General features: G+C 46.6%; 5 protein-coding genes across 6 annotated transcripts in view; 3 read left to right on the top strand and 2 right to left on the bottom strand.

The window, feature by feature from the left end:
* Positions 1-8,340: 8,340 nt before the first annotated feature.
* Positions 8,341-47,253, bottom strand: LOC137161874 (butyrophilin subfamily 1 member A1-like). The gene is made up of 8 exons (XM_067561390.1): positions 46,830-47,253; positions 43,052-43,159; positions 31,073-31,420; positions 27,767-28,048; positions 18,218-18,322; positions 16,698-16,718; positions 14,189-14,215; positions 8,341-9,443 (listed from the first exon to the last, which is right to left on the bottom strand). Exons 2-8 carry the CDS (start codon positions 43,152-43,154, stop codon positions 8,923-8,925), a joined length of 1,407 nt encoding a protein of 468 aa, XP_067417491.1. The 5' UTR covers positions 43,155-43,159; positions 46,830-47,253; the 3' UTR covers positions 8,341-8,922.
* Positions 47,254-70,528: 23,275 nt separating this feature from the next.
* LOC137161866 (zinc finger protein 879-like) lies at positions 70,529-85,498 on the top strand. The gene is made up of 4 exons (XM_067561376.1): positions 70,529-70,797; positions 77,610-77,736; positions 78,715-78,828; positions 79,190-85,498. The coding sequence occupies exons 2-4, from the start codon at positions 77,610-77,612 to the stop codon at positions 80,716-80,718; spliced, it is 1,770 nt and encodes a 589-aa protein (XP_067417477.1). The 5' UTR covers positions 70,529-70,797; the 3' UTR covers positions 80,719-85,498.
* Positions 85,499-90,809: 5,311 nt separating this feature from the next.
* On the top strand, positions 90,810-99,329 carry LOC137161868 (E3 ubiquitin-protein ligase TRIM39-like). Of its 2 annotated transcripts, none has more exons than XM_067561380.1 (7): positions 90,810-91,312; positions 93,489-93,584; positions 94,504-94,734; positions 95,032-95,054; positions 95,768-95,883; positions 97,264-97,323; positions 98,689-99,329. In XM_067561380.1, exons 1-7 carry the CDS (start codon positions 90,860-90,862, stop codon positions 99,201-99,203), a joined length of 1,494 nt encoding a protein of 497 aa, XP_067417481.1. In that variant the 5' UTR covers positions 90,810-90,859; the 3' UTR covers positions 99,204-99,329. The 2 variants fall into 2 exon arrangements, with proteins under 2 accessions (XP_067417481.1, XP_067417482.1); XM_067561381.1 differs by having other exon boundaries at positions 90,907-91,037.
* A 14,750-nt stretch (positions 99,330-114,079) lies between these two features.
* LOC137161865 (zinc finger protein 665-like) lies at positions 114,080-120,424 on the top strand. Its single transcript, XM_067561375.1, has 5 exons — positions 114,080-114,106; positions 114,681-114,807; positions 115,416-115,529; positions 115,891-118,860; positions 119,690-120,424. Exons 1-4 carry the CDS (start codon positions 114,083-114,085, stop codon positions 117,759-117,761), a joined length of 2,136 nt encoding a protein of 711 aa, XP_067417476.1. The 5' UTR covers positions 114,080-114,082; the 3' UTR covers positions 117,762-118,860; positions 119,690-120,424.
* A 6,599-nt stretch (positions 120,425-127,023) lies between these two features.
* Positions 127,024-142,252, bottom strand: part of LOC137161872 (E3 ubiquitin-protein ligase TRIM39-like) — a 17,898-nt gene continuing 2,669 nt past the window's right edge. The window contains exons 2-6 of the mRNA XM_067561387.1: positions 141,287-141,382; positions 139,075-139,305; positions 137,455-137,477; positions 137,263-137,366; positions 127,024-127,577 (exon numbers count right to left, since the gene is read on the bottom strand). Coding sequence (XP_067417488.1) covers positions 127,024-127,577; positions 137,263-137,366; positions 137,455-137,477; positions 139,075-139,305; positions 141,287-141,382 — 1,008 coding nt within the window. The remainder of the gene's footprint in view (positions 127,578-137,262; positions 137,367-137,454; positions 137,478-139,074; positions 139,306-141,286; positions 141,383-142,252) is intronic.

Genomic DNA, 142,252 nt, shown 5'->3' on the forward strand with positions numbered 1-142,252 from the left:
CTCTGGCTGCCTGACGGGCTGTGGAAGTGGAAAGGTCCCTGAGCCGGGTGGGGAAGGCAATTTTGCTCTTCTTGAGTGAGTGTGTGGAGAATAAAAGGCCAGCACAGTGAGGCTGGGGGGAGGACGGGACTGAAGTAGGGTTGGCCAGCACCAAACACCCCTCCTGGCCAGAGGGCGCTCTGCAGCCCTGCACCCCTGCTGTCTCCTTCACGGGCTCCCTCCCTAACCCATCTCATGCCTGTCCAAAGGAAATTAAAACATTCCCCACGTCCAGGCCGATTTATTCACTCTGCAAGTACCCACTGGCCCTCCAGGCCCCATGCCCAGCTCAGCGCCTCTCTCTCCTTGGTTGGGGGGTGCCCAGCCATCTTTCCCAGAGCTGGGCACAGAACAGTCTCTGCAAGAGCTGAGCTACTCAATCTTCATCCTCTTCTTCACCTTCCAGCCAACTGCAGCTTTTCAGGCCCCTGGTTCCTGAGTGTCCCCCAGCTCATTGCAGCCACCTGTTACCTTTTACAGGGAATTTCTCACTGCCACCTAGGGGGGCTCACTGTGTCATTGGGGCTGGCTCCACCCCAGACTCCCTAGCCCTGGGCAAGCTCCCTGTCCCAGGGATCAATACCTCTCCCCTGACCCGCACAGAAGCTGAGGTTCTTCCCCTTCAGTCCCTGACTCTGACCTCCAAGGGGTGGGGCAGAGAAAGGAAGCTGGCTATGGGGAGGGTTACAGAGTCTTTCTTGCCCAGCCCCTCTGCTGTTCAAAGCAGGGCATGGCTGGGAGCTGCTCCCTTTCCTTGGGCCAGAGAATGGCTGCTTGTGACCCCTCCGAGGGGTGGAAGCCTCAACCCATCGGTGGGTCAGGAACCCCTGGAAGGACAAAGAGACCCACCTCCTCGCCACACTCTGGAAACTGGAGGGGAGGTGAGAGGGGAAGACAACATCCCAAGTTTACACCCCAAGGTGTGAGAGCTCAACCCCAGGGGCTCTAAAAATAGAATCATAGAATATTAGAGTTGGAAGGGATCTCAGGAGGTCATCTAGTCCAACCCCCTGCTCAAAGCAGAACTAACCTCAGCTATATCATCCCAGCCAGGGCTTTGTCAAGCCTCAGCTTAAAAACTTCTAAAGATGGAGATTCCACCACCTCCCTAGGTAACCCATTCCAGCGCTTCACCACCCTCCTAGTGAAAAACTTTTTCCTAATGTCCAACCTAGACCTCCCCAACTGCAACTTGAGACCGTTGCTCCTTGTTCTGTCATCTGCCACCACCGAGAACAGCCTAGCCCCATCCTCCCTGGAACCCCCTTTCAGGTAGTTAAAGGCCGCTATCAAATCCCCCTCATTCTTCTCTTTTGCAGACTAAACAAGCCCAGTTTCCTTAGCCTCTCCTCATAAGTCCTGTGCTCCAGCCCCCTAATCATTTTTGTTGCCCTCTTCTGGACTCTCTCCAACTTCTCTACATCCTTTTTGTAGTGGGGGGCCCAAAACTGGACACAATACTCTAAATGCGGCCTCACCAATGCCGAATAGAGGGAATAATCACTTCCCGTGACCTTCTGGCAATGCCCCTCCTAATGCAGCCCAATATGCTATTAGCCTTCTTGACAACCAGGGCACACTACTGACTCATATCCAGCTTCTTATCCACTGTTACTCCCAGGTCCTTTTCTGCAGAGCTGCTGCCTAGCTTGTCGGTCCCCAGTCTATAGCTGTGCATTGGATTCTTCCTTCCTAAGTGGAGGACTCTGCACTTTTCTTTGTTGAACCTCATTAGATTTCTTTTGGCCCAATCCTCCAGTTTGTTTAGGTCCTTCTGTATCCTATCCCTACCTTCCAGGGTATCTACCACTCCCCCCAGCTTAGTGTCATCCGCAAACTTGCTGAGAGTGCAATCTACCCCATCCTTCAGATCATTAATGAAGATGTTGAACAAAACCGGCCTCAGCACCGACCCCTGGGGCACTCCACTTGTGACCGGTTGCCAGCTAGACATGGAGCCATTGATCACTACTCGTTGAGCCCTATGCTCTAGCCAGTTCTCTATCCATTTTATAGTCCATTCATCCAACCCATACTTCTTTAACTTGCTGATAAGAATACTGTGAGAGACAGTATCAAAAGCTTTGCTAAAGCTTTGTTTTTGCTTTTGCTAAAGTCAATATCCATCCACCTCTCTTCTATGTCTAGCCCTATATACAGCCAACTAGCCTTTTTATACCCAGTCTTCCACTCATCTAGGTGTTTTTATAGCCATGCACCTACCTACCCACCCACCCACCCATCCATCCAAACTTCCATCTGTCTGTCTTTTATATCTATTGTGGCAAAGCTCTTCCTTTACCTCCAGTGCTTCCTTCTAGTGGTAGGTCAGACACCTGCTTCACCCCTTAGTGTTTCTTCCACCCTCTAGTGGTGGGGGAGGGTAAAAATACAGCATCTCTAAGATGGCCACTCCTTGCTGGCTCCTGGTCCTGTCTTTGGTTCTCACAGGCCCTTGCCTCTTTCCTGGGGCTCTTGCCCCCCCAGTGAATGGTCAGTAGGAGTAACGGGGGCCCAATCCCACCCTTAACTCTAGGCCCCAACCCAGGAACCCTGTAAGTAGCAGCCTCACACTGTGGCTTCAGGAAAGCTGCTAGCTTCCCTGGGTTACTTCACCATGCCCCTTGATTTAATGTCTGGACCCTGCTCAGATAGGGGCCCTTCCAGGCCTCCTTGCCAGGGGAGGCTCTTGACCCCTGACAGCTCCACTGGGTGTGGTAGTGCCAAAACAAATGTCCAGTTCAATCTTCCCCTTCGGGCAGAGTCTCTTCCTTAGGCCTCCAGGCCTATGAAAGTTCCTTTGCTTCTTTGGGTATGGTTTTTCCCTCCCCCAGTTTTTGTACTGGCAGAGTTCTCTTCTGCCAGTGATCTGCTCCTTCTCCTAAACCCTCCTAGTTCTTGACAGCATCTTGCCTGCTCACATACTCTGGTAGTTCCTCTCACAACTCCAGCCACCCCCTTTGTCTGGAAAGGAGGCTTTTTAACAAGTCCTGGGTGGGACCTTGATTGGCTCCAGGTGTGTTAATTAACCTGGAGTAACCCCTGCTCAGCTACCAGGGGCAAAAGGACTTGCTGCTTCTTCTGGGGCTGATCCATCGGTCCTTGAGTAAGCACTCTCTTGGGGGGGGCTAGACTCCCTGCACCCCTTGCTGCTGCTGCTGCTTGGGGACTCGGCTGGCTGGCTGGCTGGCTGGCTGGCTGGCTGGCTGGCCGGCCGGCCTTCCTCCCTCCCTCCCTCCCTGTGGGAAGTGAGCGGCCCTGCCACAGCTACTACTACCACTTGTGAAGGGCCCCTCCTGGCTAGCTGCTTTCTGCTGCCTGTGAGAAGGAGAAGGAGAAGGGGGAGGAAGACCACTACTACCCCTGCTGGGGAGCGCTCAGGCCTGCACCAGGAGCTGTGGCGGGGGGTTGTTCACCTCTGGACTGAGTGACTGTGCTATCTCTGCTCTCGTGGTAGTGAGAGAAGGTACCGTTGTTTCTGTGGGGAGCAGAGGGAATGGCATGGAGCCCTCCTGCGATCCGTCTGATCCACACCCCACCACCACTGCCAACACTGCTGCCCCCTCCAACACCTCCAGCTACCATCTACATCACCTCCTCACCCACAGCTTTGTCATCTGGACTGCTGCAGCTGCAAGCAGGACTTTAAGACCACCTAGGTGCACCTGAGTGCATGTGCTGTCCCTCCCCTCCCCCCGGGACCTTCCCTCCCTTCCTCAGCTACATGTGGCTGAAGGGCTCCCCCCATCCTCTGATTTGCTCTCTGAGGCAGTTTATCCCCCCTTTTATCCCTTGCAGCCTGCCTTCTCACCCCTTGCTGTCCTCTTTGTTCCCCACTCCCTTTTCCCCTTAGAGTTTGTCTGGTTTCCCTGTCCCTCTTTAATATTTCTGAGGGTGGCAGAGTCTCATAAACTTGAGTACCTCTGTGAATTTCATTGAAGCAATGGTCACTCTTGCAAATCCTTACAACACACTAGAATCATCCTTCCAATTTAATCCTTTGTATTTATCATAACTGCTTGTATAAAACCTTCAGTGCATATAAACCCAAGCCAGTCTGAACAGTTTGTAAGATTTGGCTGCCAAATTTGTTCATTATAGATCTTGCTGCTAACATCCATCATTTAATTATACCCTAGATAGTGATTTTTTTAAGTGTTTTTTTTTTTTAATTTGGTAGTTCAGTTATTTTTGAGTCATCATTAATTTCATCCCCTCCTTCATTTGTTAATTAATGCACATACTTTCTTTCTAATACTGCTTTCCCCCTTGACAAACTTTTAAATGTTCATCTTAACCCCTTTAGTTTATCACCAGCTCATTTATGTTAGTGGTGAAAGATCAGGTTATAACACATCATCTGAAAATTTTTTCATGATGGATTAGAAAGAGGGGAGGGGGAAGAGGAGAAAGCAAGTCATTGCTCCTGGCCAGGGAGGGAAAAGGTGGGGGAAGAAAATTTCACCACCTCTCCCAATTTAAAATGGCACCCCTAATTCCAGTAGGTTCTGCTAGGTACCCCCCAATGCACCCTGAGAAAAATCCCAGAATGCATTCAGCCTAACAGTGGGACACTGAACTATGGGACATCTGCCCAGAATACTGGGTGCTTATTTCAAACCAGTGCAGATGCAATGAGTCACAAGTAAAGCAGATAAAGCTGGTTTAAACCAAATAGTTAACTATCCCAAAAGGGTGTGTCTATGAGGCAAAACCTGTATCAGAAAAAACCTTTCTCCTGTAGGCATTTCCTAAGCCATGTGGTGCTCTGTGCAGTGTGATGCTAGCATGGCCCAGAGCAATAGAGCAGCATACAGAGCAGGGAAATGGCAGTGTGTGAATGCCTGTGCGGATGTTGGGTTCTGGTGGGCACTGGCACTTTAACAAGAAAGTGTTAAAAATAGGCAAAGCTCTTCCATATTCCCCTGTCTTCTTGATATAACTAATGCAATGTCAGCTTCTGGAGGGGGCAGCAGTAGCCATTCTAGATCCACAGATCTTTTTAAAGCTGTTTCATGCACTGTTAGATTGTAAAGTGAAAAGGAACCACTGTGACCATCCTCCTGGATGTTCTGCATAGCACAGCCCTGATTTCTCTAGCTGCAAATTCCTCTCATCTCTGGCCACTTGCTGCAGCTAATCCCTGGACTAATGCAGCTGTCTCAAGCACAATGAGGGCAATAGGGGTGCATGGAGAGAAACGATGCTCTAGCATTGTATAGGACATAGCAGCACCACATCGCAAAGAGCAGATTTTGTTGGAGGTAGGTCAAGTTTGGTTTTTTCCCCAGAGCCTATGGCCAGCTGGAGAGGGTCAGAGTTAAGGTCAGGTGGGTGCGGTGTGGCCATCACCACCCTAATTTCAGCAATTTAAGTATAGGTCCACTGGGCATTCTGGGAGGTTAGGAGGCACTGCTTATCAGCCTTAGCTCTGTGTTAACAAAGCTTCTGGGCAGCGATTTCTAAGGAACAAAACTGGCGGTGTCCAGAAACAATGTCTACCCACAGGTTTTTGTGCCACTGCTGTGTCAGCCCCTGCATGTTACAATGTGCTGCAAAGTGCAGAGAACTCAGATTGGCAGAGGAGTCACTGCAAGAAACTGCCCTACCCCATCTGCCCAGAGGAGGGGAAAGGAAAACAACTCTTTATAGACGATGCCCCTCTCCTCCCGTTGTATAGTGTGTTTTAATGATGTCCCTTTGCACGCTGACAGCTTTTTACAACTCTACAAGCTACAATAGTGAACCTTGCTGCTCCTTTGCTTTTTAGGGTCTGTCAGGGAGTGACAGCAGCTTGAGTAGACACAGCTGAGCTAGCTGTCATCTAGTTTGATGAGGTCCTGGAGCAGTGAAGTCGTGGCAGTGCAGGTTTCAGCAAAGGGGTCAGAAGTTAGTGCCTCCCGTATAAGCTTTAGTCTTGTGATTAGGACATTCATCTGGAATGTAAGAGACCCAGGCTCACTCCTGCCCTCCCTCTGCATGATGTGACAAAGAGATTTGGACTTAGGTCATAGAATCATCCCAGCCAGGGCTTTATCAAGTCACACCTTAAAAACCTCTAAGGGTGGAGATTCCACCACCTCCCTAGGTAACCCATTCCAGTGCTTCACCATCCTCCTGGGGAAAAAGTTTTTCTTAATATCCAACCTAGACCTGCCCCACTGCAACTTGAGACCATTGCTCCTAGTTCTGTCATCTACTACCTTTGAGAACAGCCTAGCTCCATCCTCCCTGGAACCTCCTTTCAGGTAGTTGAAAGTGTCGTAACAGGTTAAAATCACCGCATTGTGTGTGTGCCCCGAGTCCATGTTGAGAAAGGAACAAGTATTTGATTTATAGGTGATGAATGGGAAAGTTCATTGAAGATTGTTCATTATATTTCAAGCTTTTGTAACTATCTGTTCTTATAATTGTTCCTAGTTTTTTTTTGTAGGAGATAAGGAGAAGTTGTTGGCCTCGAGAATGGACAAAGAGGTACAAGTTGTAAACTCCCTGGGATAGGAGCTCAGAGGCAGCAAAAACCCTGACCAAAAGAAACTAGTTGAACTTGAAATAGGGTTAACTTGTGAGCACAGCAGTTCCTAGGCCCAAATTTGGAAGTTTGCAGTTGCTGCAACTTTTATTTGGTGTGTTATACCTGGTCAAGGATAAACTTCTGGCCTAGGGACTTCCCAAGGAGAGACCGACAAAGTGACGTAGGAATACCCATAATTGGTTTGGCTAATGTATAGGCTGGAGTGGAGATAAAAGGGTTGTCAGACAAAGAAAAAATTAGAGAACCTTGTCGTGAGGACCACCAAGCCTCCCCAAGGGAATCATGCCTGCAAGAGGGTCTGATCAGCTCTCTGGCCTCTCTCCAGGTCTCGTCGCCTACATTACCTTAGAATAGTCAGGTAACTGAGCTGATAACCCGTTGGGAGTTGTCCTGCGGATGAAAATACCTGGGTGCGAATACGATAGAGGTTCCACCCGGAGGAAAAAATAGAACTCTAAATAGAAAGACCAGGTCATAAAACATCTGTTATCTTTGCTGCAGCTGAGTTCATCTCTGTATGTGGTGAGTAGTGAATGTGAATGTAAAACTAGCAATGATTCTACTTGTATTCTAGGAGTGATTGTGACTGTAACTGTTGGAATAACTGTTTTTTGTATGTGCTTTATAATTGTTAGTTGTTTTTTTTTAGTTTGTTTTACGAGTTTGTAACAGATAAGGGAACAAGATTTGTGGTAAAACAAATTGCTTAAGTTTTTAGTTGTGGTATTAGTAAGTTTGTATCTAACATTTAATCATTGTAATCAATTTTTGTTGTTTGTAGTTATATATAAAGTAAATCAGTAAGAGAAAAGTTTGATTCAAGTAGTTGTATTAGTAAGTTGTTAAATAAAGACTATTAAGTGGTTAAGAATTTGAGTAGTTTGCCAAATTTTTTCTAGGAAGTTTGCCAACCTTTTCTAAGGTACCGTTTTTCCAAGCCCCACACTGTCTTGAAAGGGAATATATACACGAACCGCCTTAGTGTCTTACAGCACCCTTCAAACTGCTCCAGTAGTTTGGGGGGGCCGTTTGTCCCTGGTAATCTTATTATAACACGACACTTAGGCACCTCAGAAAGCTGCTATCAAATCCCCCCTCATTCTTCTCTTTTGCAGATTAAACAAGCCCAGTTCCCTCAGCCTCTTCTCATAAGTCATGTGCCCCAGCACCCTAATCATATTTGTTGCCCTCCGCTGGATTCTCTCCAATTTGTCCACACCCTTCCCGTAGTGGGGGACCCAAAACTAGGCACAATACTACAAATGTGGCCTCACCAATGCCAAATAAAGGGGAATAATCACTTCCCTCCATCTGCTGGTAATGCTCCTACTAATGCAACTAATATGCCATTAGCCTTCTTGGCAATAAGGGCACACTGTTGAGTCATCCAGCTTCTTGTCCACTCTAACCCCCAGGTCTTTTTCTGCAGAATTGCTGCCTAGCCAGTCAGTCCCCAGTCTGTAGCTGTGCATGGGATTTTTCCGTCCTAAGTGCAGGACTCTGCACTTGTCCTTGTTGAATGTCATCAGATTTTTTTGGGCCCAATCCTCCAGTTCAGCTGGTTCCATGATTCTGCAGCAATGGCAATTGGGGGAGTAAAAAAAACAGCATGAAAATCCTTTTCCTGTTTGTTGGGGGGGGGGGAAGGGGAGAGGAAGAGGATGGGGGAAGCAGTGCTGCATCCTGGGACGATGACACTCGTCACAACAGCCTCCGTGGTTAGTTGCACTGTGGGATAGCTTCCCACATTGCACTGCTTTCTAATTCGAATTAAGGCTGGTCAGTGTGGACGCAAGAAACCAGCACAAACACTGTAGTGTGGACAGTCTGCAGCGCTTTCTATAAATCGCTTTCTGAAATTTGAATTAAGCTCATTCGAATTAGTGCTGCAGTGTAGACATAGCCTGAGTAACTGTATGTGAAGCAAGACATAATTTGCAGACACTGCAGAAGGCTACAAGTCTGTGCAGAACTTGTGGAGGAGCAGCAAAGACTGGCCAAGGGCCCTGAAGCCAGAGAGGACCTGAAGGCAACTCTGAAGGACATAGAGCCAGTGGCTTGCTCAGGCTCTGAAAAGAAAAGGAGCCTGGAAAATAAGGCAGCCAAAGTGTCCCAGGTGCAGGAGATTAGCCAGGAAGTGGTCAGCATGTTATGGTTGGATGTTTAATTTTAAAGGGCAGTTTCATATGGACTAGTGCTATGGGGTTCAACAGCACTGTACAGTCTGTTAATTGCACCCGATTTTGAGTGGCCAGAGACTCTCTGGGTCTCCAGAGTCAGAGAGAATGGGATGTCTGTGGCCTTATTTAATGAGTCCAATGGCTGATCCCCATCCTTACCATCCCAGTTCAGGAGCACAGTCTGAGCTCAGATTCCGTACCCCAAAGCCAAAGTAAAGGAAAGACTCTCTCCCTGTTGAAAGAGGCTGTTGGGAAAGTGAAGATCGGGGCCTCCTTATCAGCATCAAAAACTGTCACCTGCCCCCGTTCATAGTCTAGATAAATCCCAAGCTTCCTGAGGACCCCATTCACAGGCAAGCAGGTCCTAGGAGAGGTGAGAGCCTGGTATTTACCACTCCAGTCATATTCCATAGCCCAGATCCCTTCCTCAGGATTACGCTTGATCCATCCCTTCCTCTTTACAGACTTTCTGGCCACCCCCACAGCCCAGCCTTTCCCATCCCCCACCTCCACCTCCCAGTAATGGCTCCCTGAGGTAAATCCCTCATGGCCCAGTGCACAGTCCCTAGAATCAAATCTCTCGGGATTGTTGGGCAGATCCTGCCGTGCCTCTCCCCATCTCACACATTTCCGATCCTCAGATAGGATGAGCTGGGGATGAGCCGTGTCTGGATCCAGAGTCACATTCACTGGGGAAAGCAAGAGAAAATCAGAGTGTTAGAGGCAGAGTTCAGCCTTGGGGAGGGTTTGACTATTTCAGTGACACAATCTGCCCCAGTGGAGAGTGACTCAGGGAATCTCCTTCCTCCAGGATTTACCTGGATGACAATGGAGAGCTGCTCTGAGACTTCAGCAAAGTGCAGAGGAGGTCCACTTCCCTGGCAGAGTTGGATCAATGGCAGAGCGAAAGGATTAGCTGGACCAACCCTGAGACTTGGAATCTTTCCACTTTCGCACCCACCACTTCCTCCCAGGCAGGAGGGGCACAGACAGGACTAGAGACCTTGAAGTCACAGTGGCCCCAAGAAATTGTAGGGCCCCTGAGTCCCCTGCATTGAGGGAAGATCAAATAAACTTAGCCCATCACTGACTGTGTTCTTAAAAACCTCCAGTGATGTCCCTTGAAGCCTAGTCCAGTGTTTAACAATCCTTATACTTAAAAAGGATTTCTAATATTGAACCTAGATCTCCCTTCTTGAAGATAAGCCAAATATTTCTTGTCCTATCTTAGTGGAAATAGAGAAAATTGACCCAGTCCTCATTACATCCCTTAATATATCTGAAGACTCATCAAGTCCCCCTCAGTCTCCTTTTCTCCAAACTCGACATGCCCAGTTTTTTTAACCTTTCCTCATAGGTCAGCTTTGCTAAACCTTTTCTCATTTTGGTAGCTATCCTGCGGACTCTCTCCAATTTGTCTACACCTTTCTTAAAGTGTAGTGCCCAGAACTGGACTCAGTACCCCAGTTGAAGTCTCACCAATGACAAGCAGAGACGGGACAATTCCCTCCCATGTCTTACATATGAAACCCCTGTTAATTCACTCCAGAATGACATTACACTTTTTTGCAGCAGTATCACATTATAGACTCACACTAGGATTGTGATCCACTATAACCCTCAGATCCTTTTCTGCAGTACTACTGCTCACCCAATTATTCCTCATTTTGTAGCTGTGCATTTGATTTTTCCTTTCTAAGTGTAGTAGTCTGCACTTAGTTTTACTGAATTTCTTCTTGTTGATTTCAGACCAATTCTCAAATTTGTCAGTTACTTTTTGAATTCTAATCCTGTCCTTCAAAGTGCTTGCAGCTTGGTGTCATCCACACATTTTATAAGCATGCCCTCCACTATATTACCTAAGTCATGGATAAAAATATTGACTAGTAATGAACTCTGGACAGACCCCTAGGGGACCCAACTAGATAGGTCCTGTCAGTTTGACGGGAAACTAGTGATAACTACTCCCTCAGTATGGTCTTTCAACCAGTTTTGCACCCACCTTATAGTAATTTCATTTAGACCATATTTCTCTAGTTTGCTTATGAGAATGTCATGTGGGACTGTGTCAAAAGCCTTACTAAAATTGACCCCCGCCCTCCATGAAGGCCTGACTGGGCGCCCCCCTCAGCTGAGCCAGCGCTGGGCTGTGGGGCTGCAGCGGTGGGTAAGTGCAGGGGTGGGGGGTGCACTGGGATGTCCCTTCATGATGGGCAGAGGGGGCAGGAGGCTGAAGGGCAGTTGCTTCCGCTTCCGCTCCTGTGCACCCCCCGCCCCGAATGTCATGAAGGGCCAGCCTGGCCCCCCCCCCAGACCGGGGAGTGAGGCCACCCCATCTGAGCCGTTGCTGGGCTGTGGGCCTGGAGCAGCGGGTAAGTGCACTCTAGACCAGCCCTTCAAGACGGGCAGAGGGCAGGGGGCACAGGAGGCTCTGAGGGGCACCCCATAGCGACTGCCCCCCCGCGCATAGTGAAGGGCTGGCCCAGCCCCTCTTCCCAGATTGGGGGGGATGAGGCTGGCCCTGTCCGAGTCAGTTCCAGGCCGCAGGTCTACAATTGGATAGCTGGGCACTAGGTAAGTGCGGGGAGTGGGGAGCAGCGGAGCCAAGCCTGCATTTACGCCCCCTGGGTGCCTCACGACCTCCCACAGGTACAAATCCCCCCTCCCAGAGGCAGCTGGGGGGTGGTGCCAGGACCCCTCCTGCCCTATGCGGGGGGGTGGGGGAGAGTGAGGCAGGGGGATGCAAATGTAGCCATTGTGAGTGACATAAGTTTCACCAGCATAAGAGCTTGTGTGGATAGCGCTATCTCAGCAGGAGAGCGTCTGCCACCGCTCGTTTAGGTGGTTTTATCATGTTGGGGGGAGAACTCTCTCCCGTCGACATAATGCTGCTACACAAGCGCTCTTACGGCTGCACAGCTGTACCGGCAGAGCTGTGCTGCTGCAAACTTTAAGTGTTGACTAGCCCTTAGGCTGAGAAGCTACAATCCCCTGCCTACAATCCTCTGTGTTCCCCTTTTTAAAGATTTGTCCTTCTCCCATCCTTGAGACATCACCCATCCTCCATGAGTTCCCAAGATAATCACTAGTGAGTCTGAAGCTGCTTCAGCTACTTCCTTAAGAACCTTAGGAAGAACTTCATCAGACCCCACTGACTTGGATACATTTATGTTATCTAAATATTCTTTAACCTGTTCTTTCTCTCTTTTGACTTGTGTTCCTTCCCCTCTGTTGTCAATATTAATTGTGTTAAGTATCTGGTCACAATTAAACTTTTTTAGTGAAGACTGAAGCAAAATAGGCATTAAATACCTTAGCCCAGAAGAAAAAAGAAGAAAGTTGTGATGAATGAGCTGAGTGCTGCAGGGACAAAGAGAAAAAGTATGCACGTCTGGGTCCTAGGTTGAGTCTGAAGTCCTGTATGCAGGAGCTGCTACCATGACTGGCTGCATTAGGAGCCACCAAAGGAGGAGATAGGGATGGCAAGTGTATTTTAGGAAGACACATAAGCACCTAACCTGGATTTAGGTGCTGAAGTCTCATTTTTAATGCCCTTGTGATCCACGAAACTTCTGCTTGTCTGCTGCCTAACCCTGTAGCTGCCTACATTTATCTGACACCTATATTTCTCCTTCTGGGTATGCTTACTCTAGCTGTCCAGTTACTTATCTCCCACCTAAACCCCACTGCAGTCCATGAACCAGGGAAGATAGGTGGAGAAATGCCTATCTTGTCTGTGGGACACAATCAAGTAGGCGTGCTGAGAGGCTGCCTAACTTCTCACAGAACGAGTGGGTGGGGCAAGAGAAGGTGTGGCCTTTGGCCCACTGATTAGGGTACTCACCGGGGATGTGAGCAATCTCTTGTTCAAGCCCCCTTTCTACCTGATGAGGAAAAAGGATTTGAATAGGGATTGTGCATCTCTCAGGTGAGTGCTCCAACCCCTGGGATATTAGATATTCTGCTATGGGGGGAATCTCTCTTATTGAATTTGTACAACTGTAATTTAATAATTTAATATTAACTGGGCCAAGGGAATAGTGGAACTGTAATTCATTGGTTAGGTCACTCAACTGAGATATGGGAAACACCTGTTCAGATCCCTTCTCCTCACCAGGGAGAGGGTGGATTTGAACCAGGAGTCTCCCACATTCCACTCAAGTGCCTTAACCATGGGACTAAAAATTGTATGGAACACCTTTCTCTTCTGGCCATTTGGTGTGGGGCTAGGCAGGCACCTAACTCTATCTCACAAGAAATGATTTAGGCAACTGGCCATGGGACTCCAGGAGAGGGACTCCAGGCTGTGGATCACAAGCAGACATAAGTGCCTCTCTGAAGCCTGGACGTAAGTGCCTGTCTCTGTAAAAGTGATGGGGTTTAGCACCTTCCCATCAGCATCTCCCATCGGCTAGCTAACGTGGCTCCCTGCTTAGCACAGCAGCTTTTGTGAATCATATTTTCAGGTGCCCATTTCGCCCCATTCATTGTGGAGGTAGCTTTGGTGCCTAACTCAGGCTTTGTGGATTGCAGTGTTCCTGTTATTTCTAGGTGTTGTGAGGCATTGTCTCAGCATAAGTCCCTTTATGGCTCTGGACCCCACTGGTGCAATGGCAGCCAAATGGGTGAAGAAAAAGTGTGGTAAAAATTTCCTCTCTTCCTGTACCTCTTGTCTCCTTGTCCCCTGCAATAGTAGTCTCCAGTTTGGGAAACAACAGATTATGGAAAGTAGCAACACCAGCTACTCCATTCTTCTCACCTAGCTATCATTGCTTCACTGTGCTCGGTCTCCCTCTTTAATCTTTAGAACCAGAGTCTTTGTCCCTATTTATATTTTATCTCCCCGATGTCCTAGCATAGAAGATTAGGGTTGGAAGGGACCTCAGGAGGTCATCTAGTCCAGCTGCCTGCTCAAAGCTCTACTCTATCTGTTAATACTCTATGAAGATTTAGCTACTAGACCCAAAATTCAATGTATTTCTCTTTCACAGCCCATGGCTCTGTTCCAAATGAGCTCTCTCCCAAGCACTGAGGGCTGAAGATTAGAAGAAGACAAGAACAGCAACAACATGTGGTTGTTTTGTTGGCAAAGTAAACTCAGCCTTGGCTCTGTAGTATGGGCTAGAAAGACATGCATTCCACTGGCTCCATAGATGGACTGGGGAGAACTCTCAGATGGCACAGTAGTTGGTGGTGCACATGCAAGCCGAGGGCAGAAAGCAGGAATAGTTGCTATGAAATCTAGATATATTATGGTGTGGCAGGACACAGCTATAAAATCTGTCTCTCCTCATAGTATCTGTGAAATACAGATTGCAAGTGAAGTCTGCCCTGAACTATCAAGCGCTGCTCCATTCATATGTTCCAGGTTTGGTGCCACATTTCCTCCTCGGTTTTGGGATTTGGATAATGGTAATATGTGATCTTGAATTACCTGGGTGTGTGAAGACTCTTCTCCATCCTGAAAGCAGACACATAATTAGAGATAGGAAACTGACTGAACAAACACTATAATAATAGGATTTGATATTGTACAAAATGATCGATTGGAGGGAAATTGAGATCGTAATTCTAGTAAACATTTACCACGATATAAACAGTAGAGCTGATCTTAAAAAGTAATTTACATCACAAGGGCACAAGGGATGTTCTGATATTTTGACATTTGTTTTTGTCCTGAATCAGGGCAAAACATGGAAATATCAAAACTTCTTGCAGAACAAAATATTTTAACATTCCTGACTCAAGACAAAACATTCAAACCTGAATGAAACATGTGGTTTCAGGTTGGTTTGACATTAATCTGTGTCTGTGTGACATACTACGCTGATTCATGGGAGATGTTGCTAAGGTCACTCATGCCTCCATGCTTTGCCAGAGAAGAGAGCAAAGTGCATTACAGGTGATGTAGTTTAACCCAACTACAACTTCCAGTGGGTATGATGACGGCTTAGATGGACACAGGCTAATGTTGACCCAGTCCAAAACAAAACATTTCATTTTGATTTTCCATTGGAAAAATCTTTAAATATTGGCACAATTGACATATTCCTGTGAATTTTTTTTTTTTAAATGAACCCAATCAGCTCCAACACATAATCAGTAATTGTCTCAGAGGCTACATATTTAAACAGACTGGTTAAATTATACAAAGTCTCTTTAACAATATGTATACTTGTTAATACCCACAGTTTCCTTGCTGATGCACTAAAATTATATTGCAAAACTTATACTAAAGGCTAGAGGGTGGTCCATTTGAAGTCACAGGGAGTAACACTATATACTTAATGCCACTAATTTGGGGTAGCTAAGCCTTTGACTCCACCCCATGGTCTGCTCAAGGAATGTCCTTTCAGTTTTCAGGCCAATAACCATCACCGCTTTCTGGACAGGATCCACATCCCTCTCTTCTGACTGGAAGTTTGGGCTGCAGCTCCTCTGTAATTCCCCTTTTTTATCCAACAGGGCTGACTAAGGCCAGGTCTAAACTCAAAGGTTAAGTCTATCCAGCCACATTGCTCAGGGATGTGAAAAACCCACAACTGGGAGCAATGTCGTTAAACCGACCTGACTTCTGGTATAGACAGTGCTAGGTCAACAGAAGAACTATGGGGGGGAGGGTTTAACTATGCCGACAGAAGAATTCCTCCCTTCTCTGTAGTGTCTCCATTGAAGCACTGCAGTGGGAGCAGCTGTGACAATGTAGCGTTTCAAGTGTAGGCAATTGAGCCCGAAGAGTCCAACCCCTGCACTTTGCTTTCTCCCCAAGGGCTATGACCAGTGTTTGCCGGTGGTTATAAGTAACCAAACAGCTCTTTCAAAGCAGAGTACATCTATTTTAGGATAAAAAAACTTTACAGAGAAACCATATAAAACAATAAATGGATCTAAATGCATATTTAAGCTTTACCAGTGGTCCTCCCTCAATTCTAGGGAGACACTGCTATGTTCAAGTCCTTCCAACTCTTCTAACCCCATCCCTTCAACAAAAGTTCAGTTCAAGCTGCCCCTTTATGCCCCAACTTATTTATTTGTCTCCTGTGTCTTTCGAAGCCTGCCTGAACCTGTCTGTGCAAATCACCCCAGGAATTTGTACTTCCCTAGAGCTGGTTACAGTAGGGGGAATGCAGAAATTACACCCAATGTTTTTAGTTCCTGAAATAGTTGCAATAACACACCCTTATTGAGTAGAATACAATTCCTAGCCCACAAGGTTCCATATTACAGCTAAACATTTAATATAATTGTCCCCATTGGTTGCAATGTATGTCACAATTATGTTCAAAGATTTATAGTCATATTGGAAAATAAGGTTACTAAAATGAGTATTTGAATACCTTTCTCATACACTTACTATTTCTTTGGGGCGGGGTTTTCAAAAGCACCTAAGTGAATTAGGAGCACAGGTCCCATTGAACATTATGGGAATTTGCATTCCTAATTCATAGATTTTAAAGCCATTAAGTACTACTAGAGCATGTGCTTTGTTCATCTGCATAACACAGACCAGACAATATAACCCAGTAATTATTGTGTGAGGCCCATAGTTGCTGTATGAGCTAGAACAGATCTTTTGGAAAGCTATTCAGTCTTGATTTAAAGACATAAGCACTTTTGAAAATCCTACCCTTGAGTCACAGACACAACTATGTGGCTTCAGGTCCTCACTACAAAGACGAAGAAGTTTAACTGTTTCTTTTCACTTACATGTTGCACCTCATACCTTTCTTACGTACCATTGTCAGTTCCAAAGGCTAACACATCATTTCTATTCAAAGAACCTAAGACTTTTAAAAATCACTTTTGATGAGAAATTTCTCAAGCTCACTGTTAAAAATAGTGCAATTAAACAACAAAACTCCAAACTATCAAACAAACACACTTATGAGGATATAAATTTGTGCACAATATATTATTGTAGGGGGAAAGAGTAGAAGACTTACTAAGTTCTGCTGCAAGTGTCTCTGAGAAAACAAACAGAAATACATATGTATTATTCTGATTATTATAACTTTTCCCCATAGTTAAAGGACTGTGTTCTTAACTGGTGAATTTATCCGTGACTTCCACACTATTAAAGCTCCTCAGAGGGTTTGCACTGGAGTCTACTGGCAGAGTGGCCACACAGGGACATCAGCACCTCAGGCACAGCGGAGAAAGGGTCACATAGGCTAGTGCGGAAGGCTGCATGGGACAGGATGCCAATCCTGTGGTAGCAGTAGCTTCCGCAAGTAGGGCACATTTACAGAGGAGATGTGATTCTTCTGCACAACAGTCTCACACCTTGGAGCTCCACTGGATTTCATCTGCCCACCTGCAGTGAGTCTCATGGGGCTCCAGGGACTTCAAATGGCAATTGAACTGCCTCTTATCTATGGAGTGAATGGTACCCATAGTATCTGGGCAGGGCACCTCATAATACCCCTTGTAATGTATTAACATCCCCAGCCAAAGGAAATTAGCATTTCCCCACCTATTTTGCCTATGTGACCTGATCCAGGTGGCATCCTGAAAGCATGCTTAACTCCACACAATGTAGTAGGGGGTGGGAAATGGGTTCCCTCATAATTTTAGCCTACTGGTAAGGGCAATTATCCAGGATGCATGAAACCTCTGTTCAGTTCCCTCTTCTGCCTGACATGGAGGGAAAAAATTGAACTTGGATTCCTGGCTTCGGAATGCCCTAGCCACGGGGCTGATCTGAGGTGAGTCTCTCGACTGTATAAAGAAGTCAATAAGCATTGGGGATGACAAGTGCATAGGGCACTTGTCTGAGAGACAGGAACCCCCAAGGTCAAATCCCTTCTTTCTATAAGTCAAAGGGGGGGGGAGGGGGGAACAGCCAGGGTATCCCACCTTTTGGCTGAGTGCCCTAGCCTATGGGCTGAAGGTTGTCTGGGAAGCTTCTGCCACTATTTTGTGTGGCATTCTGTGTGCACTACTGTCATTCTTGTAAGAAATGTCCCAGGCACCTGAGTCCCGAAACAGGCTCTTGGCTCAGGATCCCGAACGGAGATATGTGACTCCCTCCAACCCGGACTTCAGCTCCTAACTCCATGAGAAGGGTGGGGCTGAAGGCACAACCCTCTCTTCAGCATCTTCTATGGCTACCTCAGGTCATTCCCTGCTTAGCATACTAGCTTTTGTGGATCCCCTTTTTAGGCATCTCTCTTCCCATGCATTGTGCAGGGAGCCCAGGTGCCTAAGCCAGGGCTTGGATTTCCCTGTGTGTCTAGGCACCTACAAGGCTAGGTGCTGCAACACCTAACTCCCTTTGTGCATTTGGGCAAAAGTGACTTCCCTCAGGTCACACAGGGAGCCACTGGTGAAGCAAAGAATTGAACCAGGTCTCCCAAGGTACAGACCAGTGCCCTCACCATAAAGCACAATTTCCCTCTACTCTTATGGAATGATAGTCAATTGTCTTTTTCTGTTACACTGTATTTTGTGTTGAATGCTTTACCTTTTATTCTGAAGAGATAAACAATGAGGCCAATGCAAACAAACAAAACCACCAGAATCACACAAAGAGCCACAATCCATGGGGAGACCTTTGTGAAAAAAGCATCTGCAAAGACAAAATCCCAGAACTTGCATTATTTGGGAATCTAGTTCCAAAGTCAAATCATTGTATTACAAATAAATACATGTGAATTTGTGTGAGAGAGGTTACACATATAAGTCTGTCTGCACCGAACAGAAGATCAGAAAAACATTAATAAAGTCATTATAAAAATATTTTCATGGGCAGTATTATTAACATTGTTTGGATAAATCACCAATTCGGCTGCACATTTGGAAAGAAGTGCATTATATTATTATCTTGGTCAATAGATTCAGTCCTCCTGTGGTGGAGATGACATGACATATGGAATAATGACTAACAGATGGGATTTTTTTTTTTAAAGTTTTCAATCACTCCATAGCAAAATTAATTTCCACATAGTAATCTTGGTCACATTTTATATAAACTTTCTATTTATAAACAGTTTATGAAGGGATAATTACCTGAGATTCTAACTTTTAAAAATGTTACCTTTAATGTATTTTGGATGAGATTTTCAAAAGAGCCTTTTAACTCCTTTGTACATTTATATTCACTTTAACAGATTTATCTCAGAGGATTTCCTTAGGTGTTTTGTTTTTTAGTGACCCTTAATTCTGCTGAAGATCCCTTTTCCAGTTTCAAACATCCTCATTAAAATTTGAGGAAGAGACCTGAATACTGATGCGAAAATTATATATATATATTTCTCACATGAATAATTTTTTATTTATATAATTCAAGCTAACCAAATGAATTCCAGGAGGGTTCTGCTTTCTCTCATCGTAGAGACAAGCAAATTTCAGGAAGGTAGCCTCTCGCTAGCCATAAAACCATGTTTATTGCCCATAGGTTTGCTTTAACAAATCCAGAAAAGCTGCATTTTAAACTTCATCTTGCTTTAATTTTCTATGTCAATTTCTTTGATACTGTGTTTTGAAAAATGGATGTAAGCTTGGTTGTTGTGACTGATGTTTTGTGTAGACTGTATGATAGGAGTTTTAATTGAAAAGACTGTAACTGATTAACACAATTTGATCAAGACTTCAAAGAGGGGTAATACTGAAGATCCTTATCAAACCCATAAAACTTAGGGGTAAAAGTGAGCCCTGCCTTCCATCCTTTGCAAAGAAAAGCCTCTAGGAAAAAAAACGTGTAGTTGGAAATGTTTTAAACCTTTGGGGCTAGAATCACAAAAGGATTTAGATGCCTAACTGCCACCTTAGGAGCCTAAATCCCAGAATCAGGCCCCTCTGGGGTTCACAAAACCCCTGCTCAGCTGCTGCTAAACTTTGTGGGTAGCTAAACTCATTCAGAGTTTAAATGTTTGCAGTAAAAGTTCTCTATATATGGATGTTTCTGCTTCTGAACATACACCCTGCAGCCTCATTCTGGGTGTCCAGATGTCTAAACCACAGAGCGTTTCATGAACGGGGGAGAGGGGGTGTGTGTGTGAGTGGGGGGAAGATAGGCATTCTGCCACCTAACTCGCCAGCAGAGCCCTTTATGAGAGGCATGCTCAGGGGCTGCCTGATAGTTTGGCAAAGTGAGTTTACAGAAAATGACAGTGGCAGCAGCCATCCCTCATATATTTTAGCTCAGTGTTAGGGTGCTCATCATATATTTTAGCCCAGTGTTAGGGTGCTCATCAGGGGATACCCCTCATTCAAGCCCCCACCTCCATCTGAAAGGGGACTTGAGCAGGGATCTGTCACTATTTGCATGTATGCCTTAGCCACTGGGCTCTGGGATATTCTAATATGAGGATTTCTCACCCTCTTCCACTGAAGCTGTTCAGCTTAGAATAAATCATTATAAAAAGTCGATACAAGAGGACAGGATTCTCCCCACCCCCGCCCAAGAGAGTTGCACTAACCTTCAGGGTGTAAAGTCATTCTCATCCTTGACAGCTCTCTTTCCCTCTCCAGTGACCTTTTCCTTATTTAACCCACAGTGGAACAACTTCAACAGGAAAGACTGAGGTACCTTCCCTCCCATAACCTAAGTGTGGCTCACCTGAAAGGTAGGAGACCCCTGTTCAAATCCCTTTTATTCCTCAGATGGAATGGGGACTTGAACCAGGGTCTCTCCATGTCCCAGGTGAGTAGCATCACTATGCATAAGTTCCTTTGTGAATCTATCCTCTTGTTTATATCTTAAATTTTAAAAGGAAAAACAACTTTGTGAAGTGCATACCTGCACATACATTAGCTACATGCAAGCTTCTAATGTAATTTCTGAGTATCATTGTTCTGTAAACAGCAAAATGTTTTATATACCAACCTGAAAGCTAATGACTTTGCTAAATTAATTACTAATGCAAGGAGCTATTTGAGTATAAAATATTAAATTAATGGGGAATTAATTAACTAATTAATTACTGTCTGCTCAAACAACTTCCTCACCCAACTCAGGAACACAGGAATAATCATCGCTTCAAAAATTGTTATATAATCAACTTCTTTAATAACTGTTTAATACAATGACTGTCTTTAATAATTATTTAATTAAAAAAACCCTCTTTTAAGAATTAAAACTTTTAAGTTTAAACTTAAACTTAACTCTACTGAACTTTCTATAAAGAACAGGAGTGTTTGGACTTTTCAACAAGAAATGAAATCCTGTTTTCAAACTCTATAATAAAACTAAAGAAATATCTTAGAAATTGATTGAGTAACAAAAAGAGTTAAAACTCTACCTTTAAAGATATTCTGAGATTCTCTCACCACAAGAACAAAGGAAATGTCACTGTCAAGAAAGAATTACATCCCTAATGCATACATGCCATAATAAACTGCATATTCATAAAAGGAAGAGACTCCTAAAGATGACCTATAAAGATACTGATCCAATGAAAGAATTACAACAAACAACTCTGAATTTAAACAAGCCTGAAAGAGGTGTGTTTTTGTATAATTACATGAAAATTGGAAAGTAAAGGGTATAAAAACACTGAATCGAATACCTCTCACACACATCCGCTGCTATCCTACTTAAACAGCAAGCACTTCAAAACTCATCCTGTCCATCTCTATAAGCAAGCTGCTATAGACCATTAGAACGAACAGAAAAGACACAAAACAAACAAGAAGAAACCCACCAACCCAAGGAAAAGTTCCTCAAGACTTCAATATGGATTGGTAAGAAAAAGTTAACTGCCAAGGAATTAGATTAAAAACCTCTAGTAATGAATTGATTGGGATATGGAAATGTTATTGTAACTTAAAATATTAATAGTTTATCCTGTTAGTCACTAGATAGTTACCCATGTGCTCCTGGAAAAGAAACAGGGTAAACATTGGTAAACAGAGAAACAGTGGAATCTAACTGGATTTAAGATTCTCATCATTTGTTATTTGGCCTGTCTTAAGACAGCTCCTTAAATAGCTTCTTCTAACTAATTGATTTAAATATTTTGTTCAATTTCATAGAATTTAAGTTACAGAGGGGTAGTCATGTTAGTCTGTATACGGCAAAAACAACGAGAGTCCTGTAGCACCTTAAAGACTAACAAATTTCTGCAGGCATAAGCTTTCATGGGCTGCAACCCATTTCATGAGATGCATGAAGTCATCTGACGAAGTGGGTTGCAGCCCACGAAAACTTATGCCCGCAGAAATTTGTTAGTTTTTAAGGTGCTACAGGACTCTGGTTTTTTTTGTTTTTGTTTAATAGAATTTAAGATTGCTCACTTTGCCCAATTATAAACGAGACGGGTTTCACTTTCCCTTAAACGATTTATTTTGCCCCTACATAAACAGTTTAAGTATCTATAAGATTCTAAGCAGAGCTCACAATAAATCTGGGAAACAATATGCTTTGGTCTTGATTTGCCAAACAAAGAATACCTGAGAGGTGGTCCACTCTCAAAAGTGCAATTTTTATTAAAAGATTTCCATGGAGAGGCATGCAGAAGAGATTATAATGGAGGTTATCAGTTTATCATGTGTTCTGTCATTTGTGTTGTTTTGTTCAATGTTTTCTTTTGCTTTCTTTAATAAATTAAATAGCGCTGGTTAATAATTGTCAGTTTTGACCATGTTGTCCCTCTAATGTATATAAAAGAACCATTGCCCTTAAAATAGTGGGAATCACACCCCTGTACTTTCAGCACAAGAAACATCTAGTAAGAGCTAGCCTAGATTGCTTGTTTCTCTAAACTCAATATCATTAGCAATTTTAAAAATCTCCCAACAGTTTAAAATTACCCCTTTATACCCCATAGAATTTCACATTCATACCTCAGTGATCAGAAGTAGCATTAACATCTTTGGTGAGATACCTACAAAAAACTTGACTATGTTTAAGCCAGCATTTCTCAAATGTGGCCACCATGGATGCATATGGCCACCAAGGGTTTTTCTTGTGGCCACAGCCTCCGGGGCAGTGATTGGAGGGTGGGGGCAAAGCAACGGCTCTTCCCCTGAGGCCACCAGCAGAGGTTGGGGCCTGTTCCCCTCTGGAGACACAAACGCTGGAGGATCAGGCAGCCTGTGAGTTCCCCACCTTCCAGGGGCTGGTGGAGCTCAGGCTTCACCCTTCAGTCCTGGGGTGGCAGGCAGTAGGCTCAGGCTGCAGGACTCTGACTGGCCCCCCTGGCCTCCGCTGTCTCCTTTGACTCCCAATCCAGGGCTTAATTTGTCCCCAGACTTGCCAGGGCTGAGTAAGTCTGTTGTGAAAAGTGATATTTGTATGTCTGTTAATATCACTTTTCACAGCAGACTTAGTATCTAGCTGGGAGGCTATGAAAAGTGATATTCACTTTCCACAGCAGCAGACTTATTAGCTAGTGTTAAAGAAAAAAAGCAACCAAAAAACCAAAAGAAACAACAACAAAAAAGACAAGAACATGCAAAGCACCTTATTTTTGTTTCTATTCTGTTTAGGTCCAGTAAAGAATAGAGACAAATGTACATTCTTTTTATTACTGAGTCTGGAAAAAACCCCAAATAAATCAATTACAATGATTTGGACATGTGTATGTGAATATTTATTTGTTTTCCCCAGAGTTATGTATTTTAGAAAATATTGGCAGAGTGGCCACTAGCAAGAGTTGGTGGCCACACATGGAGGTCACCAAAATTTTATTGTGAGAACCCCTGGTTTAGGCACTAGACCTAACAACTGGGCTACTGGAAAAAACACATGTCCATGGAAATTTTCAAAATTTCAAAGTTGTTTCAGTTTCTCAAGGTTCAAAACATCTTTTTTCACATTTTCCAATTTTAAAAAAAATAAATAAAAAAATCACATTTTCATTCTTCACTCCTTTTCCTCCTTCTTGGCCACTGAATATAATAAAATGATTAATGTGCAGGGGCTTTTTTTCCCCCCTACACTTTTTCCATGGAGCAGTAATGTTGACTACAGGGGTGTCATTTCTAAAATATCTTGACGTGCTGTGGAAGTTTGAAAAGATATGATGTTAAAAGTGCACTAGGAAATGATTAGTGTGCACCAGCAGGGTCTGTATGGACCAGTTGATGCGCAACACATTAGCGCATTTTAGAAATCACACCTCCATAGTGTTCATTATTGCACTGTGGAGACAAGCGCTCAGTTTTAAACATTTTTCCAACTTTGGAAAAATTAGATTGGTAAATTTATACTACCAAGCCACTCTGCCTCCTTTTGCTATTGTGTAGCTTCAGTCCCTTCATTACCATTCGTATGGCTTCAGGCAAAATGTGAGGTTTCAATGTTGCTGGTTTATTTTTTTTATTAATGTAGTTGTATTTGGTATAGAGATATTTAAATTCATTATGTATATTGCATAAATGCCTAGTGACTCCATTGTGCTAGATCCAGTGCACACAGACGAAACAGACACAAATAGCTCACAAGCCAGGATATGTCTAGATTCATAGCGACACTGTACGCAACGGTACTGCCAGATCGATCTGCAAGTGACCGCTTCAATCCACCCCCACAAAAAGAGTAGTGCTGCGGAAGTAAATGCGTGGTTACGCAGGTGGTGTCGAAGAGAGGGCTTTGGATTCTTCGATCATGGAATGCTGTTCCAGGAAGAAGGATTACTAGGAAGAGATGGGATTCATCTAACGAAGACAGGGAAGAGTATCTTCGCAGACAGGCTGGCTAACCTAGTGAGGAGGGCTTTAAACTAGTTTCGACGGGGGACGGGGACCTAAGCCCAAGGGTAAGTGGGGAAGAGGGACACCACAAGGAAGCAGAAGGAGGAGGGTGCAGCAGGGGAGGCCTCCCGATTCATATTGGGAAAGTAGGCCAATCGGCTACTTATCTCAAGTGCCTGTACACAAATGCAAGAAGCCTGGGAAACAAGCAGGAGGAACTGGAAGTCCTGGCACAGTCAAGAAACTACAACATGATTGGAATAACTGAGACTTGGTGGAATAACTCTCACGATTGGAGTGCTGTCATGGATGGGTATAAACTGTTTAGGAAGGACAGGCAGGGGCGAAAGGGGGGAGGAGTTGCACTGTATGTAAGAGAGCACTATGACTGCTCTGAGCTCCAGTATGAAACTGGAGATAAGTCAGTTGAGTGTCTCTGGGTTAAGCTTAGAAGCAAGAACAATAAGCGGGATGTCGTGGTGGGTGTCTGTTACAGACCACCAGACCAGGAGGATGAGGTAGATGAGGCTTTCTTTACTCAACTAGGGAAGGTTTCCAGTTCACAGGACCTGATTCTCATGGGAGACTTCAATCACCCTGACATCTGCTGGAAGAGCAATACAGCAGAGCACAAACAATCCAGAAAGTTTTTGGATAGTGTCGCAGACAATTTCCTGGTGCAGGTGCTGGAGCAACCAACTAGGGGCCGTGCTTCTCTTGACCTGCTTCTCACAAACAGGGAAGATTTGGTAGGGGAAGTAGAAGTGGGTGGCAACCTGGGCAGCAGTGACCATGAGATGGTCGAGTTCCGGATCCTGACGAAAGGAAGAAAGGAGAACAGCAGGATACAGACCATGGACTTCAGAAAAGCGGACTTTGACTCCCTCAGGGAACTGATGGGCAGGATTCCCTGGGAGGCTAATATGAGGGGGAAAGGAATCCAAGAGAGCTGGCTGTATTTTAGAGAGACCTTATTGAAGGCACAGGAGCAAACCATCCCGATGTGCAGAAAGAATAGCAAATATGGTAGGCGTCCAGCTTGGCTTAACAAGGATGTCCTTGGCGAACTTAAACACAAAAAAGAAGCTTACAAGAAGTGGAAGCTTGGTCAGATGACCAGGGAGGATTATAAAAACTCTGCTCGAACGTGCAGGAATGAAACCAGGAAGGCCAAAGCGCAATTGGACTTGCAGCTAGCAAGGGACGTGAAGGGGAACAAGAAGGGTTTCTACAGGCATGTTGCCAACAAGAGGAAGATTAGGGAAAGTGTGGGCCCCTTAGAGAATGAGGGAGGCGACCTAGTGACGGAGGATGTGGAGAAAGCTGAGGTACTCAATGCCTTTTTTGCCTCTGTCTTCACAGACAAGGTCAGCTCCCAGACTGCTGTATTGGGTGGCACAGAATGGGAAGGAGGCAAACATCCCGCAGTGTTGAAGGAACGGGTCCAAGACTATTTAGAAGGATTGGACATACACAAGTCCATGGGGCCGGATGCAATGCACCCGAGGGTGCTGAGGGAGTTTGCTGAGGTGATTCCAGAGCCATTGGCTATTATCTTTGAAAGCTCGTGGCAACTGGGGGAGGTCCCTGAGGACTGGAAAAAAGCAAATATAGTGCCCATCTTCAAAAAAGGGAGGAAAGAGGATCTGGGGAACTACAGACCAGTCAGCCTCACCTCAATCCCTGGAAAAATCATGGAGCAGATCCTTAAGGAATCCATTTTAAGGCACTTGGAAGAGAGGAAGGTGATCAGGAACAGTCAACACGGATTCACCAAGGGAAAGTCATGCCTGACCAACCTGATTGCTTTCTATGATGAGGTGACTGGCTCTGTCGATGTAGGGAAGGCGGTGGATGTGGTATACCTTGACTTTAGCAAAGCTTTTGATACTGTCTCTCACAGTATTCTTATCAGCGAGTTAAAGAAGTACGGGTTGGACGAATGGACTATAAAATGGATAGAGAACTGGCTAGAGCATAGGGCTCAACGAGTAGTGATCAATGGCTCCATGTCTAGCTGGCAACCGGTCACAAGCGGAGTTCCCCAAGGGTCGGTCCTGGGGCCAGTTTTGTTCAACATCTTTATTAATGATCTGGAGGATGGGGTAGATTGCACCCTCAGCAAGTTTGCGGACGACACTAAGCTGGGGGGAGTGGTAGATACCCTGCGAGGTAGGGATAGGATACAGAGCGACCTAAACAAACTGGAGGGTTGGGCCAAAAGAAATCTGATGAGGTTCAACAAGAACAAGTGCAGAGTCCTCCACTTAGGAAGGAAGAATCCCATGCACAGCTATAGACTGGGGACCGACGAGCTGGGCAGCAGCTCTGCAGAAAATGACCTGGGGGTAACAGTGGATAAAAAGCTGGATATGAGTCAGCAGTGTGCCCTGGTTGTCAAGAAGGCTAATGGCATATTGGGCTGCATTAGGAGGGGCATTGCCAGCAGGTCACGGGAAGTGATTATTCCCCTCTATTCGGCATTGGTGAGGCCGCATTTAGAATATTGTGTCCAGTTTTGGGCCCCCCACTACAAAAAGGATGTGGACAAGTTGGAAAGAGTCCAACGGAGGGCAACAAAAATGATTAGGGGGCTGGAGCACAGGACTTATGAGGAGAGGCTGAGGGAACTGGGCTTGTTTAGTCTGCAAAAGAGAAGAATGAGGGGGGATTTGATAGCGGCCTTTAACTACCTGAAAGGGGGTTCCAGGGAGGATGGGGCTAGACTGTTCTCGGTGGTGGCGGATGACAGAACAAGGAGCAACGGTCTCAAGTTGCAGGGCGGGAGGTCTAGGTTGGACATTAGGAAAAAGTTTTTCACTAGGAGGGTGGTGAAGCACTGGAATGGGTTACCTAGGGAGGTGGTGGAATCTCCATCCTTAGAGGTTTTTAAGCTGAGGCTTGACAAAGCCCTGGCTGGGATGGTGTAGCTGAGGTTGGTCCTGCTTTGAGCAGGGGGTTGGACTAGATGACCTCCTGAGGTCCCTTCCAACTCTAATATTCTATGATTCTATGATTCTATGATTGGAGGGCATTTCCAGTCGGCACAGTGTGGTGCGGACGCTGTGGTGAGTAGAAGTTAGGAAGTCGAAAGGAGATACGCAAGCTTACTCTACAGGCCTTACAGAATAAAACAGACAGGGTGGGAGAAACAAATGACTATTCTCTCCTTTTTACAGATGGGGATTGATTTACGGAGAGATTAAATGTCTTGACTAAGGTCACAGAGGGAGTTTCTAGCAGAACTGGGGATCTGAACGCAGCTCTCACTGGTCCTAGTCCAATTTCTTCACGCACATCTACTCTTCCTCTTTTCATTATTAACCAATTGTATGTGTGTGTTGACAATTAGTTTATGGCTTTGATTGTAACTGACCTGACACATAAATTGCCGATTCCTTTTCTTGATTGAGGTGGCTGTTCAACACACAACAGGACAACTTCTGGTTTGAATTTTGTATTATGATGATTGTAGTTTGTGCTTCAAACAGGTCATCATCCATTTGGGATGTTGTTTGAGAGATTGATGGTAGATGCTGTCCGCTGGGATCTCTCCATAGCACCTGGGGCTCTGGGTACCAACCAGTGGATTGACAAACCACCCGGATCCCTCCTTTCTGATAACCCTCAACAGAGAGCTGTGGATCAGAGCCTAAAGCTGGAGGAAAATGAGATACAAATTAGCACATTGAATTAACAAATGTATGAATATTCAACATAAAAGATCATGTTTTAAGCCATCGATAGAGGAAATAAATGGATTCTGATTCTGAATTCCTGGTGCTCATGGACATAGTAAATTATGTGAATTTAAAAAAAACAGTAAACCCTGGTTGAGTGGGGGGAAAGACTACCCGTATTATAGTGCAATAGGTTACCATTAGGCTTCATTCATTTAGTGACTGATTGCAGAGAGCTGTCAAGTGAGTTAACTCACTGCACCCAGATGCTCCTAAAAGACATGGAGTGAGTAAACTCACTGCCTTTTGTTGTGTAATTGGACTAGGGGCAAAGACACAGAGACTAGGGACTGCTGTGTGTTAAGCAGTCAGTTCTAGCTCTGACTCCTGTTTCAGGGGCAAGAGGGCTGCTTCTTCACTATAGAGTAGAGGTGCCTGGCCAAGTCTTCTGTGGCAGTGGGTTTCCTGCATGCTAATACCACCCCTGCTTCAGCAAACAGGATTCTTGTACTTGTTGCAAATCGATAAATTACCCTGAGGCTATGTCTACACTGCAGGATCGATTTTGCGGGTTCAATGGAGTGGAAGTAAAGACTCGCTCAATTAAACCCGGAAGTTGACTCTGTAAATCCATCCTGGCAAGTAGTGTAGTGCTGTGTCGACAGGAGAGCATTTCCCATTGGCGCAGCGCAGTGGAGATGCCGCGGTAAGTAGGCGTAAGGAAGTCGACGGGACATACGCATGTTACTGTACGTAGCTCGTGTATCTCCTGTTGATTGCCACCAAAATCCACGGACAGTGTAGACCAGACCTAAGAAAATACTGGGCTCTTGTGTCACTAATATCTGCTCCACACAGGAAATTGACTTTTAAAGTCCTGGAAATCAGATACCAGTAGATAAAGGGGAACAATAGTGTCAACGAAGATCTACATGCAAAATCCCTATTGCATTATTTCATAAGTGAAACTTGAAGTTTCTCACAGAGTGAGTTAGGACAAGACTTTGACCTAGTCTATACTAAAACTTTTGCCGGCACAGTTGTCAGTCAAGGGCTTGATTTTTACCAATATAACTGTGCTGACAAAAGTCTTAGTGTAGATTCAGTTACACCAGCAAAAACATCCTGTTACTGATTTAGCTGATTTGTTTATGCAACTGGTATAAGCTATACCAGCAAGAGTTTTGACAGTATAAACTGTGTCTACACTAGGAAGGATTCCTGGTGTAGCTATCCTAGTATAGCTATCCTAACACATCCTTTCCATTGTAGACAAGGCTAATCTGGTGACCTTTTTTTTTTTGTTTTGTTTTTTTTGTTTTTTTGGACTATCCTTAGTATGTCCATGCTTTGGAACAGGGATGTGAAATTTGGCAGAGGGGTCACCTTGGTAAAAGGGATGTGCCTTTTGCCATCCCAGTGAAAATTCACCCAAATTTGACCAAATGATGTATCTTTGAATACTCTCCATTTGCACATGCTCAGGAGAGACTTGTTACAATGCCACAGCAAAATTTTGCAGTGATTCCCTGTGCACTGACCATGCTCCTGCCTGGGATACCAGGGGACTGAACAAGAGTTTTCCGACAAATGCTCTGCGTGTGCTGTTGTGGGTCAGGCCAGAGCGAGGCTCCAGAACTGAAAGCAGGAAAACTATCTCCCCATTTGGTTCAGTCCCCCCCTCACCCCACTGGCCCGAAGCAGTGTGCAGGAGGAACCTACTTGACTTGAATGTAAAAGGAACCAGAGCTGGACCTGGAGGGTGGGGGGAGTAGACTGGGACATAGAGCCTGGGGAAGAGGGTGGAGATTGGGACTGGAGAATGGTGGAGGAGGGGAAAGGCAAACAAGCTGAGAGTTGAGGTGTGCAGGCTGGAAGGAGGTACAGGGGGTGAATGAGGGAGGAGACTGGGATAGGCTGAGCAAGGAAAATAAGCCAGGGAGGTAAACAGGGGGAGATGGAGGTGGATATAATGAAGACCATGAGCCCAGAGAAAGAGGGACTGGGGATGGGAGCTGAGGAGGAGAAAGACAGTTTAAAAGAGGAGCTTGGATATGAGGGGACTAGAAATGGCTGGGCAAAGAGACTGACGATGTGTGGACTGGATGTGGAGGCAGAGACTGGGAGCAGATGAGGAGTCCAGTAGGGGAGACTGGCTGGGTACAGAGACTGGGACTTGGATGAGAAGCATGAAGAGTGGAGTTTGGAACAGGCTTGCTCAGAAGAATGGATCTAGGATGATGAGCCAGGTTAAGGAAGAGACAGAACCGGGAAAGGTTGGAAGGGATGGGGCAGCAGGGTCCATGCCCACTAGAGCACACAGCCTTCCTGAGCCTGGCTTGGAGCCTAACATTCTGAATTACACCATTCCTCTGCTGTCAGTGAGCACCTATGAAACCCACTGGCAAACATATCTCACCCCTCTCTGCGTGGGCCAGCACTAGCTGGTGATAACTTACTGTTGCTATCAGTTACTCCATCAGCTCAAGTGGCAGAGACCCATGTGGTAGATATGAAGGTTCCAGCCTGGCTGGTGACCAGTGTGCGTTTCGATGTGATGCCACTTGATAGAATTTCTGGTTTTTCAGTTTGCCTTTTTTAAAAAGAAATCTAGGAAATTATACACACTGTCTCTCACGCGCGCACGCGCACACACACACACACACACACACACACACAAGTAGAGAGGTCAGTCTCAAATCTGGCACTTGCTCACCCCATTATGTTCATGATGTGTACAAGGACCATTTCTTCCCCTAGATTTTTGAAAATGAGAAATAAATATTGTTTTGCTGCTGGATTATTGTTGGTGGTTATTGATATATTGATTAGTGGCTGAAGGAGGATTATTTTCATAGAGTACTTAGCGCTACTAATAGATGCTTCTTTTAGTGGATAAGTATAGAAAGAAAGAAAGAACGAACATTTTAGGAAGTAACATGCAAATGACACATACTAACTGCCAATACAAAAAAAAAAAAATACAAATACAAGCTACTGACCTGTTACTTTCAGTTCCAATGTAGCTTCATTATAAAACGTTAAGGACTCAACAAAACACCTATATTGTCCCTCGTCAGAGGGTCTGATATTGTGTATTCTCAATGAAACACTTCCATTGGTGATGCTGTCTTTCAGAAATACTGTCCTTCCCCAATACTCTGATGCCTGATCTTCAGTCTGATCCTTCCCATCACGATACAGATGCACAGCTGAAGATAGCTTGGATTGGAACCATATCACTTCCATGTTCTCAGCACTCATCCTAGGGGACAAGTGACAGGGTAGCACAATGTCCTCACCCACAGTGGCAGTGACAGGATGGTCAGGTCCAATGACTCTAAACTGGGCTGTGAACCAGAACACAAAGAAAATAAACTCAGAGGGAGAAGGAGAAACTGATATAAATTACACACAAACCAGGTTCTAGTTTATATATTTTCTATTCCGTGGAGTCATTGCAGTGTGCTATGAACGGGCAGTGTTTCTTGAGTTTATATATGAGGTTATCAGGAATAATGCATTTGTATAACTAGATATATACAGACCTTTTTAGAAGTGTTGAAATGTGTTCCTGCATTATCTGCACAAACAGTCCAGACCAGAGGTACTGTACACGTTACTTTTCTGACAAGCATTTCCCAGTGCCAGGTTTTGATGTGTTATTGTTAATTATTACCATTTGTGAGGTAACATTTGGAAAAAAGCCTAAATACCACTGAAAGTTAATGACACTTAGATCCTTAAGTGTCTCAGAGCCAGATTCACAAAGGCATTTAGGCACTTAGAGCTGCAGAGAGACACCTAGTGGTGCCTGGGTGCCTAACTCCTATTGAAATCAATGGGAGTTAGGGGCCAGATTCACAAGGGCCTATGACCTTGTCTACACTAGAAAGATTTGTCGACAGTAGTTACATCTGTGATAAAAAAGCATGGTCGTTGCAGCACTCGTGCCTGTCCTCATAGCGCTCATTGTGCTGCCAAAAGCGCGTCCACACTTGGTGCTTTGTATCGACAATGAGAGCAGTGCACTGTGGGCAGCTATCCCACTGTGCAACTTGCCACCTTCTGCTGCTAGGAATTGTGGGAAGGGGGAAAGGAGCATGGTGCAGCATGGTACTGGCTCAACATCCCATGATGCATTGATTTCCGTCCTATCATTCATTGCGTTCCTGGCTGCATTTCGTGCCATTTTTCAATGGGCCCCCATTTCCTGCATGCCCACCATCTCTATCTGAAAGGATGGATCCTACACTGCCTCCACTGTTGCTGTCAGCGTTCTGAACACATCACAGCTGGTCGCACAGTATATCATGAGTTCTGAATTGGAACAGGAATCCGAGGGGTCTGACCTGCGGTGTGACATACAAACAAACAGCACCAGATTCCTTTTTGCATTCACAGAGCATCTGCACACAGTGAACCACCACTTTGGGGCACATAAGACAAGCACTGAGGGGTGGGATATATTGTAATACAGGTCTGGATGATGAGCAGTGGCTGCAGAACTTTCAAATGAGCAAAGCCACCTTCATGGAACTCTGTGAGGAGCTTGCCCCTGCCCTGCAGCGCAAGGACACCAGAATGAGAGCTGCACTCTCAGTGGAGAAGCGCGTGGTGATCGCCCTGTGGAACCTGGCAACTCCAGATTGCTACTGGTCGGTTGCTAATCAGTTTGGAGTCGGCAAGTCCACCGTTGGAGTTGTGTTATTGCAAGTGTGCAGGGCCATTAATTGCATTCTGCTACATAGGACTGTGACTCTGGGCAATGTGCGTGAAATAGTGAATGGCTTCACAGCGATGGGATTTCCTAACTGCGGTGGGACAATAGATGGCATGCATATCCTAATTTTGGCACTGGACCATCTTGCAACAATACATCAATAGAAAGGGGTACATCTCTCTGGTACTGCAGATGCCTGTAGATCACCATGGGTGTTCACTGACATCAATGCAGGTTGGTCAGGAAAGGTGCACGACACTCGTATCTTCAGGGACACTGGCCTGTACACGAAGCTACAAGCAGGGACTTTCTTTCCAGACCAAAAGATTCCAAGCATCAGCTTCCAAACACTTACCAAAGCTCCCCTCTCCTGCATCCTGAATGCCAGAACTGTAGGGCTGGGGCTGGCTGCAACCTTCCAGCGTCAAGAACAGGTCCTGACTCCTCACCAAAACTACAGGTCATCCCTCCAACTCCACCGCCTCATTGACGACCTCTTTGTTGGGATTGATTCTGGTGTGTGTAGGCTCTAGGGCCACGGAGGTATTCATGGGTGTCCTGGGGGTAGATGTTGGATCGCTGCTGAGTATTGCATCCAGCTCTTTGTAGACATGGCAGCTCTTTGGCTCTGCACCAGAGCGACAGTTTGCCTCCTGCCTTCTGGTAGCTCTGCCGCACCTCTTTGATTTTTGCTCGGCACTGCAATGTGTCCCACTCATAGCCCTTCTCCACAATGGCACAAGAAGTCTGGCCAAAGATATCAAAGTTCCTTTGGCTGGAGCGGAGATGGGACAGCACGGCCAACTCTCCCCAAATGCCAATCAGGTCTAGGCGCTCCAGTGTGGTCCAAATGGGAAAGCCTTTGGTGCATTGAGTGGCCATGGTCAGCTGGGAAGTTGAGATGTGAGCTCTCCAGACCAAGCAGGAAGTGGAATTTCAAAAATTCCGGGGACTTTAATGGGGAGGGGTGGGTGGCTGCAGGGCAGCGGCATTCAAACTGATGGCCAGGATGGGCATTGTGGGACACTTCCAGAGGCCATTTGCCATGACATAACCAAACAGCGGTGTTTACATGATGCTTTTTCAATAGAAGTTGAGCGAAAAAAAGTGCTGCTCCTCTCGTCAAGGTGGTTTTATTTTGTTGTCAAAAGTGCACAGTTTTGTTGGCAGAGGGGGAAGGAGTTATTACAGTGTTTACACCAGCACTGTTTTGTCAAAAAAAGCCGACTTTTTTTGACAAAACACTCTAGTATAGACCAGGCCTTAGGCATCTACACCCAGATCCTCAAAGGAATTTAAACTTCTAACCTCCACAAAAAGAGTTAGGAGCCTAAATAACTTTGAAGACCTGGGTCCTAACTAGGGATGTAAAAATTTGGTTAATGAGCAATCTGTTTAAATGGTTAAAAACTCTGAGCTCCTTCCACTGCGAGGTTGGGGGGGAAGGGAAACTAAGCAGAATCTTGTGAGTTTGGTTCTTGGAGGGGAGACAAAAAAATGTTCAGGTCAGCCTGTTAAGTGTTTGCTGATTTACTGCAATGACCTGCTCCCTTTGTAAGTTTAAATAATAACACACATTGTATACTAGCTGTATAAATAGTTTTAATTGTTTAAAAGTGAAAATAAAATGGTTAAGGAAGGTTAAAAGTGCATAAAAAGTCTGATTAAATTTTTTTAAAAACTCAGAGTCAGAGTTCAGAAAATGTTGCACATTTCATTTCCAACTCTTTGACTGCTGATTTTGATTAAGAAAAGTTAGCATATTTTCATGTTCTGGTGTGAGTCTTGTGCGCAGACCATGAGCAGTAAGGCCAGCGTTGGAAAACACATGTTCCGCAGGCACTGACGATCCTGGACTGCGCAGGTAACTCTTTGCCAGCCTGGAAAGTGCTGAGCATTGACCTCCCCCCACTCCCGTGGACTGCAATCCAATGAAGGACATGGGCTCCTTGTAGTAATTTTCCAGTTCATTTTCCACTGCATTCTCCTCATTCTCCTTTCCAGTATAATCTTCGCCTGGGAGCATCATTAGAGCACTCCTCTCAGATACACATCTTTTTTTCCAGCGCTGGCTCTGTCCTTGGCTCCCTCAGTTCAGCACTGCTCATGCTTGGAATTGGTTCAGCTTCAGCTGCAGCACTCTGAGGTCCTTCTATAGAAGCAAGTTGCAGAAGCTTAGATTTAGCAGCGATCTGGATGATAAGCGAAAGAAACCGCACATGTTTATGGTGTGGATCTAACAAGGAGTCAATGAGGGCAGGTTTCTCACTTATGGCAGGATCATTGGGTTTCATTCAATGCTCCACAGAGCGATGAACAGCAGTCTTGAAATTAGCGACTTTCCGCTTTTCGCCAGGACCTCCGCTTCTGAGGCAAGTTTGGACAAGACTGTTGCAAATGGGATAAATGTTTGATATTGAAATAGACTGTTCGGCAGATATGGCAGCTGTCGCACATTTCAAAGTGGAAAGTAGTGGCAAGATATCTTCTATTAATTGCCAGTGCTCACCTGGCAGCTGAAGTGCTCGAGCATCAGATTGCTCTGTAACAAAACAATCTGAAAGGACAGTGGTTATAGCCCACCTCTGCTCGCTGAGTCTTTTGAACAGGTCATATACTGCGAGTTTAACCTGATTGGATCAGATGGTGTGGCTTAACCTGAAGCTGTGTTTGTTTTCTTTCAAGTGCTTTTGCAGCCATGGAGCTGTGATGGAAGTGAGCAACTAGTCTGCTTGCAGCTGCAACAACACGACCCACATTACTCGAAGAAAACCCTTCATTTATGGCTAGCTGCAAAGTATGGGCAAAACACTTTACAGATTCCCATGGAACATACCTCTGTGTAATGTGAGCAACGTTGTGCTCGCGAACGTTGTGTACGCACACCAACACATGACCTGCCAGACCCCATCTTTTCACTGCAGTATTTAATTTTTCAGCGAGGTTTGCTATTCTATGTCATTCTGCCAAACTTTCGATTTGTAGGATCAAAGATTCCAATTTTCAATATAATGGCAGGTGACAGTCATGTAGCTCTCTGTAGTCAAAGCTGTCCAGCAGTCAGTGGTAGTAGCCACTGTAATGGCGTTTTCCAGTTGCTCCCGGAGAGACTTCACATGCTCTTCATAGAGCGTTTCTAGTCGCGTGGTTACACTCTGTCTCACAGGCACCTGGTAATCCGGCTCTAGAACACCCATCAGTGCACGAAAACCTGTACCCTCAATGGCACTTACAGGCAATATGTCTGTAGTGATAATGCTGCACAACAACTCCGTTATTTTGTGGCACGTTGCGCGGTGCATTTTCTTGCGCTGCCAGAAACAAATGCTTTCAGTGTTATTTGGCTTTTGTTTTCCTTTTCACATGAAGCAGAGGGATGTTTCAGCTTCAAGTGATTTAGCATTGCTCCAGTGCTGTTTGTGTACTTCTGCTCTGAATCACACAGCTTACATTTGATGGTGTTTTCTGGGAGTTTTGTAAAATAATTCCAGGCAGCACTCCTTTTCATTCACTCCATTTTGATTGACAGTTAAATGCTCACATTATCCTGTTACATCCCTAGTCCTAACTCCCATGTTCAGTGGCTGAATCGGACATTTAGGTGCCACTTGTATTCACACATCCCTCCTCACCTAACTTTGGAGATGCCCAAATTCCCACAGTGCCTCCACTATCACTGTAAAAGTCCCCTTGTGCAGACATGGTCAACTAGTTATATACAGTGTTGTCTGTGACCCGTCCTGTGCCCAGGGCAGCCACCTGATAATGCCAAGGTCAGGGCAGTCTATAAAAGGAGAGCAGATTCGCCCAGCACTGGTGGGTGACACTGAAGTCAGTCTTCCCAACCAGCCACAAACTGCGCTTCTGATTCCCCCAAACCAGTTATCAAGAAGTCAGTACACAAATACACATAGTCCCCTTTAGTGCATTCCAGCTTCTGGCTCCCAAATCAGCACCAAGTCCAGTAAAGAGACCAGTTATTTAAACTCTGTGCTCTTTACTAAAAAGGTTCCTCCTGACCCCAAAGGGTCAGCCACAGTATCAGTTCAATATAAGTTTGGATCTTACCTAAACTACCACGCTGCCAGCCAATCCTTTAGTAACTAAAACTAAAGGTTTATTATAAAAAGAAAGAAAGAAACCATAAGAGAAATGTTAAAGGATTAGCGCAATCAGATACATACAAATGATTAAAAGTCCATATACATCAGGTTTCTAGAAGAATTGTGGAGTTGCAGGCTTGTATAGTTCCTCTGATATACATCCAGTAACTGGATGGGTCTCAGTCCTTTGTTCACAGCTTCAGTTGCAGATGACTTGATTCAGAGGTAGATAGGTGTCTGAAGCTGGGTCCTTACTGAAAGACTGGTGACTGAAGACAAAATGGATTCCCAATGCCTCTGCCTTATATACCCTCTGGCCCTGGCCATGAGGTTTGTAGAGTTTTACAGGAACCAAAATGGAGTCCAGAGTCACATGGGCAAGTCCTGGTGACTTATCAGGTGTATCCCTGGCTTTTTCCCCTGGGCCCCTTGCACCTGGGAATGTCTCAATGGGCCATTAAGCAGGCCATTGTTCTACATCCATCCTATCTGAGTCATTACTCAGACAGCACAATTTGAAATACAGATATATCAAATATATCTATAACTTCCATTTCACATATCACATATGAACATAAGTATTATCATATTACTTAGCATATTACAACCTTTCTAACAGTACCTGACATGGCATATCTTACATGAATTATGATTTTGATATATTGATGTCAAACCATATGTTAAATGCCCTCCACAATTAACCAGCGTGACATTGTCAATTTAGTCATTGGTTGGAAATTTAAATTGCAATAGAAACATTAATACACCCTTTAAAAGCATATGCAGTATATGATAAAATACTTGTACCTGAACAAGCATAATGTATTTGAAAAGTATGAACAAAGACTAGTTGTTGTTTTTATGACAATGTCGGCACATTCATTTCAGAGATGTAGGGCAACCTAATAATTTCAAATTATGATTTGTAAGGGTCTCCCCTGACAGCTGGTGATTAGCCAGGAGTGGTGGTGGGGGAAGGCTCCAGGACCAGACTGTATTTACATGAACACACCTTCTCTGCCTAGGTCTTTGTTATATTTTTTTCAGCAAGAGTCCAAAAGGATTGAAATCTTGGAAAAAATAGAAGATACACTGGAACTGATGTTCAAATTAATCCAGTCTGGGAAAACCCACTGTCTTTCTCATGAGTGATCCTTGGCTATTGTCTTAAAATTACTGCAGCCATGATTGCTGGAAAGTATCTACCAAAATGGGACAGATCGATGTAGTGAGGCTGGTGGACTACTTTTGCTACTAAGTTCCGAGAAGACTAATCACCATTCTCTCTTGTAAGTCTACTGTTGAAATTAGTTGGGTCATTAAACAATGTCATTCAGGCATCTGCTACAACAGAAGTAGATCTTTGATTGATCCAAGTGTAGCTTCTATTGTTGGACAGAGAGATATCTTGAAAATGTACTAAAAGAAGCAAAGACTTTAGTCCAGAAGTTGACTAATGAAGGCCTTATATTGAATCCTTAAGTGAAAAGGACAAGAAATGTTTGTTAAGACAGCTGAAAAGTACAGACTTGATTCTTACAAATCTGCAACAGTGACTTCTGGATTCTACTCAACCTCTATGTAGCTTTTACAGATGCCTGTTTTATAAAACGCCACCAGTTGAATGGAATGAAACACTACGAGCAATGGGGTTGCCATGTGATTAGGATAAAATAGAGAATTTGAACACAGAGTGGAATATCATATGACAAACGAATGAAGATTTGATTTCAACTTCTTCTTTATCATCACTAGTGGTTAGACCAATCTTTGTGCTGTTTTTTCTGGGAAGAAAGAAATAAAAATTCATCTCTTGCTACTCCCAAGTCACAACAGCTACAGTTAAGCATTCTTTTTTCTCATTGAATAGAATTTTGTGTTCTGAAAGAAGTTGCCTTCTGCCTGATCATGAGCATATCAGGAAGGACTGGAAGTACTGGACACACAAGAAGTCACCAAAGATGAACACATTGTATTCAAGAAGTCCATTAATAGAGTTGTGGAAAACTACAATGAGAAATCAAGAAGGATGTAGATGTAGTTCTTCTTAGTAGGCTTGAGTAGCCAACTTTAATTTCAGTGATGATTTTAAAACAAGTTAAATCTAATAAAATGGTCATAAAACATTTTTCAGTTTTTACTATGGTGCCATGCAGCCCACCTTCGTCGTCATTGTCTCACCCCTCCTCAGCCCTCACCTCCCTGTATATTCGAACACCTCCCTAATTTCAATTCCTGGGGAAAACACTGCTGAGGGTGGATATGATAATAGTCTGTAAAATCATGACTGGTGTGAAGAAAAAGTATTATTTACCACTCCATATAATACAAAAAACAGGGGTCACCCAATGAAATAAATAGGCAGCAGATTTAAAACGAACAAAAGGAAGTACTTCTTTGCACAGTCAACCTGTGGAACTCATTGCAAGGGGATGTTGTGAAGGTCAAAAGTATAACTAGGTTAAAAAAAGAATTAGATAAGTCCATGGAGGACAGATCCATCAAAGGCTATTAGCCAAGATGGTGAGGGATTCAACCCCATGCTCTGGGTGTCCCTAATCCTCTGACTGCCAGATGCTAGGACTGGATGACAGGGGATGGATCTCTTAATTGCCCTCTTCTGTTCATTCCCTTTGAAGCACCTGGCTTTGATCACTGTTGGAAGACAGGATACTGGGGTAGATGGACTGCTGGGCTGACTCAGTACAGACATTCTTATGTTCTTAAGTCCCTACATCCTAAACATTGGGCTAAAATGTAGTAAGGTGAGCTGCTTCTCCTCCACCAGCATTTTTTTTTTTTCGCTTAGACACCTAACTCCAGGAGAGAGTTCAAAGCTGTGAATCCTATGTAGAGATAGTCATCTAACTCCTGTTGGAGGGAAGCACCTAAGTACCTTGGAGGTGCAGGGCTTAATACCACCCCCTCTCCTCAGCATTTCCCTTAGGCCAACTCAGCAAGTTGGCTCTTTTGGATGCCATTCTCAGTAGCCTCTCTCTCCCCATTCATTGCATAAGAAGCCTAGGTGCCTAACTTCTGGATTTGGCTGATTGCACTAGGTGGCAGGGTGCCTAAAGGCTAGGCATTGCCACTATGAGCATTGCAACACCTACGTCCCTTTGTGGATTTAGTCCCATGGTTCCATTACACCAGCTTGATAAAGTTATGCTGGCACAAAGCTTGCCTAATGGTGTGCAGACTCGAGGCATCTGTGGGTACAACCTTGTACAGAGGGTATCTGTGTTCTAAGTGTGGTGATCTGTCACAACAAACTAATGTCTCCTCAGCATCTTCTCACGGCAAGCTTAGGTAGCTCCTCCCTCAGTACGCTGACTTTTGTGGATCCCACACTCAGGAGCCTAACTCTTCCGATGCATTTTATAGGGAACTGGGGGCTAGATTCAGAAAGGGAATTAAGCACCCGAATAACTGCCACTTTAGGCGTCTAAATCCCAGGAGCAGGCACCATTGATATTCACAAAACCCTAACTCAGCTGCCACCTAACTTTGTAGGTCCCTAAACTCACTCGGCACCCATGTTTTACAGTAAAGTTTCCAAGGTGCGTTTGTTTCTGCCCATGTATCACTGCTCCATTCTAGGCAGCTGGGTGACTAAACCCTTGAGCCACCCAGGAACCTTAGGAAGATCGGCACTTCTCTTTCCAGCTCTCCTGGGAGGCCTGCTCTGGTCAGCATGCTTTGCGCTCACCTACCGGATCAGGCCCTGCAAGTGAGATCATGCAAATTCACCTGGGAGGGGAAGGGAAGGAAAACACATCCCTCAGGTGGGCATCTCCCATTGGCTAGTTTAGGTGACTTCCCACTCAGCCAGCTGGCCTTTGTGAATCCCATTCTGAGGCACCTCTCTCTTTCCATTCATTGACTAGGGAGTCCGAGCACCTAACTCTTCGGCTGTCCGTTGTACTTGACGATGACTGTAGAGGAGAGAAATTTAGCACTTGTTAACCCGGTGATGAGTAGTGAGTCCAGCATTTGAAATAAAGCATCTGTGACGGTTTGGGCAGAAGAAATTGGAGAGCTGCTTGATATTATGCCATTGAAGATGGTGCAGTTGATACGCTGCCCCTCTGTGCGCATCAGCTGCCAGGATTATACTCTACAGATCTCCATTTACATCTGTCTCTGGCAACTTCTTTCCAGTTCTCTGTTAATATTTGCTTTCTTCAGGTTTCTTTTCAAAATGTGCTTGAAGTGCAGCTTTTGCCCTCCTCTTTCGTGTTTCCCTTCCTTGAGTTCACCAAAGAGGAGAATCTTTGGAAGCCGATGATCCAGCATACGGACAACATGTCCATCTCATCTGTGCATCTCATCTGTGCAGCAATACTGGGCATGCCAGCTCTTCTCAGTACCTTGGTGTTTGGAACTCGATCTTGCCATTTAATTCCTAGAAGCTGCCGCAGATGTCTTAGTTGCAGGCTTGTAAGCTTTTTGATGTGTCGCCTATATAGGGTTGTTGTTTCTATAGGATACAGAAGTGCAGTCAGTACCACAGCACAATAGACCTTCATCTTAGTTGCTGCAGTGATGCTGTGCTGATACCAGAGACATTTCAATAGTCTTCCAAATGCTTGGGATGCTGACTGAATGTGATGTGCAACTTCTGCATCAGGGGTGTTATCATTAGCAACTGTGCTTCCTAGATATATAAAAGTGTTGACACATTTAAGGGATTCCCCATTGACAAGAACTTCAGTTTCAAGAACATCACTGCCTACATTTTGTCTATTGGATGGCTAGTAAAGAAGTTTAGTTTTACTGGTATTTATCTTTAATCTGAATTGTTTTGCTGCTGACACAAAGTGAATAGTGATCTTTTGGATGTCTCTGAGTGAATGAGTAACTAGTGCTGAATCATCTTCAAAGAGAAGATATTTAATTAATTTTTCACCTTGGAGCTGACACATAATCTAGTCGAGTTGAATAGCTTCCCATCGCTTCTAGTGCAAATATAGACTCCTAAACTGAGGTTTTCTGACATCATAGTGAGGACACCAGCTAAGAGCACTGTAAAAAATGTGGGAGCAAGGACACAGCCTTGTCTCACACCATGGCATATTTCAAATGAGTAAGCAACGTTTCCTGAATTCTTGTATTATTTGAACACATTGTTCTGGACAGCCAGATAATTTAAGCAGCCTGCATGGGGTTTCTGTATCCACCGTGTCAAAGCCCTTGGAAAAGACAACAAATACTACAAAGAGGTCTTGATGTTTTTCAACGGCCTTTTCTTGTAATTGCCTCTTAGACAAAATCATGTCATTGGTTGATTTTTTCACACAAAAGCCCAACACTGGCTTTGTGAATCCCAGGGATTGTCTAGGCACCTAGAAGTTAGGTGTTCTGATGCACCACCTCCATGACTAAGTTCCTGTGTGAATCTAGCCCTGGATGCCTCACTCGGGGATGTGGATTCCACTAGATGGCAATGAAAAAACCCTCCCATTGACTTCAGCGACCTTTGGCTCAGTCTCTAAAGGAGTTCATCCATTGTTGTTAATCAGGTTCATAGTTTGGGATCTTTTTGGGCCCAAAGCTGCTTTTCCCACCTCAAGATTGTTCTGCATCTTGGAAAGTTCAGCGAGTGCAGGATGTGGCATCCTATTGCTTAACCCCGTTCCCCACTGGGAAAACCTTCCACCTGAGTTCTGTGATCTGCTGTGGCTCACAGTATATTTCTGGTGCAATACAAGGGGTTGGGTTTGATATATAAAGACACAATTGGTTTGGTCTTGACCAACTTGCAGACCATCTCTCTCCTCATAGGACATGGTGAAAGCTAAGGTCAACAGGGTGTGTGAGCTGACAGCCCCAATGGCTTCAGCAGAAGGGAGATGGTGGCAGGGCACTTGCCAGGCAAGGCCCTGGAGGGCAGCATTCAGGTCCTGTGCTTTGGTTCAGCATGTTGCCAAGACTTTAATGAAGGGAGAGGGATCATGAGACAGTAAGTCAATAATGGAGAGTGGCATTATGTACAGGGTCCTGATGAGGTTCAGAAGATCTTTGTTTATAGATCCATTTTCCAATCTGTGGCAATTTTTGTTCAGTTCTATATAAAAGACTAGAATTAGGCAAATTTTATAAATCAAACCAAACAAATACATTCTATAAAAGCGTGCGCCGTAGGGGATTCCTACCTGAGACCAGCTGGTGAATGTGGAAATCAAAGAAGAAAATGATGAAGGCATGCAGAGAGGAGATGATTGAGAACCGGCAGCAGAATGAGGAAACCATCTTCATTGTAACTTCAATTGCAAAACAGGAAGCGGGGAAAAAAGATTGTGAGTATAACATTCATTGTGGCAAACAGGATATTGGATGTTAAGAGGCAGATGATTATAAACAGGACATACTAGATTTTAAAAAGAGATAAATACACTGTTAAGCAGACTCATGTTAACATTTTGGAACAACAAAAACCATTTCATAGTTGAGATTCATAGACTCAGATTTTCATAAATTATTAGAAGAAGGTCCATTAGATGATCCATTTGATCTATTCTAGCCTCCTGTATATCTCATCCATAATTTCACCCAGTTACTCCGGTATCGAGCCCAGTAACTTGTTCTGGCTAACACCTATCTTCCAGAAAGGCATCCAGTCCTAATCCGAAGAGACAGTCTTGATCAAAGGATGGAGAATCCACCACTTCCCTTGGCAGTTTGTTTCAATGCTTGTGATATGAGGAGATCAGGTTTTGCACTCACCTTGTGTGTGAGTAATGCAAAGGGGAGCGTGCATACCTTGATGACCCTGTCTGCATCATGTCATTTCAAAATTGTGTAGTGTGTTGTAGTAGCAGGGCAGTGGAGTCGGGGAGTGTCTTACCATAGGAATTGTCAGTAGAGATGTAAGATGTCATGGGTTTAATGTTGAGCAGGGGAAAATACAGGTTTAGATGATATCCTGTGTACAAGTGTGAAGTGGTTGTTAATTTCATAAGTGTGGTATTCTGTCAGGGAGCAGGCTAAGGCTTGATCTACACTTAAATGTTAGACTGACATAGCTAAATTGGTCGCTGGTGTGAAAAAACAGCTGCTGAAGCATTTCAAGTGTAGACTAGCCCTGTGTCTACACTACAGGATTATATCTATGCAATGTAGCTATTGTGGTACAGTAACCCTAATGTAGATGTACCTGTGTTTGAGCCCTGATCAACACTACAAACTTATGTTGGTATAGCTACATCACTAAGGGGTGTTGTTTTGAAGATGTAAGATAAATAATACCCCTGAAGAAACAAATCCTTTTAAAAATTCTTTTGCTAACATGAAAGAACAACCTTGAGTTTTTGCAGTGAAATAAAGATGCACCTCTTTTTCTTTCCTAAGTTTTTAAAGGTATTTCAAGTTTTAACAAGTGCACCAGTTTTTAACGATTTGCCTAAAGGTTTTTGCTTATGTAAAATAGGCTATTTTAAAAAAAATTTAAACCAAGGAAAGTTTTGGATTTGTTAAAGACACCTGTGAAAGTTATATTAAGCTTCCTTATTCTGGATGATACTAAGAAACCAGCTTATACAAAAACTTTTTTACATTTAAATGGAAAAACTAGTGTTTTATCACCAAGAAGGCCCCTTTTTAACTGCTTGAAGAAGTAAGATAAACCCCCACACTGGTCATCTGAAGAAACAGAGCTCTAACCCACTTCTTCCCCCTCTCCCCTGACTTTTTTCCCATCCATTTAACACTTTTACTATCATATCAAATTAAGAATGAGATGTAACAAAAACTTTTTTGTATGCAGCAAGGTCTATTTGAAGCAACAAGCTTTTTAAAAAGTTGTCCACTTTTGCAGTGAAAGCACAGTTACCATTTACAATAAGAGTAAAATGTATTTAACATGTCTTTAACTGTTTAAATTGCCTTAATAAGAAGAATAAAGCTATATTTTATAAACATTTTAAAAGACAAAAAGCATGGCTTTGTGACTGCAGAAGGAGTAAGATACATATGTCCCTTCCCCTGTTATTTGAAGCTGTTAAGCCATGGCTTTGTGACTGCCTGGAGCTTTGAAAAAACAACCCTCCATTTAGCACTTTTGCTATCATATCATATCAAAGTATAACATGAAAAAAACAGCATTGGTCATTTTTGAATAAAATGTAAGGTCTTTTATGTATGCCATGAGGCCTATTTGAAAAAACAAGCTTTTTAAAAAGCTGTTAACTTTTGCAGCAAAAGCACTGGCTTAACATTAAATAATGTAAGACTAAAGAGATGTTAAGTTTACTTAATTTTCATAACTAAATAATTTCACAAAGATTTTAGTCTAAATAATTTACACAGCAAGATCTAAACCTGTTTAAAAGAGTGTAAATTGTAAGGAAAGTTTTAAACGTTTAGGGTACAGTTCAAACACCCAAGTGGAGGTGGGCGGCTGCAACCTGTATCCTGGCTGGGAGTGGGGACCAGGCGGGAGGCAGGGGGCTGCAGCCCAGCAGCCACCCTTTACGTTTTGCTGCCCTAGGCAATTGCCTACTTCATCTATGGCTAAGGCCGGGCCTGAACAGGGTGAATCCTAATTGTATGGACAAATTCTGTTCCTGTGCTGGATTTATATAGAAGCTGTGGACCAATCAGGACCCCCAGCATTCTGCCAATCTGGTTCCTGGACTGGAGCCCTCTGTCAGAGTTCAGCTTCTGCCCTAGCACCTGTCAGCCGGTCACTGGGTAGCTGGTTGGAGAGAGACACACACAAACACACACACACACACACACACACACACAGACAATGTGTGTTGGGGGACAGTGAGTGTGTCTGCACACTTCGCTGTCTCTTTAAGTTCAGATAGCAGGAGCTGGAAGCAACCAATCCTGAGGCAGAGCCTGCTGCACAGACAGCTCACAGCTGGTGTCCCTCATCCCCCACCAGCTCAGCAGAGATTTGTCCCTTCCGTGGGAGGTAGAAGAGGGACACAGCCCTGGCCTCCCTCCCTGGCTCTGCACAGCACAGCAGGAGTTACACCCCTCCCCTGTAGTTTAGGGCAGGACCTAGTTTGCTGCTGCTGCTGTGGAGTGAGCTTTCCATTGAAAACCTCCTGGGCACAGGTGTGCACAGCACATTACATTAGGGTGTGCACCCAGGGAACTTTCGGGCCACACTGGATTAAAATTTACTTACGCTCGCTGCCTTACTCTCCGCCAAAAACTCTCACTGCGTCATCTGTTTCGGCAGCAGCTGGCAATGTCTTACATGCTGCCGAAAAAACTACTGGGGTCCTTATTTTCGGTGGCAGCTAGTGGTGTCATGCTCGCCGCCGATAAAACTGCCGGGGGACTTCTGTTCGGCAGCAGCTCACGTCGCATTACGGTTCTGTCGAGCCCTGCATTAGGGTGTGCTTGGGCACACCCCGTGCCCACGTCTATGCTCCTGGGGCTTTAAAAGGGGAGGGGTAGACGGCTGCAAGGCAGCCGAGTTCAAACTGCAGACCAGAGCCCTCACGATGGGCATTGGATAGTCCGGTGGCCATTTACAGCAATATAACCAAAGGGCAGTGTCTACACTCATGCTTTGCCACTTAAACTTTGCCGAAAAAAGCTCTACGCCTCTTGACAAAGTGGTTTTATTTTATTGAAAAAACAGGGAAGTTTGGTGGGGGGGGGGAGGGGGGAGTGATTGAAGTGTGTACACCAGCACTGTTTTGCTGAAAAAAAGGTGACTTTTGTCGACGAAACAGTCTAGTGTAGACCAGGCCGCAGCTTCTCAGAGAAATGTTTTCCATATCACACATTCATTTTTGGCCCTTCTTGCCATATGGCACCGTAATTTCCTTTTTATAGAATCTTTCATATCATTAAGACTTCACAGAGCTGAGAATGATGTAATTACACCTGTCTGTGACAGGCACCTTGCAATGGAATTAACTTGTAATTAAAAATCAAAGCTCATTAAAGATGACAGCAATTCCCTACCTTGTATTTGTGGGCAGCCTCCTCTATGGGAACCACAGTGTGAGCTTTGTCATATACCATGCAGATGGAGCTTTGGTTCTCTTCACAGAACAGGTTGAGAGGTACCTGATGTTCCCCACACAACCTCTCCCCTCCTGCTCCCTTTGGTGCCTGTAAATTCAGCTCTTTGGCTATTTCTAGGACATTTTCCAGCTGCCTGAGGTTTCTCTGCTGGGCAGGTTTTCTGCCTCCAGGGCAGGAGATGTCTGTATCCGATTCCTCCCAGCACTGGGTGAGTCCAGTTCAGCAGAAATTGTGCCCCCAGTCTCTAATCACTGGGTCTTTAAAATAGTCCATATAGATGAGGAAACTAGTTTCATCCTGGATGTTTTTCCACAGGGTTCTCTGCAGCCATGGCTCCCAGTGGACAGTGTAACAGGGTTAGTTTCACTTTCCTGAGCTCAGAAATATGTCCAGCCTGCAGCAGTAACTGGGTGTTTCCCTGCCTGGAACTGACTCCTGTTTACTGAGCTGGAAAAAACACCCTGGCAACATTCCAGGCCTAGAGGCTTTTGTGAAAAATGTACCAATTAGGCTGTAATTCTGCAAGCAACTCGTGTGGTGGGTCACTGGGGCTTTACTTGGCGATCAGTGCTCAGCTGTGATGATGAGTTTGTAGGAGCAGGGTCTGTGTGTCTAAGCAGTGATATTAAATTCACAAGCTAACCACTGGGTAAGGTGTAATCGATGTTTCCAAGGGCTGATTCTCATTTACACTAAGGCTGCTCTGGATCAGTGTAAGGTAATATTCCCAATGTCACCAACTCTTGTGATTTTATCATGAAGCTCACAACATTTAATGTGTTTCTTAAAGCTCCAGATCCTGGAAGCAAGTGATGAGATGAGAGTCTTCACTTTCATTTTCTAAACAAAGGAAGTTTCTACACCTTGTTACTACAGAGAAAAATTTAAAAATGGAACCCAAATGCAGCCTAAAGGCCTGAGAAACCAGAAAGAAAAATAAAAAGAACCCAATATTTATTATGAATTATTATTTCTATGTAACCCTTCTGCCAGACAGAGTCGGCAGCAGCAAGGGCCAGGTTCTATATCTAGGGGTCCCTGTCAATGATACAACATCAAACTCGCTCAAGCCCTCACCCAGTCACCTTGGAAATTACACACTATCCCCTGGGCGCCCCCAAAGGGCAATACTTCCCCTCTCGTAAGCACAGAGTCTGAGTATAGAAAGAAACCTTTTAATAGCAAAAGAGAGGTAACACAGCACTGGTTTGGGAAACAGTGCAAACAGAATTCATGAACTTAATGAGCCAAACCCATCCCAGAGTACGGGGCGTGTCCTTCGCTTCTCCCTTCCTTCTTTCTTCTTTCTCTGGTAGGTGATAAGCTGATAAGGTGATCATCTCCCCCCTCCATAAAGCACAGACCCTGCTAGCAGTGTCTGCCTCTTTCCAGAGCCTCCTGCTCCTCCTCTTTCCCCTAAGGCCTCCTTTGTCCCTCGGCTAGGCTAGAAGCCATGGTAAGAGCCATCCAGGGAGCCTGGGCCACTGTGAGGAGCACTGGGATCTGACTGGGGAATCAAAGCCCCTTGGGACACTTTTCTGAAAAGCCTCAAGAGCTGGAATGTTACCTGTGGGTTCTTTCCAGCTCAGCAAGCAGCACGAGTCAGTTCCAGGAAGGGAAAGGCCCAGTTGCTGTTCCAGTTGGGACATATTTCTGAGCGAGGAAGGTGAAACTAACCCTGTTACACTGGCCAGAGGGAGCCAGGGCTGTGCAGAACCATGTGGAAAGTCTCCAGGATGAAGCTAGTTGCCCCAGCTGTCGGGAGTATTTTAAAAACCCAGCAATTATAGACTGGGCACAATTTCTGCCAAGCCTGCATCACCTTATCCTGTCCTCAGTGCAGAGAAACTGGTCAGCAGAGAAAACTCAGACTGTATAGGCAACCGGGTAACGTCCTAGAAACAGCCAAAGGATTGAATTTGCAGGTAATAAAGGAACCAGAAGGGGAGGAGCACCAGAAGCCTCTCAAACTGTTCTGTGAAGAGGCTCAAACCCCCATCTGCATGGTGTGAGACACATCCCGGGCTCACAGAGCTCACATGGTGGTTCTCATAGAGGAGGCTGCCCAGGAGAACAAGATAGGGCATTTCTGTCCAGTCTATTTCATTCTAAAGAGAATTGTAATTACAGGTTAATTTCATCACAATATGCCAGTTATACTTGATTTTTCCTTCCTACACCTATTGCTGTAACTGCATCATTCAGCTCTGTAACACCTTAATTGTATGAAAAATGATATCAAAAGAAATGTACAGGGCAATGTGGCCAGAGAGTCAAAAATGAAGACATTAAAGATGATGGATGTGGAAAACATTTCTCTGGGGGAGCTGAAGCCATTTCAAAACTAATTCCCACTGATGAGATAAAGGAACTTGCAACTCAATGAAAGCTGGTAAATGATCAGTGAGATTTAAATCACATGAGCTACAGGCCGGTCTATGAAAGCATGTTCCCTTCAGACTGGAGAAGGGGGCGTTACGAGCTATTGTTGATGTTACTGATTTGTATCACAGTATTTATTATTGTTATTTACACAAAAGTAGCTCCTACAGACACCAAACCTGACGTGACCTCCATTGTGCAGGTCCCTGCACAAAACAGAATGAGGGACAATCTCTGCTCTGGGCAGTTTACAATCTAAATAGACAAGACAGAGAAAGTATGGGAGAGGAAACAGAGGCACAGGGAGGGGCAGTGACTTGCCCAAGGTCATCCAGCTGATCAGTGTCAGAAGTGAGAATCGAACACACATCTCCCAAGGCCCAGTGCCCTAAGCACTAGCTCTTGTTTCTGGCCCACCAGCACTTACAGTGGTTAAATGTGGCCATAGGAGTGAAAAATTCCAGCAGGGAGATGAGGTTTCCCACTGGGATTCTGCATTCCTGTACTGCTCCATGAGTGGTAAACTCAGATGCCAGCATTCACTAGAGGAGATCTCTGTGCTGAATATTGTGTGGACCCTGAGCACCTTGAGTCCACACACAAAAGGGCTCAGGCAACACAGGTCCATTCCAAATACCACTGGGATTAGACTGGGGCCTGGTCTACACTGCGAAGTTAGGTCGACGGAAGCCGTCTCCACTGCCAGGTCCATTCCGCTGACCTAACTTGCCAGAAACATCAACTCAATAAATCCACCTCCATGAGAGGCATAGCACTAAAACCGAAGTGGATGGGTCGAATGAGAGGCAGTGTAGGCGAAGTGTTGTGTGAATGTACATCATTGGCCTCTGGGAGGTGTCCCATAGTGATCTGCTGTGACTACTCTGGACATTTTTTTCAATTCTGCTGCACCGCAGCAACTTGCACAGGAAAAAGCCTCTTCCCTGGTCAAGCCCTGGGAAATTTTGAGTTCCCATTTCCTGTTTGGTCAGCGTGGAGAGAGCTTGCTAGTACAACGATTCATGGGGACTGAACGCCCCAAACATTCTCCAGCCTGGAGTAGACCTGAGGTGTTGGATCTCATCAGTCTGTGGGGAGAAGAGTCTGTTCAGGCACAGCTCCGATCCAGCAGAAGAAATGTTGATATCTACTAAAAGATATTGTGCGGCATGTTGGAGAAGGGGTACAACAGGGACACACAGCAGTGCCATGTTAAAATCAAAGAACACAGGCAGGGGTATCAAAAGACAAGGAGGCGAACAGTCATTCTGATTTGTCACCAAAGACATGTCGTTTCTAAGATGAACTGCATGTGATTCTCAGTGGTGACACCAATAGCGCCCACAGATGCAGCATTGATACCTCGGGGGAATCTGAGCCCAGGGCCGATGATGAAACTGTGGATGAAGAAGAGGAGGAAGAGGAGAACAGTGGGCAAGTGAGTGGGGTATGCATTCTCCCCAACAGCCAGGAGCTGCTTTTAATCCTGGAGCAGCCCAGCTGGATGCAGGACAGCATCTTGGCTGACTGAGACACCAGGGAAGGCACCTCTGCTGAGTATGGAATTTAAATCACAGTGCTGGGGTTACATCCTCTGTTGTGTTCCATTTAATATAAAAAATTATTAGGGATAGTGGAGATGGGCTTCCCCATAGATGCTCCAGCTATGCAGAAGGTTGCTCCTAGAAAAGACGGTTTATGTGCACAGGGATGTCCCGAGAATTCTCCATGGATATCTCCAGGAAACGTTCATGGAGGTACTCTGTAACCCTTTGCAGAAGGTTTCTTAAGAGGGCAGCCTTATTTCTTCCACCACGATAGGCCACTTTCCCACACCACTCCATTATGAATCTTCTGGCATTATTGCAGAACACAGCATAGCAACATAAGGACCAGGTCTGTACCCAGATGCTTGCAGCAACTGCTCCCTTTCTACCTGTGTCACCGTCAGGAGATTAATATCACATAGGGTCACCTAGGGTAGATGGTGCAAGTTTACAATACTCATGCTCATACTGAAAACAGCAGTGCATATGATCCCACACCCAGGGCGGTTTCTGGGTCCTTCAGTTGCAGTTTCCCTAACATGAGGTTGTTCTGGGTGGCAGGGATCTGGAAATGAGTGTTAATGTGTTTTCTCTTGAGCGAGTCCTCCTCCGCCCCCTCTAGGGCTGCCTCCTACAAAAAACAAATTTTGGGAGGCTAAACGATGTTCCCTGGTCATCTTGCAGTTGTCCACAACACATTCTGTGCTCCAGAGATTTCCCAGAACTGGAGGCACAAGCACCTTACTCACCATTCAGTGCTACCGTTCACTTGAGAATAAGAAGGGGAGTAATTTTTACATTGCAACCTTTCATTTCACCCATGGTATGCACTAACAGTGGTTGCCTTGTGCTTTGCATGCCTTGCAGTGGAAAGTGTGGCCTTCAGTGCATATTCCACTCCTGTGGAGAGGCTGTTGCAGATTAGAAGGAGGAAAAAGAGAACTTGGGATGCCATGTTCAATGAGATTATGAACACCTCCAGAGCAGCTGACATGGAGCTAAGAGTCTGGAGGATTTCATTGTCCAAAAAACTGGACATGGATATGGAGAGCAGGAGAGCAGCCTAGGCACATGAGCATGCAATGCAGGACAAGATGCTGCAGATAACGAGGGACCAATCAGACATGTTGAGGCATCTGGTTGAGCCTCAGGAACAGCAGCAGCAAGATAGACTCCCTCTGCAGCCCCTGCAGAACTGCCAGCAACAATCAAACTCTTCCCAAGCCCCCATCCCCAAGTGTTCCAGGAGGAGGGTGGGCAGGGTGCAGTATGTGTGCCACTCAATACTGGAAGAGGAGCCTAGGAAGAGAAGGCAGCCATTCTAATAACTTTCAATGTGCAGGCTTTCATGCTTGCACAGACAAGCAGTGTTTGTTTCTCCTCTCCCAATTTCATTAGAATGGTTGCTAAGAGTTAAATTATTTTCCTTTCCCTCTACTGTTACTTATGTGCAATAAAAGTCAACTTCCTTGTAATTAAGTACGCTTTATTCATTACAGTGACAGGGGTGGTGGTGAAGGGGAGGTGCAGGAACAGTGCTGCAATGGAGGGGATGGTATGGGAAGATAGATAAGGGGTGCACATTACTGTGGCTCATTACAAAAGCAGGTTTTCAATGCCTCTCTGAGGTGCAGAGCTCCTCGATGGACTCTCATCATTGCACTGGTATCTGGCTGCTCAAAGTTTCCAGCCAGCCAATCTGCCTCCATGACCCAACCTAGCGGAAACTTCTCTCCCTTTGTGTTGCAGACATTATGGAGCACACAGCATAACTATGGGAATATTGCTTTCACTGAGGTCTAACCTAATGAGCAAACTGCACCAGCAAGCCTTTAAACATCCAAAGGCACATTCCACCACCATTCTGCACTTGCTCAGCTTATTATTGAACTGCTACTTATAGCTGCCGAGGGAACCAGTGTACGGCTTCATTAGCCATGGGAGCAAGAGGTATGCTGGGTCTTCCAGGATCACTACTGGCATTTCAATATCATCAGTATTATTTTTTGGTCTGGAAGAAAAGTCCCTGCTTGCATCTTTCTGAACAGACCTGAATTCCTAAAGATGAGCATGTCATGCACTTTTCCAGACCACCCCACGTTGATGTTGGTGAAATGCCCCCTGTGATCCACCAGTGCTTGCAACACCATGGAAAAGTATTTATTTCAATTTATGTACTCTGTGGCAAGGTGGTCTGGTGCTAAGATGGGGATATACGTGCCATCTATTGCCCAACCACAGTTAGGGAACCTCATCATGGCAAACCCATCCACTATGTCCTGCACATTTCCCAAACTCACTGCCCTTCTTAACAGAAATCTATTAATGGACCTGCACACTTGTGTCACAGCAACTACTATGGTGGATTTACTGACTCTGAATTGATTCCCAACTGACCAGTAGCAATCTGGTGTTGCTAGCTTCCACAGAGCGATGACCACTCATGTCTCCATGGTCAGAACAGGTCTCAAGTTAATATTCCTGCGCTTCATGGTCGGGGACAGCTCTGTGCAAAGTTCCAGGAAAGTGGCCTTATGCATCTGAAAATTTTGTAGCCACTGCTCATCAACCCACACCTTCATGGTGATGCGATACCATCAGTCAGTGCTCGTTTCCCAGGACCAGAAATAGCACTCCACCGAGTTTAGCTGCTGCGTGAGAGCCAGCAGCAACTGGGAATTTTTTCATTTTATTGCTTATAGCAGGGTGGAGTTAGTAACATTGCAATTTTCCATGTTGCAGCTCCTTTCTCAGCCTTGGAAATACTGCAGGATAAGTCGCGAGGTGTTTGTCATGCTCACAACGATAATGCAGAGCTGAGCGGGCTCCATGCTTATTGGGCATTGGTGTATGTGCCAGGTTTCAAAAAGTGGCATGAAAAAGTGTTTGTTTGCTGTTGACATCAGGGGAGGGAAGGAGGGAGGACATTGCATCATAGGAGGCCCAAGACCTTCCCAAAAGCCCCTGTGGCTAGTTGCACTGTGAGATAGCGACCCACAGTGCACTGCTCTGTTCATCGACACAAGCGCGTCTGATGGGGATGCACTCCCCAAACACAATGACCATGATGTGATCACGCCTGACTGACTTCATTCATTTGGCAGGTGAATGTCGATTGAAATTAAACCAACTGCACTTTGCAGTGTAGACATACCCGGGATTGCAACAAAACTAACCACTGCGTGGTGCTGTCCTGTGTCAGTGTGTACTGTTTTATTGTGTATGTGGTCAAGGACCAGCCAGAGTGATTCCAGAGTGGTTCCATGCAGCCTTTTGAAATCTCCCAGAGTCTATTGCTTCTTTGAGCCTTTCTAGGATTGTTAGGTAGCTATCCAGAGGGAATTGCAAATGAAAATGTTCAGGACAGCATTTGGTCAAACCCCAACAATTCTTATCACAAATCAGCCTGTCAAAGAAGGTTTGCCCTTGTGCTTTAAACCAGTTCTGTCCAACCTGTAGAATACCTAGGGATTCAGGGCTGAATTTCAAGAGAACTGGGCTCATCTGAGAATCCCAGCCCATATTTCTAACCCTATATTCTTTTGGGATTTGTATCACTTTTTTGGCAAAATCTTCTCAAAAATAGGTTTATTGATTCAACACCATGTGAATCCATTTTCTTGTTGGTTTAATTCAATGAAGAAAGAGGACAAATGATTTCAAACAGTCTGAATATACAACTCTCCCAGTCTCTATTAAGGAGATTTCATTTCCTTAGTGCCTCTGATATTATAAACCTAGTAGGGCTGACTGTTTTGGGTTTGGAGTGGACAAACACCTCCCTCCACAAACACTCAAACTCAGATCACCCAAATAATTTTGTTTCTTCAGGAAAAGATTCAGGACTGTTTGAAGATTCTGAAGGAAGAGAGAGAAAAGCTGCAGAGATTTAAAGTGACTGGAGAGGGGAAAGTCAGAAGGATATGGTCGGTTCCCATTGTGATTAACCTGCAGCAACTTGCAGTGTGATGTCTGTTTGTAAGCAGTTTCCTCTGTGGCCTTGGGGAATGTGGGCTTCTTTATTTTTCTCCATGACCATGAAGAGCTGTCTTAGAGTCACGTGTCTGTGCACACATACACTCACAGGCCCTGAGAAATCCTCTCCCAAGATCATGACAACATCATATTCTGCAGAATCTAAGCTTCCATTCCAATTAATGAGTTAATTTCTCACCCTTGTGGCACAAACTCCTCCCAGAGTGGACTACATCCCGTGCAGTGTTCACTGCCCAAGTCTGCAGGCATTTCTTTTGTTGTTTAATTCTTTTTCTCCCTGTCATCTCTTTCAGTGTAATGCTGAGTCCTGCCTACTGCTGCTCTAGATCTGGATTGAGATAGTCCTCTGATAACACAGTGTCCTGATCATGTTAGACATGGAACCATCCCGTTAAGAGATATTAGGGTCAAATGGGAAGGTGCTAGAAAATCCTCTCCCTATTAACAGTGGTATATAGTCAAGTATTAGACATCTTAGAGTTTGAAAGAAATTCTCTCTCTTGCATAGTCATCACTCCACGAAAAGACTTTAGACTCTCACTATATCGCTTACCTGTCCTTTCCAGACAGAAACTGAGAGGGAGAAGATTGTGTCTGAATTTCAGCAACTGCAGAAGTTCCTGGAGGAACAAGAGTGACTTCTGCTAGCGAAGCTGGAAAATCTGGAAAAGGAGATTTTGCAGATACAGAATGACAATGTCACTAAGCCCCCTGAGGAGATTTTCTGTCTCAGCGACCTCAGCGAGATGGAGGGAAGTGTCAAAAGCCAGCAAGTGAATTCCTGCAGGTGAGACTGAGTTAGAAACAACCCAGATCCCAACACAGGGAAGGGAGGGCTCCTGAGTCGTGGGTACTGGAGTCCAGCAGTTAGAGATCAGCATAAAACTCAGTGTGTGCATTCCTGATATGTGAATTACTGATGCTTCTTTGGAAGATTTACAGATTAATTTATGTCAGAGATGACATAACTTGGCAGATCCATGGCCTAGGCCCAGGGCAGTGCCTCTTTTCCCCATATCTTCAAAATCCCTAACCCTGGGCTCCTCAGTGTGTGGCATCATGGCATGTGAGACTAAGTTTGCTTTTCCATCTCTTTCCCCTTTAGGATTGCAGAAGTATTTTGGGCAGGTACGTGGCTCTCTCTCACTCCCCCTCACATTTCACTATCCTTTGAAAGGGCTTGGGGAGCATGTTAACACCCCATCTCTCCCGGGGCTCTATGGAAAAATGTGTGCAGCAGGGTCAGATTTTGGAAAGAAATCTCTCTGATTAACTTAACCTGAGATCCTCACCCTTTAATACAAGACTCTGGAATTATCTATTCAGTGGGAAAGATTGACCTGATGTATTTCCTAGAGATGTTACATCCCTGGGGGACTGTGCCTCAGGATTCTGAGAGTGCAATATGGGCCTTTGACCTCTAGGGCCTTAGTTACATTACAATTGTTCCCTGGTCAGCAGTGACCAAGCATCTTTCCACCTGAGGACTGTTTGGAGACCTGTGTGAAATGAGCTGGGGGTAGCTGAGGTCTCAGTCTAGTTCCTGAAAGAAAGATCCCATAACCACTGTGTGCAAGAAATATGGGAACAAACCAGTATTTGTGCGTGGAGGTGAAGGAGTGAATTTGCAATTAAGACTCACTTCCCCTTTTATCTGCAGAACTGCTCAGTCCAGGGCAGCGTTAAAGAAGATAAATGGGGCCTTTGGGGGAAGGTTTCACTGCCAGGGCCTGTGCTGCACCTACTCTGAGGCTGGGAGAAGTGGAAGAATTCTAACTCCAGGCCCCTTAGAGCATCAGTTTTCCCTTGCAAGGAATTACAGTGAATTAGTAAATGAAATGTAATAAAGTGAAATCATCTCTCTCCAGATGTGTAAAGTGGAAGATCCAGCAGCCAGTGGAGATTTCTTCTCAGCTGGAAAAGACACTCAGTGATTTGTCTGAGAAAAATATTGCTCTAAAGGAGACTCCGAGGAAGTTCAAAGGTGCTTGTTATCTTTGAGGAATGAGCTTGTACCATTCCTAGTATCAGGATGTTCTGGAATGTGCCTGCATGTTCTGTGCCTAACATTTCTTTAGGAATGTGTATTTCTGCAATACCAGCTCTGTTCTTGCCAGTTTCTGTGATTTCTGATTTCTGCTAACTTTGCTTCATAATAACAAGACTTAGCTGCTGCCTTAGCTCAGGCCTCAGACCCTGGTCTGTCATACTAGTCCCTGAGTCTTAGGTTCTCACTCTTTACTACATTCCCCCACTTTTTAATTTTTTATGGGGAAGATGTTTTATCCTTCATCCTGGAAAAGCATAATGCATGGACTGAGGATGACCCAGTGGGCTACACACTGTTATATGGCCACCTTACCTTACTATTCACACATATATGCCTCACCTGTTTCTTAGTCTGTACATTTCCTCATACGACTGGTGGACAGATTTTATTTACCAATTCTTTTTAGTTGTTTATGGTGGGCCTGGGAATGTTAGGCCTGGGACTTTGGTTGAGGAATGGAGTTTTATGATTGAGTCTTGGGGCACTTTCAGATAATTAATATATATAGATAATACAGATATTGTGTACATATGTATACATATGAAACCACCTCATATTTCCTCTTTTAATCTTGTGTTATAGTTTGGCACTTTCACTTTGATACCGCAAATAGGAACATACTTTTATTAGGACAATTACAGTTACCACCTGTATTGTTAGTAGTAGTAGCCTTGAGTGTTTTTGAAATACTGGGATAGGCATTATTACGGTGTGTCCTCCAGTGCTATGTATATAAGAAGTAAAACACAATTTTGGAGTAGTGACATTACCAATGTGGCCTTTATATATACATTTTTTGTGATTAGTTACTACACTCTACTGTTCATCCATGTTATAGGTTACCTTTACTGCTGGTTGCTATTCTCTGGTAAGCTTTGCTGGGCAGGAAACAGGAATGTCTAGCATTTTTGTTTTATTGCTTGCGCTGCTTTGTGATACACCAGTAGTTGACAGGGATCCAGTTGTTTTTTATAGATGTTGTCTTTTAGATAACCTACTGAATGGACAGTAATCAATGTATTAAATATTGCTGTGTTAGGATTTAGTGTACTGATGCCACATTGTGACTAGTACTAACAGGGGATTTGTTTACGCAATTTGTAGTTACCATGTAACAATGTTTTTTTGTTTTTTTACTAATTTTTTTTATATTGTTTCTGCCATTGGTTTGTTAATTTTTACCTGTATGTTGGTGAAACAGTTTATCAATGCTATGCACATTGTAAATGATGTACAGCAATGGAGCAAAATAACATAGTAATAATACAGTTGCTTTTACACGGTAGTTAAATTTGAATTAAATGATAGTTTAATCTGGTTCAGCTAGTGATTTCTAGCTGATTACCAACTTAATTGTCCATATATGGTGTACTGAGGTGTATACCAGACCAGTCTGTTATTTAGAAAGGATTTTTTTGTTTTTTTATTTTTTGAGGGGGCGAGGGGGTGTTATGCCTGAGGGTTTCTTCACTGTGTACTAATATATTGTGGTGTCTTCAGGGTGTGATATCTTCTGGTGTCTTTGGTCTCTGGGATGCAACCTTAAACAGCTTAAGTTAATTCACATAATAAAGTTTTCCTTTTTTGTTTTACATTTCTCTTGTTTTAAACAATCAACACTTAATATGCAGATTACGCAGATAAGTTACTTTACAATGTAATAGGGACCAAGTCTTTTATAATACAGGCTATATTATTGCAACTATTATACAGACATTCATTTTTACTTGAGGTGCATTACTAATATTTTATACTAAATATAATGCTTAACTACTAAAATAGATGTTCACAATCTTCTGTGAGGTGTATTACTTTCTCCTACTGAGCACTTTATTTTAGCAGAAAAGTTAGTAACAGATTTTTTTCCAAAGCTATTTAGAGTTAATGTGCTTATAATACTGATTTCACTTTTGTTAACTGTTTAGAACCAAAAACTTTAACAACCACTACTTCCCTTTATCATAGCATAAAAGAAAAAAATTAAAATTAAATAATAAAATTAAATCAGAATCAATTTTAAATACAGGTTTATGCAAATACTTTGATGATATTAAGCTTTTAAGGTTTTATACATTTTTAGCTGTATTTGGGGAAACAAAGATGGAAACTTTTGAAATTGTTTGGTTAGCTTTAACATTTTGCAACATAATTATATATACTATGTTGGTTTTTAAATTTTGTTTTACTATTTTTGCTATAACATTCTTATAACTATATTTTAATATTTAATAAAGATGCAAACAAGTTTATAAAAACCCAAACAAGAAATGGACATTTTGCTAATATTACCTTTGCATTACTGTTGAGGTTTCCCCTTGCATTCTTCCTTTGAATAAAAGATTTGTGATTAATAAAAGAATTGTTTTTGCTTGTAATTGCATTATGTATTTTGTAAAAATATAGATATGTACATATATTAGTAACTGAGGCCTTTCTGAGCTTTGAAAAAAGAATATTAATAATATTATGATGATTATACCCCAACCAGAATATTAAAATAGGGTGGTACTACTTATATTAAAAAAAAAGTATAAAATTGACTTTTGTTGCAACAAAAGAAAAAGTAGTCACATAACACACAAAACATACAACCCAGGACAACATATAGGCCATACAGGACAAACTTGCAATTAAAAACATATGGCACCAAAAATATAATTATTTATAACTATACAAGATAAAACTTTAAGAGCTAAAATTATTAAGGCAATGCGTTTTAGAAAACAGAGGTAAATCAAAGAGTTAAACATTTAAATAAACAAGTTATTATCTTTTTATTACAAATATTTTAATAAGAATCAATAAAACATTCATATTAAGTTATTTGTTAAATTTGTTGTATTAATTTGGTAATTTAAGGCATTTATTTTATTTTAAAATAAAGAAAAAAGGAATGCCCATGTTTTAAATATTAGCCAGTGGTTAGGATTAGAAGCAGTATGCATTTCTGTTGCTTGGCAACCATATCTTCAAGAAAGTTAGGAATATTTCCAGCTGTTGCATTCCTGAAAGGTTAAAATAATTAATTTACAGGACTTAGTTAAAGTAACGTTTTTACCTGGTTTTCGTTCTGTTTTGTTTTTAGTTGCTTTATTTTTTAAGAATGGTGGTTTTTGAAATAACTATAACTTTTAACTTTTAAAACAGAGAGGAAGTGAAGGGGGGGGGGGGGGGGAGGAAGAGCAACCAAGGAAGGGAACTAAGAGAGAAATTAATTAAATTTATTAAGGTATTTTAAAGTACAGGCAGCAACAGCAAGTTTACCAAACCGAGAGGGGAAAACTTAACCCGTATATAAAAATATTTAAGAAAGATTATAGCTTTGAGTGAGGAGTAGGGGTGGGTTAAAGCAGTTGGGAACCTGCACCTCTGGTTTTTATCCTGGCTCTGAAAGGAGAGTGGAGGTTGTTACCTACTCTTGCGAAACCTGAATTTGTTCCCCCAGTGTCTGTTGTTTTTGTCTGCATGCCAAATGGATTGCAGGAGTGCCCTTGTCTGCTGTAGTTAACTGTTTTGGGCAACTCCATATGTTAATGCATGTTAGATGTTAATAAATAAATAAATAAATAAATAATAGATGTTAAATTGCTTACTTTACTTTCAAATTCTTTTTTATCCATTCCCCTGTGATCAAGTCACAGCTCTTGTCTTCTAATGTGGTCTGTGAACTGTTCCATTTTTTCCCTTTCTCTGATTTACCAGTTTAATAATGTTTGCTATTTCTCCCTCCTGTGGACTTACTTCTCCCATTCTGACAGGCACCAGTTTAGGTCTTGGTTTAGATTTTACCAGAACCTGGCTCTCATCACCCGGTGATGGTTGCAATGCGGTGGCCCCTGTTTCATTTTTAAAATTTTGCTAGGGCCACCTTTTCCCATTTTTGTCCCCATTCTTCAGGCAGAGGGTAACCACCTGAAGACTGCTGTTAACCACAAATATTTATAACAGGGGAGGGCACTTCTCTTTTTTGCAGATTTTTTGCAGACGTTTCCAAAGTTTTATTCTGTTCTTGTGCTTGCTGTAACATATAATGTTTCTTGACTGTTTGCTGCCCTGCTAGAAGAGCAGAGCATTCCAGAGCTCTGCTGCTTTTGTTGCTTCTATTAACTCTTTCTTTGTTTATGTTAGTTGCCCTGCCAATTTTGTGGTATGTTGTGTACGTTTTTTATTCTTATTATTTTCCCAGGCTACAGTTTCTGCCCTGGCCTTACAGATTTCATTCCACATTTCTTCCCTACTAACTTTACAAATGTATTCGGACCTAGTTTGCTGGCATTCCAGCACGTCAGAGTCACCAGTGTTGTCAGGTGTTGGCTGTATGTGTGTTCTCCCAGTCTGTATGCTGTCCCAACTCTGTGCAGGTAGCCGATACAGCAGCCCACAATTGGATTACCCAATTAGACCAGAGATCCGTTTTAGTAACGAAAGTACCAGGCCAGGTTTATTGCCGACAAGGCATGGTAAAAAGCACCCTATATGTGCTACAAGTACACTTAATACACGTATGCCCATGACAATGGACCAGCTCAGTAAACAGCGGAACTTTCCATTCCTTACTCAGCCAGACAAAGACACTCCCTTTAAGACCCTCTTTTATATACTAATACAAACCAATTAAATAATGTCTCTCTGATGTGTGTAGTTGCCACCCTTTGGCGTGGCAAGATACCACCCTTTACTTTGTACAGAATGGTTTAATCAAAACATTTCTATCATATTGTTATCTTGACCTTGAAGGGAGCAGTATGTCCTTGTTATCTTTAAAAAATAAGCTTGTACCATTCCTCATATCAGAATGTTCTGGAATGTTCCAGCATTTTTTTAGGAATGTGTATTTCTGCAATACCAGCTCTGTTCTTGCCAGTTTCTGTGATTTCTGATTTTTGGTAACTTTGCTTCAAAATTAACAGGGCTTAATTGCTGCCTTAGCTCAGGCCTCAGACTCAGGCCCTGGCCAGTCATACTAGGCCTTGTGTCTTAGGTTCTCACTTTTTACTACTGATATGACAGTCTGAAATTTCATCCCCTGGATACTTTCCCTCTCCAGACACTCAGTGCTGTATACTGGAGACGGAAAGAGGAAAACTGATAGGATCATCCAGACCAGGTGAAATTTCCAGTGGACATTATCATTCAGTTAAGAAGAAAAACACATCAAAACACATGAAATGTAGCTGAAGTTACAAACCAAACCGACACTGTCCATGACACATAGGTCTAAAAATAAAAACACAAAAATGAAATATTAAGGAGATCCCAAGCAGAAGTCACACACACAATCTTGACACCAACTTTAATATTGAGTCCAGCACCCACTGATAACCAGAAACACTCTCACTGACCAACAAACACTGCCCCTGGTGTTTCCATGCACATCCAGATGCCTTTGAAATATTCAGTTCAGAGGGCTGTGATATTCCTTTCCTTTCACCTGAGTGGGGCTCTCCCCATTGCTCTTCACCAGCATCCTACCTTTCTCTTCAGCGGGGCTGAGCTCTCTGTTTTCAACTTCTTGCTTCTTCCTCCAATAGAGAGAGCATACCCTTCTCATGTTGCCACCCTCCTTCTTTCTCTTGGGTCTGGGGAATGGGGTACTCTTCCCAATACCACCTCCTATTTACCACTCTTTGGTCTTGAGTGGTTCTGTCCCAATGCCTTCATTTCTCCCAGGCCAGGAAGAGAAGGACGTGCTCACTGTACAGCTTTCCCTGAGTTTATATCTGTTGCCTCCCTCCTCTCACTCTCCTCCCTTCAACTTCAGGTTCAGAGCATCCTTTCTAATTCTCAGAGTAGCAGCCTCAGCAGGGAGATGTGGTCAGGAAGGAAGGAGAGAGGCAGTTTCTGCAGCCACCACAGCAGCTCCCAGCAGCCAGGGGGAGGAACTGCCAGGGCATCTCTGCTTGGTCTCAGGAGAGGAAAGCAGCTCCCAAGGCTCTTCCCAGTGCTGCATCTTCATCTCTGCTCCCTGGCCTGGGAGGATGCATTTAGGGGGAGGGAGATTTCCTTTGGGGTTCACAGTCCTACCTGAGGATTGGAAAAGTGTGAGATGGGGAGACACACAGCAGGATCTACCAGACAATCCTGAGAGATTTGACACTGAACTCTGTGTGCTGGGCTGGGAGGGATTCACCTCAGGGAGACATTAATGGGAGGTGGGGGATTAGGGACACTGGGCTGTGGGGTGTCACCAGAGAATCCATGAGGAGGAAGGGGGGATCAGCTGTAACCCTGACGGGGAGGGATCTGAGCTGTTTGGCAGTGGGGAAGTCAGTTCAGAGCTCTCGCCTCTACTGAGAACCCTCCTACCCCTGTGCTGGGTCCCTGGGAGGATTTGGATTTCTCTGGACTATGAATGGAGGCAGGTGATATTTTCTGATGTCCCAATCTTTACTTTCCCGCCAGCCTTCTTCACGGGGGAGAGAATCCATCCCTGGCTCTGGGTGTGGGGATCCTGACTCAGACTGTTTCACTGAGATACGGGACCCTGAAATCAGCATCTCTAGCCCTACACACCCTAATCACCAGGACCCTGGAGGACTTCTCTTTTCCTGAAGACTTTCTGTAATTCAGTCTCAAGGACCTTGGAGGCTCCATGGGCTCTCAGGTCTGAAATGTTAAACCACAGAGATCAGGGAGTGATCAAGATGGAGAAGCCAATCTCATCACCCCAGGGATTGTCCAGACTGTTTGCCACTGTCCTCTATGGTCCAGGAGGACTCTGAGGATCCTGAGTCAGAGAAGGTCACTGAGACATGGGAGGGCTAGGCCACAGGGAATGAAAAGAAATAGGCTTGCTATTCCATATTTCCCAGCAAAGCTCTCAGGAGTAGTAGGTTCTGGGGATTTCAAAATGCCACACTGTGGGAGAGCAGCACAAGAACTAATGGAACCACTTTGGCTGGTCCTTCAGACTGACGCAGGGCAGCACCATCCAGTCGTTAAATTTGCTTCAATCAAGTTTAATCCAAATGATACCTGACATGGCCCTGAGCTGCCTGGAGCCCCCTTGTGCATCAGTTCAAGGTGCTTGAGGGCAACACACTGTATTTAGCACAGTGAGCTCCTCTAGCGCTGACCAGCATTTGAGCTTAACCACTCATGGACCAACGTGGGAAATCAGAATCCCAAGGAGAAACTTCATCTCCTTGCTGAGTTTGGGAGCTTTCTCAAGGAGTTTTCCCCTTCCAGTAGATGTACTTCATCCCTGGTAGATGCTGCTAGGGCAGCACTAGCAGCTGCATGGTCTTGTAGTTTGGGCACTAGACTGGGCTTTGAAAAACCTGGGCTCTATTCCCAACTCTGGCACTGTCTTGCTAGGTGACCTTGGGCAATTAACTTCCTCCCACCCCACATTTGTCAGATTAGCCTGTAATCTGCTCAGAGCAGAGATTGTCCCTCCCACTGTTTTGTGCAGGGTCCATCAGAAGCAAGGTCAGATCTCATTTGGGGTCTGTAGTGGCTAATAGGATGGAAAAAACAACCATGTTAGTAAATACTGTGATATGAGTAACAACAGCTTGTAACTTCCCCTTCTCCAATCTGAAGGCAACTCTCTTCCATAGATTGGCCTTCAGCTCTTGTGATTTAAACCTCACCAATAATTTAACAGATTCCGTTCTATAGAAAGTTCCCTTATTTGGCAACTGGGTTTGAAAAGGATTCTGCTCCACCCCGTCCTTCTTCTTGGTAGGCTTAATTATACCTGTAGTGCCTCCCCTTCCCAGTATCACCCCTTCCAATTTATGGTCATGTTTCTGTTTTGGAGGGTCTGAATCTGGGGACTTCAGTACAACAACTTTTGTTCATCATGGAAGGGGCAGGGAGTGAGATTACATCTTGACCATGGTCACTTTATGGTCCTACAGTATTTCTTTGTCACACCTCCCTTCACTTTGCCCCCTTGTATCTTCCAGCCGGTTGCTTGGCCTTGCTCCAGCATCTGTGTTGAAGAGGAGTCAGAGCTTTCCTCCGTTTATGCATTCATATATCAAACCCCCCACTGTACCTCAAAACATTTTAACTACAACCCTTATCTTTTCTCACAGTAATAAAGAAAAGCCATCTGGTTGTGGGTAGGCAAGAGGAACACACTATGTCTTCGTTCTTTGCTTACATGTGTATCTTAAAGATCTTAGCTTTCAGGCAGGCAAGCAGGCCCAGAATACCATCACAGGCAGATACACAGGCCTAAATACTTGTACAAATCTAAATTATATACTTATATCCTAACACTCAGCCATGACTGCAAGAAACTGACTGGTGTTAAAATGAGAGCTGAGACTCTCATATAATCACAGGATTCCAGGAGCTGAGGCATTAAAAGAAATGCCAGCATTGGAAAGAGTCAGGGTGAAGCAGGAAAGTTGGAGTCAACCCCAATGCGATTTGTTTGTGCTTTGATGAGAAAAGGAAACAGCTACACTACAGCTACAGCGCTTCTCTTGCCGCCATCACTGCATGATCTGAGCACCTCCCCACCTTTAATGAGTTTAGCCTCACAACACCTCTGTAAGGTGGGGAAGGACTATTACTCCTGCTTTAGAAAAGGAAAAGTCAGGCACAGAGAAAATAAGTTTCTCACCTGAGTTCAGACAGAGCTGGGAATTGAATCTTGGTCTCTTAGGTTAACTAATACCTAAACTATGAGCCTGTCATTTTCTCTGCAGCAGAAACTTGGTAAAGGAAGATGCATACACACACACTGAATCAGTAAAGTCTATCTAATAATCATCTTGCTGATCCTTCCCCCAGTCCCTAGGCCAGCCCTGTGCAGTCAGGTGATAATGGTGGACAGGAATGGAGTACATGCTGTAGGGGTGAAAATGTATAATTTTTCAGGCCTGCTCTCAAAGGCCCAGGCTGCCTCTGAATGCGCAGTCACTTTCTGTGCTCAGCTTTTTGAGCCACCTCCCCACATCCCTCTTCTCTCCAGTTCTGTTTGCATTCCTTAGATCAGCTTCTCCAGCTTGGATCCACTGTTTCTGACTAGATCCCTTTGGAGGAAGAAATGAGAAACAGGGAGAATGAAACATCTCTCTCAGCCACAATCTCTGCACGTCCCTGCTGCTTATCGTTTGGTGAAATAAAGTGTAAAATAGACCCAGACCATAGTGGCTGTGAGTAGGTAAAGCTGCTCTCTTCCCCAGCAGCTTCCCCAGCTGGTTGTTTTCAGTTTAACAACCCAGTGTCCCCCCTACACACCACATGGACAATGACTGAAAGGCCATTTGGGGCTGCTCAGGAGCTTGCATGGAAAGTGCTGCCATCTCAGCCTGGCTCCTAATGGGACAGGTGACCCCATCACACACAAACATACCCAGCAAGGCCTGCACCGACTTTCTCCCTTTTTTCCGCAGAGAGACCAAGGCCTCAATGGACCATGGAAACCAAGCTTCTCTCTCCCTGAGGTGAGGGCTGGGGCCCAATGGCCAAAGGCGAAGTGTGTGAGGGGAGCTGGCTCTGGGGTTCCTGTACCGTACAGGGTGTGGGATAAATAGAGGGCTCCAGGGCTTTTGGGCCACTTGTCCAGTCCAGCTGAAGGGAGGAGGGTCTGGGGCAGACTGAGGGGGCCTGGGAGAGTTTGAGAAGCAGCCCCCTGGGAGAAGGAGAGGTAATTCAGGTGTGGTGAGGACGCAGTGCTGAGCAGAGATGCTGCTGGGGATGCGCTGGTTCCCTGTGTACAATGTTGCCGCAGTTTCACAACATAGTTAATAGACACATTGTACTCAGCTGAGTAAAGTCGCTATGTTGCTATTCTTTCCCTGGTTAGTGCAAGGCTTGAGACTGGCAGTCATCATTCAAACATGCTAACCCTTCTGCTGGCTCATGTACCTGCGGCTTTCTCTCAGCATTTCAACAGACAGCAGGGTAGATTCAGTGCACCAGGTCTACGGTGAAGGAAAACGAAAGGAGTGGTCTATCCTGTACCCTGTAATTTAGCTGCTCTGGCTGTAGGAGGTACAGTGTGCAGCTGGTTAATTAGGGACATTGAGTCAGACAGGTGGGGGTGGCATTTTTGTGCTTGTCCCTTTCTAAGAAAATGGTGGCTGTGTTGACTTAACCACAAATGTAACTTCACTCCCTTTGGCATCACTGGAATGTTTGAAGGATCAGGGCCCTGAGCTGTGAGTGCCTTGTGCCTATTTACTCAGTGTCTGTACAGAGCTCAGCACCATGGGGCCCTCATCCTCCATAGGCTGTAATGCAAATAGCCACACAATCATTCAATAGATATGGAAGCTGAGGCAGGAAGAAAGTTGGCTCAATGGGCCCCCTATCCAGTGGCTGCAAAGTTTTAGCGGTCCTATGGGGCTTTGCCAGGGTGCAGAGTATAAGAGGTGCAGCTTCACCCTGGGCCCACCCTTCTATCCTGATCCCTTCCTCTTCCAGTCTGTCCATGCCTCAATCCCACTCTCTCTCCGCCCCCCGCACCCAGGAACACTCCTTGTGCCTGCAGCTGCTGGGGAGGAGAGATTCCCCAGAGTGAGGGAGGGGTTTACAGCTTCCCTGCAGCCCCTTTGGCCCAGACTAGCCAGCACGGGGGCCAGAGCACAATGATGGCTGGCTCCAAATTTCAAGAATATGCTCAGATTCAGGATTTACATTTTGGGGCCAACTTTAGCCACCTGAGGCCTGGTTCTCAGAGGACTTGGGTACCTACAGTTCCCACTGACTCCAGTTATAGCTGTGAATGCTAAACAGCTCTGGAACACGTTCTACAGTCCTGTAGTTGGGAGACGTTAACTGAGGCATACGAAGTTAGGCCACTGCTGTACTTGTAGATCTGAATGATTTGCCATTTAATAAGAGTAGACATGGAATAAATCTCATTGAAAGTCACTGTTTATACTTGATCACTGGTGAGCAGGGCAGGCTCACAGCCAGTGACCTAGCAGTGAAAGGTTCATGTTCCAGCCACAGAATGCAGAATATTTTAATCTTTCATAATCTTTCCCATACGATGGATAATGCCATGGCCAGGTACAGAAGGGTGGGAACCCCGGGATGGTATGTTCAGCAAAGTGAAAGTATCTGAAACGTGACCCTGCCCTGTGCTGTGGTGCCCAGGGGAGATGTGGCTTTCACACACTGTCAAAGTCCCTTCCCAGTATTGAGGAGTATAAGGGGGAGTGAGAAGGTGCCACATACCTACTCAAGGTGCTTGTGACATCTTAGAGGGGAAAGAGAGAAAAGGGAACTCCATCTAATATGAGAATGACTGGGGATCTCTTCTCCTATTGGGGTGTGTGTGGGGAGAGTCATATTCTGGGGTCCAGGCCAATTTCCCTGTATATGGTAAATTCAGCAAGTGCAGAATGAGGAAAGGGATCAGAGTTTGCAGCAGCACCAGGGGATGAGATTTCAGCAAACCACATGATGGCAATTAAGGAATCCAATCCGTGAAATGCACCAGCACAGAAGACCATATCAATCAATGTGTTATTATGCAGCTCTCACCACAGTGAGGAGTTCTGCATAAAACGGATGGCTGGATCTGATCCCCTGAACTTCGGGCAACCGGTACCATATGATTGCACTGCCAATGATGAATGCAGACATGAGAATCAGCCATGGCTCTATAAACTTGTCCTAGGAGTGGAAACCAGGAGGCAACCAAAGAAACAAGATTATTCAGCAGCAATAAAGCTGCAGGGGAAAAAATTAGGACAAAACAAGAAAAAGTTTAATGGAAATCAAGAGACATCAACAGGGAGGAGGGATTTTGCAAATCTGGGAATTAGAGGCCCTGGCCATGAACTCACAGAAGTAGTGGGGGTTTTCCATCTCTAACATCTGCAAGTCTGTAGCTCTTCAAAGAACAATAATAATTCCCATCTCTGCAATGCAAGCACTGAGATACATTGTGATCTCTGTCTGCTGGTCTTCATATCCATAAATCAGGAGTGCACCTACTGGAGTGAGACCCATACAAAATCCAGAGGCAGGCCCAACTTCCCTCTCTGTCTGATTGGGAGAAAGGGTCTCCCACAGAGAACAAGGGTCTCCCACACACCCCTGAGGTGAATGCCCCAACAACAGGGATACAGGATATAGGGGGTTCTGATGTGGGACTCTGTCTCTCTCCTGATGAAGCAGTTCCACTGGATAAAGAAATAAATAATCACTGAGCCAGATAGAGGAAGTGAAGAAAGCAACAATGACTCTGCAGCCAGGTGGTCAGGGCACTGGGAGATAGAAGATGCAGCATGCAGCGCCCTGCTCCAATGACTATGTAACTATTTATTCTGCAGGAGAGAGCACTTCACGGCAACCCTATGAATTCATGGCTCAGCCTTTCCTGGGAACTTGACCTAGGCACAGGGAATGGGCCACCCAGGCACTCAGTCAGCACTGCAGCAGTCACAGGATCACAAAGAATAAACTTGAACCAGAAACACTGACAGAGAGAAACTTCACAGCTGTAAATTACAGAGACAAAATAAAGAGGTAAGCGGCCTGGCTGCTAGGGGAGTCTCTGAGCTGTTCACTCCATCAGTTCTCATTACATTCCCCTGCCTGAACCCAGGGGCTGATTCTCAGCTCCGCTCTGCCCGCTCCAGGCCGCCGGGGGTGGGGGGAGTGTAAAGGCCTGACAGTGAATGGAAACACTCCTGGGGATACCTCCTACCCCCCTAGAGAGGACCTCCACATCTGTCCGCCCAGCTTCCCCTCCCCACCCCTTGCCATGGGGTGCAGGCAGCCTGGGGCAGACAGGAGTGAGGGCGTTAGTACAGCTGCTGCTGCTGCTGCTTCCCAGACCTGTAGGAAGCAGAGTATGAGCTACAGCAGCCTCAGGATTCAGGACAGACCCAAGGGTTGAGCTGGGGGGGATAGTGGAGGGTGGGAGAGCCCAGGGACTGAAGTAATAGCAAGGGGCCATTGGGTCAGATTTGAGGGGCATCAGCAGAGCTGGGTGGGTGTTTGGATCTCCCAGGGCTCGAATAGCAGGGTGGGGAGCAGGCTGTGTCAGGACAGAAGGACATCAGCAAAGCTGGGGCAAAACTGAAACACTGGGAATGGGAACATGCCCTGGAGAAAAGAGGCCACATTTTACAAACTTCTCCCTGGATCAATCTCTTACCAGAGTGAATCCATCCCACACAGAATCAGGGTCACCGGGAAACACGTGCCCTGCCTCTCTGAGAACTGGGCAGCCTCTCTCAGGCCAGGAAGAAACCCAGCTCCCCACTCCCCCACATCTCTGAGGTTAATACAAATCCCTAGGGACTCCAATCTGGATGTCTCCTTTCTGTCCACCTGTTGACAGGGTGCCGTGCACGCATGAGGGAGAGGGAGAGGGAGGGTCTGAGGCAGGATGGGTGCAGGGCAATCTCTTTTCTTTCAGTATTTGATTGATTTTCATAATGAAATAAACACTGCAATACAATAAGGAGATGACTGCCCGCTGGCCTGTGTTCCCCGCAGGCTAGCCCAGAGCGTGATTCAATCACACAACCTACAGCCAGTGTGACACGGACACCGCGTGCTGCGCGGTAACCATAAAGCAAAGGATAAATAATAAGAAAAGACGGACACAAGCGGAACGGGCCAGACCGAAGACGATCGATCGAGCTCGCTAGGACCCAGGAGTCGCTGGGCGGAGGGATCCCCGCCCCAGGGTGACTGCCGCGGCCTGGCGCTGGCTGGCAGCAGGAAGTGAATTGCGGTCGGGGCCGTGGGTGACTCTTTGTTGCGGTGCAATCCACGCTCCTTGCAAGATCCCCCCCGGGCCTCGGCTCAGCTGCTGCCGCTGGGGGGACCCCAGAGCCCTGGTGGGCGGTGGCTGCAGACGGGACGGGACGGACGGGACGGGAGGTTTCTGGTCGAGGGAAGAACATTCCTGGTGCTCTCCGAGAGACGCTCCTGGTGCAGAGACCCCAGCCTGTCCCGGCCCCCCCAGAGCGGGAACAGACCTGCCGAGGGAGAGAAGGTGAGAGCTGCCCACCGTCCCTCCCCAGGGAGCGATGCGCCCGGCTGCAGCCTGTGCACAGGCGGGGGATGCCCCAGGCGGCTCCCAGCTGGGCTGGCTGCGGGTCCCTGCGTTGTGCAGAGGGAAACTAGCTGCCAGCGCCCGTTGTTTGCGGTGCCCGGTGAGTGTGAGGGGTTGGGGGTGGGACAGCGGCACCTGGGAAGCCAGAGGCGTGTGGGAGCCAGAAGGGGGTGAAGGGGGACAGGGCCCCATGAGAGCCCGAGGGCACTGAGGGGTGAGCAGGGATGGGTGAGGGGGCAGGAGGAGGGTGAACAGGGATGGAGGCATGGGGATGTGGGGCTGCTGAAGGGAGGCTGAGGGAAGACCCAGGAATCGGGGCAGAGGGAGAATTCTCGGCTCGGGAACAGAGTTGGGCTAGAGGGGGATAAAGAGAAGGAAAGGGGGTGTGTGGGGAGAGGGGCTGTGGGGGGCTGGAGGGAGAGTAGGAGTGCAAGCAGACACTGGATGAGGAATGGAGAGCCAGAGGGTAGGAGAAGGGAGAGGGATGGGGAGAGATACAATGGCAGCTCCCCCAGCCCATGGGGTAGGAGAGGGTGAGGGGGCTGCCCCACCCAGCAGCCAGAGGGGAATCTTTTTTCCCTAGAAATGGTCAAAGAAGCATTGGGGTTGGGTGGGCTGGGGACTTCCCTCTAAGGGCTCAGAATTTACAAGGTAAATACTCTTCTTTCCCCCCCCCCCACCCGGTTCCCAATTTAGTCTTTGATATATTTAAGATAAGCTCATTATTTTGAAGGTCTGACTCTTGAATGTTAAATGTTTGGGGTTGACAGGACTGCTCTGATTTTTGTGCAGGATTCTGTGTCAAACCAGAGTCACTGCTAGCAACACCAGGCGAGGAGTCCAGCTGGTATTTACTTTGCTTTGGTTCAGGTTTGGGTTCAGTTGCGTTCCATACATTCAGTTTCATTTATGGTTCAAGCCACTCAAGGAAACAAAAATAAAAGTTCAGTTACTGGTTTAAATCCTATTTCAATCTTAATGGAGGTACATTCAAAAAAGAGAGCTGCAACTTAAAATGGAAACTTTTGATATTTGACTATTTATTTGTTAACTTTGTTTACATTCATTTTCCTGGTGTTTTTGTGTTGTCAAATATGCACAATTTTCTTTTTATGAACAATTTGTTTGAGCAACGTAAAGTAACGTATGTAAACTTTTGCTTTCTCATATTGGACCAGTGCACTGGGAATTTCCATTAAACACTCAGCTGTGTTGCTGGAACTGCCAGTACAATTTCTTCTAGTTATTACAGCTTGGGCATGACATTTTCTGATGTTCCTAGTAGTTTGGTATGTTTTCTTCCTCATTGAGAGAATGTGGCTCATCTGTGAATTAACCAATTAATTGGCTAAATCCTTTACTGGGCTATCCTTCTTCCAGATATCGCTTCCTTGTTGGAGATTTCACACGCTTTCAGAAGAAGTTCCAGTTCGTTTTTGAATTTCAGACATGTCTGACATTGATTCTATGACATTATTTCTGACTCAAGCATTTCCATCTCCATCCACATTTTGGTGAAATAAAATTTTGTCTGGACTTTGTCCTCTTCTGACAGTGTAAATGGAGAAGAGACTTTTGGTATTTCCAGTTGGCAATTTAACCAAGCACCATAGAATCACCCATGGTCAGTTGTTCATATTAAATAATCTTTGTTGTCACTTTGTCAGACTCATGTGCAATTGTGATGCCTTGAACAACCCTCCATTCTGCTTCTGCCAGGTGAAGCTCTTGGCTTGAGGTGGTCACGTCCTGACATGCTCAGTGCCTAGCTCGGTGCTCGCTGCTCACTGTGGCAGCAGGGCTGGGGCAGCAGCATCACCAGGAACACACTGTGCTGCAGACAGACTGGCCTGCCTCCCACGCAGAATCAGACTAATAACCCCTCTTCAAAAAGCTATGCTAGCATTATGATTAAGGATGTTGGTGCACAAACTAATAAAACAAAAATTGTCCAACTGCGATCTTCTGTTAGAAGAAACAAGATGTTGTGATATACAGACAACTTTGGTAAATACATTTATGTTGATTTTCAAGTATCTAAGCGATGACTACAAATAATGGAAAATAAAGCATTAGTAATAAAAAGAACTTGGCTCTGAAGCTGAGCCTGCTGTAGCCAGCCAGGATGGGTGAAGAGAAAGAACAACTCTGGGGTTGGAGGTGGGTATCAGACAGTGCCCTGGGAAGGGGTGATGGGAGTGGGCCCTGCAGCTGGCTTCAGTGGTGAAGGGAGTTTGGAGCATGAACCCTGCCTCAAGTGGGGCAACTGGAGGGAGGAGCTTCCCCGGGGTTGGGGATGGTGACGGTGAGAGGACAGGTAAGGGGAGAAGGCTGGGAAGCCATTAATTTTGCCCTTGGGCTTGAAGAGTTGTTATGAACTTCAGGGCCTAGGGAGCATCCCACATCTTCTCTCACTGGGGGGCATCTCAGAGATGGTTCATCTGCCGCTGGGCCCCCCTTCTGTGCAGCCAGCTCCCAAGTTTCCCCTCTTCCCCCCTGCACTTGTGGGCTGGTCGTCCTTCTATTCTCATTCTCGTCTCACTGTCCTGGAACTGGCCATTCCAGGAGCCAGCACCAGCCCAATGGCTGCTTTGTTGTCTTCTCTTAAAAGGAAAATAAGATCACTGAAGTTTTTTTTTTTTTTTTTTTTTTAAATATTGAGTTTAAATAAGGCAGTGGTACCCTCTCAACTTTTTTTCTCCCCAGTTTATTTCAGATTCAGGTGGTAAAACAAAATCATGGTTCAGGTTTGGTTCCGGTTCAGGTCTTAAATACCTGTTTGAACTGGTTCTCCGGTTCCAGCATGAGTCAAAGTGGACAAATGAAATCAGCATCGGCCTGACTGTCCCTGTGGGCTGCAGGGCAGCACAGGGAGGCTCGGTCACTAGCTCCCCCAGCAGAGGGCTCTGGGAATTGCTAAGGCAGAGGAGGTGTCAGATTCTCTCTGTGCACAGGATACTAGATCCCTAGAGTTAGCTGGGCTTCCTGGGGCTGATAATTCTGCCTCTATTGTGATCTGGGAGTCTGGACTGAGCAGCTGCTGCTCCCAGTGGGGTCTGTGCTGGGACAAACCATCATTAAAGCCCTTGTGTGCCCAGCCAAGAGGGGACTTTCTCCTGTGGCTGGAACTAGCCCCCTAGGGCAGCCCCGGGCTCTGCCTGCATCCACACCCGAGTGCGAGAGCCCAGGTGATGAGAGAGACCCGGGGAAAGTGCTGGGGACAGGCAGGAAAGTGACTCTTCACCCCATCTTTGCTCCCCATATATCTGCAAGTCCCAGAGCTGCTGCTCCCGACACACCCAGGAACACACTGTTGTTAGCAGTGGCAGTAGCTGTTGGAGAGGAAGCACCCACAGGAATGGCAGGACAGTAGTCAGTTCTTCCATGCAGAAGGGAGCATGGAGAGACTAAAGAGGGCAGCAGGTGAGGAATGAAAGGGGCAGCAGGCAGTGGGGAGTGAGTTTCCTAGCTCCCAACCCTTCCCAGCTCCATTTCCTGCAGCATCCCTGGGCAGATTGACTTTCCTGGGAAGAAGGTGAGCAACAGGGAGAGGAAAAGCCAGTTCCTGCCTCAGCCAAGTCCGCCCAGTGCTGGAGGAATGAGCCACCCTGGGGACAGTGTCAGAGGGATCCCCCAAAGTGGCTCCTTTGATTCTGCTCTTTTCTAGTGTTTGGCTCAGAGACTCTGTTACTGGGAGGGTTTAAAGGTGTCTAGTGCATTTAATTCCAGTGGAAGGGGTCAGATAGATTCATAGAAGATTAGAGGTGGAAGGGACCTCAGGAAGTCATCTAGTCCAACCCCCTGTTCAAAGCAGGACTAACCTCAGCTAAATCATCCCAACCAAGGCTTTGTCAAGCCGCAGCCTAAAAACCTCTAAAGATGGAGATTCCACCACCTCCCTAGGTAACCCATCCCAGTGCTTCACCACCCTCCTAGTGAAAAGCTTTTTCCTAATATCCAACCTAGACCTCCCCCACTGCAACTTGAGACCGTTGCTCTTTGTTCTGTCATCTGCCACCACTGAGAACAGCCTAGCTCCATCCTCCCTGGAACCCCCTTTCAGGTAGTTAAAGGCTGCTATCAAATCTCCCTTCATTCTTCTCTTCTGCAGACTAAACAAGCCTAGTTCCCTCAGCCTCTCCTCATAAGTCTTGTGCTCCAGCCCCCTAATCATTTTTGTTGCCCTCCACTGGACTCTTTCCAACTTCTCCACATCCTTTTTGTAGTGGGGGCCCTGAAACTGGACACAATACTCCAAATGCGCTCACCAATGCCGAATAGAGGGGAATGATCACTTCCCACGATCTGCTGGCAATGCTCCTCCTAATGCAGGCCAATATGCTATTAGCCTTCTTAGCGACCAGGGCACACTGCTGACTCATATCCAGCTTCTTATCCACTGTTACCCCCAGGTCCTTTTCTGCAGAACTGCTGCCTAGCTCGTCGGTCCCCAGTCTGTAGCTGTGCATGGGATTCTTCTGTCCTAAGTGCAGGACTTTGCACTTGTCCTTGTTGAACCTCATCAGATTTATTTTGGCCCAATCCTCCAGTTTGTTTAGGTCCTTCTGTATCCTATATACCTTCCAAGGTATCTACTACTCCCCCCAGCTTAGTGTCATCCGCAAACTTGCTGAGGGTGCAATCTACCCCACCCTCCAGATCACTAATGAAAATGTTTAACAAAACCGGCCCTAGGACAGACCCCTGGGGCACTCTGCTTGTGACCAGCTGCCAGCTAGACATCAAGCCATTGATCACTACCCGTTGAGCCTGATGATCTAGCCCGTTCTCTATCCATTTTATTATCCATTCATCCAACCCATACTTCTTTAACTTGCTGATAAGAATACTGTGGAAGACTGTATCAAAAGCTTTGCTAAGGTCAAGGCATATCACATCCACTGCTTTCCCCACATCCACAGAGCCAGTCACCTCTTCATAGAAGGCAATCAGGTTGGTCAGGCATGACTTGCCCTTGGTGAATCGATGTTGATGGTTCCTGATCACCTTCCTCTCTTCCAAATGCCTTAAAATGGATTCCCTGAGGACCTGCTCCATGATTTTTCCAGGGATTGAGGTGAAGCTGACCGGTCTGTAGTTCCCTGGATCCTCTTTCCTTCCTTTCCTGAAGATGGGCACTATATTTGCCTTTTTCCAATCATCAGGGACCTCCCCCAGTTGCCACGAGTTTTCAAAGATAATGGCTAATGGCTCTGCAATCACATCAGCCAACTCCCTCAGCACCCTCGGATGCATTGCATCTGGCCCCATAGACTTGTGTATGTCCAATCGTTCTGAACCTGTTCCTTCAGCACTGAGGGATGTTCACCTCCTTCCCATTCTATGCTGCCCAGTGCTGTAGTCTGAGAGCTGACCTTGTCTGTGAAGACAGAGGCAAAAAAGGCATTGAGTACCTCAGCTTTCTCCACGTCCTCTGTCACTAGGTTGCCTCCCCCATTCTGTAAGGGGCCCACACTTTCCCTAATCTTCCTCTTATTGGTAACATAGCTGTAGAAACCCTTCTTGTGCCCTTTCACATCCCTTGCTAGCTGCAACTCCAATTGCGCTTTGACCTTCCTGATTTCATTCCTGCATGTTCGAGCAGTATTTTTATAATCCCCCCCTAGTCATCTGACCAAGCTTCCACTTCTTGTAAGCTTCTTTTTTGTGTTTAAATTCACCAAAGACTTCTTTGTTAAGCCAAGCTGGGCACCTACCATATTTGCTATTCTTTCTGCACATGGGGATGGTTTGTTCCTGCGTCCTCAATAAGGTTTCTTTAAAATTCAGCCAGCTCTCTTGGATTCCTTTCCCCCTCATATTAGCCTCCCAGGGGATCCTGCCCATCAACTCCCCAACGGAGTCAATGAAGTCTGTGGTCCGTATCCTGCTGTTCTCCTTTCTTCCTTTTGTCATGATTCTGAACTTTACCATATTATGGTCACTGCTGCCTAGGTTGTAGATCTGTATTGTAATAATGTAACAGGTTTTCCCAGCATGGCAGAGTCTAAAATGTCTGTCTGCAGGGAAAGAGCCTGGGAGGAATCAGGGTGCGAAATGGACCAAGCGAATTTGGAAACCTCAGTTTTGTTTTGATGCTGACAGGCTGCAGAATAATGACTATGTTTTGCTCCAGATTATCCCATCCTCCTGGCGGATGGGGAAGGGAAATGGCTATTATGGATCCAGCTCATGTAGGGGATTTTTGGGGGAGCTTCTGGGAAGGGTTGTAGTAGAGGGGGAAGGGCAGGAAATACACAGGGCGCGGCAGGGAGGGGGACAGGTTGTGATAAACCTGCTGGGACATGCTCAGCCTAGGGCCTAATTTATGAACAGGCCTATTGGGAGTATGTGGTGGGGGCGGGGGGAACAACACCCCTGGATAGGGCAGGGAAAACAGACCAGAGTGCTGGAGCTTGAACCCACTAGGCAGAGACTGCGGTGAAATGCAAAGGTAAGGTGCTGGGATTCCTGTCCCTGTTCCCTGCATGGAGCTCTGCTTCCCACATCAGCCTGTGCTAAGTAGATGTGTGGTAAATGAGAAGACCCTTCCCACCTCCGTCTGCTGGAGGGACAAGGAGCTCTCATCTTCTCTTTGTTCCCTAGATCCTCCTGGCCACTCTGAGTAGGATGGGGTGGGATTCTGCTCCTCTGGCCCTCCCAGAGCTGTCCTAGTTTTGTGCTTCTTCCCCCATTTATAGTGGGATTGTGGCTGGGCAGCAGGTACTGAGTGGGGGCACCTGTTGTTTCAGATGCTGGTGACCTTTGAGGATGTGGCTGTGTATTTCACCGAAGGGCAGGGGGCTCTGCTGGACCCTGGTCAAAGAGCCCTCTACAGGGACGTCATGCAGGAGAATTATGAGACGGTGACCTCACTGGGTAAGGATTCGTGTCCCCTCAGCTATGTGAAGCCATGGGGCCTGCATTTATGATTCTGGTCAGGTTCTTCCCTTGGTCAGTTAGATTAGAGGGGAATGGGTCACATAGTCCACAGCTCCCCTGTGAGAGAGCAATTCACTTCCATATCCCTCCAACGGGATAGTGAAGTCATGAACATAATGGACATACTAATCCCTATTCGTCCAGCTTTCATGGGGGCAGAAGCAGGGTATTATCTTAACTACGTTAATTCTCAGTCACATACAGTCTATGTTTACCTCCCTTCATGGGATTAGCTCCATCCCCGGGGAGGGCTCTGGAGGCTTAGAAATAGGCAGAGGTTTAACACTGGAGCATTGTGTGCCTCAGTAAGTTTCCCAGACTAAACAGATCCTGAAAAGTCCTAGTATGGCAACGACAACTGCCCCATCTCCTGGACATCTGTCTCTCCCAAGGGATCTCAGTGACCATGTCCCCATTTGTTCATATCCCACAACCCACAAGCAAAACATGGGGTCAGTTTAAACTCAATATGTGTCCTTTGGGACAGATACTCCACTAATCCTCAGTGCACTCAGCTCATGGAATCATAGGTTCATAGGAGTGGAAGGACATTGAGAGATCTTCTAGTCCAGTCCCCTGCAATCAAGGCAGGACTAAGAGTTTTCTAAACAATCCCTGACAGGTGATTGTCTGACCTGCTCTGAAAAACCTCCAATGACAGAGATTCCACAACCTCCCTAGGCATTTTATTCCAGTGTTTAATTGCTGTGACAGGTAGGACATTTTTCCTCATGTCCAACCTAAACCTCCCTTGCTACAATTTAAGCCCATAGCTTCTTCTCATATTCTCAGAGGTTAACGAGAACAATTTTTATCCCCCCTCTTTATAACAGTTTTTTATATACTTCAAAACTGTTGTTATGTCCCCCCTCAGTCTTCTTTTCTCCATCATGCCTGATTTCACCCTCTGAGCAGGACTCCCCATTCCCAAACCTGACCTGATCGCCCGGCTGGAAGGAGGGGAAGAACCATGGGTCCTGGATCCCCAGGCCCCTGAGGAAAAGAAGATCTCAAGAGACAGCCACACAGGTGAGGAGTCAATGACATTAACACCGAAACTATTTGGCAAATGAAGAAAAAAGCTGAAAATTCCAAAAGTTTGGTGTGAGTACCCTCCGTTCTGCCTCATCTCACCCAGGTCAGGCTGTGTTCAGCAGTCATATCATCATGGCAGATATCGCTTATGGCTTCCCACTCACTATGATAGCTGTCAGGACTTTTCTCCCCGACTTCACTTTCTTGCAAGTGTTTGGATGGGATATGGAGGCAGAATCCAATTTCTCAGTCTCCCCAATAGTTATTAGGTTGTGCTTTCCCTTCACTATTCCCCTTTCTGTCCTTTCTACCACCTCAGGCAATTACTCCTGCCTGGATCCTCTCTCTCTCCCAGCAGGTGATGAGACAACGAGTGAGAACCAGGAGGGGAATCCACAGCAGTATGGTCCAGAGCAAGAGCAACTGCAGGGGGCCTTTTTGAGAAGAGCTGAAGGGAATTTTTTCCAGTGCTTGGAACAGAAAAAAGCCTGGAGTGACTGGCACAGGTCAGAGGGGAAGCTGGGAAACCACCCAAGGGAGAAAGTGGATGAATTCATTGAATGTGAGGGACAAGACAAGGATCCCAAGGAAACCACAGCCCAGCAGACATATCACAAGGAAAAGAAAACCTATAAATGCTTGGACTGTGGAAAAAGCTTCAGTCATCGCTCAGGCCTTATTAACCATAGGAGAATCCACACAGGAGAGGGACTACATAAATGTCCTGTGTGTGAGAAAACTTTCAGTGCACCATCAGCCCTTACTATACATCAGAGAACCCACACAGGAGAGAAACCCTATAAATGTTTGGACTGTGGGAAAAGCTTCAATCGAAAGTCAAATCTTACTACCCATGGGAGAATCCACACAGGAGAAAGGCCCTATAAATGCTTGGACTGTGGGAAAAGCTTCAATCGGCACTCAGGCCTCATTAACCATGGGAGAATCCACACAGGAGAAGGACTATATAAATGCTTGGACTGTGGGAAAAGTTTCAGTCGGCACTCAGGCCTTATTAGCCATAGGAGAATCCACACAGGAGACAATCCATATAAATGCCGAGAGTGTGGGAAAAGTTTCAGTGTAGCATCATCCCTGATTAGACATCAGAGAACACACACGGGAGAGAAACCCTATAAATGCCTGGACTGTGGGAAAAGCTTCAGTCAGCGCTCAGACCTCTGTATTCATGGGAGAATCCACACGGGAGAGAAACCCTATAAATGTTTGGACTGTGGGAAATGCTTCAGTCAGCACTCAAGCCTTATTAGCCATGGGAGAATCCACACTGGAGAGAAACCCTACAAATGCTTGGACTGTGGGAAAAGCTTCAATCGGAGCTCAAGTCTTATTACCCACTGGAGACTGCATACGGGAGAGAGACCCTATAAATGCTTGGCCTGTGGGAAAAACTTCAGTAACAGTTCACAGCTTATTATCCATCGGAGAATCCACACAGGAGAGAGACCCTATAAGTGCTTGGACTGTGGGAAAAGCTTCAGGCAGCTCTCAGTCCTTATTAACCATGGGAGAATCCACACGGGAGAGAGACCCTATAAATGCTTGGACTGTGGAAAAAGCTTCAATCGGAGCTCAAGTCTTACTACCCATTGGAGACTGCACACAGGCGAGAGACCCTATAAATGTTTGGACTGTGGGAAAAACTTTAGTACGAGCTCACACCTCATTGTGCATCAGAGAACTCACACAGGAGACAAACCCTATAAGTGCCTTCACTGTGGGAAAAATTTCAGTCAGAGCTCACACTTTATTACACATCAAATGATCCACACAAGAGAGAAACCCCATAGATGCCTGGATGATGACAGTCCGAGTTCATACCTTCCTAAACATTGGAAAACTGATAGGGGATGGAATCTGTGACTGCCTCGACTGTGGAAAAAGTTTCATTTGAAGATCAAACTTTGCTTCACATCAGAAAATACACACAAGAGAGAGAACCCATAAATGCTTGGATTGCTGGACAAGTTTCAATAACTGCAGGAAAAGATTTAGTCTGGGCTCACGCGTTATTCCATACTGGATAATTCACAGAAGAAAGCGCTTGAATGTCGTCATTACACAGTATCATGCATCAGCAAATCCAAACAGGGAACAGCCTCTTAGATGTCCTCAGCATGGAAAATGCTTCAATTGGAGCTAACACCACATTGGACATCATAGACTGTTCCACACAGGATAGAAATTCCCAGTGCCCTGACTAAGTGTGACTATAGTAAAAACTCCATTTCCTAGCTCCCACACACACCAGTGGCATTTGGCTCTCAGGTATCCAGCTGCCCATCTCTGGGGGCAGGTTCCAGCAGCAACTGACCCTGAACTGATCAGTGACTGTCTGTCTTTGCCTGGGCTAAGCAAACTCCAGGCAGAAGAGGAGAAGTCCTGAACAGCCCCTCCTCCCTGTTGCAGCCCTGGCTATTGGGTCTGCCTGCCTCTTGCTCAGCTGCTGGGGCAAGGGAGAGAGAAACTCCTCCAGAAGCTCTTTTTGCCTGGATGAAATTCAACCCTCTCCCTTCCCTTCCCTGACATGATTTCTCCACCATGGAGACTAGGAGAGGGATGCTTGGGCCAAGCTTCATATTCATGCTGAACACATCTCGCTCCCCCTTCCTCCATTTTGCAGCTGCCTCTGGGCTGGCCTCCTCCATTCATCTGGTACTGCTCCCTGCAGGGTGCAGGTTGAGTGTCCTTGGGGGCTAGCAACTTGTCTCCTCCCTAAATCCCCTTAGGTGCTGGGTTCCAGGGTATGAAATCTGAAGGGACTAAGAGGGATGGGTTTTAGGAAGGAAACTGAGGGATTGAATGGTTGGGTCTGATGGATGTAGGAAGCAGCAGGTGCTGGGTTCTGGGAAAATCAAATGTTAGGGATCATGGGATAGGAGAGGAGAGTATGGGGAAGAGAGGTGCTGCCTTTTATCGTGAGTGACTTTCTAGACAAATAATCATTTGCCAGAAGAGTCCTTTTTATTTTATTTTAAGCTTTCTTTACCTTTGTCATGAGATTTTTGTGTTGTTTGAACAAGGAAAATAATCAATATCTCTCAGCATGAACGCCAACAGTGAGTGCTAGATTCACACTCTGAGAGGCCAAGACTGAACGGAGCATGAAGTTCCTGCCTGATCCCTTCAGAGATGTGAGATAATCAGGGGGAGGAGAGGCTGGGAGGTGAGGGGAAAAGAGGTACGAAACTGCAGACTTTTCTCTTGAGAGTCAGACAACTGAGGCTGAGAACTGTGAACTTGTTGCACCAATGCCAGAGAAAGACAGGAATTGCCCTAAGAATGTTGGGTGATGCCATCCCTGAAATCTAAAGGGCTACAAATGATGTCCCAAAAAGAATGATGAGGAGAGGAGGCAGCGTCTCCCGATTGCTGAGGGGACGAGGCTGGGTAAAGGCAAGAAGGAAGCTGGGGAGATCAACAGGCCTGGGCCAGCTTTGAAGCCAGGCTGATCCCCATCAACAAGGCCTGCAGTGAAGATAGTGTGAGTAACTTCCACCTTTGTTTGGGAAAGTGCTTGCAACAGAAGTAGGACAGCAAAGAGTCTGTAAGGGGTTGTCTGAGTCTGAGAAGACACAGAGTGGTCTTGTCATCTAACCAGAATGTGGGGTTGCTGACATCTGGTTAAAACATCTCCAGTCTTCAGAGGGATAGTGCCTTTTGGGATAATCCCAAATTAGAATTGTTCTGCACCTTGTTGCCTTGGCTGGATTGAATCACAGGACCAACAGAGTGCTGTCCTCAGCTTCAAGCTCTTCAAGCGCGCCCATACAAGCAAGTGTTTAGAACTCTACAATCCATTGGAGTGCACACTGAGTGTGGGGTAAATGGTGGGAGCATAAATGCAAGTTAGATAAGTTTCATTTACTACTGTAAACTCTGTTAACTGATTTATTGAACTGCCCCCACTGACTTAAATTAGTGGTGACATTTAATCTGCCTGCTATATCCTCTTTCCTTAAATTGCTAAGTAAAGGTGTGTTAACACCAATGTAAGTTTATATAGGGTGTATATTGTTTATAATTGGTATTTTTGAGTTGGATCCATTACACAGATAAGTTTAGGTTTATTCCTGTAGGCTCGCAAAGCATGCCACTGAGTGTGTACAGGGGCCAGCCAGATGGAGACACCACCAATTTTAATTTCCTTTACAAGTAAAAGGACTGCAGCAGAGGGGTGGATAAAGGATTCACACCTATCCAACATCACCACTGGGATATTCAGGATCTCCTTTAATGTCAACAGCATCAGGCACCTGGGCACACAGGGAAGTGTTGCCTGCTTCTGAGTAACCCAGGGGGGTTACATAATAATATGATGATAAGTGATTCTGATCTATGAGCTGGGTTTCAGCCCAAGCTTCATCCTGGAGACTCTTAGTTGGATTGGTAGCATTCATGGCTCCTTCTGGGGACAAGAGCCACCACTAGGTTTCCTTCTGAACCTCAGCCTGGAGCAACAGTTGGATGTTCCTCACCTTGGAGCTTGCTGAACTGAAATGAGTCTCTAGGCCATGCTACAGCTCTTGGGGGCTGAGGTGAGACTCACCCACTCTAGCTAAGGACTAAAGGAATTAAGGCCTGAATCCACAAAGGGACCTCATGGCCTAGAAAATCACTAGAATCCACAAAGCCTGAGTTAGGTGCCCAGGCTCCCTGTACAATGAAAGGGGAGAAGGAGGTGCCTGAAAGTAATATCCACAAAAACCAGCATGCCAGGCATTGCCACACCAAAGCTGCCCAATTGGAAATGCCAGTGAAAGGAGTGTGTCCTTAGCCCCACCCCTCTCTGGAATTTGGGCATCTAAGTCTGGCCTAGAGGGAGGTGCCTGTGTCTGCTTGAGATCCACAGGGAACCCCTCTCCTAGGGTTTGGTGCCTAGGTCATTCTGTGCAAAACAAGCTACCAGAGGAGGAAGACGTCATGGTGCTGCTGCCTCCCTTATAGCAGTTAAAGTCCTCAGCCAGGGTGTGGGAGTCCAGGGTTCAGTTTCCCCCTTTCTGTCATGGGGAGAAAGGATCTGAACAAGGGTCTCCCCATGTCTGAGGGGAGAGCTCTAACCACGGCGCTATGAATAGACTCAGTAGAAGTCACTTGTTTTTTAAATAATTTACATGGATAATATAATCTAATACTGAATGTGTGACAAAGTTTTGGGGGGGTTATGTAAAATATGTCACTGAATCACGTCTCCGTACATTAAGTCAGATAGGGAGGAGCTGCCGTTTCTAGGCATTGGGGTGCTCTGTGCCTTTAAGAATCCAGCCTTGGGAAGCAAAAGGTGCTGAGACATACTGTCCTGTGACAGGGGAAATAAAAAAGCCCCTCTCCCCCTCACCATTTTTGCAAATACAGCAGGTGGTTCATCCCTTCTGGGTAATTGTTACCCCCTCTGCCCGTCCTTGTCCCAGGGTTTTGCTCTCTGCTGCCAACTGGCAGCTCCTCACCCCTGGGCCTCACTCTGGCTCCCATGCCCCCTCCCCCATCCTTGATTTTGCTCCTAAGCCTCTCCCCAGTCCCTGTTTCCAGCTGCTTGACCCCTCTGGCCAGTCAATTTCTGCCCCCTGCTCAGACCCTGCCCATCTTCCCCCCTCGCCCCCAGCTCCGATTTGCCCTCTCTTAACCCCTGTGAAGTGCAGGCAGCAGAATCTGATTCCAAGTAATGGCAGAGTGAGGCGGCTTCCGCAGATGGTATGGAGCATGTTCAGTTGGTAAAAGCAATGCTCAGTAGGACCTAACCAGCAAATTCTGTTAGGGAGCAGTTTCCTGCTTCTCTCCCCACCCCGCTCACCTCCCCACCATAGGGCACAGAGTGAAAGGGACAGGGCATTACAGCTGCTGCTTCCCAGGGACCTGCAGGAAGCAGAGTATGAGCTAGAGCAGCCTCAGGCATAACCGAAGGTCGAGTAGCAGGGAGACATGGGGTGGGGTGTGATAGAGACATTAGCAGAACTGTCCAGTGGAGGGAGTCCAGGGCTGAGGGGGTCAGGAGTGAGGGGCATCAGCAGAGCTGGATGTGTGTTTGGATCTCCCCTCCCTGGGCTGGAACAGCAGGGTGGGGATGCACCTGAGGGAATTCCTTGCCAACACAATTAAACAGTCTGTGCCAAAAATTTAAAAATTCTGTATATTTTATTTGTCAAAATAACAATATAATCACACCAGTTTCAATTATTTTGGTAATTTGTTTCGAAATACCTGTTGCAAATATGTTTATAACAATATAGAATAACAATACAAAATGTTCAGGAAATGTTTTTGACAAATAGAGCAAATGGCAATACTAATATTTCCATGCAGGTCAAGCACAGAAGACTTTAAGGGTATGTTTACACAGCAAAGAAAAACCTGTGACTGACCCATGCTAGCTGACTCAGGCTCTCAGGGCTCAGGCTGCAGGGCTGTTTCATTGCTGTGCAGACTTCTGGGATTTCCAGAGCTCTGGGACCTTCCCACCTTGCAGGATCCTAGAGCCTTCACTCCAGAAATGAATCAGAAAGACCCGGGGCCCTGTCCCTCCGTTCGGGGGGCACCAGAATAGCGAGCGAGAGGGACAGTCTTGCATGCATGCCTGCCTAGCCCTGCCCCCTGATCCAGGTGTGGGTCAAGTAGGTTCAGCCTGGCAGGATCCTAGTCTGGGGGGATCCAGGTATGGTGGGAGAGGAGTGTGGATGCACGGGGACTCATTGGGAGGTTCTGGGTGTACGGGGGAATGGGACTTTTTGGGGGTCGAGGTGGAGGTGGTTGGGCTCAGCACAGGGTGTCTTGGTGTGGGGGTTGGGGCTTGGCAGGAGGTATCTGGGTGCAGGGGGAGTAAGGCTTGGTGTGGTGTGGGTTCAAGTGTGGGGGGCTCAGAGAGGGTGGTCTGGAGGATTGGGCCAAAAGAAATCTGATGAGGTTCAACAAGGACAAGTGCAGAGTCCTGCACCTAGGACAGAAGAATGCCATGCACAGCTACAGACTGGGGACCGACGAGCTAAGCAGCAGTTCTGCAGAAAAGGACCTGGGGGTAACAGTGGATAAGAAGCTGGATATGAGTCAGCAGTGTGCCCTGGTTGCCAAGAAGGCTAATAGCATATTGGGCTGCATTAGTAGGAGCATTGCTAGCAGATCATGGGAAGTGATCATTCCCCTCTATTCGGCATTGGTGAGGCCACATTTGGAGTATTGTGTCCAGTTTCAGGGCCCCCACTACAACAAGGATGTGAAGAAGTTAGAGAGAGTCCAGCGGAGGGCAACAAAAATGATTAGGAGGCTGGAGCACAAGATTTATGAGGAGAGGCTGAAGGAACTAGGCTTGTTTAGTCTGCAGAAGAGAAGATTGAAGGGAGATTTGATAGCAGCCTTTAACTACCTGAAAGGGGGTTCCAGGGAGGATGGAGCTAGGCTGTTCTCAGTGGTGGCAGATGACAGAACAAGGAGCAACGGTCTCAAGTTGCAGTGGGGGAGGTCTAGGTTGGACATTAGGAAAAAGTTTTTCACTAGGAGGGTGGTGAAGCACTGGAATGGGTCACCTAGGGAGGTGGTGGAATCTCCATCTTTAGAGGTTTTTAAGCTGTGGCTTGACAAAACCCTCGCTGGGATTATTTAGCTGAGGTTAGTCCTGCTCTGAGCAGGGGGTTGGACTAGATGACCTCCTGAGGTCCCTTCCAACTCTATGATTCTATGATGTGGTGGGTCTGGATGCAGAGGGATGGGGCTCATCAGGGGTGTGTGTGGGGGTTCACATACATGGGGATTGGGCAGACGGGGCAGCTCCCCATACACTGACCCCTCCCCCCATGGCTGGTGAGTGATGTGGATAGGAAGCAGGGTGTGTGTGGAGCTTTCTGCAGCTGGGGGATGTTCCCAGGGATGGATCTGACCCAGCCCTTGGAGCAGCCCATGCAGGGGAAGAAGTCCCATCCTCTGCCCCCCAAGCCCAACTCGGACTAGCAAGTGGACATGCCAGGGCATTCCCAGCCCTGCCCCTCCTCAGCTCCAGGCACACTGTCATAAAGAGCAGGAAGGACAGAGTTTCTCTCACATGCCCATCCCTGTACCCATCCCCATGGTGATTTACACCTCTTCCAGCTGCTCCAAGCGCAGAAACGGAGGCACCTGCTGCTGGGGAAGAGTGTGTGACTGCTCTTGTGGCTGCCCTTTGCTTCTCCATCAGAAGTCATTTTTTCTGTGGAAAGCAAATAAATCTGCAGGAAACATGAATTCTGCATGTGTGTAATGGCGCAGAATGCCCTCAGGAATTGTGGGGAGCAAACTGTTTCTCAGGACTGAAGGACATCTACAGAGCGTGGGTGGAACTGAAATACTGTGAGAAAAGAGACCACATTTTTAAAATTGCTATTTGGATCAGTCTCTTATCAGAGTGAACCCCACACAGAATCAGTGTCACTGGGAAACATATCCCCCGCCTCTCTAGATTCAGAGCAACCTCTCTAGGACCAGGTACCCATCACCCCCATGTCCAGGTTAGAACTGGAGACTCTTGGGGGTGTTCCCCAGTCTCTAAAGATGTACTATCTGGATGTCTCCTTTCTGTTTGCCCATTGACATGATGCCCTTCTATGCACAATGGCTCCTTAATGCTGAGAAGAGCTGCCTGTTCCTAGGGAATGTGGGTCCCCGGAGAAGGGGGTCTGAAGCAGGGTGGCTGTATTGCAATCTTCATTTAATTTATTTATTTGATTAATTTTCATAAACAAAAATAAAAAGGTAAATGGCTGACAGCTTGACTGTGTTACCAAACACTTTGTTTCACAGGCTAGCCAATAACATTATTCAATCATACAACTTCACAACTTTTCAAAGCTGCCAAACCCAGACAATATTACACACATAACATGTTGGGGGATAAAAGACACACACACAAGGAACACAGTGTAATCAATCTCACTAGAACCCAGGACGGAGTCGCTGAACAGAGCAATCCCCAGGGTCACTCCGGCCTGGTAGCCAGAAGTGCATTTGCCATGCTCTCTGTCTTCCACCTCCATCTACACACACCACCAAGCAACTGACATGCTGACCACAGGGGAGAGCCTGGCTGAAGGGAAACCAGCCAGCCTGTGGTGGGAATCACCTAAGTTTATAAGGTTGCTGAAAGTGTTAAGCTTAGTTTAGAATGCATTTGCTTTTGTTTTCTCTTGACCAAATCTGACTTGTTATCCTTTGACTTATAATCACTTAAAATCCTTCTATAGTTAATACATTTGTTTGTTTTACCTAAAGCAGTGCATCTGGTTTGAAGTGTGTTGGAGACTCCACTTGGCATAACAAGGCTGGGGCATATCAATTTCTTTGTTAAATCAATGAATTTATAGGAGCTTATATGGTTCACTGAGCTTTACTGAGCATTGTAAAATGGAAGTTCCTAGGGTGGCATCTGGGATTGGGAGTATGGCTGGGGTCATTCTGCTGCATAATCCGAAGAGTGACTGGCTAGAAGCACTCACTCACTCATTCAGTTAGGAGCAACTTGCTTGCTGGAGGCTGTGCGTGAACAGCCCAGGAGTGGGGGTTCTCACAGCAGAGCCGAGTAAGATGGACTCCAGGAGTGGGGGATTGGGTTGACACAGCAGTTCACCTGTCCAGATTGCATTAGGGGAACATCACAAAGGGCAACCAGATGTACAATGGTCCAGAGAGCGAAGCCAGGGGCTACACCTATAAGCCAGCAGGAGATGTGGGGACATGCTTGTGAACAGGGACTCCAAGAGCTTTTCACTGTCCATGTGCTGTGAGCCTGTATTTGAAACACAGGATGTGCAAGTCATATGGCAGAGAATATAAAAGGCAGCTGCAACATCTCCATTTTGTCTTCATTCCTGCTTACCTCTGGATCAACTTCTTTACAATTGAAGCTTTGAAACAAAGGACTGACAGACCCATCCAGGTATTGGATGTAGTCTAGAGGAACTGTACAAGCAAGCAAATTCACCAATACTGCTGAGAATCTGACATATATGGACTTTGAAGTCAGATGTATGTATTTGATTGCTTTGATCATTTAACATCTCTCATCTTGTTTCTTTCCTCGTATAATAAACCTTTAGTTTTAGATAATAAAAGATTGGCTGGCAGCGTGATATTTTTGGGTAAGATTCAAACTAATATTGATCTGGTAATGTGGCTGACCCTTTGGGGATCAGGAGAACTTTTTGCAAAGGGAATAGATTTTTAAATAACATCTCTTTACTAGTTGCTGATTGGGCCTATTTGCTGATTGCGAGCCAGAAACTGATATGCAATAAAGGGGGATGTGTAGATCTTTTCTTTCTTTTTCTTTTGGCGGGGGACAGGATGCAGGGCTTCTTGTTAAGCAGTGTGCGGAATCAGGAAAACTGTTTGTGACTGGCTGGCGAATCTAACTTCAGTATGAGGCACCAGTGTTGGGAGAATCTGTTCTCCTTTTTGCAGCCTGCCCTGAGCTTGGCACTTTTAGCTGGGCTACCCTATGCTCTAGGGTCACAGATGTTAACAGGAGTGTTGTAAGCAAGACACAAGAAGTAATTCTTCTGCTTTACTCCGCGCTAATTAGGCCTCAACTGAAGTATTGTGTCCAGCTCTACGTGTCACGTTTCAGGAAAGATATGGACAAGTTCGAGAAAGTCCAGAGAAAAGCAACAAACATTATTGCAGGCCTAGAAAACATGATCTGTGAGGGAAGATTGAAAAAAATGAGTTTGTTTAGTCTAAAACTAAGGGGGGATGTGATAACAGTTTCAACTACATAAAAGCTGTTACAAGGAGAAGGGAGAAAAATTGTTCTCATTAGCCTCTGAGGATAGCACAAGAAGTAATGGGTTTAAATTGCAAAGGCAGTTTATGTTGGACATTAGGAAAAACTTCCTAACTGTCAGGGTCGTTAAGCGCTGGAATAAATCGCCTAAGGAAGTTGTGGAATCTTTGTCATTGGAGATTGTTAAGAGCAGGTTAGACAAACACCTGTCAGGGATGGGCTAGATAATATTTAATCCTTCCTTGAGATCAGGGGACTGGATTAGAAAACCCCTTGAGGTCCACTCCAGTCCTACATTTCTATGAATCTATTATTATTCGAAATGCAGTACATATACTTGTAAATAGCTCGCAGTGAGCTTTCTTATAATTGCAAATGGGTAATTATATGATTGTCAATTAGCAGTGACATGGTCATAATTCCTCTCTCCATCCAATCCCTCCAGAGCAAAGCTTTGCCACTGATTTTAAAAACTGGATTGCTCCATAAAACCACTTCTACATGGAAGAAGGGATGGAAGCAGAGCTTTCTAACCAAGTTTAACCGAGCTTCCTCCACAACAGCCATTGTGCGAGCTTGGGAACCACTCAATCTATAATAATTCAATCCTACAATGCATGAAAGGGGTAGATGGAGAACCAGTTCTCATTCAATGGAAACCCATGGTGAGGTCGGTGCAGTCATATCCAACAGCCACCAAGATGACTTAACAAAAAGGAAATAGGATTATTAGTCAAGTAGGGAAAATGAAATCCCGCCAGAGATAGGGAGAGCTGGAATTTGTGGAGAGCCAGTCTTGGTTTCTCGCTTGTGCCCCAAAGGAATGTTCTAAAAATATTATTAATTTCTTTTAATACATGAGAAATGGAAACAGGGAGACCCCACAGGACATACAACATTCTGGGAAGGATGGTCATTGTCAGAGCAGGATTAGTGTGAATGAGACTCAGGATATTGAAACACTGATTCCAGTTAAACCAAGTTTATAGCCTGTGAATTTCTCTTCCTTCCTTAGACACATGGCCCCAGCTACTGAACGCTCATAGTCACAGGTGGATGCTGAAGTCCATATGAAGCCCCAGGGACTCTCCACACCACAGGGGACTGGTTGAAGAGCCCAGCCTAGTGGTGTCTGCACAAAAGCCCCCAGTCCGGAGCTGTAATGATACCAGTGTGCTTCTTCCGGATCAGCAAACAGCTGAGTCAGTTTCAGGAAGGGAAACACCCAGTTGCTGCTGCAGGAGGGGCTTAGTTCTGAGCTCAGGAATGTACTTTACCCTGTTACACTGCCCAGAGGGAGCCATGGGTGCAGAGAACTCGGTGGAACGTCTCCAGGATGAAGCTAGTTGTCCCATCTGTCTGAAGTATTTCAGGGAACCTGTCACTCTGGAGTGTGGGCACAATTTCTGCCATGCCTGCATCACCCAGTGCTGGGGATCATCAGGTACAGCCATCTCCTGCCCTCAGTGCAGACAAACTGTGCAACAGAGAAACCTCAGGCCCAATAGGCAGCTGTCAAATGTCATAGAAATAGCCAGACAACTGAGTTTCCAGGCAGGAAAGGGATCAGGAGGGGAGAGGATGTGTGGGGAACACCAGGAGGCTCTGAAACTGTTCTGTGAAGAAGATCAAACTCTCATCTGTGTGGTTTGCCATCTGTCCTGGGCTCACCGAGCTCACACTGTGGTTCCCATAGAGGAGGCTGCCCAGGAGTACAAGGTACAGAATTGCTTATTTGTTTAATGAGTAACAGCTTTGGATTTTAATGACAGGTGTAAGTTGCCTTTCACAGGTGTGACTGCATTGTTCAGATCTGTAAAGCCTGCACTGTATGGAAAATGTTATAAAACGTAAATGATATGGCTGTGTGGCAAAAACAGCAAAAATGAAGACTTTAAAGGTTTCTAATGTGGGAAACGTTTACCTAAGAAGCTGAAACTTTTTCAAACCCAGTTCCCACTGGTGAACAAAGGGAACTATCTACAGGACAGATGCTGTTAAATGAGCAGTGAGATTTAAATCATAGTACCTGCAGGCCAATCTTTGTGAAAGTGTTTCCTTCAGGCTGGGGACCATCAAGTGAAAAAGCTGATGTTGTTTGTTAGAAATAATCAAACAGGTTGTCCCCGGGGGCAGATTGGGGAGACAAAACCCTTTATTGCCTGCTCCTTCCACCTCGATGCTGTGACTGAGCGAAGAAGGGGTTACTTTACAATTCTTTTATCCATAACAGTATGTAAATGTATACATTTCCAGCAACTCCCCATAGACCCTTATTTGGTTACATCGACACCTATAAAATGAATATTAATAACTACATAATGAATATAATTATACCCGCCCCCGTTTGTTGTTTACAGGATTACAGAGGGCAGGCACATCACCCTAAAACCTATCAATTTTACACTGACATTCTTTAAAGTAAAGGCATGCCAGGGGCAGAAGGAAGATAATGCTTTCTTCCCACTATAAAATCTTGCACAGAAACAGCAATAGGCTCATCCCCTACACAGATGGCCAGAAAAGGGAGGAGAAGAAGAGAGATAACAGACACTAACTAAACATTCACACCAATGTAAGAGAAACAAGGCTTGTCCTTGCCATGACCCCGTTCCCTGTAATTTAGGCCTGGCCACTTGTCCAGCTTTTAACTCTTTACTCTCCTACATCGTTGTTACTGTTTTGTATCATGGCATTCATTATTATTGTTATTTGCATCCCAGTAGCCACTACAGACCCCAAAATGAGATATGAACTTGATTCTGCTGGACCCTGCACAAAATTGTATGAGGCACAATCCCTGCTCTGAGCAAATTACAAGCTAATCCGACAAGAAAAATACAGGGTGGGAGGGGAAACTGAGGCCCAGAAAGAGAAAGTTATTTGCTTAAGGTCATCCAGCAGGACAGTGGCAGGGGAGAAAATAGAAGACAGGTCTCTCAAGGCCCACACCAGTGCTCCAACCACGAGACCATGTGGTTGCCGCTCTAGAAGACCTAGAAGTGATGCAGTCTCTTAGAAGGGGAAAAAATCCTTGAGAAAGGACCCAAGCCAGCAAGGAGATGAAGTTTCTTCTTGGGATTCTGAATTCCATTGTTGCTCCATGAGGGGTTAAACCTAGATGCTGGTGTGCATTAGAGGAACTCACTGTTCTAAACATGGTGTGGCCCCTAAGAACCTTGAGCTGATGCACTAGAGGGCTCCAGGTAGCGCAGGTTCATGTCAGGTATCATTTGGATTAAACCTGATTGCAGCCAAAGTAACCCCTGGATGGTGCTGCCTTGCGTCAGTCTGAAGGACCAGCCAAAGTGGTTCCATTAGTCCATATGCTGCTATCCTATAATGTGGCTTTGCTGAGAACTGTAGCAGAGCCACCCAGTGGCATTGCTACTGAAAGGTTCAGGACAGCACTAGGGCAAACCCCAACCAATCGTCACAAAAATCAACATGTCTAAAATGGTTTGTCCACTTTTGTTTCCAACCAGTCCAATCCCCAGAAGTTCAGGACTGAAAAGTCAATGGGAGTTGGGCTTCTATGAGAATTCCAGCTACATTTTCTAACCATTGGGGCTTCTGGGATTTGAATCAATTTGTTGGCTAAACCTTCTCTAACACAGGTTATTTCACACTGTGAAAGATCAATCCAAGGGTGTGACCCCAGTTTCGTGTTGCTATAAATCAGTGGAGAAACAAGGTCAAATAATTTCAGCGTCTGAATATAAAATACTGTCTGTCTCCACTAATATGACCCACTTCCTTAGTATTTCAGCTGTCATAAATCCACTAGATTCTCCTTTCATCAGTAGAGTCAGTTTTTTTGGTTGAAAAAGATCCCCTCCCCCCACTCTCACCCCTAAAAATTAAAATCAAACCCAAATCATTTCTGTTGATTCAGGAAAAAATCCAGATCCATTTGAAGATTCTGAGAGAAGAGAGAGAAACATTGCTGGGATTTAAATTGAGTAGAGAGAAGAGAAGCCAGGAGTATCTGGTAGGTTCCTGTTGTTAGTAACCTGCTTTGACATGGGGTACAAGGCTTGTTTGTAAGCAGATTCCTTTGTGGCCTCAGGGAATGTAGGCTTTTGTCTGTTGCTCCATGACCACGGCTGCTCTATGTGTGTGCACACATGTGCACACACCTCTGCACAGACAGCCTGAAAAATCCTCTTCTCCATATACAGAGTGTAAGCTTTCATTTCTGGTAATTAATCAATTCCAGCTTTTGTGGCTTTGATGAATCTTGAGAATGTGAACTATATGTATCCAATGCTCAGCTCTCTGAAGATAACAGAACTTTTCATTGGCTGGAAATTGGGAACAAATGGGTCAAAACAAAAATAATTTTAAAAAAATTGAGCAAATAAAATATTTCATTTTTTCTTGGGCAAAATGTTTTGTTTCAATTTTGACCATGAAAAAGATGGACATTTTCAAACAAAAACTAACTTGAAATTGAAAAATCAAAATATTTTCTTGGGGTTTTTTTCCCCATGAATTTTTATTTATTAATTTATTTACCCAAAACATTGGGTGAAATTAACAGGAATTCATGATATGTTTCAGGGCTAACAAAATCTGCATTTTACTTGCAAAAAGGTTTAGTGCAGAAAACTTCACCCAGCTCTAGTACTGAGCTGTGCCTCCTGCTGCCTTGGATCGACATTTTTAAAGGCCCGTTGTAACTCAATATCCTAACTATGTCAGACATGAGAATATCCCTTTAAGAGATCTAGGGACCAAACTGGAAGGTGTGAGAAAATCCTCTTTCTAGTAACCACAGGTCTCAGGTAGGTGTTAGATGTCTTAGAATGTGCAAAGAAATTCTCCCACCTACATACTCCACACTCCATGAAAGGTTACCAGTTTTCAACCATGTCCCTGAGCAGCCCTTTCCCTATTATTTTTAATAGAAAAAGACACAAACTGAGAGGGAGAAGATTGTATCTGAATTTCAACAACTGAGGAAGTTCCTGGTGGAACAAGAACAACTCCTACTGGCCCAGCTGGAAAACCTGGATAAGAAGATTATGATGATAGAGAATGAAAATCTCGCTAAACTCTCTGAGGAGATTTCCTGTCTCGGTGAACTGATCAGTGAGACAGAGGGGAAGTGCCAGAAGCCAGCAAGTGAATTCCTGCAGGTGAGAAATAACTCAGATCCCTCCATAGGGACAGGACAGCTCCTGAGTCATGGGCACTGGAGTCCAACAGTCAGTGCAACTCAGTGAGAGAATTCCTGAAATGTGAATTCCTATTTTTCCTTGAAGAATTAGATACACAGAGATATTAGCGATGGAAGAGCCCCACTAGCTGAGCTAATCATGGTCCTGGAGTCAGGTCAGGGCCTCTTTTCCCAAGATTTGCAAAATCCTTTCCCTGGGATCCCCAGTGTGTTTCAAGTGGGTCTGAGATTCTTTTTCTCTCTCTTTTCCCTCCAGGATGTCAGAAGCACCTTGAGCAGGTACGTGGTTCCTTCTCACTCCCACACATGCTGTGAAAGAGCTAGGGAAGCATGTTAATACCACATCTTCCCAGGTCTACACAGCAAAATATGTGGGGCAGGGTCACATTTTGGGTACAAATCTCTCTGATGAACTTAATCCTGAGGTTCTCATCTTTTCAGAGAAGACTCTGGAATTCTCTGTTCAGTGGAAAATATTGATCTAAAGTATTTCCTAGAGATGCTACATGTCTGGAGGACAGGCTGCCTCAGGATTCTGGGAATGAAATATAGTCTTTCACTGTTGGGAAACTGCAGTCCAAGCCAGGTCAGCAGAGAGCAAAAGTCTCTCTCACCTGAGGAGTAAGGAGACCTGTGTGGAATGAGCTGGGGTGGAGGGAGTTGGTGTATCAGTCTAGTTCCCTAGTGAACAGATTTCTACAACACTGAACGTGGGAACCTCCAGTCCATCAGAGCATGGAGGCCATCAAGTGAACTGGCCATAGAGACTCAATTCCCCTTTTATCCCCAGAGCTGGTCTCTCCAGGCCAGAGTTGAAGAATATTAAGGGGACCTTTGGGGGAAAGATGGACTGCTATGGACTGTGCTTCAACGGCTCTGGGAGAAGTAGAAAAATTCTAACTCCAGGTTCATTAGAATAACAACTTCAAATAACAGGAAATTATAATGAGTCACTAATAGAAATAATATACATTGAAATTGTTTCTCTCCAGCTATGAAAAGGGGAAGTTCCAGGAGCCAGTGGAGATTTCTCCTGAACTAGAAAACAGCATCAGTGATTTCTCCCAGAAAAATATTACTCTAATGGAGACTTTGAGGAAAATCAAAGGTACTGAGAAGGGATCAAGGAGGGGAAATTGGCATGAGCCTCTGAGACTGAGAGAGGAGACAGGCTCTGGCCACTTGATTCATAAATACTTCAGAAGAGTTCCAGAGGGGTAGCCGTGTTAGTCTGTATACAGCAAAAACAACGAGAGTTCTGTAGCACTTAAAGACTAACAAATTTAATTTCTGCAGGCATAAGCTTTCGTGGGCTTCAACCCACTTCGTCAGATGCAGCTGGTAGAAATAATACAACAAATATAGGTAACACATATAGAAGGCAACATATATATATCCAATATCCATATACATATGTTCCCTCTTATATGTGTTACCTATATTTGTTGTATTATTTCTACCAACTGCATCTGAAGAAGTGGGTTGAAGCCCACGAAAGCTTATGCCTGCTGAAATTAAATTTGTTAGTCTTTAAGTGCTACAGAACTCTCATTGTTTTTGATAAATACTTTACATATCTATTTAATAAAGGTGGAAAGTAGTGCAGCTGAGCAGGTGTAACAGGGGCCCAGGTGTCAGGATATGTCATATTAATTCTTGACTTACTAAAGGTCACAACATTAAGGCCCAAATTTAGCAAAATGGCCTATATTTGGAGTTCCTGATTTTCTCTTCCAACTACAGAACTTGCAAATCCCACGGGGGTCACAGAATTACAGGGGTGCTGCTCTGGCTGTATCTCAGGTCTTCCCTAGCCTCTGCCAAAGTCTGCATGGGCCTCTGCAGCCAGTGAATTGGGGACTCACAAATTGGCCCCCTCTATCCCTTTCCTAGTTCAGGGATTAATCTGATCCATTGAATCAACCCTCTCCCTGCTTGAATTTCCACACTTATGAAATAATTTTACTATTATATGTATTTCAGTTTATAGAGGATGAGGGCCCCATTGTGCTAAGCTCTGCATTGATGTTGAGTAAATAAACCCAAAGAACTTACTATTAAGAGCTCTGATGCTGCAAATTCTTAGCATCCCATTAATGTCAAAGGGATGAAAATGCATAAAATTATATTTACACTGAAGTCTTTGCAGAATCTGAGTCTAGGGTCTGACAAAATACAATAGGTGAATGAGCAAAGAAGCTGGGATCTGGAGGGTGGGAGGTGATGATGAGGGAAAAGTAAATATTTCTTAAAGGTTGTATCTCCTAGGATGGTTGTGACTGAGGCTTAATAACTGTTGATTCCATTGCTGTGAGATGCTGAATCAAAGAAGAAAAAGAAGGTGTCAGATTAGCTTATATTTATATTAAATATGAGTGTGTCTGTCCCTCTGTCTTTCTCTGTCATAATTAAAACACAGCTATATCAGTTGAGTGGGAATGATGTTATAAATAGGATAGCCTGAAATCTCATCTCTTTTATCCTCCAGATACATTGTGCTCTGAACTCAAGGCAAAAATCGAGGAAACCCTACGATCATACAGACAGGGTGAGATTTCACATTATCTTTAAATTAGGAGAAAATTCCCAACCAGCCCAACACCAGCCATGACACACACAATGCTAAAAACAATTCACTCATAAGAAGATCCCGAGCTGAAGTCACACAAGCAATCCTGATGTCAACCTTAGTGCTGAATTCATGCCTACGCCAATGAACAGAAACATTCTCACTGACCAGCATCCAAACACCCTTAAGTCTGACCCAGGGGTTTTCATAGGCATTCCTAGACCTTTTAATATTACACTGAGAGGAATGAGTAGAGAGATCTTTCGCCTGTGGGCTGACATGTCCCACTCCTTTACCCCTGTAGAGGGGGTTTCCACAATCACTCTTCTGCAACATCCTACCTTTTCTTTGACAGGGCTGGGCTTCCCCATTGAGGCTGGTAACTGTTTCATGAATTGGGGAGATGCTGTCCCACTGATATATAGCCATGTAATAATTATAGTAGAAATTAGAAGATAAAGGAGTGAGGAATTGAGAGCAGAAATAGAAGAGATCTGTAGACCTAGCTTTATAAGAATAGCTTAAGAAGTTAGCATTAGTATAAGGTTTTATAGCGTGAGTAGGAATAGTTACTTGATGAATTTAGCGTATGTAAGTAAACTAACAGTGACCTTAAGTTCCAAGCTGGCACAAGGCTTTGTTTATTGTTTTCTAATAAGTGTTGCAACTGCTGATAGTAAGTAACTGCAAGAAGGCAGTTTGTACCAGTTTAGGGTATTTTGGAGGGGAATATCAGCAGATGCCTAACCACAGGTAAGCATAGTAATCCAATCAACATATATGTTAATGAGCTTAACCTAATTAATAGACTAATCTATACAACAGTACATTTGTGAACCACAGTTACAGACACCAGCACCTCCTCCCTTCTCTCTGGATTGGAGATGGGTACACCACACCTCCTACCTGCTGGACTTAAGTGGCTGTTCCCCCCATGTGCATCACCCTCACTGTTCTCCGGCCTGGGAATGGAGAATGTATTTAGGGGATGGAGCTTTCCTCTGGGTTTTAAAGCTGGAACCTGCTTCCTCTGCTCTCTCCACACTAAAAGTTTGACACCTTCCTTGCTGTGTCTCTGCTTCTGGGAATGGAGCAACCCCAGCAGAGGGAGCAGGGACTTGAAACTTGGAGAAACAAATGAGAAACTAATGAAGTGGCTCACATTACACAGAATTAGAATCTTCAGTGATGGCTCTGCTCAGTCTCAGGTGCCCAGGACAGAGGCAGCTCCCTGGAATCCAGGACTGTCCCAGCCAGAACAGGGCTGCTGGGACGTGTACGAAAAGGTCCCAGCCTCCCCCAGGGGTGAGCTCTGCCTCTAATGCTCTGATTCTCTCTCCTCAGTGAAAGTGACTCTGGATCCAGACACAGCTCATCCCAACCTCATCCTGTCTGAAGATTGGAAAACTGTGAAATGGGGGAAGAAATGGCATAATGTGCCTGAGGATCCTGAGAGATTTGACTCTAGGGCCTGTGTACTGGGCTGTGAGGGATTCACCTCAGGGAGACATTACTGGGAGGTGGAGGTGGGGGATGGGGTACTCTGGGCTGTGGGGGTGGCCAGAGAGTCTGTGAGGAGGAAAGGATGGATCAGTCCTAACCCTGAGGGGGGGATTTGGGCCATGGGACAGTGGGAAGAGCAGTTCCAGGCTCTTACCTCCCCTGAGAGCCCCCTGCCCTTGAGCTGGGTCCCTAGGAAGATCAGGGTTTCTCTGGACTATGAACGGGGGCAGGTGACATTTTTTGATGCTGGTAATGAGGCCCCGATCTTCACTTTCCCACCAGCCTCTTTCACTGGGGAGAAAATCTGCCCCTGGCTCTGGGTGGGGCCAGGATCCCAGCTCAGACTGTGTCATTGAGACATGGGGGAGTATACCCTGGGGAATCTCAGATTAGCCTCTCTAGCCACCAACATCTGATTCCTTTTGACCCTGGAGGACTCCTGTGTTCTTGCAGACATTCCACCATGCAGTCTCTGGGACTTCGAAGGCTCCATGGACCCTCTGGAATGTCCAACCATAGATAGCAGGGCGAGATCGAGGGGGAGAAGCCAATCTCACTGACCCATTGCCCTGTGGATTTGGCAGATCCTTTCTCACTGTCCTCTGTGGTCCAGGAGAACTCTGGGGATCCCATCTAAGACTATCAGTGAGACAGAGGGGGTAGAGGGGAATAGCTAGGATTACCATATTTCACGTTCCCAAAAAGAGGACACTGCTGGAGGAGGAAGGGGGAGGGGAACAGTTGGAAGTGCCAGAGAAAGTACCTGCAGTAGGGGTACTCACTGGAAGTGGAGGGCAGTGTTGCTCCTTGTTACGGTGGCAGAGCAGCTGGTGCCAGCCCAGGATGCAGCAACAGCCATCAGTCAGTGCCTCCCTGTGGGACCTCGTCCCCAGGGCTGGGAGCTGGGGCCTGGGTAGGGATGGGGGGATCCAGCAGCTGTGGCTTGCATGGGAATGGACCAAACAGCTGTGGCTGCAAGGAAAGACCAATCAGTAAGCAGACCAATCAGGGCCCTTTCTAAGCTGCAGCTTGTCTGCTCTGCCAAACCTTCCAGACATTGCCTGTTATTTGAAAAATCTGCCCATACAGAAAAAGAAAGCTCAAGAAAGAGGCTATGTCCTGGAAAACCCGGACATATGGTAACCTTAGGAGTAACCCACTGGGAATGAAAACAATGGCCTTCTCTAGCCTCACTCATCCCAATCTCTATGACCCTGGACGACTCCAATCTACCTAGCCCTCTATTTCCTCTTTTCTGTGGGCCCTGGAATCTTTTCCCCCTCACTCCCTGGAGCACCAGGGATGGGAAGAGGAAGGGGAGTGAAGAACCCCTGGAGCTGCAAGAGGCAGGGGTATGTGTGGGGGCTGGAGGGTCAGGAGAGCTGGCAACACCGTGACATTGTCACACTTGCATGAGGAATGGGCAGGAGGAATTCAACAATCAAAAGATGGTCCAAAATTCATTGTATAATTTTTTTAAAAATCTCATAATTTTGGGTCCATTTTTGGGGGGTTAGACTCAGGATTTTTAAACTTTTGCGGCTGGCAATGCTGGAAGAGACAGGGACAGAGCAGCTTTTACCAGTGGAAACAGAAGCAGCAAGAAGAAAAGGTGAATCAAAGTAAAACAAGAACAAACAGAGAGTCCTGCAGAAAGTGTGAAAACTAGAAATGAAAAGAATAAAAGGAAAACACCCGTGAGAGGGAAAAGAGACAGGGGGTATTGAAAGAGGAAGGGATAAAATCGGGGAAAAGAATGGAAAATTTTAGAGGGAATAATCTGTGACTGAAATTAGAGGACTATTGAGGAAACACAGAGAGAGATAAACCGGGATCAGAAATAATGAATAAAAATCAGCAATATGAAAGGGAGAAGAAAAGGACACACGAGAGAGATTTATAAAATGTTAATGGAAGAGTAAACTGTAACTCACTAATTCCATACATTAGTTCCCGGACATTGGTACTACTACAGTGCCATTAGAAGACTGTTCTCAATATCCATGGATCGCTTTTCCATATGCTATGGTTATTAAAGCTTCTTAACTCCTTTTAACTTTGACAAGTCCTTACTGTAAAGTATTAAAAACAGCTCTTGTTTGTTCCTTTTTAATTTCAAGATGCAACTTTTGAGGACAGAGTCATGGGATTTGCTTCCCCACTTGGTTGTTTCACCCCAGGCCAACCCACAACTCCGGATCCTGGCCCAGGAACCCTGCGTGTGGCAGCCTTTTGCTGTGTCTCCCCCAACTCCTCTGTGGATTTCCCTGGGCCACTTCCCTGCAGCCCCAGTACCGTTTCTGCCCTCGTGTCAGGGCATTCAGCTCTGCTGAGTCCCAGCAGCCAGCCACTGCTCTGTCTATGGTGCTGACAGTCCTCCCTCTTCACACCCTTGGGAGCATTCTTCTTGCTCTGCTCTGCAGCTCCCTTTTATATTGGCCTTCTGGACCCTGATTGGCTGCCACGCAGCCCCTTCCTATTGGCTACCTATTGTACAGCCTCTCCAAAGGCCCTCCAAAGCCTTTCAAGGCCACTATGGGGCAGGCACCCTGCCACACTCAAGTTCTCATATTGCGGTGTGAAAGTCCAACACACAAATGTTCCTTTAACATACCACTCCCCTCTCCCTCCACCACACCCACTCTCTGTTGTTCTTAGTCAGTGACAACTCAGAATTCAGAGGTGCATTTTCATGAGTTCACCTCCCACCCCAGTGTGGGGTGGAAGAAGTGGAGCAATGCTTCAGCAGCTGCTGCTGCACCATTCACTCTGTGTTGCTGCCTGCTGCCGCCACTATGCCATCATTCACTTTGGTGCTGGTGTTATCTGGGAATTTCTGAAAGCAAAACTATGGTAATTTCTATTTTCCCCTCTCCAGGCAGTTTCAGGAATAACTCAATCAGGACACAGCTCCTCCATCCGATAAATGATTGGCACAAACATCAGTGCTTTCACCCAAAACAAAAATAATTTCTTATTAAGTCTACAGCACGCATCTAAAGCAGCAATAGTCTAGAGCAACCCAAAGTCTGAGATGGTGTTGAGTGGCTAGTGGTAAATTTCCAGTGACCAGCCTTTTAGTTGCTGAGGAGTGGGAAGTCAGCCTCTGAGCTCATAGAAAACTTCTCCGAACTTCTCCAACTTACATACTCTGACATCTTTTTATAGGTTGCTCAGAACAAAGCACATAACCTCATAGTAACCCCTTGCAAATTAACAATTTTCCTAACATCAGTAAGCAGTTCCTAGTCATAACATCAGCAAAAACTCTTAATCGGGAACACCTAGATCCAAGGTCAGCTATCCACACTTCCACTCATTCTCATTGTCCTTCCAGTTTTACTGTATCCTTATCAGCAAAACTGCAGCTGCATCTATTTTGTTATACTCACACAAAGCTCAAGTTATTCCCAACTACATGATGTTCTCACTTCCAGTTAATGGTGGCTGAATGCACAAAAGACCTGCCATTTTGTCAAGTCTAATTCTCTCATAATACTGGCCGCTGCACTGTCAATCACTCTGACACTGAACCATTGATGTCTGTGTTATTGTTCACTCTTCCACTGGTCACTGCACTGTCAATCTCTTTGCCACTGCCACAGACTTGGTTGTCAGTGATTTCAGCTCTAGCAAAATGAAAGACTCCCAGCTGAGTTTAATCAGCTGTGTTATTAAATAGTAGATAGGAGAATGGTCAAATGGTATTGAGAACTCTTTGAGCATCACCAAGCACAAGCACCAATCCTCACCCTCAGTTTTCTCCACTGGTCTTTGGCACCCTTGCTCCTTGCTTATTGAGTTCAGTTCTGTTGAGGATGAGTGCCCTCAGTCAGGGTGTGCCAAGGACAATTCAGCTGTCCTTTATTCAAACAACAAAGGAAACAGCACTTTATTATTTTGGCACACAATAACAAAGTAATTTGCAATCCAACACTAGCCACAAATCATCATTTGGGCAAAGCAACCCCATCATACTGTGCACCTAGGCAGAATGGGCATGTCTATGCAGACAAGGTTGGTTCTTAAAGTCTTCTCTCCCCAGCTCATCACTGGATGTCAGAGGAGAGCTCTTCAGACCCTGCTTACACAGTGATAGGGTGCCAACAAGCCTCTGATCTGTTTCCTGTGCTGTATATATCCATGGGCACCTCACTTTAAGAAAGATGGGGATGCATTGCAGAGAGTCTAGACAAGAGCAAAAAAAATTATAAAGGTTTAGAAAAACTGACCTTTGAGGAAAGGATAAAAAAAAGCCCTGGGCATATTTAGTCTAGAGATGAGGAGGCTGAGGGAGCACCTGATAACAGTCTTGAAATATATTAAGGGCTGTTATAAAGAGGATGGTAATCTATTGTTTTTCATGTCCACCAGAGGTAGAAGAAGAAGTAATTGAATTAGCAAGGGAGATTAGGTTAGATATTAAGAAAATATTTCTAACTCTAGGGATAGTTAAGTAGTGGAACAGGTTATCTAGGGCAGTTGTGGAATCCCCATCATTAGAGTTTTTTTTAAGAACAGTTTAGTCAAATACCTGTCAGGGATGGTCTAGGTTGTACTTGGTCCTGCCTCAGCACAGGAGGATGGACTATATGACATCTCAAGGTCTCTTCCAGCCCTACATTTCTAGGATTCTATAAATCAGGAATTCCTCAGCTGTACACTGTAAAGAGGTGACTGGGGACATGGTGCCAATTCTCCTTTTTGTTTCTAGATATATTAAATTATACTCACAGGTGGCCAAAAATATGAAATAAGTTACTTATATTTCTTCTGCATCCTGGCTATTGCTGTGGTCATCACAAGGGTCTTAATAGGAAGGAACGTGCTCCAAGAGGCAGTCTCTGGGGGGTTATCTACACTAGGAGGTTGTGAAGGGGTTTCCTGAGGTGCAGCCTGAAAACTATGGGACTGCTGAGCACTTTGGGCTCCCTCTCATGCTGTGGTGCTGTATCAAACTGCAAACCTTTGGCAGGCATTGTACTTCCACAGACATCCACAGGCAGGGACACACCCTGTTAGAAAGGCTATGATGTGCTAAGTAAGATGATGATGTTCATGTTCATGTACTATATGTGTAATGGAAGTTATGGATATGGTTGATATATCTGTATCTCAAATTGTGCTGTGTCTGGGCCACACCCCAGACAGGATGGCTGCAGCAATAGCCTGCTTAATGGCCCATTAAAGAAACTCACAGGTACAATGGGCCAGCAGGAGAAGCCAGGGATATACCTGATGAGTCACCAGTCACTCATGTGACCCTGGACTCCATCTTATTCCTGTAAATTTCCACAAGCAGCATGGCAAAGGCCAAAGGACATAAAAGGCAGCTGCACGACATCCATTTTCTCTTCAATCTTCAGCCTACCTCTGGATCAACTGAACTGAAACTGTGAAACAAAGGACTGAGACCCATCCAGGTACTGGATGTACACCAGAGGGATTATACAAGCCTGCAAACTCCACAATTCTATTAGAAACCTGATATATTTGGACTTTCAAATCAACTATATGTGTCTGATTGCTTTAATCCTTTAACATTTCTCTTATAGTTTCTTTCTTTCTTTTTATAATAAACATTTAGATTTATTTACTAAAGCATTGGCTGGCAGTGTGATATTTTGGGTAAGATCTAAACTTATATTGATCTGGTACTGTGGCTGACCCTTTGGGGTCAGGAGAAACCTTTTGGTAAAGAGCACAGAGTTTTAAATAACTGATCTCTTTACTGGACCTACTGGGCGATTGGGAGCCAGAGACTGAAATGCAATAAAGGGGGCTGTGTATATTTTTATTTTAGCTTCTTGATAACCAGTGTGGGGAATCAGAAGGACTGTTTGTGGCTGGTTGGGAAGTCTGACTTCAGTGTCACCCACCGGTGTTGGGCGAATCTGCTCTCCTTCTACAGCCTGCCCGGACTTGGCATTTGCAAGGCTACCCTAGGCACGGATGGATCACACCTCCCTTGATAGGAAACTTATCCCATCTGTAGCCAGAGTTTTGGGGTCCCCAGCAGAAGCAAGTGAGGCCCTGGCATGCAATATTGCAAAGCTCAAATTTTAAAATGTTCTCCACAGCCACGAGGATAGAAACTTACTTTTTCTTTAGGAATGAAGGCTGAAACCATCACATGTCCACTTGATGTTGGCATACATACTGGGTGAGAGGCAGTATGGCGCAGCACGTGGTGCAGACCCCCAAGGGGAAGGGGCACACGGGCAGCACAGGACCAAGTGAGCCAGTGTGCGTCTGGCAGCTGCTGTTTCTAAACAGGGCCTTCATGCTGGGCTGGGAGGAGTGGGGCCGCCCCCGCCGCGCCTTGCCCTATTACCCCCATGGGGGCCCACAATTATGTTTGGCACCGCGCCAAGAGTACAGAGTACAGAACATATCTTCTGAGAATTTACAAGGAATTTACAAGGAAATCTGTTAATGCCTTTAGCAATAAACATTCAAAATGGGTCTGTTCAGATATTTAGCACTGACTGTCAGACCTTGTCATTCTTAGCCCCGTACTATTGTCATTAAATATTTTAGATTTTGGGCCTGTTTTTCGGAAGCATCTTTTTAAAAATGACTGAGGGGTGGATTTTCAAAGGCACCTGATGATGTTGTTAGGCATCTAGAGGGCTTGTCAAAGCAGGCTGCATGGCTAAAAACAATACTGGAGCCATTCCTGCGGGGGCTGGAACCTGAGACCCTCCTCCTCACCAGGTTTCAGAGCCCAGGCTCCAGTCCAAACCTGAATAGCTACATTGTTATTTTAGCCCCAAAGCTGAACCCCTGAGCCTGAGTCAGTTGACCTGGGCTCTGAAACTTACTGCCACAGGTCTATATTTGCAGGGTAGACGTACCCTCAGTCTTCTTAGACTCTGACATCTCTGACAGAGCAAACATGTCCCTAGCAGCACCTAATGCTGGGGAGATTTACCCATCTCTGTGGCAATGAACAGGAGCTCCTGGGGCAGGGGCAGTAAAGGGGTTAGATTTATGAATGGATAATCACCCCAAAGCAAACACTCTCCCCTCTTCTCTGCATCACCCTCTCTGCTGTCTTAATTAGTCTGGGCAAAGCACCCTGACTCCCTCAAACAAACTGTGTGGAGTTAGTTAAGTTTTCTCTGTCTGTGCCACAAATTGTTCCTTTTCCTTCTCTGTCTGTGGTGTTGGAAAATTTAAAACTGAAATCCATTTTCTTGGGCTTGTTTGGACCGGAGTCTTGTATGGGCTGAGATGTGAACTGCAGACAGAAATAATAAAACTTAGAAAAAACCAGAGTCCTGTAGCACTTTAAAGACTAACAAATTAAATTTCTGTAGGCATAAGCTTTCGTGGGCTCTAACCCACTTCATTTAAAACTTAGATTTCCCATGAAAGATAAAATCCCTCTTCAGTTTAAGGCTCTGTCACGTCCTGGGATGCAATCCAGACTGGTGAAGTGCTGGGTCAGCTCTAACCTGTAATCCTGAGTGCCTCATGGTGCTTGGCCTTCGTGTTCCTCTGCCTGGGTTGCCCAGTAAACAGCTAGCATGCACTCCATGTATTAGGCAGCCCTGGCTCAACGCTTTGTATCCTGGTGCCTGCTTGCAATCCCTGGAATTGCTCCAACCTCTAACAGCCTTGGTCAACAACCGTGAGGTGACTTCACACTCTGCCCAGCCCTAAAGTTGGAAAATTTAAAACTGAAATCCATTTTCTCGGGCTTGTCTGGACGGGAGTCTTGTATGGACTGAGATGTGAACTGCAGACTCAGAAATAATAAAGCTTAGATTTCCCATGAAAGATAAAATCCCTCTTCAGTTTAAGGCTCTGCTCCAATCTCCAACAGCCTTAGTCAACAACCGTGAGGTGACTTCATATTCTGCCCAGCCCCAAAGTTCCCCAGGAAGGGGTGTTTCAAAACATCCTTGTCCTGGAACAATCAGAGGAATGTTAAGGGTTGTTCTCCCTTTAAGGAGTCAACGTGCAGCAGTTGGTGACTTTCCTGGGAGGCACCAAACAGCTCAGTTTAAACACAATCCTGGCTGAGCCCCTTTCAGAGTCCAGTGAACCTTTGAAATGGATTCTTCTGATGGTGACCTCTAGAGAACAGTCTATGTCCAGGCCCAGCTGTGAGGCAGGCCATAGGGAGTCTGCCTTGAAGGCAGTCTGTGTCCTGCTGCTTTCTCGCTGCTAAAATGTAAACCTTTTAGTTCCTGCCTCCTCTAATATAATTGATGGGGTCACGCCACCCCTGCTTAGCTTGATGGGTCTGTGTGAGATGTAAATACATGTCCTCTTTCAAAGTCCTATGGCAGTAACTCCCAGGGGGAAATTACATTCCTTTGTCTAGGGTGGGGTGTCACCGAGAAACGTGTCCCCCCCGCTGCTCCGGGCAGCCGCTCTAGGACCAGGACCGATCATCACCCCCTCGTCCTTGATATCAGGGACTCTCTGGAACAAGGCCCCATCTCCACAGAAACCCCGCTTCTCCCCCCTCTCCGGGATCTGGACCTCTCCTGTGTGTCCACTTATTCACACGGTGGCTTCTATGCAAGATGCCCCTTAATGCTGAGAGAAGCTGCCTGTATCTAGAGGGTGTGGGGCCCCAGGAGGCAGGTCTGGGGCAGGGTGGCTGCAGTGAAATCACTTGATCGCTAGGACCCAGGAGCAGCTGGGTAACGACTCTGGGAGCGATCGCTGGGGTGGGGACGGTCACGCTCAGTCCCGACTCCCACCCCGCAGCAGCAGCAGCAGCAGCGCCGCAGGAAGTGAATTGCTCTGTGCTCTAGTCTCCCTGCAGCGACTCCGGCTCTCCGTGCTGGGGAGGCCAGGCTCCTTGCCAGACCGCTGAGACCCAGCAGCTGCTGCTGGGAGGTCCCCGGAGCCCGGCTGCAGCCGGGGAGGTGAATATCCCGGAGTAACATTCCCGCTGCCCCGCAGGAGACTCTCCCGGTGCAGAGAGAGAGAGAGCCCAGCCTGGCCAGGACACGCCTTGGCGTCGCCTTCCCGGCACCCGACCCAGCCTCCCTGCTCCCGGGGAGGGCCCGGCCCGGCCCGGCCCGGCCCCGCTTGCAGGGAAGGTAAGAGAGACCTTCCCAACCCCCAGCTCTGCCCCGGAGCGATGCCTTCCGGTTACACCCAGGCTTCAGGGGAGGGATTGGCCCAGGCTGACCTGGCTGCGATTCCCCGCTCTGGGCCGGGACACCTGGCCGCCAGCTCCCATTGTTCGCAGCAGGGCGACCCGACCCGACCCGTGTGAAGCCGGGCAGCCCGCCCCGCCATGAGGGCTGGGACAGCAGCGACCCCTGCGGGGACATGCGGGTGGGAGCCGGGGTCACGTTCCCATCCGCTGCCCCACACAGCCTTTCTCCGGCTGTGTGAACGGAAGAGTGCTAGTGTGAACGGAGGATGCTCAGTGAGATCTGCTGACACCGCCTGGCCCTGCCCCACTCTGCCCCCCTTGGGCTGATAAGGAGCCCCCAGCTGATCCGGGGAGCAAAGGGGCAAATCGGAGGGGGAGGGAGCGTCAGAATCTTGGCAGATGCTAAACTGAATACATAGTAGGTCCAACAACTGGGGGCAGAGGAAGGAGAGGGGCTGAGGGGCTAAATCAGGGCCTGGGGGTAGGATCCGGGCTTGAGAACTGGGTACAGGCACTGCCAGAAGTGGCAGAAGGGATACCAAGAATAGGGATGGACAGATCATGTGATGAGCCAACTACAGTGGTTGCAAAAATAGGGTGTGGGGCAGAGGGACTTTTCTTCCTGCTTTTCTTGGGATCTTAGCTGTCATTTCCCAGGGCTCTGTCCTTAAAGGCACAGTGCATCCCAGTGCCTGGACAGGGCCCCACTTCCCTCTTGTATGTGCACAGTGTTGCCCATGTCAGGTGGCTAAGTGATGATTTCAGCCTTCGTTCTTAAAGCAAACATAAATTTCTAGCCCTCGTGGCTGTGGAGAAAGCTTCAAAATGTGACCCCAGTGCACCCTAAAGGCTCAAAGAGCAGAAGGCAACTAGAACATCAAATCAATTATTTTTACATAATCTCATGATTTTTGGTGAGCCTGACTCATGCTTTTGAACATTTGGGGTTGGCAATATTGGATCCCAGGGCCTCGCCTTCTGCCGCTGGGGACCCCAGAACCCTGTCTGCAGACAGGAGAGGTTTCCTATTGAGGGAGGAACATTCTCTGTGCTCCCCGAGAGACGAGCAGAGACCCCAGCCTCTCCTGGACATCCCTTACTGGGAACCAGCCACCTGCTTCCAGGGAGTGCCCCATGTGAAGAGAAGGTGAGACCTGCCCACCATCCCTTCTCCCAGTTGCAGCCTGTATTCAGCAGCAAGCTGTCCCCCCTTGGGCTGACTGTGCTTACCTGCATTGTGCAGAGGGAAGCCGGCTGCCAGCTCCCATTGTTTGCAGTAAATGTGAGGGATTAAGGTTGGGACAGCAACATCAGGGAGCCAGAGGAGGTGTGTGGGTGCTGGAAGGGGACTGAATAGGGGCAGGGGGCTCTGAGAGCCAGAGGACATTGCGGGGTGACCAGAGCTGTGTGAGGGGGTAGGAGGAGGGTGAACAGGGATGCCAGGGGTGGGATGGGGCCATAGGAATGTGGGGCAGCTGAAGGGAGGATGAGGAAAAACACAGGAATCAGGGGGCAGTGGAGAATTCTGGGGCTCAGGGGAACAGAGCTGGAATACAGGGACTCTTTTTCCCTAGAAATCTTCAAACAGACATTGGGGGTGGGTGGACAGGGACTTCCCCCTAAGGGCTGAGAATTTACAAGGCAAATATCTCCCCCACCGAACACACCCTGCTCCCAATTTAGTCTTTGATATTTTTTAAGTCAATCTCATTATTTTGCGGGTCTGATTCCTGAATATGAAGTGTTTGGGGTTGACAGGACTGAAGAGGGTGAAGGGGCTGCTCCACCCAGGAGCTAGTGGGGAATTATTTTCCTGGAAATGGTCAAACAAGCATTGTGGGTGGATGGGCAGGAGACTTCCCCCTAAGGGCTCCGAATTTACAAGGCGAATATCTCCCTCCCCACCCCAACACCTCCCAATGTAGTCTTTAATTTACTTACAACAATATTATTATTTTGGGGGTCTGAATTCAGAGTGTTCGATATTTGGTTTGGTTCAGGTTCCGTTTCGTTTCCTGTTCAAGCCACCCAAAGAAACAAAAATTAAAAGTTCGGTCATTGGTTTAAATCCTATCTCAGTCTTTGTGAAGGTAAATTCAAAAAAGAGAGCTGAAATGGAAAGTGTTTTGATTTTTGACCATTTATTTTTTAAGTTTAACTTTAAATGAATTTCCTAGTGTTTTTGTGTTGTCAATTAAACTCAATTTTTTTTCTGAACAATTTGAGCAACCTAAAATATCAACTTTAATTAGTTGCTTTGTTATATTGGACCTCTGCAGTGAAAGGATACATTTGAGGCCCAAAAATTTTCTTTCAGAACTCACTAGTGTTCTTTAGAACTGCCGGTACATTTTTTGCTAGTTGATACAGCCTGGGCATGACATTTTTCTGATGTTCCCATTAGTTCAGTATGTTTTCTTTCTTAATTGAGATGTAGCTCATCTGCGAATGAATCAAGAATGGGACCAGTCCTTTTTTGGTCTATCCTTCATCCAGATATCACTTTCTTTTTGGAGATTTTTACAAGCTTTCAGAAGAAGTTCATCTTTCAATTTCAGACATGTCTGACATTGATTCTATGACATCATTATTTCTGACTTCTGGCTCAAGCATTTCTATCTTCATCTACATTTTGGTGAAATGAAATTTTGCCTTGACTCTGTCCTCTTCTGAAAATGGGAATTGATCTCTAGGATCAAAGGGATATATACGAGAGAAAGATATTAGTTCTAACAGATTTTTTTCCCCAGTTTTTCATTGAATCAAGTAAGGATTCAGTAAACGGAGAAGAGACTTTTGATATTTCCACTTGGTATTTTAACCACGCACCATCAATTCACCAGTGGTTACTCATTCGTATTGAAGAATCTTTGTCATCACTTAATCAGATTTCAGTGCAATTGAGATGCCTTCCAAAGCCCTCCATTCTGCTTCTGTCAGGTGAAGCTCGTGGCTTGAGGTGGTCATGTCCTGGCAAAAATCCCTGAGCTTCAAGAGTCGCTGAGGCATGCTCCATGCCCAGCTCAGTAGTCGCTGCTCAGTGCTGCAACAAGACTGCGCCAGTGGCACCACCAGGAACACACTGTGCTGCAGGCAGACTGGCCTGCCTCCCACGCAGAACTTGGCTCTGAAGCTGAGCTTGTAGCCAGCCAGGATGGGTGAGGAGAAAGAACAACTCTGGGGTGGGGCGGGGGGTTGGAGGTGGGTATCAAACACTGCCCCGGGAGGTGGGGCGGTTGGGTATGTACCCGGCAGCTGCAACTCTGAGGTTGAGGCGGAGGTTGGAGGTGGGTATCAGACAGTGCTCTGGGCAGGTTGGGAGTGAGCCTGCAGCTAGCTTCAGTGGGGAACGGAGTTTGGAGCATGAACCCTGCCTCAAGTGTAGCAACTGGAGGGAGGAGCTACCCCAGGAGTTGGGGATGGTGGGAGGAGGCCCATATAAGAGGAAAAGGCTGGGGAGCCATTACCTTTGCCCTTGGACTTGAAGAGTTGTTATGAACTTCAGAGCCCAGGGAGCATCCCACGTCTTCTCTCCCCAGGGAGGCATCTCAGAGATGGTTCATCTGCCACTAGACCCCCCTCTGCCTCCCATGGTGTGCAGCCAGCTCCCAAGCCTCCCTCTCCCTCCCTGATCTTGTTGGCTGGCTCCCTTCTGTTCTCATTCTCTTCTCACTGTCCTGGGGCAGCCGTTCTGGGAGCCAGCACCAGCCCATTGGCTGTTTTGTTGTTTTCTCTTCAAATGAAGATGAATCACTATGGTTTTTAAACATATTGAGTTTAACAAATGCTGAATCTTTATTTTCACTGTTATCCCCACCTCCTTTTTTTCTGTTCAGTTCAGTGCAGGTTCCATCAGTAAAATACAATTATGGTTCAGATTCGGTTCTGGTTTCAGTATGAAATATCGGTTTGAACTAGTTCTCCGGTTCCAGCATGAGTCCAGATGGGCAAATGAATCAGCATTGGCCTGACTGTCCCTGGGGATTGCAGGGCAGCACAGGGAGGCTCGGTCACTAGCTGCCCCAGCAGAGGGTTCTGGAATTGCTTAGACATTGAAGGCTGGTGTCAGATTCTCTTTGCGCTCAGGGTACTAGAGCCCTAGAGTTAGCTGGGCTTCCTGGGACACATGCTGCTGCCTCCATTGTCATCTGGGAGCCTGGGCTGAGCAGCTGCTGCTGCCCAGTGGGGTCTGTGCTGGGATAGAGCATCATTAACGCCCCTCTGTGCCCAGTCGAGGGGGGGACTTTCACTGGTGGCTGGAATCAGCCCCTGGAGCCGCACTGGGCTTTGCCTGCATCAACTCCTGAGCCGGAGACTCCAGGAGGTGAGAGAGAGCTGGGGGAAAGTGCTGGGGACATGCAGGAAAGTGACTCTGCACAAACGGCCCCTCCTCATCTCATCTCTGTGTGTCTGTGAGTCCCACAGCTGCTGCCCCCGACACATCCAGGCACACACTGTTGTTAGCAGTGGCAGTAGCTATTGGAGAGGAAACACCCACTGGAATGGCAGGACAGTAACCAGTTCTTCCATGCAGAAGGGAGAGTGGAGAGATGGAAAGGGGAACAGGAACAATAAGCGGGGAGGGAGGTTCCCAGCTCCCAACCCTACCCAGCTCCATTTCCTGCAGCGTCCCGGTGCAGACTGTCTTTCCTGGGAAGAAGGTGAGGAGCAGAGAGGAAAATCAGTTCCTGACCCTGCCTGCTCCCCGCGCTGCTGGGGGAATGTGCTGCCCTGGGGACAGTGTCACGGGATCCGCCAAAGTGATTCTTTGAATTCTGCTCTTTTCTAACATACGGCTCAAAGGCTCTGTTACTGGTTTTAACCTGAATTTTATAGGGCCGACTTATTATAGGCTCATCGATGGTCTGTCCAGAAGATAATTAGGTTCTTGTGCCAAAATCAGACTACAGAATTAGGAATTAAATGTAGACAATTCACTACTTTGCAAGGACCCCGGAGGGGTGTGGCAAGGACACTCACGCTGAGGCTGAAGCCAGACTTTAGAGATCTTTATTAAAATAAAGGAAAAGTTATCAACGCGCCAACCCACAGAGTCAGAAAGAAATTGTGCAGTTCTATAGGCACTGATGGTACCTAAACTACCAGGTCACCTAAACTAACATACTCACACCCTTCCTTGGGGACATGGCAGTGAGAGATGAAGGACCAGTCTCGGCTCTGGCATCTGATGGTCCAAGTTCCTCTGTCCTGAGATGGTGGAGGTCAGAGTCAAGTGGTGAGTAGCCAAGCAATACTGCAACGGCTGTGCTGATAGCTAAACAAAAGAGAACTTGGAGCTTAAAGAAGGTAACTCCACATAGTGGTTTGCCCTCCTATAGGGTCTGGGCACAATCCTGAATATTCATGTCCACGCCCAAATCTTATTTCTTCACCCACATAAATCTTAGGGTACACTCACTGCATGGGTCTGCATAGTCTTACATATTAATAACATCTCCATACATATTAATCCTGATGATCTCCTTCTCAAAACGTTATCTTTGGCCTGAACCGTTACTTCCAAGTGCTTGTGATGTCCCTTGTGGTTACCGCTATGTTCCAGACTTTTGTTAAACACATTCAGTTCCCCAAGTCAAAAGGGGTAACCAGTAGGCTACTTATCTATGCCAAAGGTTACAAACACTGATGCTAACTTGCTCTAGCTAATCATACAGGATACAGGACTGTAGGATCCTTGCATTACACTGAAATACGAGGCAATGATGTCTACTGAAATTATTCAGTACAAAAATATAAGCCAAAATAATGTAATCAATCAAACTGACAGAAAAACAGATTATATAATATAGTAAACTAGCAGGTTAGCCCCATGGGCTACAGTGGCGGGGCTTAAAAGTATCTTGTAGATTAAATCCCGATAGGAGGGGTCAGGTCTATGTTGTAATAATGTAACCAAGGGTTTTTGCAGCATGGTGGAGTGTAGAGTGTCTGTCTGCAGGGAAAAAGCCTTGGTGAAATCCGGCTGTGAAATGGACTAACGCTAATTTGGCAATCTTCCCAATTGCCCTTCTCACCCTGACAGGCTGCAGAGTAACGACAACATTTTGCTCCAGATCATCCCATCTTCCTAGGGGACGGGGAAGGGAAATGGCTGTGATGGATCCAGCTCAGGTAGGGGATTTTGGGAAGCTGCTGGGGAGGGTTGTTGTAGAGGGGGATGGGCAAGAAATACACAGGGTGAGGTAGGGAGCATGACAGGGTGTGATAAACCTGCTGGGCCATGCTCAGCCTAGGGCCTGATTTGTGAACAGGCCTATGGGGGGCGGGATGTGTGAATACTCCTCCATTTCTGAAACAGGAAACAAACCCCAGGTCAGGGCTGGGAAAACAGACCAGAGTGCTGGAGCCAGAATCCACTAGGCAGAGACTGGGGTCAAATACAAAGGGAAGGTGCTGGGATTCCTGTCCCTGTTCCTTGCATGGAGGTCTGCTTCCCACATCAGTCTGTGCCTAGTACGTGTGTAATAAATGGGAAGACCCTGCCCTCCTCTGTCTGCTGGGAGGGACAAGTTGCTCTCACCTTCCCTCTCTTCCCTGGAGCCTCCTGGCCACTCTGAGCAGGGTGGGGGTGGGATTCTGCTCCTCTGGACCACCCAGAGCTGTCCTGTTTTGTGCTTTTTCCCAAATGAATAGTGGGATTGTGGATGGGCAGCAGGTGCTGAGTAGGGAACATTTGTTGTTTCAGATGCCAGTGACCTTCGAGGATGTGGCTGTGTATTTCACCGAGGGGCAGGGGGTTCTGCTGGATTCTGGTCAAAGAACCCTCTACAGGGACGTCATGCAGGAGAATTATGAGACTGTGACCTCGCTGGGTAAGGATATGTGTCCCCTCAGCTATGTGAAGCCATGGGGCCTGCATTTCTGCATCTGCTCAGGTTTTTCCCTGGTCAGTTAGATTAGAGGGAAATAGTTCGCATAGTCCACAGCTCCAGTGTGAGAGAGCCATTCACCTTCAAACTTCAACAGGATCAGGGAGTCATGGACCTAATGGACATGCTAATTCATCCCTGTCCCTCCAGCTTTCATGGGGGCAGAAGCAGTGTGTTATCTGCATTAATTCTCACTCACGCCCAGGATGTGTTTTCACCTCCCTTCATGGGACTAGCTCCATCTGTGGGGAGGGTTCTGGGCTCTGGAGGTTTAGACATAGGTAGAGATTTATCACCAGAGCTGTCTTTCCTCAGCATGTCCCCCAGAGCACAAAGATCCTAAAAATTCCCAGTGAGGGTCTGACAACTGCCTCTCCCCCAGACATCTGCCTCTGCCAAGGGTGCTCAGTGACCATGTTGCCATCTGTTCAGATCCCACAGTCCCCCAGCAAATCAGGGGGTTAGTTTAAACTCAAGATGTGCCCTTTGTGACAAATACTCCACCAATCCTCAGTGGACTCTGACCATGTCTGATTTCACCCTCTGAGCAGGACTCCCCATTCCTAAACCTGACCTGATTGCCCGGCTGGAAGGAGGGGAAGAGCCGTGGGTCCCGGATCTCCAGGCCTCTGAGGAAAGGAAGATCCCAAGAGGCATCCGCACAGGTGAGGAGTCAATGACATTGACACAAGAACTATATGGCAAATGAAGGAAAGAGCTGAAAAAACCCTCAAACTGAGCATTCTCAGTTCTGCCTCATCTCATCCAGGTCAGGCTGTGGTCAGCTGGTGTTGTATCATCATGGCAGATATCACTCACTGCTTCCCACCACACTGTTAGCTGTCAGGAGTTTTCTCCCTAACTTCACTTTTCTGTGAGTGTTTAGATGGGATGTAGAGTCAGTATCCAATTTCTCAGTGTCCCCAGCAGTTATTATGTTGTATTTTCCTTCTTTGCTGTTCCCCTTTCTGTCCTTTCTACCAGCCCAGGCAATGACTCCTGCCTGGATCCTTTCTCTCCCAGCAGGTGATGAGACAACGAGTGAGAACGAGGCGGGGAATCCACAGCAGGAAAGTCCTGAGCTAGTGGAACTTCAGGAGGCCTTTTTGAGAAGAGCTGAAGGGATTTTTTCCCAGAGTTTGGAACAGAGAAGAGCCTGGAGTGATTGGCACAGGTCAGAGAGGAAGCTGGGAAATCACCCAAGGAAGAAAGTGGATGAATTCATTGAATGTGGGGGAGGAGGCAAGGATCCCAAGGAAACCACAGCCCAGCAGACAAATCCCAAAGAAAAAAAGCCCTATAAATGCTTGGACTGTGGGAAAAGCTTCAGTCAGCGCTCAGGGCTTAGTATCCATGGGAGAATCCACACAGGAGAGAAACTCTATAAATGCTTGGATTGTGGGAAAAGCTTCAATCGTAGCTCAAATCTTACTACCCATCAGAGACTGCACACAGGAGAGCGACCTTATAAATGCCTTGATTGTGGGAAAAGCTTTTGTCATCTCTCAGGCCTTATTAACCACAGGAGAATCCACACAGGAAAGGGACCATATAAGTGCACAGAGTGTGGCAAAAGTTTCAGTGTACCATCAGCTCTTATTATACATCAGAGAACCCACACAGGAGAGAAACCCTATAAATGCTTGGACTGTGGGAAAAGTTTCAACTGGAGTTCAAATCTTACTACCCATCGGAGACTGCACATGGGAGAGAGATCATATAAATGCCTTGAGTGTGGGAAAAGCTTCAGTCAGCCCTCAGGCCTTATTAGCCATAGGAGAATCCACACGGGAGAGGGACCATATCAGTGCCTTGAGTGTGGGAAAACTTTCAGTGCACCATCAGCCCTTACTACACATCAGAGGACCCACACAGGCGAGAAACCCTATAAATGTTTGGAGTGTGGGAAAAGCTTCAGTCAACGCTCACACCTTATTAGCCATAGTAGAATCCACACAGGAGCAGGACCATATAAATGCCTTGAGTGTGGGAAAAGTTTTAGTGCACCATCAGCCCTTATTACACATCAGAGGACCCACACAGGAGAGAAACCCTATAAATGCTTGGACTGTGGGAAAAGTTTTAGTCAGCGCTCAGTTCTTATTACGCATGGGAGAATCCACACGGGAGAGGGACCATATAAATGCCCTGAGTGTAGGAAAAGTTTCAGTGTGCCATCAGCCCTTATTATACATCAGAGAACCCACACGGGAGAGAAACCCTATAAATGCTTTGATTGTGGAAAAAGCTTCAGTCAGCACTCAGTCCTTATTAGCCATGGGAGAATCCACACAGGAGAGGGCTTATATAAATGCTTGGAGTGTGGGAAAAGCTTCAGTCGTCGTTCAATCCTTATTAGCCATGGGAGAATCCACACAGGAGAGGGCCCATATAAATGTCTTGAGTGTGGGAAAAATTTCAGTGTAGCATCAGCCCTTATTATACATCAAAGAACCCATACGGGAGAGAAACCCTATAAATGCTTGGACTGTGGGAAAAGCTTCAGTCAGCGCTCAGTCCTTACTAACCATGGGAGAATCCATACGGGGGAGAGACCCTATAAATGTTTGGACTGTGGGAAAAGCTTCAGTCGGAGCTCAAATCTTATTACTCATCGGAGAATGCACACGGGAGAGAGACCCTATAAATGCTTTGAGTGTGGGAAAAGCTTCAGTCGGAGCTCAAATCTTATTGCCCATCGGGGACTGCACACAGGAGAGAGACCCTATAAATGCTTGGACTGTGGGAAAAGCTTCAGTCAGCGCTCAGGCCTTATTAATCATGGGAAAATCCACACAGGAGAGAGACCCTATAAATGCTTGGACTGTGGGAAAAGATTCAGTCGGAGCTCAACTCTTACTACCCATCGGAGACTGCACACGGGAGAGAGACTGTAAAAAATCCTTGAGTGTGGAAAAGCTTCAGTCAGAGCTCAAAACTTATTTCACATCGGAGGATGCACACAGAAAAACGCACACGGAAAAACCTTAAAATTGCCTCCACTGTGGGAAAATTTTCCGTGAGCACTCAAACCTTACTAAACATCAGATAATCCACACAAGAGAGAAACCCCTTAATTGCTTTTATGATGGGAAAAGTTTCAGTCCCAGCTCATAACTTCCTAAATATTGGAGAATCCACACAGGACAAAATCTATAAATGTCTTTACTTTTGAAAACTTTCATTTGCAGTTCAAACCTTGCTTCACATCGACAATCCACACAAGAGAGAGAACCCATAAATGCTTAGCTTTGGGGAAAAACTTCACAAGTTGGGGAAAACTGCAGGGAAAGATTCAGTCTGAGCTTGCACGTTATTCCACATCGGATAATTCACAGAAGAAAGAGCATGAATGTTGGGGAAGCTTCATTTGGTTCTCACATGGTATCAAATATCAGCAAATCCACATCGGGAAGAGCCTCTCAGATGTCCTTAGCATGGAAAACGCTTCAGTTGAATGTAAAACTATACTGGACATCAGAAAATCCTCCATAGAGAAAATAAATTCTCCCAGTGCCCTGGCTAGGGCTGGCCATAGTAAAAACTCCATTTCCTAGCTCCCACACACACCAGTGGCATTTGGCTGTCAGGTATCCAGCTGCCCATCTCTGGGGGTAGGTTCCAGCAGCAGCTGACTCTGAGCTGATTAGTGACCGTCTGGCTTTGCCTGATCTAAGCAAACCCCAGGCAGAGGAGCAGAAGTCCAGATCAGCCCCTCCTCCCTGCTCCAGCCCTGGCTGCTGAACTGATGGGCCTGCCTGCCTCCTACTAGCCTGCTGGGGGAAGGGAGAGGGAAACTCCTCCAAAATCTCCTTCTGCCTGAATGAAATTCCATCCTCTCCCTTCCTTTCCCAGATGTGATGCCACTTCATGGAGTCTCGGAGAGGGTTACTTGGGCCAGGCTGCACATTAACTCTGGACACTTGTCCCCACCCTCCATTTTCCAGAAGCCCCTGAGCTGGGCTCTTCCACCTACCTGGAACTCATCCCTGCACAGTGAGTGTCCCTGGGAGGGAAATCAAATGTTAGAGATCATGGGATAAGAGAGGACAGTACAGGAAAGAGTTCCAGAGCGGTAGCCGTGTTAGTCTGTATACAGCAAAAACAATGAGAGTTCTGTAGCACTTTAAAGACTAACAAGTACAGTACAGTACAGGGAAGAGAGGTGCTGCCTCTTATGACTCACCCCCTCTGCCCCTTTTCCTGCCTCTGCATTCAGAAAGCATCAGTTAGAGGGAGTGATTTCCACAGGGTCTTTTGTGGGAGGCTGAAAGGCCTAGGGATGCTACCTCTGCCTCCGCAGCATCAGCCTCTGAGGGTCTGTCTATGGTGGGAAAAGTGGTTGGGATTAGCTAGCATATCTGACTCTCCTCCACTATTCTTTTTCTAGACTGTCCCCAACCATATCTATTCTCATCCATTAGCAGAGTGATTGTTAGAGTCACTGTGTTCTTCCTTTAGGGAGAGATTGTCTCCTTCCCAGATAGTCTCATATTGCTCCAGGTTATGCCAAAAAATGTATTTTTTGTACATTGACTCCCCTAGAGACCAGAATTAAACAGAATCTAAAAGTGCTGGAGCAGGGATAGTAAAATGTGGTGTTTTGGGTTCTGTGTTATTTGCGGGTGATGGGATGAGTTGGAGGGATTCCCTCATCCCCCCCTTCACTGTCACACTCTACTCCCACTCAGCAGTGTCTGTCCAAGCCTTGGAGAGTTTATCCTCTCCCCTTTCTACCCTCCACCTCCCTGCATAGCACTTGCCACAGCGTTCTTTGCTCTCCATGCTCAGGAATCACTCTTTGTTTTCTTTGATCCCAATTCAGACTCCTGATGGTTAGAGAAGAAAGTGCCCCAGATCTGGAGGCAGAATTCAAATGAACCCTAAAGCTCTGTTTGAGCTTTCTCAGCTTTTCATCTATTAGTAAAGTGGCTTCTGGGCTTTTTCCAGCCAAGTCCAGAACATTTGGAGATTGGCAGATTTTCACTTTGGTTTGTTTTTGTTTTTGTTTTCTTTCATGCTTTGCAATGATGCTAAAACTTTTGTAAATGACACAACCAAATACTGAGGAGGTGCTGAGTAAATCAGTTCCAGAGGGGTAGCTGTGTTAATTTGTTTTCAGCAAAACAACAAGAGTTCTGTGGCACCTTAAAGAATAACAAATTTATTTGGGCATAAGCTTTTGTGGGCAGAAACCCACTGCGTCAGATGCATGAAGTGGAAACTTCAGTTAGGTATATATATATAAAATACTTTGGATGACAAAAAGACTGTCTGTGCCACTCATCCCGCACTGCATCCCTCTAATCTCAGCTCCTTGGATTCCCTGCTCTTGGAGTGTTTGCTTTTGTCACTGGGGCCCAGCATCTCTCATGGATTCGCTGCACTTTTCTACCAGTTTATAAATGTTGCTCTATTGCTGGTGCATGGGGGATTTGGATATAGCAATGTGCAGGGCTGGGGATGAAATGTAGCATGCTAAGCTGGGCTGGCGGTGGGGAAAGGAGTCTCTCTTTGTTAATCCTTTGGAACAATAAAGTAGAATTTAGTTTTTCACATGCCCAGTGTTTTCTGTTTTGCATTAAATACCCACCAAATTCAGAGTGGAGGTTAAAATTAAAAGCAAGGCAAACATGGAAGTGATTCTGATCTCTGAGCTGGGTTTCAGCCCAAGACCCCTGCCCTCTCAACCTTACCACCTGCCTAATTCTAATTCAGAGCGATTTAAACCAATGGGAAATCCGAGCTTCACTTTTCCAGCTCAGGGGCTCAGATGCTTGATCCAGAGATGTCACCTTCTCGCGTCTGCAGAGACACCAGTGCATTTACTCCTCTCACTCCTAAGCCCTAAGTTCCTCCCTGCAAAGCCAGAAAGGGGAGACGGTGGGAGCAGGGGCCACAGACAGAGCTAACAGGGATGTCACCTCTGCTGCCCAGGGAATTTAGTGCCTGCACAATATGCTGGGTCCCAGCCCTGGGGACTGGTAGCTTCTCACCATCCAGAAAGAAAACACAGCCTGGGCAGCACCAGCCCCAACTCCCCTCACACCCAGCCCAGCCCACGTTCCCCACAAGGGCCTGGAGGGGCTGCTCCCAGGGCTGAGAGAGGGGCCCATTCTGAGAGAGGCCCAGCCACTCCTCAGCTTCTCCTCTCAGCCTCCAAGGGGCCTGGTCACTTCCCATGGGGCGGGGGGTTCTGGGACATGGACACAGCCCCACTAGGGCCTGGGCTGGGACACTTGGCTCTTTTCCCACAGGCCCCTGGGCCCCCCTCACATGGGACAGGATTTGGGCCATGGCAGATCTGGGGCCAGGTCCCAGTTGGTCCCTTGGGGTGACAGGCCCCAGCCCCATTAATGATCCCCTGAGCCAGCCTGGCCCCAGGGAGGGTTCTGCAGCCCAGAGCTGTGGAGCACACATGATGGGTCACACGGTCACAGCAGCAGCACACCGGGGTGATGGGGACAGAGGGGTAGGTTGGATCCAGAAGGTCAGACGGTCCCATGGTTGGGGCACTGGGTCTGTAGCCTGGTCTCTGAGCCTCTTCCCAGAACAACGGGGCATGAGGGGCAGACAAACCTTTGGACATACCTGCTCACGGTGCTTCTGACACCCTAGAGGGCAACAAGAAACAGAGCAGAGAGTCAGTGCCCATGACCCAGCCTGTCCACCTGCCTTAGACTGGAGCTGGTGCAGCTGCTCACATTCAGACAGCAAAAGCTGCCTCTCCACTTCCATTTGCCTCTGGGGTGCACAGACACAGGGAAAGGGCAGGGACATGGGGAGCGTGGGGGGGTCATGGAAAATGGCACAAAGGCTTGTCTGAGCTGCACAGAGCATTTCATTCTATATCTTTGCCAATTCCACTTGTGGGACCTCTTCTCTCGCCTCTTCATGAGGAAGTAATAAGGGAGACCCGCAAAGAATATGCACGTGATTTCCCTAGTGGAAATGACAATGTTTCGGAGGAACAAGGCTGGATTAGTCAGAGCCAGGGGATGGATGTTGAGCTAACATTTTTACTGATGGTTTTTACTAATAGGCTTTTTAGTGATTTAGACGAGGATAATTTTAAGTCTAGTTTTTATAGTAAGTATTTAGTTTCATTTAAAGATCCATATTTTATTGAGACCAGACATTTTACATGCTGATTTTAATATTGGATAAGAGACAAGACAGCAGTTTACTAAAGAATGGGATATTTTATTTAGACTATCCCATAGAGTGTTATAACTGCCCTATATGTCCTCAGGTTTTAGCAACCTTCAGTAAATGGGCAAAGCACATCAGTGTGGTCCAGAGAAGTACAGCAATCAGAGTGGTGTGCAAGAAATGTGGTAAACAGTCCCATTTTTGTAATATTGCTTGCTACTACCCCAAATTCATGCCTAAGGAGGTAGATAGTTCAGAGAGGAGTTTTACCTGCTTGCTCTGTGGATCTGCCTTTCATACTAGATCGGGGCTAAATCAACACACTTGGCATAGACATCTAGTGGCAAGGAATGAGCAAAAAAAAGAAGCTAGGGTGGGGGGAAATGCAATTCGCTCTCGAGTGTGGACAGATCAAGAAATTGAGCTTTTAATTCAGCTTGAAAATAAATATGCTGGAGTGAGGAATATTAATAAATGTATAGAAAAAGAATTGAAGACCAAACCAAATAAGCAGACTTCTGATAAGAGGAGAGACTTGGCCAAAAAGAAGATTAAGGAAGATATAGTTATGGACGTTTAGGGTGTGAGAGAGTTGGTAGCTGTATGTTTGGAGTTCCACCTCCTCGGGAAAAGATAAAACCTCTTTGAAAGCACCCAATGATTGAAAGGAACGTGTGAGTGGCCGCCCTAGTTACTGTACTAGAAAGTGAGAGTCTGAGGCCTAGTAGAACGGGCCTAGATGCAAGATCTGAGACTTGAACCAAAATCAGGCTTTAGGAAACAGCAACTGCTTGCCTGCTTACAAGTGCGCTGACTGGGACAGGACCTTGACAGAAACACAGCATTGTTAATGCATTGGCATTCCTAAGGAGCAGTAAATTGTTAAATCATTAGTATTCCCAACTCCCCCGATATGGGGTGATTGCAGAAACACAGTCCTGGGAGACAGCACAAGTGCTCCCCAGACAGAAATACAATACAGGGAGGCAGTACAAGCTACCCCCAAGATACAGTAGTGCACAAGCACAATCACGAGGGACAGCACAGAGACACCCTGACCTTAAGACACAGGAGACAGGATGATGGATGAAGATGTTGTGCTTGATTTGGAGGCAAGGTATGGAACAATAGCCAACGTCAGACATGCAGTGTGAAACTTGTTTGTATCACGGTATAAGAAGAAGATCCCAGCAGGGGCATCTTTGTCCGACCTAGGGGATAACAGAAACTCCTGCCGTTAATTGAGCCGGTCCATTGTGACAAGCATACATGTCCTAGTGTATCAGTAGCTCCTATGGGGCACTAGCACTGTGCTTCACTTGCAATAAACTTGACCGAGTGCCTTTGCCACCAAATCGAGTCTGTGGTTATTCACAGGCAGTGCTAATGAGGTCTGCCAATTCAGCTAGCTGCACAAGCTGAGACAGCATCCAGAGGGGAGCTCACACCAGCACACATGCCTGACTGACGTCAGTTACAATAGGATGATGTTGTGTAGAAATGCTAGGGCCAAAATGTTCCTAAAACACCCACACTCCTGGGAGAGTTGATTTCTCTGTATTAGGCAGTCTGGGGGCAGCTGATTCTACAGGTGAGGGCTGGGGGAAACGTGACTATTGCTGGGAAATGGGCCCCATGCTCCAGTGATTCCCCCTCCCTGCTGCCTCTTACCCACACTCAGACACCCCATTGCCCTCACTCTGCAGGGTCCCCCTGCCCTCTCTGCTCCCATCAACCCCTCTGTCATCTCCTGCCCACACTCAGCCCCCCTCACTTCAAGGAGCTTCTAATTTCAACCCACCAGTGAAAGAAATGCTCAATCAAATGAAGGAAGCAGGTGTTATCAGAGAAAGCTCTGGTCCCTGGGCAGCCTCCATTGTCCTGGTAATGCAAAAAGACAGAAAACTCCCATCTGTGTGGACTATCAGAAACTCAACAAAGTTACACATAAGGATGCATGTGACAGATATGACAATTTCCTGCAATATCCTGGCCAATCCTGAGGGAATTAAGATAAACCATCACTGAATTAAGTTTAGTATCTTTGGCCGAATCCTTTGTATTAAAAATGCAAATGTTTGTGTCCTATTGTGGGATTATATAGACTTTGTTTAGTCTGAAGAAGGATTAATGCAATGTCTCGGAGCTAATTTGAACTCCAAAAGGCTGTGCTGAACAGTATAGCAGCCACGACTGATCTTTAGGGACAAGATGTGTGAAGTGGAGTTCCTAGGAAGTGAGATTACAACCCCGCTCCCTACAAACTCAGCCTTTGAAGCTTTGCCCTGAGAGGGGAACCTTTTGTCCGCTGATCACCTGATATGAGGATAGTTCAAAGACAAAATCTGGATTCTCCAGGGACCAACAGACTAGAAAGGATTTATGAATAATTACCCTGGGTTTAAGATGACTCAGGGCCTTCTTCCTGATCCAGTAAACCAGGACCTCTGATTCCCAGAGGACCCCAATCCTTAGGGTAAGGTTGGAATGACTTGGCCTACTGAAGACTGCGTGCTTGTTCTGAGCTGAGGAAGTTATGAACTTGTGACCACAAAAGAGACCCTTTTGAGGGGTCTGAAGTATTCATCTACCAGAGCCCAGGTTGGAGACAACTAGGGAAAATGTCTGGTAAACGTATTATCCCCAAGGGTACCATTTCAGATTTTTGGGGGGGGGGGCAACTTTAACTGTGTTCCCAGGGGCTACTGAGGTGCCTGAAAACTCTAGGTTTTTTGCAGATAATAACTTAAACGTTAGCCGACCGGAGCACTTTATCTAATTCCTATGGAAAGAAAGAGCAAATATATAAGCAAACAGTTAAAGCCATATTGTAAATTTAGAACAAGCAGGAGATAATATAGCAAGATATTCCCAATTGCAACTATTGAGGTATCAGTTTTGGAGTCTTAACACGGATATCAGAAACACAAGTACACTATCTTTAATAGAGATAAATAAAAATAAATAAAATCTGCTTAAATCTGCTTAGTGTCTCTAACAGAAGCATTGTGTTACTGCCGTTATCTACTCTATTTTAGACAATTGTTTTTTTCTCCACTAAAAATGTATTTACTTAATTTTAACATACGTGATTAAGTTTTTTCTCTTTTATTAAGAACAGGAATTAATTTTTCTAATTATTTTGGCATTTATGTTTACTGAGCACAATCATGTACGTGATTCACTAACATTTGACTCCATCATTACTATTAGTATCAGACTTGGAACCACATTTATTTTTGTACACATTTTAAGTTATTTTACAGATATAACTTAAAATACAATTTGAAAATAAACGACCATCATCTGCACAGTTATGTGTTTAGCTAATATTTTACTGCTGATGTCCACCATGGTACAGGATGTCCAGAGGTACTTGGGGTTCATTGGGTACCATAGGCATTTCATAAAAGACTTTACCAAGCTGGTGTCACCCTTACATGTTCTGGTACGAGGGCTCTCCAAGGGCAGGGCTGCACAGAAGGGTCCTCTAAACTGGGATGCAGGCTTCCAGAGGGTATCTGAATGCTTGAATTCTGGCCTTCTTGGGCGGTCACTAATATTTCTGTGGCTCTCACCATGTGCAGAGCATGATACAGACCAGCAGGGGGAGACAGACGCTTCTTTGGGAACTCACAAGCTAAACAGACCCCTTTGTGCTGCCTGTGGGGTTATTGTGATTGCTCAGTAATATCCTTCTAGCCCCTCAGTGCTGGGCATACCAGACAGGTCCACAGACATGGTCGCTGCTTGGCAAGCTCACACTGCACAGACCAGGGGCATTGACCCATGTTTAAATGTTCCCTGGCACAGAGGGAGGGTTCAGGGCTCCATTGGAAGAGGGTTTTGAGGAGAGGCAGGAAAGAGGTAGGGAGGGTGGAGTCCACAGGAGCTGGTTCCAGGAAGACGCGAGCTGTGCAGCACTGGGACTGTGTGGCTGGGATGGAGCAAACATGTTGGAAGAGGAGAAGAAAAGTTCCTGGGCTCCTTCCCATGAGCGGGTCCCATTCACCCAGCCTGGGCCCATCGCTCACACAGTCCTGGGGCTGGGCTGTCAATCCCCATCCTCTGGTCTGATCCCCCTTCCCCCGCTCTCCCCACTCCCCATCCGCCCCCTCCATCATGATGGGACCAGGTTCCAGGCAGAGACAATGAAGATGTGGGGCAGGGGGAATGTGGGACGGACACATGGGGAGACTTCCCTAGGACAGTAAAAGCTGGGACATTCCCTGTTGCTCATAGGCCCCATTGCACTCTCTGGACTCCTGGACTGGCTTTTCTCTGGGAGTCGGACAATGCAGTTAATGGCCCTGAGAGGACCTGGGAATCCCCTGAACCCGCTCCCGCTGCTTCACAAACACAGCTAGGTGGGGTCCTCTCAGGGACAGATAAAGGTCTCTGTCATGCTGGTCTCAGTGTGTAACGGGGGGTGAATTCAGTTCAATGGGCCTCAAGCATACACTGATGGGCTGCAGCAAATGGGGGTTTGATTTGCCTAGTGGTCCCCCAAGGAACACTGTCCAATCAGGGGCAGCTACTTCATCCCCTAAACCAACCAACCCCCTCCCAGTGCCACGTGTACTGACCCATTCTCCCATCTCAGCAGAGCACGGGGCTTTGGCTGAATAAGGTTCTGGAGCCGTTGGCCTACCCTGCCTGCTCATGGCTCTTTCCTTTCAGACCCAGTCAGGTAGGAGCATTGACCTGACTGTCATTCACATTCATGGTATAAACAATTGTCTCTGCAATGTTAGCAGCATGAGACCCACATTTTTACTTTTCAAGCCCAGCAGCCTGCCCCCCCTTGACCCCCACAGCCCAGCAGCCTAAACCCCCGCCCCTTTTTGCCCCTCTACTCTCCTTTCAGCTCACAGGCCTAGTGCTGGGAACTGAGAGGGGAAGGGGGTAGGGAGCAGGCAGGTGATGCCCTTTATACCCTTCCCATGGGAACAGGCCTGGGGGCTGGTCAGCGCTGGGATGGGACAGTCTCTGCTGCAGGTGCCACTGTCAGGGACAGAGATTCCCTCCAGTTGGGACTGGGCAGATGATCAGGGGAGCCACGTTTTTCCCCCCAGCATTGAGACCAGGATGGAAATAAGGGCGGAGCCTCCCGAAGAAGGTGTTGGTGAAAGTGAAGAGATGGGATCTGTCAGTGACATTGTAAAATGAGATCTCGCCTGCCTCATAGTCCAAGAAAATCCCCACCCGGCTGGGCCTGACACGCACGGGGAAGGAGGTGGAGGGATAGGTGCAGGCCTTGTATTCCCCACCTCTCAGCCACACAGCCCAGTATCCATTACCAGGGTTGAGTCTCACATTCCCCGGCCTGTGCCCAGATTCCCTACAAACGCCCAGAGCCCACTCAGTCTTGTCTCCCACCTCCACCTCCCAGTAACGCCTCCCGCCCGTGAATCCCTGAGTGCCCAGGACAGAGGGACAAGAATCAAAGCTCTCAGGATTGCTGGGCAGATTCTGGCACTTGTCTCCGAGTCTCACACGTTTCCGATCCTCAGACAGGACGAGGCTGGGATGAGCTGTGCCTGGATCCAGAGTCACGTCCACTGGGGAGAGAGTCAGAGTCAGTGCCGGGCTGGGGCTGGTCACTGAGATAAAGAGAAATTAACCTGTGCCCCCATTAATCGCTGTGTCAGGGTTATTGCTCTTTAAGTGGAGTCACGGCCCTGTCTGACTCTGAAGAGACAATTAGAGGAGAAGGATGGGGATGTGGGAGGAGTAGGAGGGGGTCATGGTGGCAGGTTTCATTAGGGTGGGCAGGGGCAGGCCCTGGGGGGATGGGGCAGTAGAGGGGTGGGTGAGGGGAAAAGATGATGCTGGAAGATCAAAGGGGAGGGGAAGGGCAAAAGGTAGTGAGGTGAGGGGCTAGCACAAGACAGGCAGTGGGGGGTGAAGTGGAGCAAGGGGAGGAGTGACCCCGGGTGAGAGAAGGGGCAGGCACCAGAGGGGGGAGCAAGGGAAGGTGTAAGCACAAGAGGGAAAAGAGGAGGTGAGGACAGGATCACAGCCCGGGGACATGGGGGGGATGAAGGGATGGGCAGGGATGAGGGAATCGAGGGGAGGGGTGGGCTCCAGTGGGGCAAAGGGGAGTCAAGGAAATGGGCAGGCAGAAGGGGACAAGGAGAGGGGTGGGCCCCTGAGGGCCAGAGGGCATTGGGGGAGGGGAGGTTACCATGGGGGCAGAAGGGTGCCAGGAGAGTGGTGGGCACCTGGGGGCAAATCTGGGGCAAGGGGAGGGCAGGTGATAGTGGGGTAGGAGGGTGAGGAGGGGGAAAAGAGAGGAAATGAAAGGGGCAGGTGGCAGAGTGGCAGAGGGGACAAGGGGGGAAGGGATGCCAGGGGGCGGAGGGGGGACAAGGGAATGGACAGGTGCCATGGGGTTCGAGGGGGTGGCGAGGGAACTGGTATGCATGAGGGGGACAGGGAAGGGTGATGAGCCAGGTGGGCACCAGCCAGGCAGAGGGGGCTGAGGGTAGGAGCGGTCACCAGGGGCCAGAGATGGGATGGGGGGAAGGACGGATGCCAGGGGAACAGATGAGGGCTAGGAGGGGGCAGGTGCTGAAGAGCAGAGGGCTGTGAGGGGAAGGGTGGGCCTGTCTTAATTACTCCTTTACATCCCAAAAGGGCCAAGCTCACCACACTAACATGACTGCTATTATCCCGATCTACAGACTCTGACATCAACTGTCTCACTTTAACCATTTAATAACTCGCTTCTTTTCTTTTCAATGAATAAATCTTTCATTCGTGTACCAACGACTGGCTACCAGCATGGTTTCGGGTGAGATCCTGAAGTGTATTTTGACCTGGGTACGTGGCTGGCTCTCTGGAGCTGGAAAAACCTAAGCGATGTGATTTCTGGTTTGAATAATTATTTCTCACTGAAGGCTGCTTTGTCTAGATCGTCCACAAGGGGCCAAAGAGGCAGACGGGGAGTGTTTGTGGATTGATAATAACTAGCATAGCATTTTGGTGAAGTCTTCTGATAAAGTACACCACCGGGCGGGGTACATGCCCTGTGTTCTGGCAATCTGACCTGAGGTTGGCTCTGTTAGCTGTGACCCATAGCAGGCAGCTTGACAGGGGGGCAAGAGAAGGGTCAGGCACAGGAGGGCAGAGTCTGGGATTAGGGGAGGGAGTCATGTGGAGCAGAGCAGGTTTAGGGGAGGGGCAGGTGCCAGGGGGCAGAGGCTGGTGAGGGGAGGAATGAGCACTAGAGGAGGTGGGGGAAGGTTGGAGGCATATGGGGGTGTGGTGAGGAGCAGGCACCAAGAGACAGAAGGATTGAGAGGAGGGTCAGAACCACGGAGGCAGAGGGGGGTTAAGGCAGGGGCAGGCTCCAGGAGAAAGAGGGGAACAAGGGGAGGGGCTGCCACAGAGTAGCAGAGAGGGGAAGGGAAGGGGCGGGTGCCGGAGGGCAGAGTTGGGGGAGAGAAGGGGTGGGTGGCAGGGAAAGGGAGGCAAAGAGATGGGAATTCACCAGTGAGGCAGAGGGGGAGCAAGGAGGGAGGAGGGGGACGAGTGGAGAGGCAGGTGCCGGGGGCAGAGGGGGTGTGAGGGTGGAAAGGGGAGCTAAGAGAGAGGAAGGTGTAAGACAGGAAGGGGAGGGGTTGGGGTGGGTGGCAGGAGGGGAGTGAGGGATCGGTGGGGTGCTAGAGGGCCAGAGGGGGGAGGAATGTGGCAGGTTCCAGGGGGGCAGATGGGGATGAGAAGAGGGAGGGGCAGGCACCAGGAGGGACAGTGGGGCACAGTGGAGTGAAGGGGAGGGCTGGGCACTGTAGACAGAGAGGTTGAGGGAAGGGGCAAGTGCCAGGAGGTCAGAGAGGGGTGGAGGGGAAGGACCGGTACCAGTATGGTGGGGGGGGGGGGAGGGGCAGGGGACAGGGTAGGCAGAGGGGGGTGAATGGGGGCATGGGAAAGGGAGGGGCAGGAGGAATGAGGAGACAGGTGGGCATCAGGGTGGCAAAGGGGGATGAGTGGAGGGGTGGGTACCAGTATAGCAGGAAGGGAGGGAGATGGGGCCAGAAGAGGTAGGGGGCTGAGGGAGTTGAAGGCACCAGGAGGGAAGATAATGGTGAAGGGGGGCAGGCCCCAGGGAATCTCTGTGCTGTGGTTGCTATGTTACTAAGAGCAGGTCAGTGCTGTCCCCCAACACACTGACTAGGCTGGGATTCTCCATGCTGGCTGGCCCCATGGGCATCACTTTCCAGCCAGGCAAACCCCACGGTCAGATCCTCCCCTCACCCAGCCCAGCCCCTCCCCCAGGCATAGGCAGGGTGTCTGGGCTGGGCTCACTGGACAGGGGCAGGACAGTAAGGGGATAGGCATTGGGGGGGCTGTTGGGGAGTGTCACTGGTTATTGGGGAGGAATAGAGACTGTTGTTAATGAGGCCAGGGCAGTGGGGAGGAGATGGGGCATTTCCCCACTTACTGCCTCCTCCATCTGGGACAAGCTGCACTGGTGCCAGTCCCAGTTCACACCCGCGCAGTATGTCTGTACTATGGTTTGTACCGGGGCAGCTTCATTGGTGCAAGGAAACCCTGGCAGACACAGTCTGAGACATGGCTGTGCCAGGGGCCGTAACACTTCCCGTCACTGTGGTTATGGAACAATAATTACAAGGTCACTGGAGCAGGGGAGCTGGACTCTGGGGCTCCCAGGTGAGGCCCGAACCACTGGGCTGCAGAGTCATTCTCACTCTCACACTATCCCAGTGCCAAATGGACACGGCTAATTGGGTTTAACTTTATGTGGGTCAGGAACTGACCAGAGCTGAGCCAAGCTCAGTCACTCCCAGAGCAAATTAGGGTTGTCACAGGGGCTGGGCCTTTGGCCGACTTCTAAAAGGGAGAACGATCCAACCCAGCTCCACCGGGAAGTAATTAAACCCCTGCTTCCTTGACTGGCAACCCTCCTACGACTCATCTGAAGGGGTTTCTTGGAGAGAAAGCTGCTGAGGAAAGAGGATCCTAGGAGAGCTGATCAGGAGAGTTCACCAGAGCAAGAGGCCTGGAAGGGAGGCTCCTAGAGAGGGACCGCCTAAGGGAAAGGAGCTGCCAGAGATGACAATTGACAGCCACAGGAGCAGCAGGACAGAGCCCTGGGGAGCTGCTCCTGGCTGGAGAAAGCAGGTGAAAGTGAGGCCTGCAGAGAATAAAGGACCAGTCTGAACTGAACCCAGCTCTGGGAAGTAGGGCTGAGTGCTCCTGATTGCATGAGAGACTGAACCAAACCCAGCGCCAGGAAGGAGGGCCGAGCATTCCTGAGTTGAGGAGAGTAAGGAGCTTGACTGAGAGCCAGGGGCTGGAGCAGAGCGAAGAAGATTTTGTTTTGGCGTTCATTTGCACTCAAAGTAGATCCCAGCAGGGAAATTTTGTCTCAGACCTTTTAGACTAAGTAGAATACAGTAGAACCCCATTTATCTGACCCTCCATTATCCGACTCTCCACATTAACTGGACAACTGGAAGGTAGGGATAGGATACAGAAGGACCTAAACAAACTGGAGGATTGGGCCAAAAGAAATCTAATGAGGTTCAACAAAGAAAAGTGCAGCATCCTCCACTTAGGAAGGAAGAATCCCATGCACAGTTATAGACTGGGGACCGACGAGCTAGGCAGCAATTCTGCAGAAAAGGATCTGGGGGTAACAGTGGATAAAAAGCTGGATATGAGTCAGCAGTGTGCCCTGGTTGTCAAGAAGGCTAATAGCATATTGGGCTGCATTAGGAGGAGCATTGCCAGCAGGTCACGGGAAGTGATTATTCCCCTCTATTCGGCATTGGTGAGGCCGCATTTAGAGTATTGTGTCCAGTTTTGGGCCCCCCACTACAAAAAGGATGTAGACAAGTTGGAGAGAGTTCAGCGGAGGGCAACAAAAATGATTAAGGGGCTGGAGCACAAGACTTATGAGGAGAGGCTAAGGGAACTGGGCTTGTTTAGTCTGCAAAAGAGAAGAATGAGGGGGGATTTGATAGCAGCCTTTAACTACCTGACAGGGGGTTCCAGGGAGGATGGGGCTAGGCTGTTCTCGGCGGTGGCAAATGACAGAACTAGGAGCAATGGTCTCAAGTTGCAGGGCGGGAGGTCTAGGTTGGACATTAGGAAAAAGTTTTTCACTAGGAGGGTGGTGAAGCCCTGGAATGGGTTACCTAGGGAGGTGGTGGAATCTCCATCTTTAGAGGTTTTTAAGCTGAGGCTTGACAAAGCCCTGGCTGGGATGATATAGCTGAGGTTAGTCCTGCTTTGAGCAGGGGGTTGGACTAGATGACCTCCTGAGGTCTCTTCCAACTCTAATATTCTATGATTCTATGACATGTAAAAAGGTGATGCCCTACAATAACTGGATTTTGGACAGAGGGGATGTTGCTATGGATCTGTAAGAGTTTCTAGTACTGGGCAAAATGGGGAGCCAAGAAAGCAGGCTTTGGGGTATAAGCTTCAGGGACAAATGTCAGCCATGGATTTCAGACTTCGCTCTGCTTACCGGGGACACCTTCACCTAGCTCCCAGAATCAAAGTGTGGGAGTTTGGTGCTTTTGAGTAGCTTCCTCCAGGAGCCTGAAAGGAGTCCATTAGAAAAAGGTGCAACTAGCAGCTCTCATGAACAGCACGGGCTTTCCGGCCAGGGGAGCTGGGAAAAAAGCTAAAAGTGATTCAAAAGTTCTGGTGGTCCTGGGAAATGGGTGTGACAAGAGCCCTAATAGGTTTATTAAACAGCTATGTAATTTGCAGGCCTAAGGCAAGCTTTCTTACTGAAACTGGCTGAGAAATGGGAGCAAAGTCAGTGACTAATAGGCAGAAGCAGCTACTCACAGAGCAGGAGAGAAGTCACCTGTTTGTGACTAAACAAAGAAAACAAGTCAAGGCACTCAAAAAGGACCGTGGGGGTCAGCAGAAGAAATTCTGTTCTAGCTTCCAAGATGTCTACCAGTTCAAGATACAGCCACAACACCTGTATGAGCCACAGACTGATGAGATTATTCAAATGCAGAAGTAATTTGCAGCTGCTGAATGTAACAAGCAGTGGACACAACACAACAGGGATGAAGTGGTAGCTGGAATTGCCAATACCCATGGGCAAGTAGCCCTGGCCCTAGACTAGAAACAACACCTGATGAGCCGAATAGTTCAGCCAAAGCAACAGGGAGATGGTGAACAACAGTCTCAAGAAAGCCAAGCTGCAGTCAGCCAATGTAGAAAATGAGAGATGCAAGGGGGAAGCTACTCAGAAGCCAAAACTGGAAGGGCATGAACAAGCCTTCCACCTTGTGAGTGAGGTGCTCCAGAAAGGGCTGCAGGATATGAGTAGGGTGGCTGGAAAACTATAAAAGTGCTTTTTTTGACTTATGAACCTGCTGCATCAATTAGAAGGAAGTAACAAGGAGAACTTGAAACTGCGGGTTTGTCTATATTTGAGCTGGGAAGTGTGCTGCACTAGCTCAGCTCAAGCTAGCATGCTAAATGTATCCGTATAGCCAAGGTAGTCTGGGCATCTCGGGCCAGCCTCCTGACTACATACCAAGGAGGTCGTCATGTTTGTACTTTGGCGGCTAACTCAGATTGCCACCTCTGCTATGCTGGCCACACTGCTATTTTTAGTCTCTAGCTCAGGTACGTCTACATGATCTAGGAATCATCTCCCAGTGCAAATGTAGATGTATCATAAGACAAGCGAAGGAACAGCTCCTGGAACAAGTTCAAGAACTAGAAAGGCTAAGTATCATGGCTCAGGAAAGGGCAGAGGAGCATGATGAGGATTCTGGTATGTGCAATAAGATAGAGCCCAGCAGTAAATTACCAGGAGACTGCATTTACTCAGGGGAGCAGAGTGATACCTTGCATGTCCTGGAAGGCATTTTAGGGGAATAAGTCAACAGGCACAAATACAGAGCTGGTGGCTAAAAGGGAAGCTTTTTTCAGCTATCCAGAAAATCCAATGGATTGGAAAGACTAGAAGAGAAGAGTGCTACAGATATGGGGATCAGGGCAGAAGGCCTTGCACAACAGAACACCCCACAGTCCCAGAAGGCTGTGGTCTTGCAGGAGCTAGAGAAGATGTGCTGCTCAAGGGACTGGATCTCAGCTTAAGCCATACAGAGGGAGAGGAGCTGGCTGTCTCAGCCCTGGAAGGTGACCAGGGAACAGCAATGTTTGTTGTTTGTTGTTTCAGGAGCAGCTTAAGATCAAGTGTGGAATGAAGCCCAATTCTGAGATACATACAAATTTGGAGAACTCAAAGGCTAAGGTGACAACCACATGGAAAGAGCAGAAATTATGCCAGACAGAGAAGGCAAACCTTCTCCAGAATAGCTGGGCTGCGAGTTATACCGACCAGCTGGAGACAAGAATAGCACTGTGGTGGATGTAGAGATACAGGATCATCAGGTGAAAGATGGAGTCTCTGAGGTGGGAATTCCACCTGCTGAAAGGAAAAGTAACCATGTGAGTGACATAAAAACACACATCCAAGAGGAAGCTGAAGTAGAAAGAGAAGAAATAGGAGATCTCTTCCACCCAGACACCTCAAAGAGGAACATAAAGCCTGAACTAGATCTGGGCTAAAAAGAAGTACATTCTAAAGGAAATATGTGTCCCAAAGAGGAGGAGCAGAAAGGTGCTTTTCCAGCTGATAACAATACACATGGTCATGTGGGACCATGTGGGAAGAGAATCCAAAGTGGCCTCCCATAGCTCCTTTACTGAAGGTTGCAGGAAAAAAGATGCAGCCAGAAGTAATTAGAGATGCTAATAAGGGGTTAGTCTGAATGAAAGATGACCTTGACTCCAAAAGGAGCATGTGTGAATGCATCTTGGGATGCTGCTGTTGGAGAGACCATGAGGCAGCCTGACGCCGGTTTATGAATTGTAATGGAATGCTAAATTGTATTGTACTGTTCAGCCACTAGGTGGCAATGCATGTAAAATACCTTTTCTAAACTAAGTTCAGCCAAACCTGGCAGAAAATTATAGAATCTTATACTGAACACACCTGGTGTGTATCTGGCTCAGAAGGAAGCTCTTTAGCCAGTCCATATCTGGTATAGGAGCATGACATGGTGTCAAAAATAAACTAGTGCCAGAGAGAACATAAACAGATAGTGCAAAGCAATAGAGGTTGCAGACAGAAGGAAAAAAGCCACAAAGGTTGCAGGATCTCATCAACGTGCCACTCTTTAATAGCTCAGAGAACATCAGTTTTGACAAACCTTCACAATGGAGATATACAGATATTTTCTTTAATTCATGGTATAGGGAATCAGGCAGAGCATATCCTTAGATTCTTTGACTTTACTAAAAACAGTCTCAAAGATGAAAGGTTTCTAGCTATGTTTGATGCATACTTTATACCTCAGAGCAATATGGTTTATGAAAGAGCATGTTTTCTCCAGAGAACTCAAGAACCAGGAGAAACAGTTGAATGTTCTATAAGCATGCATTGGCTGAAAACTGTGACTTTGGAACTGCAAAACATGAAAATATGAGACAGGCTGGTTATTGGGTTATCAGATATAAATCTTTCACAGCAGCTACAAGTGAAGAGAGATTTAGCCCTAGCCACAACTAAGCAGAAAGCACAGCTGTCTGAATTAGTCAAACAGCAGAACAAAAGGCAGGATCAACTTTAAAAACCCGAAACTAGCTTAGAAACTGTAAACATTCACTTAAGTGCTAAAAGTCATTATCATAAAACCTCTGAGGCAAGGAGAGAGAGGTCCGTGCTACTAGGCACAAAGTCCATCCTGCATAAACAAGGTGCGGAAAAAGTCATATCCCAAGAGATCCCAGGAGATGTCCAGCCAGAGGTACAAGATGTAATAAATGCACAAAATATGGGCAATTATAAATGTTTGGGATGCTCTGAAGCTACTGATATAGCAGATTTATGTGTGTGTGCTTGAGACCTAATAAGAGTGGTTTTAGGTAAATGGACTTTTGTTTGTACCAATCATTTATAAGCTGGAGGAGCTGTGTCCCCCTTGATTTATTCCTGATACTGCCTGTAGAGAAATAGTTAAGTTACCACTTCAGGAAACCCTGGGTAACAGGAGGGAGTGGAGATTCCCTAAAATGAGGCAATGAGAAAAGGGGCCAAGGATCCCAGCAGGCTCATGACTGGGATGTGAAATGGCCCCAGGATCCAGCCATGTCCCGGGCCCAGTGGCAACAGACTGTGCTAGGACGGGGGACAGTAAGCGGATAAGGGATCAGGGATGTGCTGCTTCAGCCGGCCACAAAAGAGTTAACCGATTCCCCTGCAGCCTGGGGTTCTGGCTCTCTGGAATCCAGAAATCTGGCCCAGCAGCTGCCACCAACTATATCACCTCATTAAGCTGGGAGAGATAAACTCAGCTCAGCCCCTTCAAACTACTCCCAGGAAATGGTGCTCACCTTTCCCTGCTGGAAGGGGGAAGGAAGCTCCTATTGGGGGCCACGAGGGATGCGTGGGAAAAGTAGGGGTTGGTGTCACTTGCCCACAATCTTGTATCCCTGCCACCTCTTTGGGCAGCACTTGTGAAGGGCAATGTGGGTAGGAGAGGTGAAGGGGTCAGGGCTAGAATGAGAAAAGGAGCTTGTGTTTCAATCTCTCTCCCTCAGCAAAGATTCAGGTTCTTGGGGCAGGTGTTTCAGAAGCGCTCAGCATTCTCCTGCTTCTGTCCCCAGGGAACACAAAGGGCATTGCAGGCCTTTCCACCCAGATTTTGACACCAGTGTCACCATGTTAGTTGGAGGATGAAGTTTTATTGATATAGTTGACCTAGTACAATCCCTTGTGTGGACACAATGATACCAGTATAAAGGTGCCTTACACCAGTAAGCCTATTCCCCTTCCCATACACAGGGCTGTGCCAATTTAACTATACTGGGATAATTAAAGTGGTGCAACACTAGAGTACAAAGAAGCCCTAGAACATAGACTTCCTGGGGCAGAGCTTGGCCAGTGCTGAGAGTGCTCAGAAACACACTGTGCTCTGAGCACACGAGCAGCCACCAAGGGTCAGCTGGTGGTCAAGCCAAACACAGAGGAGCAGCAGTGCACAGTGGAAAAGGGAGACCTCTTTCTCTTCCTCCTCCAGATGAGAGAGCTCGGCCAGCCTTGGCTATGGGGCTGCTGCCACGCCAGGCTGACGATCCCAATGTGGACCTCACCATTTGTCCCCATCCACAACACAAATCAGTTCTCCCCCCCACCCTCATGTAAATGGAACCAACCCCGGATCTTTAACTCACTGGTGAATCTCTCTAGCATTTCCCTCATGTCAAGGCAGATTTTGTACACATTCATCAGGGCAGGAGAAACGGCTTCTGGTTGCTGGAGTTTCACATTCTCACTCCTGCAAAGAAAACGTCCCGTCATCACTCGGCTGCTCTGCACACACATCGCTCACAGGAATAGATGGAGTAATGGAAATGTAAACAGACCTGATCAATGCACTTTCCACATCCTGAAAGGAGACAGAGAGAGTGAGCTTGGTTAACGTCATGTGCAAAAATAGTGAGTGTCTTTCCATTCTGTATCAGATTTAATCCACAACATTTAGCACTTCAGGGCAGACCCATCTGTGCAGGATATTCAGAAGTGATCACTGATTTCAGGTGCCTTGTCTGCCCTGACACTGATTCTCACAGGAGCTGAGTAAGGGTGGCACGTATAAGAGGCTAAGGGAGGCTAAGCCTCCACAAAAATGGCTGGCCATGCCGGGGGGAAATGCTGCGAATGTGGCTTGAGTCACCTCTCTGGAAGTGTGCCGACCTGCTGTTGCCTTTGGAGCACTGGAAGAGAAGCTCCATAGAAGTGGGGAATGAGGGAGGCCACCAGTGTCTGGACTGTTGTCCCGCCCCTCCTCTACCCCCAAGATCTCCCTCTGCCTGCCACTTGCTCCTCTCTGCCTCCTTCCCTGAGGACCCTCTGCCCATTGCTTGCATCTCTCAGTCCCCTCACTCCTGGTGCTCACCTAAGGTGGGAGAAAGTGATGGGGACATGGCCCCCCTGTTCCAGGAATGGGCTAGAGAAGAGCAAGTGGGCAGGTGTGGGGCCTTGGGGAAAGAGGCGGAGAGAAGTGAGTGGCGGGTGGGGGGACCCCGGTGGAAGAGGAAGAGAGGAATGAGTGGCAGGTGGGGGGACCTCAGGGGAAGAGGCAGACAGGAGCGAGCAGCTGGCAGAGGGCCTTGGGGAGGGGATGGGAAGAGGCAGAGCGAGGGGGTCCTTGGGGAGAAGAGGCAGGCCAAGTGGGGGCAGGAACTCGGGGGCAGGGCCATGGTCCAGGCACTGGTGGCCCCTACCACTTTTACGGAGCTTCCGGCGCTTGCGTGTGAGCCTCCCCAAATGGAAGACTCAGGTGCTGCCTATGGAGCTGAGGGTCATGTGACAATGGCACAGACTGGAAGAACGTGACGTTCTGTGAACACTGAACAAGGAGCTTTGTTGGCCTAAGGAAAGCAGCAGCATCCCTAACTCCCTTTGCCTCTCACTCCACTTCACTGCAGAGCTTCCACCCAGATTGTCCCCAGCCTCCCTCCTGTCCATCTTCTTGCTGCATCTGCAGCTCCCATTGCTTCAAGTGGAGTGTGGGTGCTCAGCCCTTCCCAATCTCAGGCCCCAGGTGTCCCAGGCTGACACCATGGATGGAAACCCGCAGCATCAATGGCTAGCAATGAGAGTCTCAGCCCCTTCATTCCAATAATTTGAGAGTTCACTTTGGCTCCTGGTTCCCCCCTCACCCATGTCACTACATGGCTCAGAATCTCTACTTATCAGCCAAATTTGGCCAGATTCCAGCAGTCACAGCAGGGACCATGCCAGCCCCTTGCTCCTTTTTCACACATTCGACAGGGAAAGCCTCTGCTGCATCTGTGATTCAGTCTAACACAGACTGTGCTTGTCTGCGCTGACAGGACCTTGCGCCTGGGCTTCTGTTTGTGTTGGGAAACAGTCAGATCAGGCACTGGAAACATGATTTGTCATGAAACTCCTTGGATTTAATCACTGACTGGAGATTTTAATGCTGCAGGGATGGATGGGGAGATTGTTAACAGACTCACCTGCAGCAGCTCAGTAGCTGGTTGCCGACACTTCTCCTCTACCTCTGTGATGAGATTGATCAGAGTGGCATTCTGCTCCGAGAGTTTTGTTATATTGTCCTGTAGTCTCTCCAGAGTTTTCCTTTCCTCTTCCGCCAGTCTCTGCAGAAGCAGCTGCTCTTCTTCACTCAGAACCTGGTGCAGTTTCTTAAATTCACGTTTAATCGACTGTCTGCGATTCTCCACCTTGTGCTTTAGTAAAAAATGGAGAGGGAATAAGGCCGTGGAGCCAGAGTCATGGAATCATAGAAGATGAGGGTTGGAAGGGACCTCAGGAGGTAATCTAGTCCAACACCTTCCTCAAAGCAGGACCAACCCCAACTAAATCAAATGCTAGTCACATGCTGCTCTGAGTCTTCCTCATGGATGAGGGAGCAGGCCTGCTAGTCATGGGGTGCAAGGATCATGAATCAGATGACTTTTTAGAGCTACGGCTTATGGTAATGGAACTGAAAAATGTCCTTCTGGAAAAAAGTAATTGGGTCACACTCCCAACCACTGCCCCTTATCCCCAACCGCAGCCGCTCCCATGCTCTGTGGGCCAGGGCTCTGTGTGGCAGGATGGGAGGGCTGTGTCTCTGCTCTCGTAGATCTTGGTGCTCTTGCTGGACTGGGGGGCAGGCTGTAGCCATTCTTGGTGACCCCTTGAACACTGAAGATAGGTGGCAGCATCTGGCCACTCCCTGAAAATCAGTGGCCCCCAGAAAGCCCCAGTGGTAAGGGGGAGCTGGGACCTGGGGGCTAGTTGTGGGACAGATCAGGGGAAGAATAGGGGTTAGCATATGGGGACAGTGGTACATGGATGGGATAGTGACCAACACAGAGACGTCGTGATATATAGGTGGGGAAATAGAGGACAGCACATGGAGGCAATGGTACCTGCGTGGGGGTCAGCACACAAGGCAGTGGTACAAGGATTGGGGCAGCACATGAAGCAGTGTTACATGGGGAAATGGGGGACAGGGACAGTCTTTTATTTGCACAGCCAGAAAGCAGGAACTCTCTTTGCTGCACAGGCTGAGGGACCAGGCTGTCCATCAAAACACTTCATAGCTCTGATTGGCTGCCCTTCACTATCAGGCAGGGGAAAGCAGCCAATCATAGGGGATTTCTCTGAAAACTTAGGGTGCTTCCTCCCCACTCATTAGAAGGGTTGGAAATAGGGTGGCCAACTTCCTAATTTGTGAAAACTGGACAATGAGCGCTGGCATCTTCCCCACCCCCTGTTCCTTCTCTTTCCCAGAGATCCCACCCCTTCCCTCAAGATCCCATTCCCAACTTCTCTCCATCCAACTCCCATCGCTCACTGGTCCCTCCCCCTGCCAGCTGAGCAGAGTGCTCAGGGCGGAGGGGTGACTGGGGCAGGATATTTGACGGAGAGTTGCACTCTGGGGATGCGTGACTCGGGTAAGATGGTGCAGGGAGAGCTGTGCTCTGGGGGTGGAGGTGACAGGGCCAGGGCAGGGGAGGGAAAACCGTGCTCTTGGATGTGGGGGGGGTGATTGGGGCAGGATGAGGGAGCTGCCGGTACCACTCTCCACCAGAGCCATTCCTCAGGGCTACTCCAGGCTCCAGCAGCAGCTGCTGCTCTACCTGCCTCTGGTGGTGGAGGCCAGTTACTGCAGGTAACTGGACTTTCAGTGTCCGGTCAGGAGTGCTGATCGGATACTGCCAGGTCCCCCCTTTTTACTGGAATTTCCAGTCAAAAACCAGACACCTGGCAACCCGAGTAGGAAAGCATCTGAGTGGGCTGCTCTAAGGGCAGGTCTGGCTTCATGAGGAGCAAGTGAGTCTGTGTGACAGGACAGTGAGTGGATATCAGGATTAGTTGGGGGGGTGTAGAAGTGCAGGCTGTATCTGGGCAGGGTGTGTGTAGTGTGTGTGGGTGGGTGCAGAGGTCAGGGTGCAGTGACAGTGGTTCTGTAGTGAGTATAGGTTGGGTGTATGTAGAGCCCTGGAATGAGTTGCTGCCCAAATGCCAGGAACCTCCTCCTCCCCCAGGGCTGTTGCACTGGGATCCTCAGCGGAGATGTTTCCTGCTCCTGTCACCATGGCAATGTCCCAAGCAAACAGCCAGACCAGGTTATAACCTCATCCCACAATTTTACTGCCCCTCATCCCCAGGAACACTGCAGGGGGAAGGGCTCTGGGAAGGATAAATCCAGACACCCACCTGCCACTGTGTGATTTTCTTCTCCTCCTCAGATGTCAGTGCCAGGCCCTCCTCTAGCTCATTCCTCAGAGGGTTCAGGGCTCCCTGGAGTTTCACCTGCAGGGGCATCATGGGTAATAAACAGCCATTAATCTGCATGTCTGAAGAGCGGAGATTGCAGGACACAGGGCCAGATGAAACAGAGGTCCTATAGCTCCATGTCTAGGCCCCAGCTACTGAAGACATATGATTACTTCCATTAAAAAGATCATGTTTCAAATCCTCAGGGCTAAAAAGAATATACTGAAAACATGCCCTGAGTGTGCAACATCTGCCTGAGTCTGCAGAGAGCCTGAGCCAATCGCCCTGAGAGGGAATTGCCACGTGTCTTTGTGGGGTGTTAAGCAGTCAACCGCACCCCAGCAGAGGGCTCTATGCATGGCAGGAAAAGAGAGCACAGTGACTCTGTCCTCCAACCCAAGCAGGGACACCCCAACTCCCTGGGTCAGTACTGGGGTGATGGGGGACTCCCTGATTCTGTTTCCTCTCTCAGGGGAGAAGGGACCCCTTCCCTTGCCACCAGTGTCTCCAAGGGGATGGAGCCCCCAGCCACTCCACCAGCCTGTCCAGAGAGTTCTGCAGGCCCCACCCCCAGCACACAGCCCTTGAGTGGGTGGCCCCTTCCCCAGCCACTGCCAGAGAAACAGAGTCACAGCAGGGCCCTGTGTCAGGGTGTGGAGCCTGGGGCCCTGGGTTGCCTCAGTCCAGCCCTGTGGGAAATGCATATTGTAATAACAAAGCTAGGAGAATGCCCTGGGCAGAGGCAGCAGGGTCTGCGCTCCAGGACCTAGGGCATTGTCTGGCTGATATGCTGATCCCGGGGGGAGACTTTTCCCCACATGGCTGCTGCGCTCAGAGCCTCTGGAATGCAGGAGATTAGCTGAAGTTTCTGGACACTGAGCCCAGCCCTGGATCTGCAGCTGCTAG

Source organism: Emydura macquarii, unplaced genomic scaffold (assembly GCF_026122565.2).
Source record: "Emydura macquarii macquarii isolate MOO-44397 ecotype Brisbane River unplaced genomic scaffold, CSIRO-AGI_Emac_v2 contig_2393, whole genome shotgun sequence".
Taxonomy (NCBI): Eukaryota; Metazoa; Chordata; order Testudines; family Chelidae; genus Emydura; species Emydura macquarii.

Excerpts from the sequence above, each read along its gene's own strand:
- LOC137161866 (XM_067561376.1), top strand. The coding sequence starts at position 77,610 with ATGCTGGTGACCTTTGAGGATGTGGCTGTGTATTTCACCGAAGGGCAG. Across the intron at positions 77,737-78,714 it reads TGAGACGGTGACCTCACTGG|GACTCCCCATTCCCAAACCT; the intron begins GTAAGGATTCGT and ends CCCTCTGAGCAG. Across the intron at positions 78,829-79,189 it reads CTCAAGAGACAGCCACACAG|CAGGTGATGAGACAACGAGT; the intron begins GTGAGGAGTCAA and ends TCTCTCTCCCAG.
- LOC137161865 (XM_067561375.1), top strand. The coding sequence starts at position 114,083 with ATGGCTGTGATGGATCCAGCTCAG. Across the intron at positions 114,107-114,680 it reads CTGTGATGGATCCAGCTCAG|ATGCCAGTGACCTTCGAGGA; the intron begins GTAGGGGATTTT and ends TTGTTGTTTCAG. Across the intron at positions 115,530-115,890 it reads CCCAAGAGGCATCCGCACAG|GTGATGAGACAACGAGTGAG; the intron begins GTGAGGAGTCAA and ends CTCTCCCAGCAG.
- LOC137161868 (XM_067561380.1), top strand. The coding sequence starts at position 90,860 with ATGTACTTTACCCTGTTACACTGCCCAGAGGGAGCCATGGGTGCAGAG. Across the intron at positions 93,585-94,503 it reads AGAGAAGCCAGGAGTATCTG|AAAAAGACACAAACTGAGAG; the intron begins GTAGGTTCCTGT and ends TATTTTTAATAG. Across the intron at positions 97,324-98,688 it reads CCTACGATCATACAGACAGG|TGAAAGTGACTCTGGATCCA; the intron begins GTGAGATTTCAC and ends CTCTCTCCTCAG.
- LOC137161874 (XM_067561390.1), bottom strand. The coding sequence starts at position 43,154 with ATGAAGATGGTTTCCTCATTCTGCTGCCGGTTCTCAATCATCTCCTCT. Across the intron at positions 31,421-43,051 it reads CATTCACCAGCTGGTCTCAG|CCCAGTTTAGAGTCATTGGA; the intron begins GTAGGAATCCCC and ends TCTGGTTCACAG. Across the intron at positions 18,323-27,766 it reads ATCGGCAATTTATGTGTCAG|ATGCTTTTTTCACAAAGGTC; the intron begins GTCAGTTACAAT and ends TTGTCTTTGCAG.